At 54.8% G+C, this 139594-nt stretch overlaps 2 protein-coding genes across 8 annotated transcripts; one reads left to right on the top strand and one right to left on the bottom strand.

Moving 5' to 3' along the window:
* The first annotated feature begins 5424 nt into the window (after window positions 1-5424).
* LOC101691907 (RAP1 GTPase activating protein) lies at window positions 5425-55136 on the top strand. Of its 4 annotated transcripts, none has more exons than XR_006601682.1 (26): window positions 5428-5447; window positions 7260-7295; window positions 26895-26988; window positions 33327-33362; window positions 34356-34403; window positions 35392-35430; window positions 35909-36094; window positions 38210-38313; window positions 38595-38673; window positions 39054-39107; window positions 40197-40280; window positions 40517-40617; window positions 40751-40880; window positions 41945-42100; window positions 42496-42567; window positions 43161-43247; window positions 43687-43824; window positions 45980-46111; window positions 47986-48063; window positions 49022-49131; window positions 50045-50200; window positions 51760-51883; window positions 52771-52873; window positions 53225-53359; window positions 53668-53709; window positions 54108-54208. XR_006601682.1 is itself a non-coding variant. In XM_045063920.1 (26 exons), exons 4-25 carry the CDS (start codon window positions 33345-33347, stop codon window positions 53674-53676), a joined length of 2112 nt encoding a protein of 703 aa, XP_044919855.1. In that variant the 5' UTR covers window positions 5430-5447; window positions 7260-7295; window positions 26895-26988; window positions 33327-33344; the 3' UTR covers window positions 53677-53709; window positions 54108-54212. The 4 variants fall into 4 exon arrangements, 3 of the variants coding, with proteins under 3 accessions (XP_044919854.1, XP_044919853.1, XP_044919855.1); XM_045063920.1 differs by having other exon boundaries at window positions 5430-5447; window positions 53256-53359; window positions 54108-54212; XM_045063919.1 differs by lacking the exon at window positions 53668-53709 and having other exon boundaries at window positions 5425-5447; window positions 54108-54245.
* A 12437-nt stretch (window positions 55137-67573) lies between these two features.
* Window positions 67574-124307, bottom strand: ALPL (alkaline phosphatase, biomineralization associated). Of its 4 annotated transcripts, none has more exons than XM_004741266.3 (12): window positions 124198-124307; window positions 86791-86955; window positions 82913-83032; window positions 82430-82545; window positions 81127-81301; window positions 80137-80312; window positions 76399-76542; window positions 74485-74554; window positions 72380-72514; window positions 70306-70497; window positions 69734-69853; window positions 67574-69064 (listed from the first exon to the last, which is right to left on the bottom strand). In XM_004741266.3, exons 2-12 carry the CDS (start codon window positions 86849-86851, stop codon window positions 68799-68801), a joined length of 1575 nt encoding a protein of 524 aa, XP_004741323.1. In that variant the 5' UTR covers window positions 86852-86955; window positions 124198-124307; the 3' UTR covers window positions 67574-68798. The 4 variants fall into 4 exon arrangements, with proteins under 4 accessions (XP_004741323.1, XP_004741321.1, XP_004741322.1 ...); XM_004741264.3 differs by lacking the exon at window positions 124198-124307 and adding an exon at window positions 123374-123553; XM_004741265.3 differs by lacking the exon at window positions 124198-124307 and adding an exon at window positions 97686-97976.
* Between the last annotated feature and the right edge of the window lie 15287 nt (window positions 124308-139594).

The raw sequence follows: 139594 nt of genomic DNA, 5'->3' as shown, positions 1-139594 counted from the left end.
ATGTGTGTACACAACAGGTCTTCTTTAGGTGGGACTCTCCTGACAAAGCTATCCTGGCACCTACCCACTGAATGACAGTGGTGATTCCTAGTAACTGCTAAAGACCATAACCACCCTCAGGTATTTCTCTAATGCCCTTTAGGGAACAGAGCCACCCCGGTTGAAACCCCTGTCGTGATGGGGACCTTAGCCAGGTGAAGAGGGGTTCACAGAACCCCAGAATGGCTCGGTGGGAAGGTTTGGCCCTTTAGGGAATTGTCAGGGCATCCTATCCCCCATCTTAAAAATGGACCAATTGGGAAGGAATTGTACTAGGCAGAACTGGGGGGCCACAACCCAAGTCTTCTCCTGGCAAGATTCAGTCAGCCTAGCTGTGCTGGGTGGGACTCCGGGCATCAAGCTGTCTCATTTCCAGGTCAGCCTCCCTGCTCTTGAAAATGCCCTTAGCAGGGGGGTAGGAGTGGGAGGCTGGCTGGATTCCAGCCTAAGGTGTGTGACAGGGGCCTTGGCCTCCCCTCTCCTTGGGGATGCCGGAGTTGCACACCTCTGGATCCCCCTACCCTCAAACAGCCATCCACTCTCCAACCTCTATTTTTTCCCAATAGTCAGCTGGGCATGCTGTTTGTGCGTGTGATGTGTGTGTACATGTGTATCTGTGTGTGTTTATTGTGTGGGCAGTGTGACCTAAGGGTGTGTGCTTGTGTTCACAAACACACATATGTGTATGCAAATACAGCCATAGTCAGTAGGTGAGTGCACACTGATTTGGGGTGTGCGTGAGCATGGTTTGAACTTTGTGTGTGAGTATGTATGTGCGTGTGTGTGTGCACGTGTGTATATGAGGAGGCTCTGGAATGTAGAACCTGGTGTTTATGTAAGCATGATAGCGTGCATTTTATTACGATATGCTCTTCTAGGTGCGAGCTGGATGTTTCTTTGCACAGTACCAGGGCAAGTGCATGTATGACCTGGGAAGGTTCTGCCCAGGTGTGCACGCAGGTTTGCCCCAGACCGTCTGTCTTGTTCATCCTCTATCACTGGTGCCTGCACAGTGTCAGTCACACAGTAGGCACTCAGTATGTACTTGCAGAAGTATTGAAGGAAGGAAGAAAGAAGTACCTTCCTTTGTGTCTGTATTTCCAGAAGGACTTTTTTCTCAGGGCCCTGAAGGCACATGATCTATAGGGTGAACAGGGACACATCCTCAGTGGTGGGGGTCTGAGTGACGGCATTCATTCTTGCTCATTCTGGCCAGGCCAGACGGTCCTGGTCTCAGATGGGGACACTTTGAGTAGGCAGAGGTCTCAGGAACCCACTGAATGAGACTGGGGTCTCAGAACCAGGACAACGGAGGGCTGGGTCGGTAACCTCACTGGGAAGCTGCCTGGAGGAAGAGTGTGAGCCAGGCCCCACACCCTCTTCCCTCTGTTCCCAGTTCAGGGTTTATAGCATCTTGGGATTGGGTGGGTGTGGTGTGGCTTGGCTAGAAAAGCTGTAGGCTAAGGATAATAATTCCATGAGTCCCTGGAATTCTCTGAAGGCAAATGCGTTTTTCCATTATTATATCTTTAACCCATCAAAGTGAGAGTGGGTGTTTTAACAGGTGAGCAAACTGAGGCCCAGGGAGGAAAACGGATGAATGCAGAGCCCACAGGAGGCTGCCTGGCTGGGCAGGACGCCCAGGACCGCCCTGTCTCCTGCCCAGGAGGTTCCAGGCAGATATCCTGAGTGGGAAACCAGAATTGACCCCACAAGCTCCATCTGGAGCCCAGGCTAGAGAGCTTCCCGGGAGTCTGCCCCTCCCTATTCTCTTACATTTCCCTGCTGAGGGCTGAAGAGGGGGCGTTGGAGGCTGGTGGGTGGGACTCCCAGAGTTCACCCCAGGGTGAGCTTGGAAGGGGAGCTCTGCAGCCCTCCGCCGCTGCAGCCTTCCCTCCTCCCTCGCACAGTCTGGCACCTGTTGGAACAACTTGGGTACAAATCTAGGAGGCCTAGAAGAGGAAGCTTCCTCCTCAAGGGAGGGCCTGAACTGTGGAGGGGGAAAGCCTGGCTCTGGTTTCTAGGGGAGAGGCTGGAGGGAAAGGAGGAAGGAATCTCTGTCCCACTGCAGAGGTAGCAAGGACTCCCGGGTACCAGTTAGGGAGCACCGGCTGGCACTCACCTGCCGCTACTGAGTGCCCAGGGGAGGCCAGATGTCTGGCGGGGGGCATTAAACAATGTGTTTGAGGTTTCACAGCTAGGAAGTGTCAGAGCCTGGTCCAGCACGACACCCTTATGCACTGTGTGTGTGTGTGTGTGTCTGTCTGTCTGTCTTGGAGACTGTGCCACTTGCCCAGGCATAGATCTGCGCCATTCTTTCCAACAGCTGCACAGTACTGCGTGGCATAAACAGACCTTAATGGACCTCTCCGGTTCCCTCTGGGTGGCCATTAGTTTGTTTTAGAACCCTTACTAATAAATCTTTGCTACCTCTACAAAAACGGTGACTTTGTGCCCCATCAGACTAATGAAAAATAATGCAGCAGCAGGGGTTTTACTTAATAGACCCAAGCTCCTTGTAGCTGTTAACTTGGTCAATCCTTGGCAAAACCCTCGAAGGTGGATGTGTTATTTTTGTCAGCCCCATTCTGCAGATGAAGAAACGGAGGCACAGAAAGATTAAGTGACTTGCCGAAGGTCATGCAGCTCACAAGTGGGCGGGCTGAGATTTGAACCCTGGGGGAGTTGAAGGATGAAGGTATAAGCTCCTGCCTCCTTGTCCCTTTGTCGCTGGCCATCTGTCTTCAGGCTTACGTGCTGGCACGCGGCAGGGGGCACATTCTTGGAGGTGGTCGTGCAGGTTAAGAAAGTACATTTATTTTTTGTTTAAGATTTAATTAATTTGTGACTGAGAGAGATACCAAGAGAGGGAACACAGCCATGGAGGAGCTGGAGAGGGGGAAGCAGGCTCCCCCTAAGCAGGGAGTCCGATATGGGGCTTGATCCCAGGACCCTGGGATCATGACCCGAGCCAAAGGCAGATGCTTAACGACTGAGCCACCCAGGTGCTCCAAGAGAGTACATTTAAATTCTGCTGTTGCTTGAGGGACCAGAAGCTGGCCAGGGAGTGTCCTGTGCATCCCTGGCTGAGGGAACGTGACCCCCCACCCTCACCCCACCCCCAGCCAGTGAAGCAGCTGCAGCTGGTCAGAACCCAAGAGGCTGGAGCCCACACTGGGTTCTTTGTCTTCAGTGGGAATCCTGCAGCCCACACAGCCCCTCTTAAGGACCCACTGTCCCAGCACCAGCAGGGCCTCCCGGGGGCCAGGCCCGGCTGGGAAACTTGGCACATAGGAGACTGCTTGGCTTCGGTGCCAAGTGGACATGCAGAGTCCACTCAGGAGTCATTCTCGCTGAAAAGAGACTGACGAGGCTGATGGCCACGTCCAAAGGGGTGCAGCAGCCTGGAGAGGCCTGGGGTCTCGGGTCCCAGTCCTGGCACTGTGTAGACCCTATCAGCTCCTGGTCTTCCATCCCCCCAGCCCCGGCTCTCTGGGCACCCATGTGCTGCTTTCACTTAGGAAGGGAACGCTTCCCCCTCCTCAGGCCAGCCTGCGGGCACCTAGGCCTTGCCCCTTGGGGGGGCCTCCTGGATTGCCCTTTGAGGAGTGGGCTTCCTCCACTGGCCTGGCCAGGCTCTCCATCCACACATCTGAGGCCCTAGAGCAGAAAGGCAGGAGTGCCTGCCAAGAGGGAGCCAGGCAACCCTCTAAGCACCAAACTGAGGGGATAGTTCTAGGTCCAAGGCAATCTCCCTGGCCCTGCCCGGCCTTCCAACAAGGGGCTCTTGACCGCTCCTTAACCCATCAGGATATGTGGAGAGAAGGGGTCCGGGGTGGGAGCGGGGAGAGGAGCTGGGGGCCGACCCTCCAAGAGAGAAGCCGTTGCTGTGAACCAAGGTCAGTTTCTTCGTGTCTGAAATGGGGAGACCAGCGCACCACGTCCCCCTGCCCGGGTGAGACAAGCCGTGAAGGTCGGTACCCAGACCAGTCATTTCCCAGGGGAAGCTGGGGCTGATAGCCCTGGCCCAGGGCCCAGGTGAACAGGTCCTGAAAGGCTTCTGAAGAATTCCTGCCAGCCTGTCGCCCTGCCCTCTTGTTGTACCCTTGGTCGTCCTCCCCTCCCCCCACTTCTGTTCTGCGTGCATTCCCTTAGTCAGAAAACCCCACAGAAAATCTCAAGGCTCTGAGGGCTGCCCTGGGGTAATCCCTTCCTCTTTGGGGGCCAGAGGGGGCATTCTGGAAGGGGTGGGCGAGTCTAGGGGGCCGGACCAATGAATGTCCTGTGTCTGGGGACCCATCTTCAGTTGGGGGCAGGAGGGACAGCTCCCTGCAGGGTGGGGCGCTGGGCAGAGAGCTCTGAGTGAGCCGCGTGCAGAGGAGGCGGTCCCGGCGTTTGCGGAGTGAATGAGCGACCTGCTCTGGGACTCAGAGCCCAGACCCTGCGCAGAAGGTTGCGGAGTGACAGAACCTAGTGGGGCATCTTCATCCCCTTTGCTCCTCCTCCTCACCAGCCAGTGGGGGGGGGGGCACCTAGGAGAAGGGGATGAGAGTGGGCAATACAAGAGCACTCTAGAGACTGTGCCCCTTCCTTCACTCATCCATTTGCCCGAAAAGCAGAGCTTTTGACTTACAGCGCGAGACTTATGCAGCAGCCATTTATTGAGTGCCTGTTGTGTATCGGGCCTGGGCTGAGCACTCTGCATGAATGAATGAACTCCTTCCAGCACCACAGGGGCGTGTGTGTGTGTGTGTGTGTGTGTGTGTGTATGTGTGCGCGCGCGCGTGTGTGCGGGAGTGGGGGCGGAGTTCCATTTTGCAGATGAGAATGTTGAGGCACAGGGAGGGCAAGGACTTGCCCACAGTGCAGACCATTTTGCCCCCGGATTCCAAGTTCTTGACCCCGCCCGCTGCGAGTTTCCCCCTCCTCGTGGATCCGGGCGGGAGTGGAAAGGGGTGGGGGGTGGGGGAGATCCGCCGGCACCGCCCAACGGCTCTGGGGAGGGGGCAGTGGCACAGGGTGTAGTCTGCAGAAGAGGGTCTGTAGCCCCGTGCGCCCCTGGTCGGGGGTGGAGGATAGCTGTTGGCCAGCACCCCGCGTGCCCCGCATCCCCCCTGCCCCTCTCCGAGGTCCCCGCTCGGAAAGTCCCGGGAAGCCCCCGCCCCCGGCCCGCGGGCGGCGGGAACAAGCGGCCCTTTCTGCGCGCGGCGGCCCCCGGCAGCTGGCCCGCGGCCCGCGGGGGCGCGGACAATCCCGGGGCTTGTGGCCGGGGCGGGGCGGCCCGAGTTGCCAAGGTGACCCGGGCGCGGGGAAGGCTGCCCCGGCGCGGCGCGGGCGGCGGGGCTGCCGGGCGGCGGCGGCACCATGAGCGGCCGGAAGCGCAGCTTCACCTTCGGGGCCTACGGCGGGTAGGTGCGCCGGGCGGGGGCGCCCGTGTGCGCGCGGAGGCCCCCGGGGTGGGCGGGCCGGGGGCGGGGGGCGGGGGGCGCCGCACTTGCGAGTCTGGGTTTGCGGGTGAGGGGAGCGCTTCGAGGGTGAGACCGCGTGTGTGCGCCTGTGGGTCCCGGCCGGCTGCCCGCGGACACCCGTGGACGCGCGAGGGCCCGGTGCGCCTCTGCGCAGGGCTGGGGTGCGGAGCCGGTGGGTGCGCGCCCCCGGGTCGGGGCGCGGCCCTGCAGGAGCCTCTACTTGGCCTTTGAAGTTGCTGGGCCCCTTAAGTGAGGCTTTGGAAGGAGAGAGCCTAGAAGCCATCAGCAGGCCCATGCTTACATTTCTCTGCCCAAACCTCCTCCTCCCGGGGCTGGGGCTGCCGGGGCTTGGAGACCTAGGGCCCTGGAGGCAGAGTGGTGGCTGGTCCGTCTTGGGGTCACCGTCCCTCCTGACCCCAAATGTCCACCTCCGAGGAGTGCAGCGTAGGGCTGGGGAGATTCTTGCCTTAGGCAGACTTGGTACATTGGAAGGAAGACCAGGTGCAGAGACTGGGGCCGGAGCCCCTTCCCTGGCCAGCCAGGTAGTTGGATGACCTTCCACCAGGCCCTGCCTCCTTGTCAGGGAGACACACAGGACCCGCCTTGGGGAGCAGAGCGGTTGGAACTCACATGTGTAAAGCTGCCGGGGCAGGGCAGGTGCTCTGGGAGGTGTGGGGGTGGTGTCCCAGGTGGCAGCCCTCACTAAATGCCCAGCCTCACCAGGGACCCTGGCAGAGGAGTTGTGGGGGTGGTCGGAGACAGGATCCCCTCTCTGGGGCCCTGCTAGCCTCCAGGCGATGAAAGGACTCCTGGTTACTGACACCGAGAGGCAGCCCAAGAAGTGTGGCTGGGGTCCATGGTCGGAGTCGGGACACGCCCTGACCTCTCAGGCCTCCCTTTCCTTGTCTGCAGAGTCCACATGAGCTGACCCCTAGGAAGACCCCAGCCCTGCCTCCTCCCCCTCTGGCAGAGTCTGGTTTGGTCCCCCTTCCTCATTCTCCTCTGGCCTCTGGGCAGGAGGCAAGAGTTGTTTGTTGTCCCAACAGCTGCCCAGTCTCTTGGCCCCCAGCTGGGCAGGAGGGTGGAACTCACCCCAGCCCTCCCCAACCTCAAGGTGCCCTCGGAGGGCAACATCCACACCCTCTCTGTGACGTCGGCCTTGGAGGGATTTGGGGAAAACAAAGTCTGGGGATAGCCCCTGAGCGCTGGGGCTCACGTTCTTCCTCTGGCCGTGCGATGAGGCCGGCAGGGAGTGTGTGTGTGCTGGGGGTGAGGTGGGACAGGAGGGTACATACGAGTGAGCTCTAGCTCTGGGATGGAGGCAGGCCGCCAGGAAAGCGGAGGGACGGTTCCTCCTGCCCCCCGTAAACCATAAACACCCACATCCTTCAATCCTGCCTGGGATTCCAATCCTGTCCCACTCCACCTGTTCCCAAACCCCCCATCTCGGCCACCAGCCCCTAGTCTGGTCCTGGGCCCCTGCTTCCCTACCCCTGTGCCCCCAATCCCGCCGTTTTTCCTTATTCTTCCACCCCACACCTTCCCATGGCCCTAACCGGACACTGCAGAGACCTCACCAGGTCTCTGCAGCCTGTGGGGGACTGTGACAGTGCATCGGCACCCAAGAAACAATATCTCCTCCGGGCCCCGCAGGCAGGGTGCTGGGTGAGTTGGGATTGGCCTGATGGGCTAGGCGGGGCTGGGGGAGAAGGGGCTGCCCCCTCATTTGCTGCCCCTCTTGCTGTGTTTCAGAGTGGACAAATCCTTCACCCCTCGCCGAAGTGTGTGGTGAGTACTGGGAGCTCTCAGGAGGGGCTGGGCTGCTTGGCTGAACCTCAGGGACACTCCCAAACCAGCCCCCCACCCTACAATGACAGACCAGACCGCCACCAACCCTGCGGCCACCCTACCACCCACCATACCAGTTCTTCCTGCAGCTGTTTTGCCCTACAGTTCTCTCTTGATCTCCAACTCGGAGTCACGAAAATCAGGTTAAATCTTAGTTCTGCCTAGCACCCATGTGACCTTAGTGATTCACTAACCTCTCTGACCTTCCCTGTTCTCATCTGTGAAATGGGGATTAAAATGGCCATTTAACAGAGGGTAAAATTGTAAAACAAACAAACAAAACACCTAAAAAACAAAAATAAGGCCTGCCATACTGTAGGCCCTCACTGAAAGTGCTTTCTTCCCTCTCTTCCCAGCTCATGGCCCCTGGGGGGCTGAGGGTGCCCTTGATCCCAAGTCCTCTAGTTCCGTCCCATACGTAGCCTTCACAACCCCCTCCTGCAGCCTGTTGCCCCAGTCTGAGGCTGCCCTTTCTTTGGAGGAAGAGGGGGCAGCTCTGTCTGCAGCTTCCCCAACAGCGAGGGCGGTGGGTGGAGGTGCGGCCTCGCCTCGGGATCCACAGCACCCCCGAAGCCCAGCAGGCGGGTGCCTCCCAGCTTCCCCAGCCCCAACAGCACATGGGCCCAGCTGGCTGCTCCCGTTACCACTTCAACTCCAGCGGGAGAGCTCGCGCTTCCTGTCCCTGCTGGGGACTTCCCAGGGTCCCCAGGCCCTGCAGTGTGCCCCCCACCCACAGCTACTAGACCACTCCTGTCTGGCACCATTGCCCCACCTGCTGCTGAGTCTCCCCAGGAAGCCACACCTGGGGTGGGAGGCACCCAGGTGCCCAGGCTGAGGTCCAGGACCTGCCCTTTTATTTTCCTTTGATGCTCTCTGTGCAGCCTAGGACCAGTCACTCCCCCTCTCTGGGCTGTATCTCCCGCTGCTGTGCCCAGTCAATTTGAGCCTCCAGTAGTGCAGGATCATATGCTAAACCCAGGGCAGGGACAGGGTAAGGGGAGATAGAGATAAAGTGAGGAAGACGCCATCCTTTTCTTCAAGGACTTCATTAATAGTGTTTTAGCAACAGCCACTTGTTAAGGACCTGCTGTGTACCCGGGTACTGGTAGGTGCGTGAACTGTATCATCTCACATAGTCGTTACCACTTCCCTGAGTTAGGAACTGTTATCTCTAATTACAGATGAGAACAGTGATGCACAGAGTGGAGGAAGTGACTTGTCCAAGGTCACACAGCTCTTCGGAGGCAGAGCTGCGATTTGAATCTTAATCTTCCAGACCCTGCAGAGCCCAGAGTCTTATGCATTCTGTCCCAGGGCCTCCAGACCACATGGTGGGTCTGACCCCTTGAGAGAGGTCTCGAAGATGGAGAGGTGACCCAGAACTCCTCTAGGGAGCCCTGAACAAAGCATCAGAGATGAGGGCCCAGGACTGATGGTAACTGACTAGCTGTGTGACTTTGGGCAAATCTCTTCCTCTCTTTGGGCCACAGTTGACAAACTTCTGAAATAGGATTTTGGAATCACGAGGATTTGGTCAGTCCCCAAAGTACCTTGGCCCACACCCTCCTCTCTGGAGATGCTGTCCAAGGTGCTAACCCCTAAGGCCCTCCCTTCTAAGCGGATTGCTTAGCTCCCAGCCTGCGCCTGGCATATAGTTACTGCTCTGTAAATGGCAGTCATTTTGATGATGAATTATGACTTTCTGGCTAGTCTGGGACTCACTTCTCTTGTGACCTGCATTTCTGATCAGTGGGAACACAGCCCCTGAGAGCACCATCTCCGTAGCTTTGCTCATATTTTCCCATCCCCTTGACATGCCCTCTCCTCCCTTGCCCACAAGCCCTCACCACACCTCCAGCCCTCCAGCCCACCTTTATCACTGTGCGTTGAGTGTTTTCTTTTCCGATCCCCATGTTCTTTCTCTCCTTGGAGTACCTCCCTCTGCTTATCATGCCTGTAGAGCCCACATGCATGCTCCTTCCTGGCATAACAGAAAGAGCATGGCCTTCAGAGTCTTGACAGGTGTGGACTTGAATCTGCCTCTGCCGCATGTTCATGGTGTGACTTTGGGCAGGTCGCTTCCCCTCTGTGAGCCCCACTTGCTGCTCAGTTAAGTGTGGAATTGGCTCTCTCCGTGAGTTGAATGTGTCGGTCTAACGCTGTGGTACAAAGCAGGCTCTGAGGCCCTTGAAAGCAGGGGTTCCTTGAGCTATTTTTGACTAAGGCCCATTTTCTACCATGAGTCACCAAAAAGCTGGGCTCTCATCTCCTCATGTCTCCGTCCTCCCCACAATCTTACACAGCTGCCCAAACCCAGGAAATGCTTAATAGATGTCAGTGGAGTTGAATTAAATGTGTCCAGAGTGGAACACTTGAAACTTTGTCAAGGCTGGGAGAGCTTCCTGGAAGAGATGTGGCTTCCTCCACCCCCTTTAAAAAAAGGATGAAGAAGTTGGGGCTTAGCTCAGGGAGCGGCGAGGCCTGATATAGGCCAGATGTGATCATGGCTGGCTTCCCCTACCCCCTGCCCCTCACCAGCAGGTTATCTGCAGTGGAGAAGCTCAGAACAGGTGTGAAGAAAGGATGAGGCCCGGTGTGAAGATTAGGAGCCAGTGGGATAGGGGGTAACTGTGGTTCTGTGACCTAACGGGGATTGGACATTGAAGGTGGATTCAGATGGCGGGACGAGGAAGGAGGTGGAGAGGCGTCAGGGTTGGGAGATGGCTAAGTAGAGTTGTGCAAGGCAGGGGTTCTGGAAGAGGACCTTAAGGCTAGGAGTTGGGCGGGGGGGGAGCAGGCAGGACCCAAGCAAGAACTACGTGCCAACAGCTTGTCAGACACTGTCTCAGGTGGTCTCGATTGTGATGACGGTATTGCAGATTGGCCTTAGTTTCCCCATTTTGGAGGCCAAAACCAAGACTGAGAACTGGCGAGGGCTGGGTTTGAATCCAGCCTTTTCTCCTGCCCGGGAAGGGGCCTTGGCCAGACGAGGGAGCCAAAGACATGAGAGAAGTTCTGATTACGAGGTGAGGGAGGAGAGGAGAATGCAATGACCCTGAGCACCCCCAGAGCAGGGGTCACTGCCCAGCCCCATGTGTCCCCCTGGGAAAGGCCATCTGGTGGCCCAGATATCTCCCATTGGCAGTGATGGTACCGATTGCTCCCGCATATGACGCTTTTCCTGGGTCTCGGACCCTGGGCCAAGCACTTCAGCTTAATTATCTCATTCCCTCCTTGGGCCAGCTTTACGCAGCATGAGGCGATTCCCATCATTTCCCCATTTTACAGATGAGGAACCTGAGGCTCAGGGAGGGGCTGGAGCCAGCCCAGAGGCGCGCAGCGTGTGATGAATCCAGACTGGCAGTGCGGTCAGCCTGGCCCTGCAGCTACAGCCCTTGCTCTCTTGGATGCTGCATGTGCTGAGTGGGAGGTCGGGGTGGGTGGTCCCTGTCCTCAGGTGGCTCCTCTCTGTAAGCACTGAGCTGGGAGCCCGGGGGGGCCTGTGTGCTGCTGCAGGAAGCATGAGGCCGGCCTCATTAGTGGCTCTGAAATGCCAGGCAGGCACAGCCCGCTGGGCCTCCACATCTATTATGCATCTGGTGGGCAGGCCCCCGGTGGGCAGCTGGCAGAGCACACGGGGAGCCAGCAGCTGCTTCCTGAGCCCACACCTGCCACCATACCTCTGGGCAGGGATTCCCCCAAGGCATGCCGAGGCAATCTCCTGCCTCATTCCCCCGGCCCAACTTGGGTAAGGGAGTCCCACTGGGGACAGAGGCGTGGATGCTGATGACCCTCTTGTTAGCCTGCCCAGCCCAGCAGCCGCTTCTGAGCGAGGCTGGGACCTCGACTGCCCTGAGGGTCACTTGGGGCTAGGGTGGGCAGGGGCCGGCTGCAACAGGGTCTTCCGGGCCCAGGCTCCTGGCTGCACAGAATCTCAGAGTGGTGAAGTTGTGGTCATTTATTCGTTCAGCCACAAAAAAACTAGCAAGTGACTTCTGTATGCCAGGCACAATTCTGGGGACAGCAGGAAATGAGACAGGCCCAGTCCTGGTCTTCAGAGAGCTTGGTGCGGCCAGAAAGTCACCTCTTGAAGCCTCAATTTCCTTGTCCATAAAACGGGGACTAGAGGAGACAGTCTATAAATAGGTAAGAAATGAACCATGATGGTTGTGCTGAACTTTAAGGAATATATATATATATATATATATATATATATATATTTTTTTTTTTTTTTAAGATTTTATTTTATTTATTTGACAGAGAGATACAGCAAGAGAGGGAACACAAGCAGAGGCAGAGGGAGAGGGAGAATCAGGCTTCCCTTTGAACAGGGAGCCTGATGTGGGGTTGGATCCCAGGTCCCTGGGATCATGACCTGAGCTGAAGACAGATGCTTGATGACTGAGTCACCCAAGTGCCCCTAAGGATTTTATATTTAGCAACCTCCACAGCCAACATGGGGCTTGAACCCATAGCCCTGAGATCAAGAGTCTCATGTCCACCGACTGAGCCAGCCAGGTGTCCCCAGCTGTGCTGAATTTTATTTATTTTTTTTTTTTTAAGATTTTATTTGTTTATTTGACAGAGAGAGATCACAAGTAGGCAGAGAGGCAGGCAGAGAGAAAGAGGGGGAAGCAGGCTCCCTGCTGAGCAGAGAGCCCGATGTGGGACTCAATCCCAGGACCCCGAGACCACGACCCAGGCCAAAGGCAGAGGCCCAACCCACTGAGCCACCCAGGCGCCCTGTGCTGAATTTTAAAGCAAGGGTTCATGCTACAAAGAGCTGATCCTTAGCTAAATCTTACTGTGTGCCGGGCTGTGTTCCAAAACACTTTTCATGGATTGATGGATTTAATCTTCACAACGGGCCCACGAGGGAGCTACTGTTATTACCCCCCGTTTAGGGCCGAGGAAACTGAAGCAGCAGGGGGGTCAAATAGCGTGTTGAAGGTCTCTTGGCAAAAACTGAAATTTGCACCTAAGCAGCCGGGCTCCGGTTTGCCTATCACCCTGGGCGGTACGGCTGAAGGATGATGCAGGGAGTCGTGAAGGGCCTTCCTGAGGGGGTAGCATTTGAACCCAAATCTGAAGCATAAGAGGAGCCGGATGTGAGAGGAGTTCCCCGGAGGGAAGAGGCATTCTTGACAGAGGCAACAGCAGGCACAAAGGCCCTGAGGCAGGAACAAGCTTCGGGTGTCTTGGAAGCAGGGAGGAAGCCAGTATGGCTGGAGGGATGAGGGAAAATGAGGTCGGGGGTAGGTGGGGAGAGCAAGGAGGGGGGAGATCCGGCAGGGCCTGCTGGGAGTTTGGGTGTAATGTCAGTGACTGACCGGCAGAACGATTGAGTCTCAGACTCCCGGCTATGTAAAATCTTAGAATCAGAGAATTTGGGCCTTCTGGAATCTCTGGACATGAAAGAGACCTTTGAGATACCCTCCTATGACCTCCCACCTAGCAAGAAGGCCTTGCTTTGGTTCATGACCCCTTTGAGTATCGGAATGAGGTTTTGGGGGTCTCCTGAGAAAAATATACTTTCATTTTCAAGACCTCCTGAAGCCCACCATCCCTCCTTAAGACCATCATGACCCCCAAGCAGCTCCTTGACTAGCTCTTCCTTGCTCACTCCTAGTGACAGGAGGCTCACTCTCCTCGAAGTAATCCATTCCATATTTGGATATCAAAAATCTTCCGTGGGGCGCCTGGGTGGCTCAGTTGATTAAGCGACTGCCTTCGGCTCAGGTCACGATCCTGGAGTCCCGGAATCGAGTACTCCGTCTGGCTCCCTGCTTGGCGGGGAGTCTGCTTCTCCCTCTGACCCTCCCCCTTCTCACGCTGTCTCTCTCTCTCTCATTCTCTCTCTCTCAAACAAATAAATAAAATCTTTAAAAACATAAAAATCTTTAAAAAAAATTCTTCTAAAAAAAAAAAAAAAACTCTGTACAACCAGTTGCCAAAGCCTAGATATAGCCTCGGGGGTCTCCAATCACCCAAAGTGGCCCTTTAATGAGATAAGGACAGAGATCCTATCTTCCAAGTCTGTTGCTTCTGGACTCAACAGCTACTTGTTCCAGTCCATGCTCATTTTCATCCTCTGCTCAGCAGCTCTTGCAGGCCTTAAGGACCTTTATCTTGGGACGCCTGGGTGGCTCAGTGGGTTAAAGCCTCTGCCTTCAGCTCGGGTCATGATCCCAGGTCCTGGGATCGAGCCCCGCATCGGGCTCTCTGCTCAGCGGGGAGCCTGCTTCCTCCTCTCTCTCTGCCTGCCTCTCTGCCTACTTGTGATCTCTGTCTGTCAAATAAATAAATAAAATCTTAAAAAAAAAAAAAAAGACCTTTATCTTACTCTAGGGCCAGGTGATGGCCCCTTCTAAAGAAGGCCATTTCTTTCTGGGGAGGTGGGGAGCTCCTGGGAGAGAGCCCAGACCAGAAAGACCCCCCCTCTTCCAAGGAAGAGCCCCTCCAGCTTAGGAGACAACAGAAGATCCCTTCCAGATGGGTTTTGGTCCAAGGACTCCCGCTGTTTTCCTGTGGGATCTTGGGCAGTGAGTCCCCATCTCTGGCTACTTTCCCCTTGCCTATCTTATGCACAGTGAAGAGACAGAAGAGGTCCTTAAGGGCACTTGCAGCTCTAAGGTTCTCCGTCTGGTGGGCCCTGCTCGCCTCTACATCCCAGCAATGCTCAGACTCAGGTCCCTGTGTAGGGGGTGCATGGGAAGACTTGGGTTCCGTTTTTTGGCAGCCCTGACTTCAGATTCCAGCTTCAGTTTTTCTTACTTGCTGTGTGACCTGGCAGACGCCAGTCCACCTCTCTGAATCTCAGATTGTCCATAACAGTGAGAACTGTATTGCTTACCCCACGGGAGTCTTAGAATGAAATAAGTTCAATGTGTGTCCTCAGTGGATGTTTTCCCTTTTACCAAGCGTTCGCATTTTAAGAGAAAAGCCTCATTCCACCAGAGAGAGACTCAGTAAGATTCTAATACTAAATTTGAGGCACTATTGAGGTAGTTTGGTTGAGAAGTAGTGGTTGTAATGGGGCCTTTTATAATATTCCCAAATCCCTTAAAGGCTTTCCTCAGTTCAGGGTCTCCCCCAAGGCAGTCATTCATTCATTCAGCAAATTAACTCAGCAAATATTTAGCGTGGGGATGCCCTCTGACGGCTAGCCAGACACTGGGGATGTGACTGACATTGGAGATGAGACAAACAGGAAATGAGGAAAGAAGTGGTTCTACTGGGGGTGATTAAGTGTCGATTGGGAAGATACAGGGAGTCTGAGAAGGACTCCTCCCCCACACCTAGGAATCAGGAGAGGCTTCCTGGAGGAAGTCGCACAGCAGCACTGTGGAGGGAGAAAAGTACGTGATGGCCTGTGCCGGACACAGGACAGAATTGGACCTGGCAGCTGAAGGTGGGAGGGGTAGCCATCAGGTCATATCCTTGGAAGCCCTACCGTGACTTCCTGTGGGTGCTCCTGAGGGTCTGAATCCCCAGGGTCCCCTGCCCTCCTTCCTGCTCCTGGAACTGCTCTATGCTGTGCTGTGTGTGGTGTAAGTTTGCTTCTCTGGGGCTCATTTTTTTCACCTGTAAAATGAAGAAAACAAAAGCACCTCCTTCGAAGATTATTGTGGGGACGAAATGAGATCATGTGTGACAAGGTGGAAAGCTTCCGCTGGCCTGGAGCCATGGCAGCGATCGTGGTTATTGCCATGTCATCCTTATGTGCTGGGCCCTGCAGAGGGAGGAGACGGTGTGAACTCTGGCGTCTGGAAGGAAGCTCACCGGCTGCCAGGAGGGGAGAGCTGCGTACACGCGAGCACGCTCTCCAGCCGTCCGCACCAACCTGGACTGGCCCTAAGAACACTGGCTGATGCAGCCAGACATTCCTGCACAGTCCTGGCTGGGGGGCCTTGTGTAGTGGCTGCCCTCGCTGATCTGTGGTTTCTTCCTTTGTTCAGTGGGATATCCACAGTCCCCATGTGAGCGACAGGGAGAGTGATGACAAGGTGCTTTGGAAGGGCTAGCCAGTGCATCTGCTTCAAGCTGCACCAGCTTCTGGGCCCAGGTGACCTGGAAAAACATAACCCTCCCTCTCTGAGGCTTGTTTTCCTGCCTATAAGATGGGAAGATTGACTACAAAAACATTCCGACGTGCTGGGTTTCTAGTAGAGTCAGATAGTCGCTAAACTTGACTGGGTCTGTTTCACTGTGTGATCTTGGGCTAGAGACTTAATCTCTCTGAACCTCAGTTCCCACATCTATAAATAGGGACAATCTTCACCTCACAGGATTCTTTTGTGGCTTCCATTAGCCATTTGTTCATTCAACAAATATTTCCTGAGACCCTACTGTGTGCCAGGTAGTGTCTAAGATTTGGGGACACAGCAGCAAGTCTCATGGTCATGGTGTCTGGCCTTGTGCAGGTTACCTCGCAGTGCAGAAGACAGACGCAAAATGAGCTAACAGACAAACTGGGTTGTTTCAGATGGGTAATGGGTAATGAGTGACAGGGTGGGTGGGAAGGGGTCTTCCTTGGCTAACAGTATGAGGGAGGGCCTCTGGAGGCCTGAGTGCGAAGGAGCTGGCCATGGGAAAGGGAGTCCAGAAAGAAGGCAGAGTGAGTGAGTGTAAAGGGTTTGAGGCAAAAGCAATATTCCCTGCCCCACCCCAAATCTGGAACATTCCAGATCCTCTCCTGGCAGCAGGTGGAAGGCAGCTGAGCAGCCAGGGGCGTTGGAGGCCTACCGTCTCTCAGATCAAGAACTGCTGCTCACGAGGCAGGTCAGGGGGAGGGGGCGGGCGTTCTGGGCAGGCAGGCAAGACCAGGCTTGGGTTGGGCCTTGAGTGAGCAGAACGTCCTTTGAGCTCGCAGGGGTGAAGGCCTGGACCCACCCGGCCACCCTCCGGCCAAGACATATTCTGGGGTCTGGCACAGAGATCCTGGGCAATTCGGGGAGAGGTTGGGGGCAGGGGAGCAAGGGAACTTACACTTACTTCCTCATCCAAGCCAGCCTGAGTCTGGGCACTGGCCACAAGTGTCTCGGCCAGAACTGGCCCACCCACGGGGCCAGAGGCTCTTTGGGATGACCCCCCCCCTCGTATGCACATGTGCACGCACACAGACACGCACACGGTTTCCGTACTTAGGCTCATGGACTTGCCTCCTGTCCAGACAGTGTTGTCATTAGCAGAGAGTTACATCCATACACGGTCCCTCCTGGCACAGAGCCTCACTGAACATCGACTGTGTGCTAGGCCCCCAAACAGATCCGGACCTCACCTGAGGAAGCTCCATTTCTAGAAGGAGAGATTGGCAGTGATGGAGGTCACAGCAGGACACGTGCAAGACAAACCAGTCCATCCACGAGGGTTGCACGCTTCTGCAGAACCCTCCAGGACAGGGTTCTGGAGAAGCGGGTCAGGGGAGGGGCGGCCTGAGCCAGTGTGAGGCAGGGGTTCCGCAAAGCCTGGAGAAGAGGGTACCACCTGCGGGGAGATGGGGGAAAACGGGGCGTGTGTGACAGGTAGGGGGTGTGGTGTGTGCGCAGAGGCCTCGTGGGCCGCGTGAGGAGCCACAGGGGGGGCTTTGAGGCTGGTGGATGACGCTAGAGATGCGCACCCCCACACGGCCCAGACACGAACGCTTTCTCTCCCACCCACATTTCACGTTCCTGCCAGGCCTGCCTCGACATCCTCCCCCACGGAGACACACACCCTGTCGCACCACCAGGCAGAGCTGCAGAAAACTCTGAGCTGGCTTCTAGCAAAAGCGTCAGACGTTTGCCCCGCCAGCTCGCCAAGTGCGAGCGGCAGGGCGCTCTGACTCAGCTGGGACCGACCTTTGTCCCTGCCGCTGGGCAGGGGCATCACCGTCCCCTGCACGTGGCTGGTGGCTTCCAGCTTGGGGAGCACGGCGGCTGGCATCCTCTCACTGAATGCTCCCAGCAACCCTGCAGGGAACAATCAACACCGTTTGGCAGCTGGGGAAACAAGCTCCAGAGAGGTCAGGTGATGGGTCCCAGGCCACACAGCTAGAGTTTGACATCGTGGGAATCTGAACGCAGGTCCACCTAACCTCTAGATGTGTCCAGTGGCCCGTCCAGACTCGGGCACATGTGGATGTGCATGTCGCCTTTCCAGGCTCTTGTGGAACATGTGGCAGACAACCTTCAATGACAAATTCTTCCAGAAACAGGTCGATCAACATGGAAAGCTACTTAGGGCCCCAGTGTGTGCCCACCTGCCCAGGGACCCTGCAGCCTCTGTGGGGTAAGGTCAATGGTAGGACTGAACACCTGCCAGCCCGCCAGCCGGGGGCAGATCAGGGCACAGAGCTGAAGCCTGGAGCTCGGACTCTGCATTTGCATTTGCAAATAAGGCAGACAGCCCTGTCTCCCCCCAAACCCCAGTAGGCTAACCCCAGCTGGCCTGGCTCCCAGGACATGACAGCTGAGGTCCTGGGGCATGGCCCTGTGCCCAGCTGCCTGGGCTGCTTTTCTCCAGTCTTGTCCCTTCCCTGACTGCAGAGAAGGCTGCCTAATGCGTAACGTAGGGGGAAAAGCATGGGCTTCAGAGTCTGTCAGAACTGGGGGTACAGCCCAGCTCTGTGACTCCTGACCAGGGGACTCTGGACATCGTCCTTAAGCTTCCTTCTCTGTCAGCTTCTCCTCCTTAGAATAAGGAGTGAAGAGTATCTACTTCAGGATGCCTGAGACAGGTAGGAGTCGGCTACTCCAAGAGCTGACTCATAGTCAGTGCTGATTTTCTTTTTTCTTTTCTTTTCTTTTCTTTTTTTTTTTTTTAAGATTTATTTACTTATTTGACAGAGAGAGAGAGAGACAGAGAGAGAAGGAACACAAACAGGGGGAGTGGGAGAGGGAGAAGCAGGCTCCCCGCTGAGCAGAGAGTCGATGCGGGGCTCTATCCCAGGACCCTGAGATCATGACCTGAGCCAAAGGCAGAGGTTTAACCCATTGAGCCGCCCGGGCGCCCCTCAAGTGTTCAGATTTTCTTAAAGAGATCTTTTCTCCCCCCAATTACAAAAATAATAAGTGTTCATCATAAAGATCCAAAAAATGCAGAAAAATATATCTCGTAGAAGGCAGGCGTGCCTAGTGGTCCTGCTTCCCATAGATAACCCACGTGAACTTCTACATTTCATCTTTAATTTTTACAAGTGAGGTTTTTGTTGGGCAACTTGCTTTTTTTTTTCCCCCCTTAACTTAAGGATATGCCTCAAACCCCTTTTTCCATCTGGACAAGAGGTCTCCTTTGTGATCAGTGCATGGCCGTCCATGCTTTGCGTGGGCCTTGAGGCTTTTATCCAGACTCCCTTGAATGGACGTTGGAGGTGGCGTTCAGATGTTGGCCCCTGCAGACGCTGCCGCCGGATGTCATCTGTTCGTATGTTTTTATACATGTGGGGATAAATGTCTAGAAATGGAGGGGCCGGGCCGAAGAGTATACACATTTTCGTCTGTAACAGGAGCAGCCCAAACCCCTGCAAAGAAGTGATAGCGAGCAACGGGCCCCCACAGATCTGGAAAAGTCCGCGTCTCAAAATCAGGAGAATTTACCCACCACCTCCGCCACGACGTGGGAGGCGCCTGGGAGGTCCCCTCGTCCAGCTGCACCTTCCCCCTACACCTCCTGTCCCTGCACCTTAGGGAATCTCCCCACTACACCCCTGTGCGGCCCTGTCTGGCTTTGCTCAGGGCCTCGCATGTTGGTTGTTTCGCTCTTGGGCAGCTCCAGTCGGCCTTCGCCCAGCTTCCAACCAGGCCTCCTGCCTCGGTCCTCAGCAACCCACATAGAAAGGGAAGAAGGAAGAAAGGAGGAGAGAAGGAAATATTCAGGGTTAATGCTGATAGTCTTCGCCTGGACGAACTTGTTCAATCCACCTGAACCCTTTGGAGGCAGACACTGTCGTTATTCCCGTGGCATAGATAAGGAAATTGAGGCTCAGAGATGTTGAGTAACTTACCCAAGGTCACACAGACATTAAGTGGCAGAGCTAGGGTACAAACTCAGGCCATCTGGCTCCAGAGCCCACACCTGTGATGCTACACTGCTTCTTCAGGTGGGAGCCTTGTGACTTATTGAGCACTTACTGTATACTCAGCTCTAGGCTAGTCGGACTATGCATGGAACCTCTGATTTATTCTATACAAGCACCCGGCAAAGTAGGTCTTACCATTTCCTGTTGCAGATGAGGAATCAGGCTCAGAGAAGAGAAGCAGCTTGGAGGAGTCGACCCCCTCCCCAGCTCCCCCCCCCAGGGCAGAGTAAGCCCACCAGGGTTCTGGTGCCTCTCTTTGTCTCATCCTCCTAGCCATCCTGCTGGAGGATGTCAGACCTGGGCCTTAGCACCGTCTAATCAGAATCCCAGTTCCCCATGGAATCGGCTTGAAGAGATCGTGATCACTTAATCCTGTCCACGTACTGATTTATAGGCAAAGCCAGGGCTCCTCCTTGTCACCTGTGCTTAGGACATGGCGACCCTGTCCCTCTCTGAGGGGGTTTCACCTTGGCCTGGCAGGGACTTCTGCTCACCAGCCTCGCCTGGGGCCCACGAGGGCGCGACCCCACCAGCTAGGAAGGGAGAGGGATGGACTAAACAAGACCCCAGCACACTAAGGTTCTGTGTCAGGGTGCTGGGACCCAAGGAGTGCCGAGAACAGCTAGAGAACAGTGGGCCGGGTGTCCCCGGGGCTTTGCTTGGAGGTGGGGGAGGCTGGGCTCACCCTGCTCAGATGCCAACACCCCGACCGCTGTCTGGCCCAGAGCAGGGGGGCAGGACATGAATCCTGAACAAGTGACTGAGCGTAGGGGTGAAGGTCAAGTGGGGGAGGGGGCAGATCCGTGTGACTGAAGGAATGCGTGGGGTGCAGAAAAGGGAGACCAACCCCCTGGGCAGCAGAGGCGGGGAAGGACAGTGAGGTCAACGAGGAAGGGGGAGTGTAGGTGGCATTGGGCCCCAGCCCACAGGTGCTGGGAAGGGCCCAGCTCAGTCTCCCTGGGCACTGGGGGTGGCAGCCTGTGGCAGGCCCGTCAGGAAGGCCCGTCTGTGCCTACCGGCTGAGGGTGGAGCAGCGAGTTGGAGCAGCACCTTGGGCAAGCGGCCACCGCCATCCTGGCTTCTAGTTTCTTCCACGTGGACCGGAGGAGATAACGTTCTCTGCCTTAGGTGCTTTGTAAGGCTGTTGGCAAGGTCTAGCACGAAGGAGGCGGTTTGCGGACTGTAAAGTACCAGGCTGGGTCAGCAGCTGTTGTCATTACCACGGCAGGAAGAGGCCCTGTGCCTAGGTCATCTCGGTGTCACTCCTCCCCCCTGCCCCAAGTGCAGGGAGGAGTTCATCCCAGGGAGGTGCAGGGCGGGGGGGGGGGGTCACGCCTAGGCCACGGCGGAGCTCTGGACACCTGGGCAGGGGAGGGGCTGGCAGGCAGCAGGTGGATGGGAGGCCCAGGCTCTAGGTGCTGTACCCCCAGGTGGGGGCCGGTCCCATGACCTCCTTTTGGGGCTGCCAACCTGTTGTTTGCTCAGGAGGCCACCTCCTGGCCCGGCTCCGGCATCCGGGTGTCTTGGCGCTCAGCCAGCATGGAGTGAGGGTGGGGGCCCATGTGCCGCCTTCCTGCTCACCCCCTCTGCCCAGCCTGCAGACTGAAGCCTGCTCCTTCCACTCCCAAGGGGGCCCCACCATGCTACCTCTTGGAGGTTGTGGGACCCTGGCCCATCTAGCAACCTCTCCGAGCCTCTGCTTCCTTATTCTGAAAGGCTGTGACAGTCCCTCCATTAGGGTTGTCGCTATAAGGACTACATGACATCACAGCGCCTGGCACCTCCACCCCCACGCTCCCTCTTGTGTCCTGGGAGAGGTCAAAGGTGCCTGGGGAAAGGAGAGCCAGGAGTGGCCATGTCTGTGTCTCTCCCCTCCCTGGGCCTGGCCTCGGAAACTTGCTCGCTGGGCTGCCCCTGGCGCCACCTTCCCTGGCATCTTGGCAAGGGCAGGGGCAAGCGGGGGGGGGTGGGCCATGCCGGGTGGTTGAACACTGGAGACAATGGGCCTCTGTGGCCCACAGGGGAGGGGACAGTGTCAGGGAGTCTCTAGTCTCCGGTTTCAGGAGATTAGAGTCCCCTCAGACCTGACCATGGCTGGGAGACAAGGGCAGCCCCCACACTCCATCCAGAGGGCCTCCCTCAGGGGCGTGAGGACCCACAGGAGTAGCCCCCCACACCTGCTTTTCCTCTGGGCCCTCTGCAGTCCCCCATGTCAGCTACCAGCTTGGGAAACCATTTGGTTTCATGGAGCCCAGGGAGACTCAAGGGACCCCGACTTCCGGTGACCAGTGCCCGGCTGGGCTGGACCACTCAGGCGCTGTGCTGGGCTAGCCCCCTCCCCACCCCAAGTCCCTCTCAGCCCTGTGTTCTCTGGCCAGCTGAGGACCCGCTCTGCTGGCTGGTTTCCCAGCTTGTGTGTGTGCTGTCCAGCACCTGCCTGGCTGCCCTGCTCCCAGTCGCAGGTTTCCTGCCTTGATGGTCATATGTTACCTGCTAGGGCCACCAGAGCCTCACCCCTTTAAGAGGAACTTTAAAGCACGAATAGTTCACCAGCCCCCAAAGAAGGAAAAGGGAGCCCCCAGCAGAGGGAACGGTGTGCAGAGGCTCAGCAGTGAAACACTGTGTCTTGTTTGGAAAACAACTTGCAGCCAGGCCAGGCTAGGCCAAGGCCACTGGGGCAGGACAGGAAGCGGGTGTGTGTGGAGAAGAGGCTGGGACAGTCAGCAGGGGCCACTCCCACCGGGGGACCTCCATCCAGCAGGTCTCTTTGGGTGGCCACAGGGCCGAGTCATACCCAGAGGACAGCCCAGCCACTGAGCTAGTGCCCTGGAAGTTCTCCAGGAGAACGGCTAATATGGCTAATAATAATAATAGTAATAATAATAATAGCAAATGCTTCTCTAGTGCTTCCTCTACTCTGTGGCTCACAGCAGCCTTGTAAGGAGGGATGTTATCTCTCATTTTGCAGAGGAGGAGAAAGGACTCTCCTACCAACTCTCCAGCTGGGGGGGAAGCAACCCAGGAAGGCATCTGGCAGCTTTCCTCCACCTTACCTAGCTCCCTCCACCGTGCCTCGATCTGACTTGCCCTTTGGCCATGGACAGACCACCCTGAGATGCCCCTGCCGCTACCCCAGTGTGGCATCTGGAGCCCTGGACTGATGGAAGGCCTGGGTTCTGGCCCCCAATCTGCTTCTGCTTTGCTGGATGACCTTGAGGTGGTGGTTTAAGCTCTCCAAGCCTTGGTTTATCCTTCTGGGAATTGGGGATCCTAGCGACTGCCTTATCTCCCACTCCAGTTCCGCTGAGACTCCCAGGAGTGAGCAGATAAAGAGCACTTTTGAAAAGTACAAAGAGCTGTACTCACGACAGTGAGATTATTATTGTTACCTCGATGTGGAGATAAGGAATGGGAGGAGGAGCCGTGACAGTTGCCAAGAAACCCGGGAGCTGTCAGCAGCGGCTTCCGGCCGGGCCCATCCCACTCAGGAGCTGGGCCACGGGGCCCTTCCTCCACCCTCCACTCCCCCCCACCTCCCGCCGCTGTGCCCTTTCTCTGGGAGAGATGGGTGCTCCAACACAGTGGGGAGCTGGGGCCAACTGGCTGGCGGCCACACACCTCTAGGCCCTGAAGGTGACCCTGGAATGTGCCTGGTCCAGACGCCAGCTTGGATCAGGCTTTCTGTGTGACCTTGGGCAAGTCACCTTCTCTCTGGCTGCCACCTTTTCCTGTGCCCAGGTGTCCTGTACCTGGAGGTGGGTGGCCAGGCCAAACAGGGCAGGACTGGATCTAGGCCCGAGAAAGATGCTCGGTTGTGGCTGCTGGGCCCAGGGAGGGCTGGGAAGTGATTGGGAGCCACGGCTGGGTGACTGGACTGAGGTCCTGGGTTGAGAGCAGCTATGATGTATGTAGTGGAAGAACCTTGGGCTGGAGTAAAACTTCTGACCTGCCCTTTCCCTGGTGTGACCATGGACTTGTCACTTAACCTCTCTGAGGCTTGGTTTTCTTATCTGGAGAAGAGGTGGATAATATCCAACCTCACCAAGTTGCCATGGTGTTCAGATAAGATAATAGACTGTAGAGTGCTGTGCAGATATGACTTTGGTCATAGCATGGGGAGAGGAAAACAGAGGAGAGTCCCCATGTCCCAGCCCACTCCAGGCACACACACACACACACACACACACACACACCAACTGCTGCTCGTAGAGGGAGAATACAAAGCATTTGAAGCTGAGCTAGGCCAGAGGGTCAGGGAGATTTGCAGAGAGGTGCTGAGGGGCAGACCTCAGGTGAACAGAATGATGAAGACCAGGAGGAGACAAGGGTAGGCTAGAGATGGGGGAGGGATGGAGAAGTTCAAGTTCAGAAGATGGAGGGAAATGGCTAAGTTGGGGGAGGTCTGTAGAGGCAAGAGGCAGAAAGGAAGTGGGGGGGGGTAGAAGCTGGGGGGTGAGGTGGGTATGAGGTGAGAGGGAGGCTGACAGGGGACATGGCAGGGGAGTGGGTGGGGAAGAGGCAGGCTGAGTTTATTCATCTTTGCCAAATGATTTATTGAGGAACTAGTGTCTACTCAGAGTCAGTAGAGTGTCGCATTAGGGCACCTAGACTCAGATCCTCTGCGTTTCATTTACTGTCGGTGTGATTTGGGACAAGTTGCTTAACCAGTCCGTGTCTTAGTGCCCTCCTTTGAAAGAGTGAGTCCAAGCAAAGCAGTTAGAGCAGAGCCTGCCCGGGGCACCTGCGCCCAGTATCAGCCTCAGCTGCCCTCGCTGTTACTGTTACCACTGCCTCCCTGATGCGAGCGGCTGGGTCCGCCTGGGCTGTGAAGCTCAGATCTTGGGCTCTGGAGGGACACACCTGGATCCCAACGCCTGCTCTCCCTCCTTCACCGTGTGACCCTGGGCAGGTTAACACACCTTGCTGCACGTCAGCGTCCCCGTGTGTGAAGCAGGCAGCTTTCTAGCACCTGCCTCCCTGGGTTGCTGTGTTAATTAAGTGGAATCCTACAAGGCACAGGTGGGCTGTGGCTTTCGTGATTACTGTCCTTCTGCTCCCTCAGGGCTGGGACGGATGGGGGCAGGGAGGGCCCAGAGCCTCCTGCTCTGTTCCCGTGGTGGAGCCCCTCAGTCTCCTTGCCCTTTAGGACCTCAGCAATGACCTTGTAGGTGGAGGAGGTAGTTGCCTAACTAACAAGGGGGCTGGGTACTGCCTGGGAGGGGCCCACTCTAGCCAGCCAGGAACTAGAGAGTCGAGGGCCTTGGGGCAGGGTCCCCAGTGGAAGTCAGATTTTCCTCCACCTTTGTCTTGAGACACCCCCCTAGTCCTGTGCCAGCATGAGCAGTCCAGCGTGGAATGGGTACCTGGACATGATGGAGGTGAGATGGGTATGAGGTGAGAGAGACAGAGGGTTCTGGAAGGGCAGGATGTTAGGGAGCTATTGCGGGACTGACCTGCAGCGGGACACTGCCTGAGCCTGGTGGCCTGGGAGGGGCAGACAGAACACCACCATCCGAATAGCTCAATGGTGGGCAACAACCTCCACTGGGAAGCCAAGGCCACATGAAGACCACTGTCCCCATGTCCCCAACATTACGGGGACCCAGCTTCCCCGGGGGCTGCAGCCCCAGCACTTCCTGGACCGGGGGCAGCCTCTGTTCTCCATGCCCCTGGCACTGACCTTGCCCAGTCAAGGGCGTGGGCCTTACACTCGGGCTCTGTCTCCCACCTGCTAGGGGAAGTGGCTTCATCTCTCTGAGCTCCAGGGTCTCCATCTCTAAAAACAGGGATAAATAATGCCAGTGTTGCAGCACCATGGGGAAGATCCAGGCCCATGACCTGGGGCTTGACAAAGAGTCCTCCATGGAATTTGCCTGGGCCGTTTCTGTGGGCCTCCCCCTACTCCTCTGGGTCCAGTCTCTCCCCAGCACGCCTGGCAACCTGTAGGGACCGAAGTTCAGGCTGTTTGCTCGCTCCACAAACCCCCAGTGCCTCCCTCCTGCCAACCTCCATCCACTCAAGGATTCATTCAATTATTTACCCACTCGACCAATACTGAATAAGACCCTAAGTCGGGGACCCAGAGTTCACCATGAATGAATGAATACCAAAGAGTTCATTGAGTAAAGACTTACTAGCTACCTAGGCTCTATGAGATTTTTTAGAAGCAGAGGCTGGGAGGGGTGTGTCACTGACTCCAGGTCACACAACAGGTAAGTGCCTGGAAACACCTTCCTCACACTGATGCCAAAGCTTGCAATGCCACTGCGACTATCTCTGGTTTTCTGGATCAAGCGCTGCTTAGTGTGGGCCCCTCTTTAAAGAAGCCAGCAGCCCTGAGAGGCCAAGAGGCATCTGATGTGTGCGGCGGGGCTGTGGACAGCTCCTCCAGACCGGTTCTCCCACGGGAGAGGCCGGGCTGAGGGGAGTCAGCAGGGGCAGGGGGGAGGTGGCTCAGAGGGTCCCGGGGTCTCCTTCCCCAGCCAGCTTCCTGCAGGCCCTCCCCCTTTCAGGGTGTGGCAGTCCCAATTCTGCCTGACTCAAGCTCCCCGATCCTCAGCGGCCTGAATGACTCACTCTCTCAGGACCAGCCTCGGTAGATGGGACCCAGGCGGGGGTGCAGCCACGTCAGGGTGGCCCCAGGCAGCACGGGGAAGCCAGGCCTGCTTGCCCTGCCCTGGGCTCCCCGGGTCCCAGGAGCCACTGGGCACTTCCTCTCTGTGACCCCCAAGGTGGCCTCCCCAGTAGGCTTTCTAGGGTGACGGAAGCTGACTTCACCCTCACCAGACCTGCTTCCTTTCCTCAGGGAGAGGTGTGGGTGTGCGCAAGAAGGCTGAACTCGGAGTCGGGCCTCACGCGGCTGCTGGCTCTGCCCCTGACCAGCTGTGTGACCTCGGCATGCCTCTGGGTCCCATCTATTAAGAGGGAATGCCAGTGTGGTGAGGAGTCTGTGCCCTGAGGCCTGGAAAGAGGGGCCTGACACAGGGCCTGGCACACAGTAGGCCCAGTGGGTGTCTACAGTTGTTATTGTCATTGAGAACAGCAATAGCCCAAATGTTCTCTCCATCCTAAGGCTGTGTCTCCTCGAAGGCCCAGGGAGGGGTCTATAAAGGTTGAACACCCTGCTTAGGACAGAGGTCAGAGGACTCAGCCCTGTACCACAGCCCTCACTCCCCCTGCCTCAGTCTACCCATCTTCAGAATGGGCTGTGGAGGTCCTCTTGGCTGGAGTATGTGTGTGTGGGGGAAGGGCTAACACAGAACTTGGGGAGAGACCCTGTCCAGATTCCTGATCTCTGGGGAAGGAGAGCCTGTTTGGCCACCCTGCTCCAGAAGCCTCTCTTCTCCCTCTTCCTGGGGAAACCAGGACCCCCCCTCCTTGTGAAATCTGTCCCCCAACTCTGAGAGCAACTCTTCCTCCCAGAGTCCACCCATCTCCCAGCTTGGGGCTCTCCCTGACCACAGACTCTTTCTGTCTTCCAGGAGGAGTGATGGGCAGAACCAGTGCTTCCCTCAGGCATTAGACCTGCCACGCGCGGACTTGGTTCCCCCCCATCCTGCTTCACTCTACCCCAAGGTGAGTGTCCCCTCCCCACTGCCCCTGCTCTGGCGAGCCCTGGGGCCCAGAGCCCATTAAAAAGGACCACTGGACAGGGGTAAAATGTTCAAGCAGGTGCTGCTTAAGGTTTAGCTCCCCAAGGGGACACCAGTCCTCACCCCGGGTGGGTCATGTGGCTCTGCTGGGGAGGGGGCAGAGCAAGCTGGGAATAGACCAGCTGACCACCTTCATTATCAACATCACGGTCAGCCTCCTCATCTGCAGACTGGGTATGATGACAGCACCAGCACCGGGCACGGAGCTGTCGTGAGGATTAAAGGAAAGAGTACCAATGCAACAGTCCATGCATGATATCCAGCATGGGGCAGGAGCTCTACAAATGAGATCATCAGAATCAAACGTTTGTCCGGCACTTGATTCGTGCCAGATTTTGTACTGGGTGCTTCGGGACCAGAAATCAGTCTGACACAGACCCTGCCCTCACAGAGCCAAAGTCCTGATGAGAGATGAATAACTGAACAACCTAGCAGAACACCAGCAGCAACCACTAGAATTTACTGAGACTTACTGTGTGCCAGCTGGGTGCTTAACACTTTGCGGGCACTATTCCATTACATCCTCCAACTCTAAGTACTATGTGATAGCTACTGTTATTAGTCCCATTTCGCAGATGAGAAAATCAAGACTCGGAGACGTTAAGTTCCCTGCTTAAAGACACACAAGTTAGGATATGATGGGGTGTGACCCCATATCAAAGGATACCACGCTGTGTGACCAGAGGACGTGGTACAGGTCATCAGCCTCACTTCTGCAGTACACTTTTTGGTTTTTAAATCATGTCCACAGACATCATGCGTCTGGGTCATTTCATCAGACCTTGGGGTAGGCATTCTCCAGATGAGGAACCAGATGCTCAGAGAGGTTTTCCCATGGTCACACAGCCAGGAAATAGCAAACATAGGGCTGGCCAACGGCAGTGTACCTCTCCTGCTCCACAAAGGCAGATGGCCAAGGACCTTAATCCTTGGGGGGGGGGGCACCACCTCCAATGGTGTCCCAAGTGGGTGTCCTAGGGCAGCGTGAGGGACTCCTGAGACCTTCGCCTGCTCCCTGTGTCTGGGCAAAAGCCCAAGATGGGGCTATGTGGATCCTGGGGCTTGGCAGGAAGGGAGCAACTTGAGGGAACCTGGGTTCATGAAGCCCCCAGCCCCTCTTCCTCTAAGCATACAGGAGAAGGCCTTGGTTCTCACCAAGGGCTATGTGCCCTTGGACCATAGCTTCCCTGGGCCTGGGCCTCAGTCTTCCCTTCCCTATGATATGGGGTCACACCCCATCATATCCTAACCTGTGTGTCTTTAAGCAGGGAACTTAACTTCTCTGAGCCTTGATTTTCTCATCTGCAAAATGGGACTAATAATAGTAGCTATCACATAGTACTTAGAGTTGGAGGACAGAATGGAATAGTGCCCACAAAGCGTTAATCAGTGTAGGAAAAACCCATCACTCTGAGTCCCACCTGCTCACACAGCCTAGGGCTGCCTTTTGCGGATTAGCTCTGGGCCACCTCCCCTTGGGCTTCCTGGCCTCTGCCCAGTCAGACAGAAGCCTCTGTTTTTGCCAGTGCTGCTCAGACGGTGGGCTTCAAACTGTCCTGACAGCCCACCCCTACTCCAGAAGGAAGCCCCAGGCTGCGGATCACCCTCCTTTGATTGGGAGGGAAACCAGAGTACAGAGAGACTGAGCGATCCCCCTGGATGTCCAGTAAACCCGTGGTGGAGCTGAGGGGACTCAGGCTTATGATACATTCTCCATGCCTCTCCTCTAGCATCCCTAAGTCTGGGCACATTTATCATGTGGATGCAGCCAATCTGAGGGACAAGTCACCTCCCTGTGCCAGTGGGCAAGTCCCTGCTCCCCTCTGGGTGTCAGTTTCCTCTTCTGTAAGACAGAGGTGACAATTCTTTCTCTAGCCACCTTGCGAGCTTCCAGCTGGGTGATGACTACGGAACTAACTTTGGAAAGCAGAAACCAGGAAGCTTGGCAATGTACATTCCCAGGGTAGGATGGAACTCCCAGAAGGGACATTGCCCTCTCACTGGAAAAACCATATTTGTACAGACACTGAGCTCTTTAGGGCCCTCCCACTCTACCCCCCCCCCCACACACACACACAGGGATTTCTCCACTCAGGAATTCAGGAATCTGCACATGTGTACATCACAGTCTACCCATGCCTCTGTCCATGGACACGTTCACACATCTGCAAAGGTATTCAGAGACGTGCAAGTGAACACAGGCCTGTGTATACAGACACCCATGTACAGACACGAATACAGACATCCAGGATGTCCACGCACACGCAGCCACATCTGGTCCCCGAGTCACACACATACAGCTGCTTGCACATGGGTATACACTCTCTACTCTGCCTGTCACGCAGACGTCTCCAGTGATGCGAGAAGGTCTCACCTCCTCCCACTGGGGGAATGGATGTTTTCTCTGGCTGCATTTCGATGGGTGCCCGGAAGCGCTCAGGCCTGGAAGCGCCTGCGTAAATCAATATTTGCTGCTGTTAATTATTAAAAACAAAACTACGCCGTGTCTGGAACACACATCTCCAGAGTTCCCGCCGACTCCCTGGGCTCCGACCTGACCCAGGGCCAGGTCTGGAGGAAAGGAAGTTCCGGTGCCTTCCTTCCAGAAGCCCTTAGCCTTGGAGACGAGGGTTGTGGGCAGTGGCTGGCGGCTCCTCCAGGGAACTGAAGAGAGGCTGTGCACTGAGCTGGAGCTGGTGGGCAGCCTTGCCCCTGCAGGCTCCAAAGCAGCTGGTGTTGACTTGGCCGCAGCTCAGGAAGCAAGTGCTGCTTTCCCAGTACCTGTCTGGGGAAGGGTTTCTGAGGGGATGGCCCTGCCCCTGCTGTAGAGGGACAGACCCAAAGCAGGGTCAGCTGGAAGGGCCTGCGGAGGTGGGAAAACGGAGGGCCTTATAGTTTACAGATGGGAAAACGGAAGCCTGCCGAGGTGGCTGGGACTCACTCAAGTCCACTCAGCAAGTTGTAGCAAGGCCCGTGCTGGAACCCTCATGTCCTGAAGTCCTTGGCAGCCCCTGTTGCCTCCCTCCTCCAGGATCAGGGCAGTTAGCATCGGGTGTGGGCATAGGATCTGAGGAAGGGAGGGAACAGGCCAGTCACGGGCAGGCATTAGGGGAGATGAGGAAGGGGAGAGCAGCTCCAGGCCTTGCCCTGGGGAACAGGGAACCGTTTCTGTCTTTTCCTGCCTGTGTGAACCTGAGCATGATATTTCACCTCTTAAATCAGTTTTCTATTCCGTAAAATGGGGCTGACACTCGTACGTCCTGGATTGTGGGGAGAGGTCATCCTTGCTAAGTACAACCTCAAGTAGATGCTCAAGGAGAGCCCTCTGTCTGCGAGGTAACCCTCTCCTCTTCCAGCCCAGCTTCACAGCCTGTCTCAAGAATCCCTGAGGCGGGGTAGCCAGAGTCCGGGAAGATAGAGAAGGCGAGGTAGGGGTGCGCCGAGTACAGCCTGGGGGCTCGGGGGCGGGGCGGGGGGGGTGCTCTAAGCGCCGAAAGCGTATAGCACGCAGGCGCAGTGTCCGGGGACCGCGGGCCGGGGCGGGCCGCGCCGCGCCGGGGGCGTGGCCAGTGATGTCCCCGCCCCGGAATTCCGAAGCCACGCCCCCGCGCCGCCCGTACCTGGCGCCCCGCCCCCTCCGGGCCCGACTGCTGGGGGAGCCCAGCTCAGGCAGTTTGCCGCCGGGAGCCCGGAGCCGAGAGCGCGGAGCTCGGCGCTGCGGGGCCCGGGCCGGGGCGCGCACGGGCGGGAGCCGGCCGGGCCAGCTGAAACGCAGCCGGGGCGGGGGCCCGGCCGGGCCAGGCTCGGGATGGCGCAGCCGCGGCCCCTGGCGCCCCCCGGCCGTCCGCGGAGGGGCTCGCTGCCGGCTGGGGCCGGCTGGCAGGTGAGGACCGGGACGAGGGCGGCCTGGCCGAGGGGATCTTCTGGAGCCGGCTCAGCCCGACTTCCTCGAAGCTGGGGAGACTCTGCCCCAGCCGGGGCGGTGTGCGAGGCTCCGTCATGGAGGGTGTGTTAGCTTCTGGGCTGACACCCGGGCACGGCGGCCACAGGGCGCAGCCCTGCCCCGGGGTCCTGGGCCTTGGGCTCTTTCTCGAGCCGCCCCCGGATCGGAGTGCCCGTGATGGCACGGTGGCTCCGGGCTACCGCGGCGCTGTGTGTGCGTGCGTGAGTTGGCGTGTCTGTCAGCCTTGGGATCACTTCGCCGACCCCTGCCCCCTTTAGGAGGGGTCTGAATGTCCCAGTGTGTAACTTTGCGGGGTGCTCTGAGCCACTTCGCTCAAGGTCTGCCATGTGGCTGGCGTCTGCTGGCCAGTGAAGCTGTAACTGTGGGTGTCACTTGTTGCTGTGTGTGCTCCCTGGATGACAGTCCCATGTGTCAGTGTTTATGTGGCTGTGACTCCGCGTGCATTGTTCCTGGCCATTGTTCCCTCGGGTCACTCTAAGTGGGGCGCTCTGGGGGCCAATGATGCACCCACATCACTGCCAGGACCGTGCGGGGCTGAGATTGCGGGCCCGAGCACAGATGCCCCTGTTGCTGTTGGGCAGGATGTTGAGTTAACCGGTGTGTTTGTCTACCTGAACTGCAGGTGTGGCAGTGTGGCTGCCTGGGGAATTGTCCCTTCCAGGCTCAGAGTGTTGGGTGTGGCTCTAGGTGACTGTGGGTCGGTGTCTCCCATGGTCTCTCATCGTGCATTTACAGGGTGGGTTCTGCGTCTGGGGACAGGCCCCCGAGTGTGCACATGGAGTGTTTGCGTCTCGTCATCCTCACGCAGTGTGTGCACGTGTGATAGGTGGTGTGTGCCCCAGTGGGCATGAGGGGGAGTGTGTGAGTGTCAGACCTTCTGACCTGTGCCCCCACCCTTGCTGGTGAACCACTTGCACAGTGGATATTCACTGTTTTCCCCCTCAAAACTCACTTAATGTGGAATCAAGTCTGTCCTGTCTGTTACCAGGGTGCGTGACTCTGTGAGGAACAGTGAGCTTGTGCGCGGGACCGGGGCTCCGTGGCTCAGTGTCTGTGAACACAGCTGCTGATGTCTGTGAGTGCATGCTATTGTGTCTCTTGGCACACAGATGTGAGAGTGGTTTTGTGGGGTTGTGTAGCTTCGTGTTCCATTACTGATGTGCACCTCTACACAGGGGTGGGTTGGCATCTGTGTGTTCAGCTTTGCAGGAGGTAGACCTGTGTGTGAGTGGGTGTGCTATTGTGTCATTTAGGACACTGCCATGTGTTACTTGTGTGTTAGCCTATGGCTCTGAGGCTCCAGATGGGTGTGCACAGACCCTCTGGGTTTGTGGATAGTGGTGCTGATTTATGTGTGTTTGCTTTCTTTGGTATAGTGAGAGTGTGTTTAAATATTGGTGTACAAGGCTGTGTGTGTTCAAGCAAGAGAGAGAGAGAGTGAGAGTATGTGTTTCCTGGTGCCCAAGTCTACAGCACACGCGTGAGAGCTCAGGCGGTGCCCCCACCAGGCAGCAGGAGCCAAATGAGTTGAGGCCTTGGAAGTGCTGGGGGAGGGGCACTATCATGGAGACCCTGGGGGCTTCCCAGGCCCAGCCCCCAGCCCAGCCAATGGGCAAGGATGCCGCCTTCCAGGAAGGCTCATAGGGAGTTGGCGCTGGAGAGCCCAGAGCTGCCAAGCACGGCTGGCAGAGGCCCCGATTAACCCTGTGTGGCACTGGCTGGTCTTCGGAGAGGCAGGCTGCAGTGGGAGGGGCGAGGGGGATGCATGTGGACTCACACACAGCTGTTGAGCTGATGGGACATCCCATCTCCCCCAACAGCACCCCCCTCCCCCCATAATGCTTGCAGGGGGGTGAGGGTGGGGCCTTCTTCCAGGAGGGGTGGGTGGAGCCACAGACCCTCCTGAGAATTCCGCTGTCTCCTCTCTGGGGCTGGGACCTGGGATACTTGGCCCATCCTGGCACTGCCAGACATGCAGTGACATGGGACACCTGTCTGTCCCCGAGGGTCACATCCACCGCGTCTGAGGCAGCAGCCTCCTTACTCTGGGAAGGGGACTGAGTGGGGTGGGCTGCCTGGGAAGGGGCCTGGGCCCTGGGCTGGCTTCACGAAGCAGTTGGTCGAGCTCTGCTGGTCATCTGCCCAGAGCTCCCTTCTGCACTGCCCTTTCCACTCCCTCTTGGTGCTCAGACAGGCACACGGGGCTTGGTTAGAGTTGTGGAGACTCCTTGGGGACTTAGTGGGGTCCTCTGGGCCGACCCTGAGGACTGACCTGCCCTCCTCCCTCTCTGTTGCAGAACACAGAGCTGTTTGAGATGATTGAGAAGATGCAGGTGAGGTTGGCTCTGTTGCCCATTTGGGGGAGCCACAGAAGGGGCTGGGCTGGGGTAGGGGCCCTTGCTATATGTCCAGCCCTATTCCTCTCTGAGGATGGGCCAGGAGCCCCCAGCAGACTGTTTTGCAAAGAGGTGGTAGCAGGGCATTGTCCTGAGCCCTCTCTCTGGGGTCCGAGTAGAGGATGGAGGCTGGGAGTGCTAATGCCCCGTTTGACCCATGTGCCCAGACCCCACCTGTGTCTCCCCTGCTCCCATCCCCATGTAGGTCCCCAGCAGGGCTGGGATCAGTGGCTCATCCCAACTCCCCACCCCCACCCCCATATACACCCCCCAACCCCCGACACACATTCACACACATTTCCCATCTACTAAGAGGCATCCCAAGCTCCGCAGACCCCTGTGTAGGATGGCAGGAGGAACAGGTGCCAGGGCACAGGGCAACCCAAGGCTGTGCCACAGGCAGAGGGATGTGCCCCACCCCCTCTGCCTGACCCCTGTCTGCCTTGCACTCCTACCCTGGTCTTCCAGGCCTCTGTCCGGTGCATGGGTGCGTGCTGGGAGGTGGGCAGGGGCATGGGGCAACTTGAACAAAGCTCAGGAGCTTTCCCTCCAATGTCAGTTCGCCTGTCCTCCAAACCATCTCCTCTGCCCCTTCCTGTTTCTCTGCCTCTCTCACTTTTTCCGTCTCCACCTGTCCCCTCCTTTCTCTCTTTCCCTCGGTCCCTTTCCTCTCTCTCCTAAAACACACATCTTTGTAGAGTGGCCTCCCTCCCACACTCACACACTAGCATGTGCAGGCCCCCACCTACTTCCAGTCCCAGCGGCACACATTCCCGCACAGAACCCCCGGCACCCTGCCCCGGGAGTATCCCACCCCCGGCCATGGCCAGGCTTTCCCTCTCATAGGACGTCAGCCTCCAGCCCGTGGGGTGCAGCACTGGCCACAGGCATGGGAGGGGTAGAACGGGCTCTGTTATCTTCTCTCTGCAGGGAAGCAGGATGGATGAACAGCGATGCTCCTTCCCACCACCCCTCAAAGTAGGTTGGAACCATGGCCCCACCCCAATTTTCTGTGGCTTTCTGCCCGTGCTGTCTGCTTCCTGAGCAGCCTCTCCGAAGGGCTTGGGACCTGGAAGGGATGGGGAGACTCCCTCCCTCGTGTGATCAGCCAGTTGCAGGAAAACTCAAACCCAGGACCCAGGTGGCTTCTGCCTGGGAAGGCTGATGGGAGGGTAGGGTAGGAGGTGGGGGGGTAACCTGGTTGCCAGCCCCCCCCCACCCCTTCCTCCCCAGCCTACTGTGAGGAGACAGACAGGAGGCGGGGGCTGGAAGGAGATGGGAGGAGACTCTTGTTTAGACTTAGAATTTTCTTGTGGGGGAGGGGGTGGGGGGGTCGCACCTCCCCTGCAGATAGGCATATGGTTCTGTGGTTGATCGGGACCTCAACAATCCAGAAGACTGGCAGCTGGGCCTGGGGGGTGGGGGCGAGGTGGGCCCAGGGCTTCAAGGTGAGGGTTGAAGGGGAAGTTCATGGGCATATGCCTGACACTTTGTCCAGAGCAGGGGTTCTCCAAGTGGGGTCCTCAAACCAGGGCATCCCCATTACCTGGGAGCTTGTTAGAATGTAAATTCTTTAAAAAAAAAAAAAAAAGTAAATTTTGGTGCCCCACCCAGACCCTGGGAAACTGGGGGGGGTGGGGCATGGCAGTGTGTTTAAGGAGCCCTCGAGGCCATACCGATGCACTGAGAACCACTGGTCCCAAGGTTTCTTCCGGGGAGGCAGTGAGCCTTTTTCCCAAGGCAGAAGGAGACCCAGAGGATGCCGCCAGCACCAGTGAGCTGAGTTTGCCTCAGCCTCTGCCTCCAGGGGTCACCCCAAGGCAAGCCCTGGGGAGATGCCTCGGCCCTATCCACACTCCCAGCCCGGATGGCTGGCTGAACGATGGAGCATTCTGGGGAGACTGGAGGTGAGTCAAGGGTAAAGACCCCACCACAGCTGGGTCTCTGCCCTGTTTGTGTTTTGTAGACGGAGGAGGACTACATTCCCTACCCGAGCGTCCACGAGGTAACTGGCTCGCCCCTCTGAGCCCATCCCTTCTTGGGGCCCAGAGGTACCCACGAAGGAAGTCTGGATTCTCAGGTCCTCTTCCCTGCCAAGAGCCTGATCACAGGCCTTGCTGTGGGCACCAGAGCCTCAGCTTACTGACCCGAGTGTTTAGAACTCCTATGAACCCTTAGACCTCTAATCCAGATCTTCCAGCCTCTTGGCCAAGGTCATGCTCCCAGCCCTACCTTCCCCCAAGTCCTCATCCCTGGAGACTGGAACCCCATGCGCCCTGGGTCTGTGCCTGTAGTAGGAGGAGAGGGGCTGGAGCACGTCTGCTGGAGGGGGGTGGATGCAAGCCCTGGGGCCCATGTAAGCTCTGGCTCGTTCCCTGGCACTCCTGAGCCATGGCAAAAGGGGCCCAGTCTGAGTTTGGGGGGGTGTCCTGGGGCCCTGGTAGGGGGCAACATGGGTGGTTTTTACCCGAGTCCCCTTTCAGGTCCTAGGGCGAGAAGGACCTTTCCCCCTCATCCTGTTGCCCCAGTTCGGGGGCTACTGGATCGAAGGCACCAACCACGAAATCACCAGCATCCCGGAGACGGAGCCGCTACAGTCACCCACGACCAAGGTGAAGCTCGAGTGCAACCCCACAGCCCGCATCTACCGGAAGCACTTTCTTGGCAAGGTGGGTAGCCCACCGGTGATGGGGGCCGGGCCTGGGAGGCAGCCAAACCCACAAGCTGGGGCTGGGTGTTAGTCCCCAAGTCCCGGGTCTCAAAATATTTGTGGTGGACTCACACATCCATTCAAAAAACATGCATTGCAAAAAGCGGTATGGTGCCATAGTTAGCAGCAGAGGCGGCACCACGGCGTGACCCTGGCTCTGTCACTTGCTACATGACACATTGGGCAAGTCACTTACCAACCCCCCCTCCCCCATGCCTCTGTCTCCTTGTCCATAAAAACTGAGGGGGTGGTGACACCCACCTCATGGGGTTGCTGTAAAGCCTTAATGACAGCAGTGTTTGCAAGGTGTTTAAAATGGTGTCAGGCAAAAAATGAGGCCTCAGTCAATGTTGTTGGCAAGTAATGAGCACCAGCTGTATGCCCAGCCCTGTTCAGGGCACCAGATATGCAGCAGTAAGGGGAACAGACCCAGGCCCCACCCTCAGATCAGGCCTGGAGGAACAGTGCCATGGACCGATGCAAACCCCTGTCCCATCTCCACCTCCAGAGCAGGGGTCCTGCCCGGTGACAGCTTGTCAGAGTCCGCGGGTGAGACTCTGGGGGCTGGAGGGGAGGTCACACGCTGGGATCGTGTGTGTCTGGCTCCATGCCAGATGCTGTTCTCTGTGCCCGTTTGCAGCCCAGGTGGTGGGGAGAGATGTGGGCTCTGGGGTCTCAATGCCTGTGTGTGCATCTGGGCTCTTCCATTTCTTGACGTTGTGACCTTAGGTCAGTTACTTAACCTCTCTGAGCCTGTTTCCTCATCCATAAGAACGTGGCTCGTAGAAGCATGTGTAAAGCTCACTCACGCTGGGCACAGAGTGAGTACTTAAATCAGTGTTCGCTGTTACTACAGCTTCCTAATTACTCTGTGAGATCAGGATCATCCCAGTTTTTACAGAAGAGGAAAACTGAGGCTCATAGAGGTCAAGCGTCTTGGTCAAGGTCACATAATTACCGAGCTAGGAACTGGACTTAGCTCCGGCTGACGTTCCGTTAAAGGGCGCTGAGATGGCTCATGCTTCCAGCTCAAGGGACTTGAAGACCTCAGTGTGGCCCTTTGCCAAGTGCCTGCCGCTCCATCTGCGGTTGGTGCCAAGCATTTGGGAGTTTCCATCACTCCATCACTCTGTGCCCACCAGGGCTCAGGGGACTCTCAGCTGCAGGTCAACCCAGATTGTCCCCGAGCTGCGGGTTTGTGGGGGCACATCCCCTTCCCCTTTCTCCACCTGTCCTCTGAGCACAGGTGTTCCCGTTTCAACAGGACTTAACTTCAGAATGACTCCTCTGGCCAGGAGCCAGAACCACTACCAGGGCCAGGGCCAGTAGGGGGCGCAGGGCCAGGCTGGGGCGAAATATCTTGGCGTTCTGGGCCTGCCGTTGACCTCAGGACTTCCCTGTCCGGAGGTGCCAGCCCTGGGCTCCCCTCTGGGGGGACCATTCCTGTCACAGCTCCCCCTCAGTCCCGCTGTGGTTTTTCTTCCCAACCCTGTGGCTCCTCCAGGTGAGGAAGGAGGGTGGGAACCTGCCGGGTCAGCCGCCCAGTGTGTTTATGAGATGTTTCACTTCCTGTTTCTCACGGGCCCTGCCTTCAGGGACCACAGAGCCACAAGCTGAGCAATCAGTCAGAAGACTTTTATAAAGCACCTACTGTGTGCCCAGTCTGAGAAGAGCAGGGGCTGGGAGATAGGTATGCAGGTACAAATGTAGTTCTGACTTGGATGAGGACCCAGCCAGCCAAAGTAACTACAAACGTTCAGTGAACACCTACACTCTGCAAGGCTGTTTATCTCTTCAGTCCCTGCGCCGTCCTACAAGGCAGTTGGCCTCCCATTTTACAGAGTGGGAAACTGAGGCACAGAGAGGCGAGGTGACCTTCTTGGGCTGCCCAGCTGGCAAGTGGCAGAGCGGGGATTTGAATGCAGGTCTATCTGATACCGAGTCTGCCATCACCCATGACACCTGCTGCTTGGTGAAGGACCCTCATCTGGGAGTGAGCTGGCTTTCTGGCCTGGTTTCTGGAAGCCCCAAGCTCAGCTCTACCCTCTCTCCCGGCCCCCGCCTCCCACCACAGGAGCATTTCAATTACTACTCACTGGACACTGCCCTGGGCCACCTTGTCTTCTCGCTGAAGTATGACGTCATTGGGGACCAGGAGCATCTCCGGCTACTGCTCAGGTGAGGGTGGGCCAAGGGGACCCGGCGACAGCAGGAAGAGCTGAGGCCTTACAGCCTAGAAGCCCATCTCATTGTACCCACTCTTCTCGTCAAGGCCCAGTGAGGCCAGGGAGTTGCCAGAGTTTGCTCTGCAAACTAGCCCCCGAGCCAGGCCAGACCCCATCATCACCTCCGGTCCTCCCTCTCCCTGGGATATATCCCCTCCGGGCTGACTGTGCAGAGGGGCTCCTCCATCTCTCTCTCCGCTGCCTCGCCCCTCAGTGTGGGCTTTCTCCTCCCAGGACCAAGTGCCGGACACACCATGACGTCATCCCCATCTCCTGCCTCACTGAGTTCCCCAATGTGGTCCAGATGGCAAAGGTGAGGCCTGTTTGGGCACCCCAAGGGGGCACACGGCCAGGTGCAGCTTTGCCAGTGCACACTGTCCTCTTGAGCCCCAGGTCTCAGCCCTGCCTGCTGTAGCCCTGCCTCCAAGGTCCCACCTGTGTCCCATGATGCTGGCATGTGGCTCTGTGGTTTGGGCTCCTGTCCCCGGCCCATGTGCTTTTCGGTCACTTTAGAGCACCTTCGGATACAGGGACCCCGGTTCTCTTCGCCCCATCCTGAGCAGCAGTGAGCCCCCAGTCTGGCTGCAGACTTGGCTGCTCCCTCTCTGTTCGGCCGCTGTTCTTCCCAGATGGTGGCCCGGGAGGCCCAGAGGCCCAGAGCCCCTCCCCCCAGGCCCTCCCTTCTCCCTGCAGCTGGTGTGTGAAGATGTGAACGTGGACCGGTTTTACCCTGTGCTCTACCCTAAGGTACGGCTGTATCTGGGCCCCGCTCACTGGGCTGGGTGGCTAACTAGGGAACTGAGCACTTATGGGGCACCTGTTGTGTGCAGGGTAGTCCTCCCCAGGTTCTCTCATTGAATCCACACAACTGTGCAAAGTCTGCTTTTGCAGGACAGAAGCAGAGGCCCAGAGTGGCCCAGTGCCTTATCTGGCGATGCCCAGCAGATGAAGGGGGCCTGCCTTTAACCTTAGTGTTGTCCGCCCTGGAGGCAAGCCTCACATCCTGGAGCTCTCAATGCCATTTGGGGCCCCTCCCAAGGGCAGTCACTGCTCCTGAGCCAGGGGATTCTGATGGCCTTGCCTTTTGACCCAAGGGGACACGGGGAGAGGGAATAACACAGGTGCCTTCACAAATGCTGCCCCGCCGAGAGCGGCTCTGCTCCCCGCTCTGGCGCTGGATTTGAGGCCCTGTGGCCACGTGGGGTAAAGATTGGGCTTGTCTATAGTGAGACAGGGGTGCTTCCTGGAAGAGGTGACCCTGAAAGACATGTCAGCCCTCGTGGCTCTGACTGAGTTCTGGAACGGGATGAGGACCCTGAGGGGTGCTGTGGTCCAGGAAAGTTCCCCCAAAGGAAGGGGCCTCAGAAATCAAATGTTACCTCTCAGGTACAAAAGAGGCAACGGAGACCCAAGGTGAGGGGAACGTCTCAAGGCTCCACAGCAAGCTGGTAGGACTAGTCTCATTCTAGAACGAGGCTGTGGGTTTACAAAGGAGCCAAGGACAAAGTTGGGTATTACAGAGTGGACTCGGGTGGAGGCCTGTGGGCAAGACTCCAGAGCAGTGAGCTTAAGCTTTGGTCATGAGTTCCAGTCCTAGCTCTGCCACTTGCAAGCGGCTTACCTTAGGCAAATCACAAGTTCCTTAACCTCTCCGAACCTTGGTTTCTTTGTCTGTGAAATGGGGGCAGCAGCAGTGTCTTCCTCATGGGCTGGTCATGAAGGTTCAGTGAGAGGACCCGGGGAGAGGACCCGGCCCCGCGCTCGGCATGGAGTCAGAGCGGGACGTGGGGGCAGGTTGGAGAAGCGGCCATCTCACCCCTGGTCCTCTCCCCCCAGGCTTCCCGGCTCATCGTCACCTTTGACGAACATGTTATCAGCAATAACTTCAAGTTTGGAGTCATTTATCAGAAGCTTGGGCAGGTGCGCTCACCTCCTCCTCCAGGCTTCCCCACCCTGCTGGCCATGGACCTGGGGCTTCAGACCTTTGCCAGCGAGGCCGCCTGCCCAGGGACTGTGCTTTCCAGGAGCTCGGGGCAGTGGGGGGAGGGGACACGGAGGTCCTCCTCCCAGCCTGCTCTAGGTGCGAGTTGGGAGCTGGGGGCAGCAGCAACTCAGGAGTGCGAGCTGGGTGACCTCTGCCCTCCCCGTGTCCCCAGACCTCTGAGGAAGAGCTCTTCAGCACCAATGAGGAAAGCCCCGCCTTCGTGGAGTTTCTCGAATTTCTGGGCCAGAAGGTCAAACTGCAGGACTTTAAAGGGTGAGCATTAAGTGGGAAGAGCATCGCTTATAGGGGACCCATGCCCTGGCGCAGGGAGGGAGCCCCTGTCCTGGCCCGATGGAGGCCTGGCTGGGACTGGAGACTGAGCCGTGGCCTGGGGGGCCTGGGGCAGGTTCCGAGGAGGCCTGGACGTGACCCACGGGCAGACGGGGACCGAGTCTGTGTACTGCAACTTCCGCAACAAGGAGATCATGTTTCACGTGTCCACCAAGCTGCCCTACACAGAAGGGGACGCCCAGCAGGTAGCCTGGGCACCCACCCACCTGCTTCCCACCTGTCCCCCTGTCCCCCCATCCACCTGTCTGTTCAGTGTTCACCACACCAGGCTCAGGGGCCTTGGGGTATAGACATGGAAACAGTCCCTTCCCCCGACTTGTGGGCCCTCGTGAGGGCAAGGTGACACACTGCTGTAGTGTTGGGAAAGCCTGTTTCCACATCCACGCCGTGTGGATGATAATGGCACTGACCTCACAGGTGAGCGTTCAGGAGGGACTGCATACCATGCGGCTAGAACAGTATCTGGTACATGACAAGAGCTCAATAAATGGGAGTTAGTGTTTTTACAGGCAAGGAGAGGCATTGTGGGGTCACATGGGGCTACTTAAACTTGGCAGAGGTAGGAGTCAAGAAAAGCTTTTAAGATAAAATGATCTCTAGGCCACAGAGGAGCTGGGAGAAGGAGGGGGAATATTCCAGGTGGAGAAAAGGGCTTCCACGTCCTGCAGAGGCCTGGAGGCAAGGAAGTGCAGGGCGTAGTCTGGGAGCTGAACTCTGAAATTTGTCACCTGTCCCAAGCTCCCTGCAGGGCGGTCCACTTGACCCGATGCCGCCACCCCAGGGAGATAAAAGGGTAGTGTGAGAAAAATGGAAGCATTTCTGTTTAGTATCTTTCAAGTTTCTTCTGAGAGGATCCTGTGTTCATCTCAGCACCAGGAGTGTATACTCTGAGTGGAACCTGTTTGTTCATGGGGGGTTGTGTTTGGGGTACTGAGACAGAAGGAGGGCTGTGAGGTAGAGCCCGGGGCCCAGGAGCCCTGGATTGGGGTCCTCTCACTCACTGCGGGGCCTCGCGAACCCCTTCTCTGTCAGTCTCCGTTTCCTCATCAGTCACAGGACTCCAAGCAAACTCAAATAATTTGAAGCCAAGTTCCTCCTGACATTTTTTGGGGAGAGAAGCGAATCCTCAGACGTACCCTCTGCCTACCCCAAACCCTCCGGCTGACCTGTGGGCACCCTCCCCACCCTCCCCTGCGCCCGGCGAGCCCCTCTCTAGCCAGGTGGTCAAGGCCTGTGGCCCTGTGCTCAGTTGCAGCGGAAGCGGCACATCGGGAACGACATTGTCGCTGTCGTCTTCCAGGACGAGAACACACCCTTTGTGCCTGATATGATTGCATCCAACTTTCTACATGCCTATGTGGTGGTACAGGCCGAGGGCGGGGGGCCGGATGGCCCGCTCTACAAGGTGGGTGATGATGCCGATCAGCCGCAGCCCCAGGCCCAGCCCCGCCCGGAGTCACTGAGACGGCCCAGGGGGCTCTGAGTCCCCCTCTTGCTCTGTTGATGAAGGAGTCCCAGCCTGCCCTCTCTGCCCTCCCCCAGGATATCCCCCTCCACGGAGCTGGTTACCTTTCTCCACCCTTGAATCTCCTTGGCCTTCCCTATCCTCGTGACCCTGGAGATCCTCAACCTCTTCTCACCACTCAGATTCAGGACCGAGGATGGAAGAGCTGAAAGCCTGGGGTTCACTGGCCCAATCAGCAGTTACTGAACCTTCCCCAGCAAGGGGCAGGCCTGGGATGAATTAGGGGTCTCTGGCTGGGGTGTGGACTCCACAGCAACTGCTGCTCTCCCTTCCAGGTCTCTGTCACTGCTAGAGACGACGTGCCCTTCTTTGGGCCCCCCCTCCCGGACCCCGCTGTGTTCAGGAAGGTGAGAGGCAGCCCCCAGGCCCCGACACGGAGAGAGCAGGACGAGATGGGTGGGGACACCTTCTGCTATAAGTGGTCCTGAAGCCCCACCGTGTGCCAGGCCAGCTGGGCTCCCCTAACCATGTAACTGGGGCCTGGCTTCTCATTCAAAGTGATCTTCACTTACAAAGCCACAGAACAAAGTGCACCATTGTTTTAGATTTCTCATGGGAGACTCTGTGGCCTTTCCTAATAGCTATTATCTTTTTGGCAATTAACAGTCTTCTTTCTTCTAAAATGTCTGGGAAGGGGGCACACGTTTCTCTTACCTGTCGGGCCCTGGCTTCACTTCTCCCCCAGACTGAGGCATAGGAGTGCCAGCTAGCTCCTTACCACTGTGAAGTTTCCTCTCCCGAGGGGTGGGCGACCATGAAGGGCACAGGGGACCCTCACAGGTACCGAGGCCAAGGAGCGCCCTTCGGGAGTGAAGAGAACGACCCCAGGGCCCCAGCAAGGCACAGCTCAGGGACTCCAGCCCCTGAGTCACTGGGGTGCAGCCCCTTGCCTCTGTGTTCATCTGAGCACCTTTCTCCTCTCCACACTGGGGGCTCGCAGGGGCCCGAGTTCCAGGAATTTCTGCTGACAAAGCTGATCAATGCTGAATATGCCTGCTACAAGGCAGAGAAGTTTGCCAAACTGGAGGTGAGGATGGGCTGTTGGGTTGAACCCCTCCCCCTAACCTGGGATGTCAGCCCGGCCCCTGGGGAGGGAAGTGCCACCTTCAGACTTTGGCCTGAGGGAGAGCTGTCTGGGGCGGGGGTGGATTTACACGTGAGCAGGGCTAGGGTCAGGGGAGAGGGAGTAGGGAATTTCTAGGAATATGTGAGGAATGTCCCAGGAGGCGCCCGCAGGTGGGCGGCTGGCACAGAGGACACCGTGCGGGAGGGGGAAAACTGGGGTTCGGGACGGGAGGAGCCCTGGGGGCTGCCGGAGCTGCGGAGGGGCCCAGGGGGAAGACAGCGTAGGCTCCCAGAACCCAGGCTCACCCCCTACTCACTCGGAGAAGGCGGACAGGATTCTAATTGTGGAACGAAAGGCGGATCACTGCGCTCTCTCCTGACGGCCCCCACCTGGCCCACAGGAGCGGACACGCGCCGCCCTCCTGGAGACGCTCTATGAGGAACTGCACATCCACAGCCAGTCCATGATGGGCCTGGGCGGTGACGAGGACAAGATGGAGAACGGTGGCGGCGGAGGCGGCTTCTTCGAGTCTTTTAAGGTGAAGAGCCAGGGTCTACCTGGAGCGGAGGGGCGGGGGCGTGTCCAGGGTGGAGTCAGGGGCGGGGTTACAGGCGAGGCGTGGGGGTGTGGCCGGAGGCGGGCTCGCAGTGGGGTGGAGTCGGGCCAGGATCTATCTGGGGTGGGGTCGGGGGCGGGGTTATGAGAAGGCGTGGGGGTGTAGCCAGAGGCGGGCTCACATGGGGGGGGTGGAGGCGAGGGGGTGGGGTCAGGGGCGGGGTTAATAAACAGGCGTGAGATGAGTTGGGAGCTAGGTGGCAAGTACCTGGGTGGTGTCTGGATAAAGACGAGCTTCGGGGAGGGCGGGGGAACCTAGGTTTTAGGGTGGGGCTCTAACTTGGGAGGAGTTAATGATTGGAGGCAGAGCCTAGACTTGGGGGTGGAGTCTACTTGGGAGTTCTGCGAAGGTGGAGCCTTCTGGGTGGCAACCAGGTGCCTCTGGTGGTGGCCGCCAGGTCAGCAAGCAGAAAAGGGAGGAGGAGGTGTCTGTTCTCAGAGGGAAAGTCTGAGGTGCAGTCTGTGACCTGAGTGGCCATAGGAGAGGGACGTGGCCTGTGACCTGGCTGTCTCTGGTTTGGTGAAGTCCTGGGTTTATTCCCAGTTCTGCCACTCACCAGCTTGAGCATCCTCTGAGCCTCAGTTTCTTTCTTTTGTTTTATTAAGTTTTATTTAAATAATCTCTACACTCGGGGCACCGGGGTGGCTCAGTGGGTTAAAGCCTCTGCCTTTGGCTCAGGTCATGATCCCAGGGTCCTGGGATAGAGCCCCGCATCGGGCTCTCTGCTCAGCAGGGGGCCTGCTTCCCCCTCCCTCTCTCTCTGCCTGCCTCTCTGCCTGCTTGTGATCTCTGTCTGTCAGATAAATAAAATCTTTAAAAATAATAATAATAATCTCTACACTCGATATGAGGCTCCAACTTATGGCCCCGTGATCAAAAGTTGCATGGTCTTCCCATTGAACCGTTTCTTTATCTACTGGGTAGGGCGGTGACAGTTTACCTCCTATAACTGTTGAAAATTATTTGTGAAGGAGTTATGTTTGTGCGATATAAGTTCAAAAGCAAAATGCAAAACGCTGCCCGTCTCCCTCAGCAGTTGCTGTCCAAAGTAAGAGGTAGAGGAGGGGGGAGCTCCTCTTTCCCCCTCAGGTTCTGGACTCCCCCCGCAGCTGCAGGTGCCCAGGCGGTGGCTTCCTTGCCATTTCTCCTTCATTCAAGGTTGGGAAAATGCCCACCCTCGGGGGCACCTGGAGGTGCGTCACCTCAGGTGAGGTGTGCCTCACCCTCAGCTCAGGGCAGGCAGCAGAGCTGGAGATGTTGGTTTGCAATGGGTTTGCATAAGGGGATTGGTCCAGCTGCCTCGGCCTGCCCTGGACTTGGGCGAGCAGACTGTCTTTGAGAAAGGAGCCAAAGGAGAGCCGTGCCTGTGCCCACTGGAGACAGGGAATTGGGGGGTGGTAAAAATGTCTCTGGGGTGCCTTGAGGGGGATGGGGCTCGGTGGCTCCACATCTCTGGTGGGTGCTGGACAGTAGACCTGGATTAAGTCAAAGAATTTCTCAGAGGCAGCAGAACCCACAGTTAAGGTTGTGTGATTTGGACTATGGGTTCTAGGCTTATCTCGTATATGTAAAATCGACACGGTAACAGTGCCTACCTCGTAGGGCGGATCGACTGAGTGACCGTAAAGTGCCTGGCCCCGTAGGAAACATTCAGTACAGACTGGCCGAGAAAAGCAAGGAAGGCGAGAGGGAGGAAAGAAAAGAAAGTAGGAGAGAAAGACCTACAGGACCCTAAGAGCAGAAAACTGAGGTTTCTGGAGGGTTCTCTATGCATGCTCTGGTCTTGCCCCAGCAACCTCTGCAATCCTTACAACAGCCATGTGAGAGTCTAGGAGGCTCAGAGAGGTGCGGTGACTGGTCCAACATCACCCAGCAAGCTGGTGGCAGAGCCAAGGCCCGAACTACCCTTAGGCGACATGTGGGCTTGCCCCTCCTATGGCCTCCCAGACAGAGACTTCCTCGGGTTACCTGGAGTGGCACTGGTGGCGAGGGACCAGATGCCTGGGCTCCTAGGTTTCCTGGGGGGAGAGGGGACCTCAAAGTCTGTGCCTCCTCCACTCCCACCCCACCTTCACAGCGGGCCATCCGAAGCCGCAGCCAGTCCATGGATGCCATGGGACTAAGCAACAAGAAGCCCAACACCGTGTCCACCAGCCACAGCGGGAGCTTTGCCCCCAACAACCCCGACCTGGCCAAGGCAGCTGGAATAGTGAGTGCCCTCCCCCGGCAGGCCTCAGCTCTCCCCCGCCTCTGGGGCCTGCCCTGCACCCCCCCCCATTGCCCTGCTGAGTGCCCATCCTGGGTTCTAGACTGAATCCAGCCACTGCTCCCCATGGGGGGGTCCAATGTCCAGGCCACGACAGTGGGGTGCTGAGAGCCTGCAGCCCCCTTCCAGCTCCTCATCCCCCCCTCCTGGTCCCTTATTCAGGTGACTTTCTGCGGGTCTGCTCTGGGGCTACCTCTGTATGACTTTCCTTACTGAGCACGTACTGTCTATCATGTGCTGGGAATGGGGCTGCTTTGTGGGCACCTACTGTCAAGCCTTGGGTTGCTGGGAGCACTACTGTGTGTCAGGACCTGGATTTCTGTGTGAGCGCCTGCCGTGTGCCTGGCCCTGAGATGCTGGTGGGTACTTACTGTGTGTCAGGACTTGGGCTGCTCTGCGAGCTCCTGTTGTGTCAGGACCCGGTTGCTGTGTGGACGTGTACTGTGTGAGCTACAACCGTGGGCCTGAGCCTGAGTGTCTGTGAGTACTTACTGTGTGTCCGTTCCTGGGCAGCTGTGTGGGCATCAGCTCTGTAAGTGTCCACTGGATGCCCGTCCCTGGGCTTTTGTGTGAGAACCTACTATGCATCAGGAGATGGGCTTCTGACTCCTGACCGAGCACACGGTCCATGCTAAGCCCTGGAGATGGGGGAAATTTCGCTGCGTGTCAGGAAGCGAGCTGTGGTGTGAGCGTGTTCTCTGTGAGCCCCTTCTTCTGCGCGCCTGGCCCTGGGCTGCCATGTGAGCACCTACTGTGTGTCGGGGCCTCTCTGGTTGTGGCTGCCTCTCGTGTCAAGAACTGGCTTCTTTGCGAGCGTCTCCCAAGTGAGCACCTCCTGTGTGATTACTTCCTGTCTGCCATCCTCTGCGGGACTCTGCCGCTAAGACTGGGGGGTGTGCTGGGCACACGGGGTGGATGAGGCCTTCAGCTCTGGGCCCATCTGCTTTCCACCACCCAGCGTCCGCCCCGGCATGGCACCTGCCACTCTGCTCCTCCCCATCCTGCCATCTTTCTTCCATCCATCTGTCCGGCTGTCCTTTTGTCTTTCATTGACTGCATGCTGCATGCCAAGCCCTGTGCTCCATGCTGTGAGGCTGTGTCACGTGGCAGGAGGTATCGCCCCCCCACCCCATCCCCCAGCCACCCCTGTCCCATGGTCTGGCCTGGCCCGGGGAGGGGGGGCAAGGCAGGGCCTCTGCTGGCCTGCAGTCACCAAGCCTACTGTCCCAGGAGAAGCAGGCTCACCCCCTCCCTTCCCGCCGAGTGGCCCAGCCTCCTGTGGGTGCTGTCAAGGGGCCCCGGGGCCGGGCCAGGCCAACAGCACCCACCAGGGCAGTAACCAGACCCATTTCTGTTTTTGTTTTTGTACATCTCTCTCTTCTGCTCTTACTCCTTTTCCTTCTGCGTCTGTATCATCCCTCTCCCTCCCTACTGCCCCCGCCCCCCACGGACACCTGTCTCTTCCCTCCTCCCGCCCCCGCCCACACTGTTCTCTCCCTGCTTTCTCCTTCCCGCCTCCCTGTTCTTCCTGGCTCTGTCTGTCTGCGTTTCTCCCCATGACCCCGTTTGTGCTCCCCAACCTGTGTCTGTCCGCGTCCCTGTCTTTGGGCCCATCTCTCTCCTCCATCCGCTGTCCTACCCCTTCCTGGCCGTGTTGTCTCTGCCAACCCACTGCCTCACTGTCGACTCTGTTTCTCTCTGTCCGTCTGTCCTTCCCCCCGTTCCCTGTCTTGCCTCTCCCGCCCCTTCCATCTCTCTGTGTGTCTCTCTCCACGTCTGTCTGTTTCTCTCTGGCCCTGCCCTCTGCCGCTTGCCAGTCATTGCTTATTCCCGGGAAAAGCGCGAGTAGATTCGGACGCCGGGGCAGTGCCATAGGCATAGGAACCGTGGAAGAGGTTGTCGTCCGCGGGGCCGCCGGCTCTGGAGGCTGCCTGCACGTGCTGTTCTCTGCTCGCTCTCAGGACGGAGGCCATATTGGGGACGTTGCCCCGCACCTTCCCTTGGGCCGGGCCCGGGGCTGTGCAGGGTGGAGTGCCGGCAGCTCGGGCTCGGAGGCCTCATACCTGGGCCCGAGCCTGTGTACCCCTCCCCCCAAGCCCCCACTAGGGGCTTCTGGCCCTGCCCTGGCCCTTGGGACCCTGGCCTAGTCCCTGCCAAGATCTGGTACCCAAAGACCCTATGCCCAGCTGCACGTCCCCCAATATCGCCAGTTCTGCATGGAACGCCATTCCTCTCCTTTGCCCTGATTCCCCCCCCCCCCCCCGCACCATGAACCGGCCTGGGGGTTCCTGCCACTCCATGCCTCCCTGGGGCCCACCTTCCTGCCTCCTCAGAGAAGCCGGGGTCTGCCTCTGGCGCTGGGGCCTAGCGTGCTGAGTAACCACGGGAGGGAGGGTGTCTTTCAACCACGGGGCGAGTATCTCCTCCAGCCAGTTTGGAGGTTCCAAGGTGGGGCGGGGGCTTGTGCTGCAATGTCCACCCTCTCCCCGTGGCCCTGAGCCGTCTCCCGGTCCCAAGACAACGTGGGCCAGGGGCCTGGGAGTCATGCTGAGGTCTCAGTCCCTTCCCATCCCGGCCCAGAGTGGCAGCCCAGCCTCCTCGGGTTCCTGCCCTTCTCCTGGACTGAGATTCCAGGCCCCATGTTGCTGTGTGCTCTTGGGGGGCCCTGGCCCTCACCAGACCTGTTTCCCTGTCTGTGAACTTGGAGGGCTATCTCTGGAGGAGATTTCTCTCATCCTTTCTTGCTCCATTGCCTCTGCTTCAGGGCCTGGGGCAGCAGGGCCCCAGGTGGCATGTGGGGGGCAGTGGCTCTCCCAGGACAGGTGGGCACTGAGTTGGGGCCTTTCCCTGCAGTCACTGATCGTCCCTGGAAAGAGCCCCACAAGGAAGAAGTCGGGCCCGTTCGGCTCACGCCGCAGCAGTGCCATCGGAATCGAAAACATCCAGGAGGTGCAGGAGAAAAGGTGGGTGGGCAGGTCCTCTGTCTCCTCCAGCCCTTCCCCTCCTGTGCGGTGGCAGAGTTAGGCATGCAGGAGGAGTGCCAACTCCTCTGCCCCCTGTCCCTCTCTGGGCACAGCTATGCAGCCAAGCACTGTGTGCCAGGTCCTTGGGCCAGCTCGTTATCTACCGTGCGATGCCGGCTTTGGTCAGCGGGTCTGCTGGCTCCCCAGCGGGTCACACCTTGCATGGCACCAGGGTGCAGGGGCCTGCCCAGGTCACACAGCCAGTGAGAGGTGGAGCTGAGATGGACAGCCTGGCCTGTGGGGGTTGCGGGGCGACACCTGTGTGGGGAGAGTGCAGGTGGCATACCTCAGCAGCAGCAGGACAGCCCCTGGGAAGCAGAGGAGAGGTCCTGACTGTGAATTCTGCCTCTACCACGTTGGGGCTGGGTGACCCTGGAAAAGTCACTGGACCTCTCTGAGCCTCACCGTCCCAATTTGGAAAAAGAGTCTAAGAACACAACAGAGCATGGGGCGGCTGTAGAGGTGTGGTGTGGGGCATGTGACACAGGACAGGTGGCCCGGGGCTCAGGAGTGGAGGTGGTACCATCCTCATGGCCACGGGAGCCCAGAAGCCTGTGAAACCTGGGTTCAGATCTTGACTTTGCCATGGAGCTAGCTGTGCATCACGGGGCAGATTCCTTCCCGTCTCTGGTCTCCAGTTGCCTTCCTCATGACAGGGATAAGGAGGGGAGAACTGGAGGAGTGTCCTATCTTCCATAGATGTTCCGGCACACCGGCTCCTTTCCTCGGCCAGGCCAGCCACGCTGCTGCAGGGACCGCCCTGGGGTTGGCCCCTGAGGCTATAGGCTATGGGGATGAGGCAGGAGGCACCCGTGACCTCACCACCTGGGCCTCATTCTACCTTTGATGCCAGGCCCGGTGCTGAATCCCCCCACTGCCCCCGTGTGCCCCGCAGGGAGAGTCCCCCCGCCGGCCAGAAGACCCCAGACAGCGGGCACGCCTCACAGGAGCCCAAGTCGGAGAACTCATCCACTCAGAGCTCCCCAGAGATGCCCACGACCAAGAACAGGTTGGGGTTCGGGGCACGCTGAGCCAGGGGGCTTGGACTCACCCTTTCCAGTCTCTGCGTGGGCCTGGGGCTGCCCGTTGGGCACCAGGGCTTTGTGTGTTGGACACCAGGGCATCAGGGAGGTCTGGGCACTCTCACAGGTCCTCCTTTGACACACACCAACCGAGAGCTTCATTCATGCCAGGCCCCAGGCCAAGCTCCAAATCCAATAGTGAGCTGGGCATGCACAGCCCCTGCCCCATGGAGCTGACACTGCAGAGTAGCGTAACCTGATGAGCTGTTTCTAGCTGGTGACACAAGACAATAAAGCAGGGGAGGCAATGAGGACTTACTGGGGGGGGGGCAGGTAGTTGGTGCTCAAGAAAGACATCTAGAAATGAGGGAGGCTTCAAGTGAGAGCTGAGTGAGGAGCCAGCCCTGGCAAGACTGGCATGGCAGAGGGAAGAGGGCTCCAGGCAAAAAGCACAGCAAGTGCAAAGGTCCTGAGGCATGCTTGAAGGATAGAAGAGTGGTGCGGTTGGAGCTGGGTGAGTGAGGGGCTGGGCCCAGGCAGACTTTGTGCTGGGTGATGCTGGGGATGTCAGAGGTGGGCAGGGGCTAGATCCTGACTTTGGAAGCCATATAAGAATTTTGCATTTTACTCTAAGTGGGGCCAAGGAGGACCCTTTGGGATTTTAGTTCAGAGGAGTGATGCTTTCCAAACTGGTTGTGGTTGCCATGCGAAGAGGTGGGGTGGGGAAGAATGGAAGTAGAGAGAGGCCACCCCTCTCTCCAGTGCTGTGGCTCAGCCTCCTCTGTCCTGGCTGTGGGAGTGTCTAGACTCCCAAACTGTGCTCTCCTGAAGAGTCAGGCCAGTGAACAGAGGAGGAGGAATGCACAACAGGGACAGGGACAGGGGGAGACAGGGCTTGCAGACCCAGAGTGGGGAGGTCCTTTCCCACCTCGAGAGGAGGAAATCAGGGAGGAGGAGACCCTCAGCTGAGTTTTGAAAATTTGCTTTTGGGGATTTGAGGGAAGGAGTGAGACTCCAGGAGACACAAAGTGCTGAGCATGGAACAAAACTGAGAGGGTTGAGAGTAGACTGTGGAGTTGGAAGGCCTGGGTCCTAACCCCTGTTCTCCCACTTATAGCTGGGTGACCTTGGGCTATGTGCCCACCCTCTCTGAACCTCGGTGTTTCCTTATCTGTAAGATGGGTCTTTTAATGATAACCATGAGATAACTCCAGTAACAGCACTTGAAACAGTGCCTGGCCCAGAGCAAACGTACCCTGGACCAGAGTTTCTCTGTGAATAGTTATTATTATTACTGAATACCTCGCCAAGGAAATTAGACTTTATCCGGGCTGATGGGGAAACACAAGAGGGTTTTGCTCAGGGGAGAGGTGTGCTCAGACCCATGAATTAGGAAGGACAGCCGTGGGGGGAGGCTCTGAGGCCTGGGCAGCTGTCGTGGGGGCCACCGAGGTGCCTGGGTGGCTGCAGGCTGGGCCTCCCAGGGCAGGGAAGCGGGGTGCAGGGCCCGGAGCAGACACAGGCTGACAAGGTGCTGTCTGCGCAGAGCGGAGACGACAGCCCAGAGGGCAGAAGTGCTGAAGGACTTCTCCCGCTCCTCGTCCAGCGCCAGCAGCTTCGCCAGCGTGGTGGAGGAGACCGAGGGTGGCGACGCGGACGACACAGGCCTGGTGAGAGGCCCAGGGAGCCGTGGTGGGAGGCAGCCCTCTGGTCCCTGTAGATACTCGGGGCAGAAACGTGGTGTGTGGGTGAGATGTGGGTGTGCTGAGATGTGATCAGGGGACCCAGCCCAAAGGACTGATGCAGACGAATGCTCCCTTACTCTGAAGCCTTCCATGGCTCCCCATTGTCACCCCCAGAGAGCCCCATCTCTAAGGGCTCCATTGAGGAGCCGGTCCCTCCCCAGCCTGGTCTGGAACACTCTCCCTGTCTCCTCTTTCCCCCTTTGTCTGACTGACTCCTATTCATCCTTCCCACTCGGCCTCCCATCACCTACTCCTGAAAGCCTTCCCTGATTTTCTAGTCCCAGGATAGGTTGGGAATCCCCCTTTTCATGCTCTCACAGCCCCCCACCCCGGGGCTTTGCCTTTAGCGCCCTTGTGTCATTCTTCATTCAGCAAAGCTCTAGCAGCCCCCTCTTCCTTGCCAGACCCTGCTCCAAATGCTGCGGATGCAGCAGGGAGCAGGGCAGACCATGGCCCTGCCCGTGGGGCTCAGAGTCTGGAATTCTGCTGGTCTCTCCACAGCCTGACTTGCCTCCTAGACCTCACTGTCTGAGGGCAGGGACCCTGCCTGCTTTCTCTCATGGGGGTTCGGCCCAGGATAAACCTCAGAATGTTTGCTGAATGAATGAATGAGCGTGTGTGGTGTTCCCCCCCACCCCCGCCCTCCTGTGGTCTCGCTGGGGCAGATGTTGCTGGGCCCCCATCCTCTTTGCAGGGGGACGAGGGTGAGGAGTTCTGGATTGCAAACAGAGGAGGCCAGGAGATGGGCCCGGAGCCCCGCCAGCCCCTGGGGGAGAGCTGACCTCCCTCTTTCTCTCTTCCCCCATCCCCAGGAGAGCGTCTCATCCTCAGGGACGCCTCACAAACGGGACTCCTTCATCTACAGCACGTGGCTGGAGGATAGCGTCAGCACCACGAGTGGGGGCAGCTCTCCAGGTACCAGGCCACAGGCAGCTTCCCCTGCCAAGCCCCCCATGTGGCAGGAGGGGGACCGGGAGAGGCCCCAGGGCGGAGACCACGCCTCCCGCCCCAGGCGGTGGGTGTGTGCCAGGCCTGGGCCCCACCCCCCCACCGCCGGGACCAGCGGTGGGTCATAATCTCACCATAATCTCACCATAATCTCACCTGCTGCCTTCAGGAGGGCTCTCGGGGGATGATGGAGGAGGGGTCAGGAAGGGAGGAGAGGGGGGTTCCCTGAGGGAGGGACTCGGTGGGGGCGGGGGCGTGGAGCACCGGCGCCTACCGCCCATCCATGCCTCACTCTCCCTGGTGCCTCCCCGCGGCCAGTGAGGTGGCTCCCTCCTGCCCCCCTTCCCAGGCCCCTCACGGTCACCCCATCCCGACGCCGGCAAGTCGGGGGACCCTGCGTGTCCCGAGATCAAGATCCAGCTGGAGGCGTCTGAGCAGCACATATCCCAGCTGGTAGGTGCGGCCGCCCGGGGGCTGCCCGGTGAGAACGCTCCCCCAGGAGGGGGTCTGCTGCTGGGGAAAGGGGACAGGTGTCCAAGGGGACTGGGGGTGGACGCCAGACCAAGAGGTCCCCTGAGGCCAGGAGGGGCTGGGTTCATCTGGCCCCGGGGGCAGCCCGTGTCTTCTGCTTGTCTATGTCTCCTGCCGGGTGTTGTCATCTGTCCTGTGTCTCCTGCCCCGTGTTGTCATCTGTCCTGTGTCTCCTGCCCCGTGTTGTCCTCTGTCCTATCTCCTGCCTCACCCGCACTCTGTCCGCGCAGGGCTGTTAGCCAGGCTCCCGTTCTGAAGGTGACACTGAGCAGGTCAGACCCAGTCCTTGGCTCTTGTTTGGTGTGGAGAGGGCGGGAGGGGGCGGGGGTGGGCGGGAAGGGGGCGTGACTCCTCCTTGTTCCTCTACCGTCTATGGATCTGGATTGGAACCCTCTGCCCCTCAGGGGTTGGGCGGGACTCTGGAGGTGACTGGCCCCTGTCCGAGACTTGGTTTCCTTATCAGTGTAGTGGGTCCAATAGCTGCTGCCTCACCTCCAGCCACCAGTTGCTGGGAGGATTTGGTGGGAGCCAGCGATGGACTTGGGAAAGGGCCTGGGGGATTCCCAGTGGGACCGGAAGACCCGGAGATAGAGCCTGGGACCGCAGGGGTGGGCCCCTCCCGCTTCTCTCTCCTTGCTTCATGGCGTGTTCATCTCCCTTGACTCTGCAGATGACGCGGCAGAAGCACAAGGTGAAGATGCTGTGTCAAGTCCAGGTGGCTAGGCCCTCTGCCCCCAAGGCCAGCACCAGCCTGTGGGCTGTCCCCTGCCCCCACCTTGGCCACCCGTCTGGGCTGTCTCTGCAGGGCGGAGCCATCCAGACCTGGGAGGGGGAAGCTGCTGGCATCATCCCAACCCCCCCGAGGCTGGGGCAGGCTGTGATCAGTTGAAGCAGGACCCCAGGCCTGGCTTGTCCCCACCCCAGGCCCTTCATCACACCTGGGTGCCCCTCTGGACTCATGGGGAACAGGGTGGGAGGGAGGACTGACCTATCTCCGTGCATACGCAGCCTACTGTGGAGGCAGTGGGATGTGAAGTCTGGGGGAATGAGCGCTGGGCTGGGAGTCCTGAGTCCTGGCTTCCAATTTTGGTTCTGCTGTGTGACTTTGGGCAAGTCCCCGTCCCTCTCTGTGTACCTCTACTGCAAATGGACAAGATTATTTCAGAGGTCATTGAAGACTGTGATTCCATGCACCTGCCCCAGAATGGGGGCTATCCTCCTAGGGGCCCCCATCACCCTACCTTGCTTCTTGGGTTCCCTGGGACCCCAGGTGGGCTGAAGCGCTGGGAGCTGGCTATGCCCGTTGCCCCTCCTGGACCCTCGAGCTCTACCACAGGTCCTGTCCACTGCCTCCACCTGACAGACAAGTGTCCCCCTGAGGGGGAGGGGGACCCATCTAGCTCCTCAGCCAGCACCCAGCTTAACCCCTGCCATCCCATGCTCTGGGCACTCCAGGTCGAGGGGTCTCAGCTGGCCTAGAGTTATGGGCCTCGCCTTTGCGCCCCCCACCCAACTCCCACGGAGGGGGCAGCCAGGCCCAGCTGCTGTGAGTCCACATCCTTGTGTGTGTCTGTCCACACTTTTTAGGCACCACACCAAAGGCCAGCCTTCCGGCCCCAACACCCATTTTGGAAGCCCCTGTGGCTGTGTGTATGTCAGTAACAGTTGTACAAAATAAATTCTATTTATCGCTATTGTACCCCGGGTCGGGCCTGGCTTTGTGCGAACCAACCGACTCCAGACAGATCTCAGTGGCCCCGGGGTACCAGCCTGTCCGTCCCCTTCACCCCACCCTTCAGAGCTGCAGGGGTACCTCCATGGCCAAACTACGGGTTCTGTGTGCTTCCCTCCCATCGTGCTGCCCTTCCATCCACCCTGCTCCCCGTCTGCGTAGCGCGGGAGGAAGACCGCTCTGCGGTCAGGCTGACCTCGGTTTGAGTCCCGGCGCCAAATCTTTCTAGCTGGGGGGCCTTGAGAAACTGGAGCCACGGTTTCCACTTCAGTGAAATGGGAGCGAGAGTATCTGTCCCCAGGGCTTGTGATGGGGGTTCCTCGAGCTGGTGTATAGCAAGCACCTGGCTCACTGGTACACAGTGGGTGCTGGGTGATCCGCCTCCGGCTCTCCTTTAGGTCGCTCAGGGAAGCACAAGAATTTCCTCAATATGGCCACGAGGGGGCGCCAAGGGATCGCTTACCGGGACGGCGGTGCTGGGCAGTTACAGTAAGGGTACTGCGTGACCGGGATGTGCACAAACCTGGGTGGGGGGGCCAGCCTGGGTGAGGGAGCCGTGGAGCAGACTCCGCAGCAGTGCTGCCCGAGCATCCTGGAAAAGCCTAAAAAGGGTCCCTGGGCCAGGGTTCCGCAGGTGCAAATGTGGTGGAGCAGACTGCCTGGAACTGGGAAGGGAGCTTTTATATATATATATATTTTTTTTTTTTTTTGAAGATTGTATTTCTTTCTTTTTCTTAAGATTTTATTTATTTATTTGATAGAGAGAGAGATCACAAGTAGGCAGGGGCAGGCATAGAGAGAGGGGGAAGCAGGCTCCCCACTAAGCAGAGAGCCTGATGTGGGCCTCAATCCCCGGACCCTAGGACCATGACCTGAGCCGAAGGCAGAGGCTTAACCCACTGAGCCACCCAGGCACCCCTGAAGACTATTTATTTACTTAGCATTCATGAACGGGGGTAGAGAGGCAGAGGGTAAGGGGAGAGAGAATCTTTTTTTTTTTTTTTTAAGATTTCATTTATTTATTTGACAGATCACAAGTAGACAGGCAGGCTGAGAGAGAGAGGAGGAATCAGGCTCCCTGCTGAGCAGAAAGCCTGCTGTGGGGCTCAGTCCCAGGACCCCGGGATCATGGCCCGAGCTAAAGGCAGAAACTTTAACCCACAGAGCCACCCAGGTGCCCCGAGAGAGAGAATCTTAAGCAGATTCTGCACTGAGCACAGAGCCCGACCTGGGGCTCCATCTCACGACCCTGAGATCATGACCTGAGCCGAAATCAAGAGGTGGAGGTGGGCGTTCAGCTGACTGGGCCACCCAGGGGCCCTGCAAATAGTTCTGAGTGATGGGAAGGTGACGGGGTAAAGATGAGGCCAGAACCATGTGGCCTTGAATGCCAGACCAAGGGGCCAGGGGTCTATGCTCAGGGCAGCGGGGAGCCATGGTGGATTTGAAACCAGATTGCCATAGAAGCTGGGCTTGCTGCTGGACTGGGCAATGTCAGGCAGGGAAGAGAGTGTCGAGAAAGCTGTTGTTGGGGACAGTGGGCAGGCCTGGAAGGACTGGGGGGCATGAGCGTCTGGCTGAAGGGCCTGATGGGATGGGGCTGAGGCGGGGGAGTCCAACCCTGCTACTGGGTGGGGGGGTCCCCTCTGAAGTAGGAGGGCAGGATGAAGAGTAGCTTGGGGTGGCACATGCCTTGGCCTTCCTGACAGCTTTGCGGCCTCTCCTCTGCCTGCCACAACCCCCACGCCCTCCCCAGGACAGTGGTGAGCGCACACCTCCCCCTTCCAAGGGGCTGCCATGTTTTTCCTGACAGTGGCGCTAGGATGTCTGGGGCCACCCAGGGGCTGTGACTCACAACCAATCCCTAACCCCGCCCCAGTTTTTTGGCTCTAGGCTGCCCTGGGCTCCATGGGTCCCCTACAAACCCCTGCACAGCCTCACCCCAGTCCCGTAGCCTGAAGCCTCCCTGTCACCTTCCGTCCTCCCCTCGGTCTCTTGCCTGGCCTCCTCCCACGCCACCATGGAAGGGCTGGGGTTAGGCAGCCGCAGTTCAGCACCAAGGTCAAGAGCTGGGTGCCTTTACCTCCTCTCTCTGTGACTCGGGGGACATGATTTTGGCTCTCTGGGCCTCAGTTTCCTCATCCGCGCAGTGAGAGTGCTGATAGTTCTGACTTGGGTACCCTGACGGGCGGATTCAGGGGTGCAGCCCCAGCACGGGGTGTGCTCTATAAACAGTGAACGTGTTGCGGGTGGGGGGTGATTTGTCATTAACGGGGACCAATACAGCAGCCCCATAGGAGGGCGTGGGGTCGGCTTTCTGTGCGGATGATGGAGTAGCCCGTGCCGGTGTCCAGACCTTGGGGACGTGTGATCGCCAGTTGCTCCCGGAGCCTCAGCTCCCTGGGCTTTGCCGGGACTGACAGTCCTTTCAGAAGGGGGCTCGGATACCCTCACCTGTGTGCTTCCCCACGCACCCCGCATGCGCTCTGCTCTGCTCCGCGGCTGGGCCGGAGCCCTGGAGTCTGTCACGGCAGATGTGGGACCTACCTTTGCCGGCCCAGCCTGCACCAGCCCCGCTCTGTGGCCAGGGCAGACCTCTGGGCTGAGTTTCGGGCTCGGCCCCAACCCATCCCCACCTCCCCGGCCTCCAAGGTGGGGCCAAGGGAGGCTGGCCTCCAGGATCAAAGTGTCCGATGGTTTCTCTTGGGCCCACGCCAGCTCCTGGCTCGCTCTGGGTTCTGAGGTGGGGAGGGCGTGCCAGGACACTGACCCCAGGCTGGAATTAGGGCTTGGGTGGGGGGCCCCAGGCTCCGGGAAGCCGGGGACTCTACTTAGAAATAACTCCAGCGGTGGAAATGGCAGCCAGGGGTGTCTCCAGACGCAGGAGGCAAGAGGCCTCCTGTAGAGGGGCTTGGGAGCCTGGCTGACCCGACACCCGTCTCCCCTGCCTCAGAGCTGGTACCTGTCTCTCCAGGTTGCAGGTTCACCACCTTTAAAAGGAGGACAAAGCCTTACCTATTGCTGTGAGGGGGCTGTCATGGCTTCTGAGGTGCCTGGCCTGAGACCCGTGCCCACTAGGAGGGGTCCTCCCCCATCCCATACAGCTGGGGTGTGCACCGTCATCCATGGCTAACCCTGGGTGACTTGGCCAAAGAAACGGCCGCAGGCCCAGGCCCGCCCCGTGCCAGGGGACCGGACCTGGATGTTCTCTACTGCTTAGGCCACAGGGGGTACTTAGCCAGGGACCCTGGAATGTAGAGGTCCCTCCCTCTCTCCCTGTACCCGCCCTGCCCAGGGGACAGTCAGGGACGGAGCCTCCTGAAATAAGCAGATCTGGTTAGGGAGGCTAATTTTAAAAGCCACTCTGGCTGCCCCATAGGCCCTTCTGGGAAGCCATGAATGTCCCTGTGTTGCCCCTGGGAACCAGGGTGAGGGCCGAGCAGCAGGGGCCGGGGCTGGACTCCTCGCCCTGACTGTTAGGGCGGGAGACCCCCAGCTGCCTCTCAGGGCCTTCCCATCCAGAACCCAGAGTCCCAAGGCCAATGTTGGGGCTTAGGGGCCCAGCCTCTACCCCAATCCCCTCAGGGAGAACCCTGGAATCTTTAGATCTCTCTCTCCCTGCCACTGACACTTGAGGTCCCTCTTTGCAGGAGTGGCTCTGTCTCCCTCTTTCTGGGCCCATCACGAAGGCGGTCAGACAGCATTCCTGACAGACCATAGGTTGGAGCGTGCACACCAGGGGGGACTGGGTGCCCACCTGGGAACCAGGGGCCTGTTGGGGAGGACAGCGGTTCTGGAGGCGGACAGGAGCTATAACGGGGCAGGCAGGGGCCATGTCGAGGCACGACATGGGCCATCTGGACAGGCCAGGTGCCAACAGAAGGAATGAGCTCCAGGGGTAGCGTTGCCAGATTTAGCAAGTAGAAACACAGAGCCCAGTTAAACTTGAATTTTAGATAAACAAGAAATAATTTTTAGTTTAAGTATACCTCATGCAATATTTGGGACATACTTATACTAAAAAATCATTCCTTGTTTATTTGAAATTCAAGTTTAACTGGGCATCCTATATTTTATCTGGCAGCCCTAACCTTGGGAGGTTCCAGGAGTGAGCCGAGAGGTTTCTCGGGAATGGCAGGTTTTATAGCCTGTGGGAGTCCCAGGCTTGGCGGGGGGGATAGCACAACCATGCCCTGTCTCATGGCAGGGGCACACCTCCTGCCCACAGAGAGATTTCAGTTTTCTGGTGGTAGGGACCGTCCTTGGGAGCCTGGGGGCAGGGGGCCGTGACCCTGACACCAGCACCACACAGGGAACCACAGGGATAGAAGGGAGGGTCTGTGTATGTTCCCCGCTGAGCCGCAGGGTCTAATCCAGGGCCTGGCACCTAGTAGGAGCTTCATAACAATTTGCTGAATGAATGAAGTATCTTCCCCACCTCCGTGGGGATGGGCACGCTTAGCCAGCAGGGGGCTCCAGCAGCCTACCGCGCAAGCTCCGTGGAGCTAACTGGTGTGTGCAGAGCTCCCCCATCCTGGGGGCTCCCCAAAGTGAGCTGCAGGAAAAGCGTGAAGGCCGAGCATCGAGCATCGGAGCATTTGGAGAGAGGAGGTCAGTTTTCTCTATGGCTCCCCTGCCCCAGACTCCACACTCACCTGGAGTTCAGCCTGGGCAGGAGGGCCGTGGGAAGTGGGGACTAGGGCGGAAGGACCTCCGGCTGACAGCATGGGGGGGTTGCTTGGGACGAAAGTGGAGGGGCAGACCACAGAGGTGTTCTCAGGGTTCCTTCGCGGGGGCACTCAGACAGCCGGGGGAATTCCTGGGACCCAGGTAGCCGGGGACCCTCGTTTCTGGAGAGCTGAAATCGGCCTTTTCCTGTAGGTTATTAATCTCAGGGGACTCCCTGGAGGGAATGACTATGCCCTCTCACACCTCCCCAAGAACAGAGTCCTTACATAGCCTTTTCATCCCTCATTCATTCATTCATTCATTCATTCCTCACTCACCCACTGTCAACCATTTGCTGAGGTGACCTCGCTTGGGGACTTGGGCTAAAGGACCATAGCAAATTGTCTGGGCTTAACAGGAGCGCACCTGTTCTAATGCCCACACTGTCCCTGGCTCCCTGTGCAGTCCTGGGCAAGAGACTGAGGACTTGGGCTTTGCCATCCCTGCCGTGGGGATGGGGCCCTCAGCCCTCCGCTGGAGTAGCTGAAGGTGGAAGATGGTGCCTGCCCACAAAGGGGGCTGCGGTGGCGGGGACACCTCCTGATGAGTGTTGTTACCCTCAGTGTCCTCCTCATGAGGTCCCTGCATGCCGGTCAAGGAGCTGCCCCTGGCCCCGAGGCCCTGGCTTCATGGCCAGTGTCACGCTCAGGTTTCATCATCTCAGCCCTCGTGCCTCCTTCTCGGGGAATGTCATCTCTTTCAAGGTGCCTCTGGCCTCCAGATGCAGCAATGAATCTTTCGGGGAAAAGCAAAAGGGACAGTGCTTGGAGCGGCCATCGGAAGGCAGGGCTTGGGCTCGGCCCCCTCTAACCTGCAGTGTGTGCTGGAGCTTGTCTCTTCCTGCCTTGGATCTCGGTTTCCCCAGTTGTACAACGAGGGGTTGGGGCTGGACATCCTCCATGCCCTGGAAGGGGCCTTTCTGTGTGTCATCCTGTTAGTAACGGTTTAGCTCCGAGCCTATAATCACATCTGCCCTGGGAAGAACTAACACAGCGTTTCTTTAAATTGGGCTCTAATTGCGGCTTTTAGTGGAGTCAGATGCTCCCCATCCCCCAGCTGGTCTGAATCAGGGAGGTTGTCCCGACCTGCCCTGCCAGGCCCAGGAATCCCCTGGGATTGTTCTAGCTGTCATGGCGCCGGTGACAGGTCAGGCGCTGGGGTTTCCCAAGAGTCTACTGTGTGTCAGGCCCCCCAAGCCAGGCACTTTCCATCTGGAGGATGACCCAGGAGGACTTCGGGCCATCTCACTACATCCGTGGGAGGCAGGGGCCACTGAACCACTTTTCAGAGAGGAAACTGAGGCACAGAGAAGTGTAGTCACTTACCCAAGGCTGCTCATCTAGGAAGACGCACGGGCCAGATTTGAACCCAGATCTGTTTGATTCCAGGGCGTTGCACTCAGTCTGAAGCTGAGGAGCCACACCCCATCCCCAGCTCGGTCAAACCCCCCTCCTGGGGGGCTCTGCGGGAGCAGCAAGCGTCGCCCAAGCCCCCGGTCGCAGCTTTTTCTGTCCACATGTGACCACAGCCATTCTGCTCCTTCCCCACTGGTTGCGCCTGGAGAACAGGGTGTTGGTGGACGTGGCCAGAGGCAGCTCTGTGGGGCTCGGGTGGGGCAGGGGCCTGTGGTTTCCCTGTTTGTTCTGGAGATCCCAGCCGCTTCCCTGAGGAGACAGCTAGCGGTTCCCAGGCCGCAGCCCCTCGGGTGGAGCCAGACCGCGGCTGGCCAGCCCGGGAGCCCTGCCCGCCAGCCCCACTGGGCTCTGCCAGGCCCTGGCGCTGGGTGGTCTGGGCGGGGGCCAGAGGGGCTCGATCCGGGCTGTGGGACAGGAGCCGGGACTGGGGCCAGGCTCAAGGCTGCCCTGCCAGGGACCTGGAGGGGTCCTGAAGGCTGGGGATGGCTGGATGAGGGATAGTAGAGGCAGGCGTGGGGTCAACACTACCTTGTGGGGAGCCCAGGAGGGAAGGCCCCAGACTCCGGTTCCATCCGAGGGCCCAAGAGAAACATTCTCCCCCTCCAGGATTGTCTCTATTGGGTGGTTTCAACCCAACCATTGAGTTGGTTGAGACAGGAGCCTAACTCAGAGGCCGGTGGAAAAGTCAGAGTGGCAGGCAGAAGACCTAGATCCTGGCTCTGTGCTCCTCTGGACCTCAGTCTCCATCTGTACAATGGGAAGGGGACAGGAATCCATGCATGTCGAGAGCTCATCTGCCTGGGTAGGTAGTCGCTGTGGGGTGGGTAGCCCAGGCTGGAAGTTTCTCAGTTGTTCCCAAATTCATTTCCAGAAGCTTCCAACAACACCTCCTCCCTGCCCAACACACACTTTGGATGAAACCCAGAGATGAACACCTGTCGGAGTGGAAACGGCTCCTGCAGGTTTTGGAGTCTGACAGACCCCAGTTCAAATCCTGGCCACTGGCTGGCTGTGATCTTGAATGCACCATATTGTCTCTGTGCCCTGCAGCTTTAAATGCCACCCCAGCCCCCCTTCTGTCTCCAGTGGAGTTCCTCCACTGAACCCCAGACTATTCCTTCCTAACTACCTATGGGCACGTCCGCCTCCATGTCCAATGGACATCTCTAAGCTAACATGATCCAAACCACATCTGTATTTTCTTTCCAGATCTGCTCCCCATATCCATAAATGGCACTCCACCCAGGTGCTCAGGCCAAAAATTCAGGGGGCATCCCTGGTTCCGCTATTTCCTCTGCTCCCCACAGTGAGCCCATCAGCAAGCCCCGCTGGCTTCGACTCCCAAACATGCCTGGGATCCAGCTGCTTCCCGCCACCACTACACTGGGCTGGTCCAAGCCACCAGCACCTCCACCCCCAGCAACAAAAAGGCCTCCAGACTGCCCTCCAGCATTGGCTCCTGGCGTCCCTGGGTCCTCCTCTGCAAGGCTGCCAGAGCGATCTCTCCAAAGCATCAGTCAGACCACGTCTCCCTCGGTGTCTAACCCGTTTTATTGCGTGACCTTCACCTTGATGTCTCATTCTCTCTGGGCCATGTTCCTCTCTGGCCTCCAGCCCTGAGCTTTGTCTGGGGGACAGTGGCAAGAGGCCTGTGTCCCAGGAGATCCCTCAGGCATGGCAGACAAAGGGCCCCCGAAGAGCCAAAACCGGCCATGAAAGTGGATGTCGGGACAGTAGCGTCCTTGGGGCACAGCCTCTCTACTGTCATTGTTCCCCAACCGGGTATGACCTGAGTGGACAGGAAGCTAATTCCAGGGCCCTCAGCCAGCATGTGCAAGCCCGGGCTGACCCTGGAGACCCTGGAGCCGCCCACCATGGCCTGGGCGGGGAGGAGGCAGGGGCTCTGCAGGAGGCCTCTGGGCATGACAAGGACACAAACCTCATAGGACAGGACCTCTGCCGGGGACGTCCTCCCCACACACCTTTGCATTACATTCCTGACCCCCCCTTGCTGCTCCTTACCCCACCGAAAGGAGCTATCAGGATGATCAAAGCCCACTCTGGAGCCACAGTGCTTGGCCTCACGCCCTCCTGCATCCCCTCTTGGTGGTGCGGGCTTTGCGTAAGTCACCAGTTCCCCTCTGCTTCTGTGTCTTCATCTGGAAACGGGGGACAGACACAGTAGTGGGGAAGATAAGGGGGTTCAGGGCCTGTGAGGTACTGGGAACCGTGACTGGCACTCTGGGGGACACCATAGGAATGTTGGCAAGTGTGCCCACCACTCGGCTTCCAGTGATCCTCGGCCTGTGTTCTAATGGGTAGAAGGGACAGGTGGCCCGGGCTGGTGGTGGACCCCAACCCGGCCTGCCTCTCCACTTGGCTGATGGGGCCCGTGTCTACCCCATCCTGAGGCCAGCGCCCACAGCAAAGGACAGCAAAGGAGTCAGAAGAGGGCCTGGAACCATGCAGGGGCAGCAGCACCAGGAAGCCCCAGGAAGCCACCCAGACACTCCAGAAACTTGGGAGCCCAAATCCCCTTCTGAGAACTTAATCCCCCCAGCCCCCCCACCCCCACCCCCAGATCGGCTGGTGCTAGATCTTGCTGGGAGGTCTTGGGTTAGCCACCAGGGCTAATTATAAACTCCACTGGCGTAGGGCTCTTACTACCCCCATCTGACGGCTTCTGTGGCTGGTGGGGCCTGGGTTGTTTGCCTTGGAGAGATTAGCACCCAGAGGCCAGGGAGGGGACATGGGCTGGGAGCCACGCAGACCTAGGTGCAACTTGCAGCTGTCCCTTTCAAGCCGCGGGCCCCGAGCAGGTCACTGTGCTCTGCCAATCCTCTCCCTTCTCATCTGCAAAATGGGGATAATGCCTGCCTCACAGGATGGTGGGGGCAGTATATGTGACAAGATGGCAACTTCATGGCCAAGTCCCGGGTGCTTAGATGGGTGTGTGGCATGTTCTGGGTATGATTCTCCCTCCTTCCCTCCATCTCAGAGCAAACCATTTGCTGATGACCTATTCATTCGTGTGCCGGTCTAGCTTCCTCCTTGACAGGAGCGGGACTCTCAGGCCTGTATTTGGGGTTTGTTCCCCGTCCCCATCTCCTGGGCCCCAGTTTCTTCTGCCTGGTCTGCTCTAGCACTTTCCTTGGGCAGCCAAGATGATCTTTCAAAAATGAGGCTCACTCCCCAACTCCCCAGGTGCTCGGTCCACCTGCAGCTCCTTGGAACGGCATCTGAGAACTTCCTGCCCATCTGTCCCCATGGTGTCCTCCAAAGTCCCCTCTGTACCCTCATGTCCAGCCTCAGAACTCCTTGACCTGTCAAGCCCCAGCTCACTGGTTGCTTTCTCTGCCTCTGGACCTGCCCCACTCTGCCCCGCACTGGTCAGTTGCCCCCTCCCTGCCCCGCGGCTTCCAGCTTCCTCGCACTGGGATGGCTTCTGGAAATCTGTGTCTTGAGACAGGAGCTTTCCAAGGATGGAGAGGCTTGCCTACTCCCAGAGTAAAGCAGGGGCCATGAGCTCAGTCTCCACCGGGACCAGAGAGGTAGCACTGTCTTAAGGGTTTTAGTGTAAGAGTACCAAGAGTTCTGGGGACTGTGGCAAATGGGAGAGCCGTACCCTGGACGGGCAGCCGTCTCTTGGCTCCAATCAGCCATTACCTTGCAGAAAGGTGGAGCAGTACCAGCCAGATCTCCCCCCCACCCACCCTTTTTTTCCTCCAAAAAAGCCTTAGAGACTTCATGTCCCAGCCTCTTGTGCAGCTAGTTGGGGTCACGTGACTAGTTCTCGCCAATGGATGAGAGTGGAAGCTATGTGTGTCACTTCCAGGAAGAAGTGGTTAAAAAGGGTCCCTACGCCCCTCCACCCCCCCATCGATGTGCTGCACACAGGACTTCAGTAGTTCTGGTGAGAAAAAGCATCCAGGACTCGGAGGAGGGCAGAGCCACAAGATGGAAAGAGCCTGGGTCCCTCTCACCTGACCGGATGCACCATCACACGTTTGAGATAGAAATAAACTCTTCACTGTGTTACATTCCGGATTTATCTTTAACAGGAGAAGGGTTATGTGGATGAATAGAGGTGGATTTTACAGCCCCTCTCTGTTCTTTCTTCCTGAGAAAGCATCTGAGAGCCCTGGAAACCCGTGCTGAAGGAGGAGGATGCTCACTCTTAGCTTCTGATGGGGGCTGGTGGGCAGGGCTGGGACCACTGCCTCTGCCCTCTGACATGGATTAGTTACAGTAAAGGTGACAAGTGACCTGAGAGTGTGGGGGCCCAGCTTCGGTGATGGTGTCCGAGGGCATGGGGTGCCCGAGCACCACGGATTCACCTGGAAGCCCATAGGGCAGACTCAGGATGGGAGGGAGCCCCTGCTCCTCATGGGAGCTAATACTCATTACATGCTCGACTGAGCACCCTCCATTCAGGTGTAGCAAAGTTGAAGAACTTGACCTCGTTCATGGAGACGGGCTCCTCCATCTCTGACTCCTGGCCCCTGCTTTCCAACCTCACAATATCCCAATGTTTCACAGATGCTATTGGTGCCCTGTTGGCATCCTCTGAGCATTTAGTGTTTCAGTACATTGCGGGGTGGGGGTTCTCTGAGCTCTTCAAGGGCAAGTTGGAAGTGTCAGGGTGTTCCCTTTCCAGGAAGCAGCACTTAGCCAATGAGGGAGGAATTGGGGAATAAATGCCCCAGCTCCCTCGCCCGGTGGTGGAAGGATTGAGGTGCATCCTCTGCTGGGTCTCCCAGTGGCTGTGGGGTGGGCTTGAGCCCTGGTTGCCCTTGATGGCAAACTGCTTCGTAACTTACCTTTTATCAGCTTCCTTCCCTTCCCTGTCCCATTTCCCGACCTTCTGGGCTCCTTTTACAAACCACCTGCACGCAAATCTCAGAGTCTGCCCTTGGAGAACCCAACCCAAGACACAAAGTACGGTTTACACCTTGGCACATGGAAGTTGATTTCAGGTGGTGCTGGTGAACTTTTAAAATCTGACTCCTCACCTGTGCATTTAGACAAGTTTTAGGAAAGAGTAGTAGCAATAGGACAAAAATAGGGAAGGTGGTATGAGCGGTCTCTTTGCCCTGGTGAGAATGTGAGCACGTGGTTTAAATTTTCCGAGCCAGTTTTGGAGTGGCTGTGTCCCCCTTTATGCCAGGACTGCCGGGAAGTTCAGAGAGAAACCTGCTTGATTGTATTTTCTCCCTCAAGGAGGGCCCTCTTCCGACGTGGTCTCTCAGCCTTCCGAGCTCAATAACTTGACCGGCAGTGTGTTGAGTCACCTGGACTGGCTGCGTCAGAACCGTATTGGCAAGTGGTTGGAAATGTATTATAAACAAATGAAGGATGTCTTGAGTTTTGGAGCTTTGGAATGGAATGTACCTGGACTCCAATCCCAGCCTCGCAACCTGGGGAACCTTGAGCAATCACACCAACTCTTAGACCCTCAGTCTCATCTACAAATGTGGATGACGGGGGCCTACTTCCTAGCGAGGGTCGGATTAACCAACTCCATATAAAGCACCAAGCATAGAGCTTGGCAGATGGTAATTGACAGGAATGGTTACGATGATTACCATTATAGGTAATCATTCTGTCCAGCTAATTATAGGGACTGTCATTGCAGTAAGGCAAGGAGCCAACCTGGGGACCCTGAATACGCCATGTCAGTTGCAACCCTGAGTCTAGTACCCAGGCCTGATAATTAGGAATGGAAAAGAGATCACAATCGCCAAGCCAGGCTGAAGCTCTGTGAAGGTCTGTGTGCTTTGCTGCATAATTCGTAAGACTTGCCACAGTGCCCGGCATCAGCTCAATGCAGTTGGCGCTTGACCAGGAGTGGGAGGGATGCCAACTTCCTGCAGTCAGAAATCCATGTGTAATTTCTGACTCCCCCCTCCAAAATGAACTACAAACAGCCTTACTGATAATATAAGCACTCAGTTAACACATATTTTATATGTTATATGTAGTATAGACTGTATTCTTACAATAAAGTCAGCTACAGGAATGAAAATGTTATTAGAAATCGTAAGGAAAGGGGCGCCTGGGTGACTCAGTGGGTTAAAGCCTCTGCCTTCCTCTCGGGTCATGATCCAGGGTCCTGGGATTGAGCCCCGCATTGGGCTCTCTGCTCAGCAGGTAGCCTGCTTCTCCTCTCTCTCTGCCTGCCTCTCTGCCTACTTGTGATCTCTTGTCTGTCAAATAAATAAAATCTTAAAAAAAAAAAAAGAAAAGAAATCATAAGGAAAATACAGTTTACAGAACTCTATTTATCCAAAAAAATCTGCAAGTAGACCCACGCAATTCAAACCTGTGTTGTTCAAGGGTGAACTGGATTTGTTGAATGAGTGAATGAATGAATGAACAAATAGCTCCGCTGAGCCAGGCCATGTGGCTCTGTCTGTAGGCATTGTGGCAAGGGTGTCCCAGGCCCCTTGGAGGCCTTCTTGCTGTGGATTTCAGGGCCCAGAGGCATTCTTCTTGGATTTTCACAGCAACCCAGGACTGGGCTATCTCCCATTTTATTGTTAAGGAAACAGAGACACAGAGATATAGAGCCATTTGCCCAAAGTCACACAGGTACGGAGTGGTGAAGCCCCAGGTCGGCAGGCAGCCCCTTCCTCCCGGCCCAACGCCACCCGCACTCCTGGGCCCAGAGTCCAGTCCTCTCCCAAAGAAACAAGCTTGTTTCTCTCTCTTCCTCACTGACCACAAAGACTCAGTTCTGTCCTCAGAAATATTTGGAAAGTTTTATTTAAATGTTTTGTGTTCCCTTTTAACCGACACCAAAAAGAGAAAAAAAAATTTTTTTTTTTTTTTTTTTTGGCCTTTCCAAACAGGAGTGTCCCTTCAGAGAGGAGTGGGCACGTGTGTTAAGAGCTGAGAAATGTCTGCCTGTCCCGGCTGCTCTTCCCGGCCCAGGAAGCCCTGGGGTCGGATGGCCAGTCCCAGCTCACCTCCCGGGAGTCCCCGGCAGCCCCGGGATGAGTGAGCAAACCCCCATCCTGGGGAGAAGAATCGGGTCTCCCAGGCAGGGAGGGACATGAGCCCAATGAGACCTGGTGGTTCCAAGAGGGGAGGGGAGTGGGAAGGTCAGATCCGGAATGTTCCATGGAAGCTCCAGGACCTCCAGGTCTGGAGAGGTGTGTTTGCTAGAAAAATAAGATGCTTTGAGAATTTCTGCAGTCAGCCTTCTCTGCCTGCCCAGAGAAACCTACTCTGTGGGCCCACGAGGCAACAGGAAGGGAGTAGAGGCCGGAGGCCAGGAACTTGTCTGGCTCCAGTGGAGGATTCCAGAGGGGAGCGAGGCTGGGCAGCAGACTTTGGTTTCCTGGGTCCTCTTTCTGGCAGCTGTCGAGGCTGTGAAGGCCCCTCTACCTGGTCCTTGAGGGGCAGGCTTCCAGATGGTGGGCCGTGCTGAGAGGGGGAGGCTGGCCATCTGTCATAGGCTGGTGGGTGCCTGGGCCCTGGGCCCTCAGAACAGGATGCCCAAGGGGAGCAGGGCCAGCAGGAGGAGGAGGGGCCCTGGAGAAGGGCCACCAGCTGAGCTGGCAGAGGCACAGTGGTCCTGGTTGGCACCGATGCAGGCCGCGTAACCCATCACATGGGGAATGTAGTTCTGCTCGTGGACGCCATGCAGCAGGTGCGCCATGGGACCCTTGGCGAAGACCGCGACGTCCTCCCCACCATGGGTCTCATAGCGCAGGGGCACAGCAGACTGCGCCTGGTAGTTGTTGTGAGCTGTGGGCCAGAAGAAACACTTGCTGAGAGCCTGCCAGGGGGCTGGGCTCTGCTGTGGCTTTTCCCTGCCCTTCCATGCTGGCTCGAGTGCTCTCCTTCTATAGAGGACACGAGGCTCGGTGCAGGGACATCACTTTGTGCAAGGGCTGTGGGATTTGGGGCAGAGTCTGTTCTGACACAGAAGCCTCCCCTCGACGCCCAGAAGAGAACAATCCAGCTCCTCTGGGCTGTTTAGTGAACCCAGGAGAGCCTCTCACTGGGCTTGCTGAGAGCGGCACAGTGAGACCCCCAAGGACGACTGCGGCCACCGTGAGCAAATGAACATTCAACCATACGGAACTAGAGGAGCACATGGAGAAGGCTCAGCTCCGGGGAATTACAGCCACAGTGGAAATGGCGGTATAACAGCAAAAGGCGCTGGGAGCCACGTTAAGCCCTTCAGACAACCCTGGGAGGCAAAACTCTTTCACGGAAGAAAGGGAAGCTGGGAAAGGTAAAACTGCACGCCCAAGGTCACACAGCTACTCCACGGTGGATGGGGAGTTGACCTGAGATTGTTTTGATCCAAGTCCTGGCTATTTGGAGCCTTCCCCAACCTTGGCCACGAGCCTCCAGTATACCCAGACCCATCCCCACAGGGTGCCCTGCCCTGGATTTGGGCAATCTCACCGTAGTCCACCATGGAGACGTTCTCGCGCTCGCCACCTACCACCTTGTAGCCAGGCCCATTGCCATATAGGATGGAGGTGAAGGGCTTCTTATCCGTGTCACTCACCATGGGGGCCAGACCTGCGCAGGAAGGCATTGGCCCAGGGATCTTGGAGCACCAAGACTACAGCTTGGCGATCCCTAGATTCCCTGTGAAGAACCTTGAACCACTCCATGAAGCCACTTTCCCAACCTGATTGATTTCCCACCAACTACCCCTCCGTTTTCATGGTGCCCACGTTCCTCCTGATGGCGGTCCATTCCCCCCAAGGCCATGTAGCCATCCTTCCTCATTCTTCTATCCACCCATCACCCAGGTAGCCATGCAGCCCCCCACCGGAGCACTCACTTTACTCTGTCTCCTCATCCTGTAACGGCTCCCGGCCCCCAACACTACCTTCTCTTCCGTACTCCATTCTCACAGTCCCACCTGGGACAGGCCTGGAGCTTGCTGCCTCTCCCATCCTACTCCGGCTCCCCGATAGGCACCCCGCGGGAGTGGCCAGTGCCCACCCCAAGCAAGACTCACTTACCAAAGATAGAGTTGCCACGGGGGGTGTACCCCCCAAAGGTGAAGACGTGGGAGTGGTCCGCAGTGACGACGGTCAGCGTGTCTTCCACGGAGGTCAGGATGCCTGCCTTCCCGATTGCCCGGTCCATCTCCACCGTCTCGTGCAGTGCCAGCTTGGCCTTGCCCTCATGATGCCCGTGGTCAATCCTGCCCCCTTGAGACACCAAGGCAAAGGCCTTGGGTGAGGGGGAGAGCTGCACCCCCAGGTCCTGTCACATGACCGCCAGAGGAACCATTCTTTGATGGGGAATGGCCACATGCCAAGTACCATGTTGGACACATCATGCCGCCGTGCAACCTTTACAGCGGCTCGGTGGGGACGGGTTGTGGACCAAGGGTCCATGCATGGAGAGCGCAAAGCCAGGGTTTAGAGCAGATCCACGTGACTGAAAAGCTGGTGCTCTGTCCAGCACCCCTCACGGCCCTCAGAACAGCTTCTCCAACTCCTCAAAGGAGTCGGAGACCTCTGACAGGTGGAAATGGAACAAGCATGCTTTAAGGGCCTACTGAGTGCCAGGCATAACAAGCTGGTGTTTAGTTTCCCCTTCATAACAATCCTAGGCACAAATGGGTACAAAATCAGCCCCATTTACAGATGGGGCAACTGAGGCCTTAGGTGCAGAAGTGACGTGCCCAAGGTGGGATGACTGGGATTTGAACTTGGGTGTTACTCTCATTCTCCATACCTGGGCAGTACCCACGGCAGGCCTGCATAAAGGCCTCTAAAAAGTCTGTGCCACCTCTCTCCTAGGTGGGTGCAAGAGGCCTGGCTTTGCGCCTGGCTTCAAAGTCATGGCCAAGGGCTGCATGACCTGAGGCGACTCCTTCTCGTCTCTAAGAGGAGGACACTGCCTGAGTGGACACTCCCACTTCTTAGGGTCCTGAGCCCGGTGTCCTCCCTTCCCATTGGCCTGAGCCTCACCACGCTGGCCTTGCAGGCTGGCAGGGTGGGTCCTTCCTTTGTTGTGGTTCTGGGAGCAGTCACAAAGAGGACTGCTCCCAGGGGAGCCCATGTTCACCACCACTGGTTCCTGGCTGGGTCCTTGGCGTCAGAGGGCTGTTCAGGCCAGGCCGAGACTGCCATGCTTGAGTGGGAACCCCGGGGTTTGGCAAGAAAGCTGCCAAGCCAGGCGGCCGGCTGCTGGCCTCTGGAAGGCAGAGGGGCCGGAGTGTGTATATGTGTGGTGAGTGTGTATGTGCAAGTGTGTGTGTGTGTGTACAGGGAGAGTTCAGTGAGGCAACATCTGGAACCATGGGAGACAATGGCTGTTAGAACTCTGAAGATTCTGGAAACTTTATCACTTCCTCACACTTCCTATTGTTATTGACTTGGCTATTGTGTAATCATAATAATGGTAATAATAGAAACACCGAAAGATTTATTTTCTGCTGGACTCTGTTCCAAGTACTTTATGCCTCTGAATGCAATGGATGTTAATAATCTAAGACCATTTTTTTACCTCATTTTACAGAAATGTACAGGCAGAGGTCATACAGCACCAGCAAAGAACCAAAGCCCGACTCTAGGGCCTCCCTGCATGCTGGGAAACCCCGTAAACATTAGCATACAACACTGCCAACTCCTAAAGGGACAGACTCTCCCAGTCTGGGGGATCTGGGACATCCCAGGGTCATGAATCTGACCTTGGCCTCACAAGAACATAGTAACAGCAGATGCCTGCCATCCAGCTGAGAGCTCCCTCAGACTGATAGGTATCTGACGTGGAGGACCTTGGACCTGTCTTTTGGGAGGAGGGAAGCTCAGGGAGGGACCCCCAAAAGGAAGGCTTCCACCTCTTCTTCTGGGAAGCCTTCCTGGACTAGTTGGCCTGACAGGTGATCCTCGTGCCTAAAGGAGAACAGCTTGTTGGGCTTGGAGTTTCAACACCATGCATAACCCATCTTCCCCAAAAGGAATTTAGCCTTCTCCCCAGAAGTGGATGGTTGTCTTTGAGAGTCGGAGCACCCCATCCCCGGACCGAAGGCCATATACCCAGAATCTCCCGGGGAAGTGGCCCTGCAGCCTGGGGCCCTACCTTCCACCAGCAAGAAGAAGCCTTTGGGGTTCTTCTTCAGAATCTTGATGGCTATCTCCACCATCTCCGAGAGTGACGGGTCAGTCACATTGTTCCTATTCAGCTCGTACTGCAAGTCCCCCGGCTCAAAGAGACCTAAGGAAGATGTAGACAGTGAGGTTTTCCTGTGACCCTGCAAGGGGGGCCCTCCCCCACAAGGAGCCTGGGCTGTCTCAGGGAACACAGGTTCCCCACACACAACTTGGGGTTAGAACAAGCCAGGAAGAAGCTGCCCACAGGTGGGTCCAAACTGTGCCCAGCGCTGTGGGAGCACAGACGGTTTCGTTTCCCCTTCACAACCATACTATGGTGAGAGGATCACCACATGCATTTTTCAGAGGAGACTGGTAAGGGGATCGCTATGTCCATTTTACAGAGGAGACTGAGGCACGGGTGCTCAGTAGCTTGGTATCTTCAGCAGCTAAGTGGGCGATCCAGGACTTAAAATCCATCAGTGTAGTCCCAGGTATGAAGGGCCCCAGACACGGCACCACAACCCCCCCAGGCAGAAGACCATGGACTCAACGGGGCAGCTTGGGTGTGTACTTACATGTCACGAATAGGTCAGGCTTGAAAGCCATAGTGCCCGGTACAGGGAAGTAGCAGAAGCGGCACCAGCCTCCAAGATGGCGCCCAATAATCCCTGCCTTCTGAATTTACACCCTAGTGTGGCCCCTCCTACAGTAAGACTATCCTATGTACCCAATAGAACACCACAGAAATGATGCTATGTGACTTTCATGCCATGACATAAAATATTATGGCTTTAGCTCTGAAACAAGCCACCATGTTGTAAGGACACCCCACCAACTCTACAGAGATCTCCATGTGGTGAGGACCTGAGGCTTCCTGACAATAGCCTGCACCCACTTGCTAGCCATGGGAGGAAGCCATTTTGGAATCCCCAGCCCCAGTCAAGCCTTTGGATGACGGCAACCTCATGGGAGACCCAGCTAAGCCGCTGGAAATTCCTGACCCCAAGAAACTGTGTAGTCATAAATGCTTACTTTTGTTATGTTTTTTTACTTATTTTTCATTTTTCGTTTACTCTTCTTTTAAACTGTTTGTGGAGATAATTTGTTTGGAGATAACAAGTAACTTACACAAGGCATTGGCTCTTGTGTGCTCATAACAATCCTGAGGTCATTTGCCTCACCTTACAGAACAGTCATCATTCCTACTTTACAGAAGAGAAAACTGAGGCGCAGAGAGGAGAAATCACTTGCCCAAGGTTGCACAGTTTATATGCAGTTGGATCTGCATATAAGTGAGGTGGGATCTGCATATAAGTGGGGTACAGTGGGATCTGAACCCAGCACTCAGGCTCTAAGGTCCATGAGGGGGCCCGTTGTGGTACATGGGAACTTAAACAGCTCTCCACAGCCTGCGTCTGGCATAGGGTGTTTGTCGCATGACCCAGGCAAGCGGTGTGTGTGTGTGTCTGGGGGATCTTCCAAGGTGCCCAGCTTTGAACCCATAACCTCACACCCAGGACCTAGAGGCTGTGCCCCTTGGGAAAGATTTGCAGATTTTGCCACCACTCGCTGGGCACAACAGCCAGGTGGGGCAGGGGACCAGGTGTTGGCATGGCGGGGCTCAGGGCCTCATTCCACCAAGCCAGGGCCCCTCCCATGCTCCCCACTCCCTTGGGGAGGGCCTCCAGTCAAACCAGCAGAGACAGCGTGGCGGGCTTCTGCCCAGGCCACATAGCAGGGCTGGCTCCAGGTCTCCTGCCCCAGCCAGGGGTCAGATTTACCTGGGCTGTGATGCTACTGGGCTGAGGGACACATCCCAGTCTCCTCCCCAACCTGAGCTTCTGTTTTCCTTTGTGCTCAAGGGAACCACTCACTCTGCACAGGCAGCAGATTTCAGGCCCAATTCTATGAACCAGAACCCCTTCCACACCTCTTCCAGGTCCTAGAGCCTGAGAGCAAAGGTCCCTAAGTAGGGGGAAGGCTAGGGCCCTGGCCTCCCCAAGTGCTGGACTCACAGCCCCAGCCGCAGGGCACCCAGCTGGGGGTCCTCCATCCCCCTCTCCCCTTCCACCCACACCTCCCCCCACTTACCCAAGAGATAGTCCACAGTGTAGGGGTCCAGGCTCAGGAGTTCGGTGCGGTTCCAGACGTAGTGAGAGTGCTAGGAGGAAGGGCCTTTGTCAGCCACATGGGGGCTGGGGGGGTTGGGAGGACGGACCCCAGCTGGTCTTGGGGTCTAGGGAATATATCTGTTTCCTTCAGCCCTTTACTAATCCCTCCTTAAGGCTCTATCACATGCCTTCAAGAAATGACAAACAAGCAATTCTAATGCGGGGGAATGAGAATGGAGAGACCAGGGGATATTGTGAGCCCAGAGGCAGCAACAGGGAAGGCTTCCTAGTGGAGGTGATGTCCTCATGGGGCCCTGGAGGACAAGAAGCCAGTGACCGCCTGGGGTCAGGAAGGAGAGTTTCAAACAGCAGGGACAGATCATGGAGGCAAGAAGAGAAAGATATGGGTCACCAGGGGCCTGGAGTGTCCATCAGGAGCTAAGCACTGGGTGTATGATGGAAGTTGTGGATAGCCAAGGAGGAAGTGAAGCCCTAGCTCTGCTCCAGTGACCCCATTGGAGGACAGAGGCCATAGAAGAAGCTGGCTGACTTATCCCGAGAGGGCACCACTCAGCGGCTGGGCTGGGGGACACAGTACAGCTGGGAATTGGCTGTGCATCCTTAGGACAGCCCCTTGCCTTCTCTGGGCAATGACATCAGGATCTGTGGTTCTGGAGCCTCAGGGGCTGTTATGGGAAGGAGGGCAGGAAGACTGAGGAAGTGCCTGGCTTCGCTGAGCTGGTTCCCCTTGTGTTACCTCATTCAGTCACTCACATTGGCCCTATGAGGAAAGTAGTTATTCCCATTTTGCAGACAAGGATACTGAGATCCAGATGGCAGAGCCACTCGGCGGCAAAGGAGAGTCTGACTCTAGAAGGGTCCAATCTCTCCCTCTTAGAGTCTACACTGAGCTCTGGGGTTAAGCACCCACCCAGGCTAGAAGGGTTAAACTCTGGTCCCATGTTCCACGTAGAGAAACTGAGGCTGGGAGGAGCCGTGTCTCTCTGACTTGGGCCAGGAAGGGGCTCTGGCCTGGCCGGGGCTGACTCAGACGAATGGGAAGGGTTCAAAGTGGCTCAGTCCCGCCCTCATTCATCCTGTGGGGGCCATCCTCAGGCCCCTGCCCCCACCTTGCTTTTGGCCCAGCCCCATCCCACAAAGCGCCCCCCCACCCCTGGGGGCCAGTCCTGGAACCCTCAGAAACCCAACCCCAGAGTGACATCAAAGTGGCTCCCAGGCTGCTCCCCACTGTCTTTAGTCCTAACCACAGTCATTTCCAGACCCCATCTGCCCCAGGCCCAGTGGCTGCCACAGCCACTCCAGTGAGCCAGCACTCAGGCCCTGCCAGGGCTCCAGCCTTTCTTCCCCAGCACGTGCTCTCACCGCTGGGGCCAAAGCCAAGTCACGATGGAGGGCTTCCATCTCCCCTCATGGCTCGCGCACTCCCCTAACCCTCCTCTCCCTCCTCCTGCTCAGGGCTGGTCAGCCCCTCCCTTGTGGTCTGTCCCCTCCGGGTTCCCGTAGCTCCTGGGCCCTTCGCCATCCAAGCACACAGTGATCCACAATTCCTTGCCCATCTGATTCACCCTTTGGAATTCGTGCCCAGCCAGGGGCCCTGCACACAGTAGGGGCTCAAGGGAATGTCCATGCAGGTGCTTCCATGGCCACTGTCCTTACTGCCCGGCTAGCTCCCCTGGGTGTCCGCCCCTGGAGGAACTGACTGATCACCTACTATGTGCCACTCATGTGTCTCTTAGACCATTTGGGCCCATCAGGGTAAGAATGATGACCCACTCCCCACCGAGGAGGAAATAAACCGAGACTCAGAGAGACGGGACCCAGCCCCTCCCAGCACAAGCCAGCCCTGTAGCCACGGGGCCCCGGGACAGGTTACCTTGTGTCTCGGTTTGAAGCTCTTCCAGATGTTGATGAGGTTCAGCCCATCCAGCCTCGTGCCCCTGGACTTCTCGTCCATCTCATACTCCACGTCGGTTTTATTCTTGGGGAACATGTACTTCCGGCCGCCCCCCATGATCACCTATGGGGGACAGGAGCCATCAGTACCCCAGGGTTCCAAGCCTCAAGAGCTGGGTTCCTGGAGGCGCTGGGGATACTGTGGACGCTTCTCCAGCTCGGAGAGTCTTGGTTTCGGTCTACACTGCCCATCCTGAGCCTCTGCTTTTCCTCTTGGGGAGATGAAAGCATGAACATATGAGGACCATGGTTTGGGGCATCTGTGTGGAATGTTGGGAGGTACTGGTAACTTCTCCTACCTAGCTTTCCAGAAGCCTGACTCTGCTCCTGCTCGCTTAAGAGTAACACTGTCTACAGAGCGCTGTCGGCATGTCAGGCACTAAACACTTCCAATATGTCATTTTTTTTTTTTTTAAGATTTTATTTATTTATTTGACACAGAGAGAACACAAGTAGGCAGAGAGGCAGGCAGAGAGAGAGGGGGAAACAGGTTCCCCGCTGAGCGGAGAGTCTGACGCGGGGCTCGATCCTAGGAACCTGAGATCATGACCCGAGGTGAAGGCAGAGGCTTAACCCTCTGAGCCATCAGGCGCCCCCCGATATGTTATCTTAATCAACTTCATTACCAAGGCTGCAAGGGAACCCGTGTCCCCATTTTGCAACTCAAGAAATGTAAACATTCCCCCCAGGGCCACACGGATTTGAACCCATGGCTCCTGACTCCAGCATGGGGGAACTTGGTCCATCTGCAGAGCTGAGGACGGGGAGGCCAAAAGCCTCCTCTCCTCAGTGGGAAGCAGCATGCCACAGGCAAGAGGCCGCTGCCAGGGAGGTCTCGGGGCCGCCCGGCCGCCGGGAGCCTGGGCAAACAATGACCAGCGCTCACGTCTGTGTAGTCCCCGCCAGGCTAATTTTACTCACCATGGCTGGTGTGCGTGGGCGGACGGACGCGGGACTGTTTGTTTTCCTTGGGAGTCCATGTTTGAAGTCCTGACTATTTTTAAAATGGGGCCAAGAGCATAACAGTCGCCGCCTGCGGTGACCACCACACCGGTGTCCTCCTGTCACCGCGGGCGTCAGGCCAGGCCACCGCCCCTGGACACCTTGGGAGAGCAAAGCCCGGCTCTGGCTGGCCTCAGATCCACTGTCCCAGGCCTGGCATTTCCTAGGCTCCAAGGTCTCCCTTCCACTTCATTCCTTCCCAAGAACCCAGGAGTCTGGGCAGATAGCAGAGGTGGGGAAGGCACCCAGGACCAGCCTGGGTCATAGGGAACTGGAAAGGGCACGGGCTTGGAAGTCAGACTTGGGTCTGACTCCGACTCTGTCACGTACGGACCAAGGACCTGTCACTTCACCTCTCTGAGCCTCAGTTTCCTCATCTGTAAGATGGAAGCAACACCCACCGGCAGGATAGCCGCAGAGGAAAGTGCGTTAATACAGTGTTACAACGTGCTCCCAGCACCCGGGGGCGGCCCAGGGGAAGGTGTTCTCTCTGGCAGAAGCAGAGGACACCAGAGTATTTCCAAAGAGGTCACGGCCGGCCCCAGCCAGGAGCTCTGGGGGCAGGGCGGGCTCTGAGGGGAAGGAGAGGGGACCCCGGGTCACCGGCCCCCAGCTCCCCACCCCCGTTCCCACAGAACCTGACCCCTTGGCATTTTCAGAGTGGAAAATGAAGCCCCCAATCTTCTATGCCGGGAGCCTCATCATTTCCAGCCCTAGCAGGGACTTCACACGCTCATTAAACTCCCAAATAACAGACTTGCTGTTTGGCTTTGGGGTTTGGGTTTGTGTCTTTCTTTCTTTCTTTCCTTTTTTTTTTTAGTCAAAGATATTTATTTTCAGGGCGGACACCGGGAGTTGTGTTTCATGTGCAGCCTGGGGGCCGGGGGGCTTTGGGACGGTGGAGATGCGGGAGAGGACGGGAGGCCAAGTGGGAAAGAACGAGAGGAAGGGGGGGCAGCCTTCGCTCCAGCCCACCCCCTCACTCACGCCCCAGCATGCTCCCCAGTGACCCAAGGACCCCCATCTACACTCGCCCCATGGAGCAGGCTTCCCTAAGCTCCTGTCCCCCTCTCCGGCGGTTCCTGGCACATCTCCCCAAGAAGCAGCCCCGTAATTACACCCTGCGCTTGTACAACAAATGTTCTCACATCCATGACCTCATCTCGGCCTCCCGCGGCCCTGGGAGGGGGCAGGTGGGGCGCCCTAGGCTTGTTGCACAGGTGGGGAAACTGAGGCTCGGGAAGGGGAAGCAACTTGTCCCAGGATGTGCATCAAGTGGAGGTAAAGTCAGGACAGAGGCTTGGCCTCTCAGGTCCATGCTCACTAGGACGGGTTGCTAGGACTGTTTGTCCCGAAAGGGGGTGCTCAATCCACTGCTTGGAAAAGGGAAGTCATGGGTGGGGAAAGGGGCCTTGGCAATTGGGTGGTGCATGGGGGACAGAGGGTGGGTCTGGGAGCCAGTCCGTTTGTCTGGTGGTGGTAGAAACAGGTGAGGGGGAAGTGGGACCTGGGGGCTTCCTCTGAGCCCCCACTGAACCCCCATTTTAGTTTTGGGGAGCTAACATCCCCTTGTGCCCTCTCCAGATCCCAGGCATGGGTAACAAGAGCCTAAAAAAGGAATAAGCCGGAGGTCCTCAATGAAGGCCAGAGCAGGGAACCCCCCGAGAACCGAGGGGACAGTACCTGTTCCGTGTGTTCGCACCTGTGCGCACCTGTGCGCACCTGTGCACACCTGCTGGCCTGGGGTGGTGAAGTCGGGATTCTGGGCAGGCCTGTGTGGCTTGTGCAGAATGCCACCACCTTCTGAGAACCCACGAGGTGTCAGGCCTTACTAAACTCTAAGTTTATTTAGATCTGGATCTTGCAGTGGGCTGACGAGGGAGCCACAAGTCACCAACAAGCCCTCAAAAGGAAGCTACGGAGGGGTGCCTGGGTGGTTCAGTGGGTTAAAGCCTCTGCCTTTGGCTCAGGTCACGATCCCGGATCGAACCCTTCATGGGGCTCTCTGCTCAGCAGGGAGCCTGCTTCCTCCTCTCTCTCTGCCTGCCTCTCTGCCTACTTGTGATCTATCTCTGTCAAATAAATAAATTAATTAAATAAAATCCTAAACAAACAAAAAAAGAAGCTATGGAGGTTAACTGACCCATGGCCACACATCAGCAGGTGGTGGGACAAGGGCTGGCAGCCGGGAAGCTGAACCACGAGCGCTCGTGCTAACCACTGCCCGCACCGCCTCTGCTCCAGGCTTCCAGGTCGGGGGCTCCAACCTGTGACTGTCTGTGCCCGAGGGCACATGCAGGACAGGTACAGCCCTCAGATGGCCATGGGTCACCCCTACCTCCCCATGTGGGGAGCGGGTGGGCGAGGGGGCGCTGGTGGAGCAGTGCCGGATCCCCACTTACAGGATAATCCTTGGGCGCCTGATTCTTGGGGTGTGGTGGCAGCCACACCGGGGCTTAGCCCTCAGCCCCACCGCGGAGAGCGCCTCCAGGGCTTCCCTGCCCCGACCGCAAATCCCCTAATGGGCTGGGAGCCTCTCAGGTGTGTGGGGCGCCAGGCCGGCCGCTTCTCCTGAGCCAGCAGAGGCTGGAGGCCCGTCAGAGGCCCCGCCTCACAAGCCTGCCCGTCCCAGAGTGGCCTGCACCCACAAACTCGCCTCGATGTCCTTGATGTTGTGCATGAGCTGGTAGGCAATGTCCTTGCAGCCCTGGCTCAGGGCCTCCGGGGGCATCTCGTTGTCTGAGTACCAGTCCCGGTCCGCAGAGTGGGCGTAGGCAGCACTGGGGGTGGCGTGGTTCACTCTCGTGGTGGTCACAATGCCCACAGATTTGCCTGGGGTGTGGGAGAGGATGGTTGGCGTCGGCTGGGGATGGGGCGCTCCAAGCTGTCTTCTCCTTCCCTTTCCCGACTAAAGACTGGCCTTCCATTCTGTTCCACTGACTGCCTGGGCCTCAGTCTCGCCCCCCAGTCCTGTGGGGATTGGTGTGGGGGGGGGACACGGTGGACTTCCGAAGACCCCCACAGCACAGCTCAGACTTTGCCTCTGTGGCCCTCCCCCCTTGACGGCCCTTGAGCTGTGAGCACCTGGGCGGGGGTCCTTCCCTCCATCGTGCACCCTGCAGGAGCCCCTCCTATAGGAAGCCCCCCCCACCGGGTACCCTGCAAGAACACAGGGACCCCCCCCCAAGGGCTCTCAGGTGGTGTGGCTGTGTCACCTTGTCAGTCGATCTCATACCCTGACTCCAAAGTTCCCGGGACACCAAGCAGGAGAAGAGCCCCCACTTCCAGGGAGGAAGGGACAGGCAGACACTGATCTCCCACGGGGCCGGCGCCAGGCTACGTTCTACGTGCACCTTCCTCACACCGTTCCTACGAGGCAGCGGATGTTTTCACACCCATTTTATTGTCAAATAAATAGACTCGGAAATGAGCTGGGACAGGAACCCACATCTGAGCGGGCCCCTAAAGCCACTAGCCTTCCTGCTCATGAACAGGATTCCACAAATATCTCCTAGTTTCCTAGCCATGAGCTGGACGAGCCCTGGAGAGCATCTTTCTCTGTTCTCTCCCCATTACGCAGTGGGGCAGACCGAGGCCCAGCCCAGTCATAGAGCTGGGCCCCACTCCCTACCACTACCCCACTCACCGGCATCCTTGGCCCAGCGCAGGATGGAGGTGACCTCGTTCCCCGCAGTCGTGTTGCACTGGGTACGCTGGGTCGCTGCGCTCACCCCCACAGTACCCTCATTGGCCTTCACGCCACACAAGTAGGCAGTGGCCGTGCCTGCGCTGTCGGGGACCTGAGCATTGGTGTTGTACGTCTGCAGGTGGAAAAGGAGGGTCAGGAATTGGCCAGGCCTTGCTGCTGGCCTCCACCTCACTCCCACTCCCACCATGAGGACTGGAGCATGATGGAGACAGAGAGGCCTCCTGTGCCCCTAGCCAAGCCCTGCTACCTCCCAAGGTCTCCCCAGAGCCAAGGTATCACTTAGCCGCTTGCTTTCTGCACCCACACCCCATGCCCTGGCAGCCAGAGTGGCGGGAAGGGGCGAGTGGAACCTTCCAACATGCAGGGGGGGTGGGGGCTGGGTCACTCGGGCCTCCCTCTGGGTCTGGGGCTGTGGGAGCCAGCAAGGGGGCAGGTGCGTCCTAGAGATGGGAAAGGGAGAGGGGTGTTCTTGAAAAAGTGACATGGGGGAGGCTGAGGCAAAGGGAGGAAAAGATGGGGGGGAGCAGGATCTAGAATGGGGAAAAACCTCTAATTGAGACCCTGAAGCCGTGTGCCTGCCTGCCTTCCCCACTAGGCTGAGAACTGCATCCCGGCTCCTGCCAATTGCCCCAGAAGTGAGCCCAGGCCTGACCCAGGATGTCCAGAAGACCTTCATTCCATTAACGTCCCCATTGCTGCCCCCGCCGCCCCCACCAGAGACCCCAACAGCAAGCGCTGCCATCACTAATTGAATTCACCCGGAGGCCCCTGGGGAGGGAACGAACGCAATAGGACCAGTGCAGAAGCATATAGGCCACGGGATTCCCCAGACAGCAAGGAGGAAGCGGAACAGCTCTGCGGTGGTGTTGGAAGTCAGAAGGGGGACAGGGAGGACAAGGGTTTGGGGGAGAGCTGGGGGCCCTGGTGGCTGCTGTCACATTCAGTTTCTTAGCCTGGACACTGGCTCTATAGACAGGCACAGTCTGCAGTAACGCAAGCTGCCCACTGGGGCACGTGCACGTTCCCCATACGGGTTATACTTCCATAGATTTTTAAACCAACGACTACTACCCTCAAGATCAAGTCTCGGCAAGCCGCTGTTGCTATCCTCGCTTCACGGTGGGGCCACAGAGACCCCAGGAGGGCCGACTGCCTTGCCCACAGGCCCTATTGCTCTGCCCTTCCTCGGTGAGGCCAAGCTGAGAGGTGGGAGGCCTGGGCCTGCGCGGCTGGAGCTCACCTTGGAGAGGGCCACGTAGGGGAACTTGTCCATCTCCAGCCTGGTCTCCTCCCCGGGGTAATGGTGCAGCTGACCCTTGAGGATACGGGCGGCCGTCACCGTGGAGACACCCATCCCTACAGCAGGGGAAGGGGGGACTCAGTCTCTCGGGCTCCCTGCCCCTCCACCTCGGGCACCACCTGCCCTTCTCTAGTTTGGGGCCAAGGCTGGCTGGGGTGTGGGCGCCAGAGCACGGGGCTCTACAAATTTGACTCTATGGCCCCTTTCTCTCACTCTTCCCCAGATCCTCAGGAACTGCCTGGCAGAGCAGACAGACCTCCTGGGTCCACAGCCTGCCCCCTCCCCCGTCCCTTTAAACATCCCCCCATCCCTGGGCCCCAGCCTCTTCAACACAGCCCCCTCCACCGCAGCCTGGCTCCCTGAGCCCCTACTGAGGTGCCTGCACCCAGCTGTGTCCTCGTCCCCCACCCCCACCGGTCTCACCATCTCCCAGGAACATGATGACATTCCTAGCCACTTTCGTGTTGAGATTTTGAAGCCTGAGGGCATACTTCAGGGTCTGCTGAGCTTGGTCTCTCCAATACTTGGGGTCTTTCTCTTTCTCTGCAGAGACAGAGAGACAGAGTTATCTGGCAAGGGTGGGGGTAGCTTTCCGTCCCCAGACATTACGGATACCCCAACTTCTCGTGCCTAAGGGCAAGGCAGCCTGGACTTGGCAGAGGGAGCCAGGATGGTCTGTCTCCGCCAGCCACTGTGTGGTCTGTAGACCACCTAGGTCAGCCCAAGGCTCAGAGATGTCAATCAATGTGCCCAGGGATGCACAGCTCTGGCTCCGCTCCCCAGAACCCGCGCTGCTTCCTTCCACCCAGTAGAGAGACATTCTGCTAAGGCAGCAAATGAATTGTGCAAGCACAATTAGGAGGGTAATGTTTAATCTGTTCAAGAAAACAAACTACTTTCACCTGAAGGAGTCCCCAGAGGTATCCAGCCATCAATTATAAACTCTGCCTGGCTTAGTCATTAAAGGCAGCAGAAACCTGAGTTAGCAATAGCATTGACTGCGGTACTGGAAAGCAAGATTGCCCTTTGTTTAACGAATCGGATTAAAGCAGCCACACACAATCTCACCCCTGTTAGGAGACATTAGCAAAGAGGAGGGTGTTCTGTGTCCCTGGTCTTGGGAAAAACTGGGAACGAGGAATGCTCTTCTCCCCCACCCCTGACTCCCTACCTTGCCCCCCCTCGTCCCCCCCTCCGTGTGTCCAGCAGTCAATCCTTCAATGGAAAGAACACAGTGGCAGTGCCTGACAGACCTCAGTGACAACCACAGCTGTGCCAAGGACCCCCATGGCGGCAGGTCACACCTCCCTAACCTCCATTTCCTTCCCTGTCAAATGCATTTATTTATGTAGATTCCTCTCAAGGTCACTGTGCCGACTGGTTCAATAAATGCCTTACTCGGCCCCCAGATCACCAACCAGCACCCAGAGGAATAATTCCACACCAGACCTGGAATCCCCTGTTCCTCCCAGCAGAGGCCACGAGGACTTGTCCCACTGCCCCCCACCCCCAGGGCCCCCAGCCTCCAGGGCCACCACTCTTCTGAAGGGCTCTGCTGACTCACAGGGGAAGAGACACCCCCCCCACCCCACTGGAATCTCGGGAGCCTCAGTCCTCCCATCCAGCTGTGTACCTTGAGGCAAATTCCCACCACCTGAGCTTCTGCCCCCAGGAAAATGGGAGTTACAGCTTCCTAGAAGCAGTTTTAGGATTGAGTTCAAGACTCAACAAAGGACAGAGCCAGTGGCTTTGACCAGGGCTGGCTCCCATCTCCTTCTGCTTTCCTCCACACCTACCACAGTGGCAAGGCCTGGGTCCAGGAGCTTCTCGGGCCATTTGGGTGCTATCGGGGTGGTCTTGATTTACCGGCCCCTCTCTCCCCTAGCCCCAACATCCGCGCAGATGCCCCCTCCTCCCACCCGACCACAGGGGCTGGGCTGACATCAGCCTGCCCTGCCCCCATTCCTTCTTCTTGATTCCAGCTCTGATCCCACTCTGCCAAGCTCCCAGCTCTGGATGCTCCCTGGGAGACCCACAAAGACTGGTGAGAGCCCTTGTCTTTTCTACCAGCGCCACCCCCAGGGCCTGGCCCCGAGAAGGGTTTGGTGCATGTGAAACTGACTTCATTGTCAGAGGAATGGCCTCAGCAATCATGGCCTTGGACAACAGAGTATCAGGAGGCCATTGTTTCTAGAGAACATTATAGGACACGCACAAATGCTCAGAATATAATGCTAGGGGAAGAGTACTTATCAGTACATACTGTACAATTCCATGTACATGAAGTTCCAAACAGGCTCAATTCATGTACGGTGGCAGGAGTAAGTCTAGGTCACCACCTTTGGCTTGGGGGCCAAGGGGCGGGCTTGGTTGGGGAGTGCATACGAAAGTCCCTTCTGTCCCATGACTGGAAATGTTCCCTCTTCATCTGGTGGTGGTTGTGTGGGCACAAAATATGTCAAAACCTATGAAGTGATACATTTTGAATTGGTGCACTTTACTGTAAGTTATACCTAATTTAAAAAGGGGGGGGGGTGCCTGGGTGGCTCAGTTGGTTAAGCAACTGCCTTCAGCTCAGGTCATGATCCTGGAGTCTTGGGATCGAATCCCACATGGGGCTCCCTGCTCAGCGGGGAGTCTGCTTCTCCCTCTGACCTCTTCCCTCTCATGCGCTCTCTCTCTCAAAGAAATAAATAAAATCTGGGGCGCCTGGGTGGCTCAGCAGGTTAAAGGTTCTGCCTTGGGCTCAGGTTATGATCCTGGGGGGTCCTGGATTCGAGCCCTGTATTGGGTTCTCCTCTCAGCAGGGAGCCTGCTTTGCCCTCTCTCTCCGCCTGCCTCTCTGCCTACTTGCGATCTCTGTCTGTCAAATAAATAAATAAAATCTTAAAAAACAAAGAAAGAAAATCTTAAGAAAATAAAAAATAAGAAATAAAAAAGTAAAAAGAGAAGACCATGTAACACCACTACACGCTCATCCGAACGGCTAAAAGGGAACAAATACAAAAGACGTTCGACTGCTGAATATCTGAAGATTTCTCACATTGTTGCTTGTTCATCTTTTCATTTTTCATCCCTCTGTCTACCTTTCACTCAGGCGGGCTGTGAGTGTTGAGAAAGCAGGGATGTGGTCCCACAGAGTGACTGCAGATCCCCAAGGATCCACACTGAAAGGCTTCATGGGTTTGCAAAAGGGAGCAATGGCCTGAGACTCTGGCAGCTCTGGTTCCACCCCCAGTCCTGACGGGCTGGGGCTGTGTAACCGGGGGGAAGCGCCAGTCAGTCCCTTCCCTGCACCCCAATCTCCCCACCTGTTGAAAATATTCTTCCCAAGAGCACTCACTCCCTGTTTAGCACTGACTATACTGCGTGATTCCCACACGGCCTTAAGGAGGAGGAATTCCTGTCTCCACCGGACAGGAAAAGAACATCCACAGGATAGACTGATCCGAGGGGGGCTCCCCTCTCCCACTGGGGCCAGGGCTGGGTGCTGAGGGGTCAGATCGGATACAGATCTAGATTGATAATGCGCATGTGTTACTACAGAAAGGATACGGAAAAGCGAGTCTTGAGAAATGTGAGCACCACTCCGAAAGGAAGCCCAGTCTCCGCAGAGGTCTGAATTTACAGCGTGAGAACCGGAAATTGAAGAGTTAACATAAACAACCTATCTAGAATGTGTTGGAGAATCAAGAAAACTTCCATGTGAGTCTCTAATAAGCAACAACAAAAAAAACGAGGGGTGCCTGGGTGGCTCAGTGGGTTAAGCCTCTGCCTTTGGCTCAGGTCATGAGCTCAGGGCTCTCTGCTCAGCGGGGAGCCTGCATCCCCCCCCCTCCCCCGCAACCCTCTCTGCCTGCCTCTCTACCTACCTCTCTACCTACTTGTGATCTGTCCTTCTCTATCAAAGAAATATAATCTTAAAAAAAAAAAAAAAAGAAAAGAAACAAACAAACAAAAACGAAACAAAACTTTTGTCGATTTCACCAGCAAAATTTAGACCACCAGGGAATGTTATCGCCATGGAGGAGTGTTAAGTAGACAAAAGCAACAGGAGACTTAACATTCCAAGACTTGGCATAGTCTATACCCCCATTAAGGAACAGGATCATCTAAAGAGAAAGAGAGTGCCCTAACAGTAGCACGTGCAACAGCAGAGCTGGGATCTCCTGCTCTGGAAACACGTGTTTCCAGCTGTTAAAGCCTTTGAATAGTTCTATGACCCTGAACAGAGACATCACCCTCCTCCTATTCCACCCGCACTGGGGTTCCCCACCCTTCTGCCCAGTCCTCCAGCTTACCTGGCACCAAGGAGTTGGTAAGGCAGGCGCCAATGGCCAGCACTAAGAAGGGAGAAATCATGGTGCCCTCTCCAAGACCGGCTTTCTCTCAAGCCCAGAGGTATGATCAACGTGTGTGCGAGGGGATGGGCTGGCAGGGGTCAGATGTTAACTGATGTGCCGATCCTAGAAATTAAAGGGGAAAAAACCACGTGAGCTCCAGCTCTGGATTCATTCGTCCATTCACTTACACATCCGCTAATTCATTCCTTATTTGTTGAGCACTGATCACCGGCCTCGCATGGGGCTTGGCATGGGGCTCCGACCCAGGCAGTCCCTCCCTCCAGAAGCTTTATCACGCAGTCATGTAAGTATAATGAACTCCATGCTGCAAAGCAGTTCCTTCCCCATTTCCCAGGTGAACCCCCACCTCCACTCCATCTGGAACCCGGAACCCAGAGTTTGGTCTTCCTGTGTAATGCTCCCCAAACCACAGCAAGCACTTAGAGGAATAGGCCCAGGGTCCACCTGCCCTTGCCCAAACTCCTGAGTTCATTTCCAATGAGCTCCCAGGTCAGGCTTCTCCTGCTCCCAATTCTGACTAGTCTATAGCCTTTTAATGACCCGTGTCCCGAGCCCATCAGAGACAAAACAGAGTCCACCCTTTCTTAGAGGGACAACCTCACTTGCCACATTCTCTTCTAGAACTTGGCATTTATAATGAGATATAAAAGCTATAGGGAGTGAGTGACACACAGGAAGTCTGGCTGCTAAGACTGCCCGTTTCTGGGTGGTGACATTTCAGTGACTTGACTGCCTTTTCACTGTCTTTTCTGCATCTCCCAAATTTTCTTCTGAGTTGAGATGTTACCTTTATAATTAAAAAAAAAAAAAACCTGTTACACACACACCACACACACACACAGACACACAGACACACACACACACACACACACACACACACTGGAAGGAAATACACCAAAACATTAGCTGTGGTCTTTTCTGGGCAGAAAGACCAAGAATGATGATTTCCTCTTCTTTTTATTATACATATTTTTAAGTTTTCCACATTGTTTAAAATTGAGCACGTATTCGATGGCATCAGAAAGTTTCTATGGGTGCCTGGGTGGCTCAGTTGGTTGAGCAACTGCCTTCGGCTCAGGTCATGGTCCTGGAGTCCCGGGATCGAGTCCCACATCGGGCTCCCAGCTCCATGGGGAGTCTGCTTCTCCCTCTGACCTTCTTGCCTCTCATGTTCTCTCTCACTGTCTCTCTCTCAAATAAATAAATAAAATCTTTTTTTTTAAAAAAAAAAAAAAGTTTCTAAATTATGGTCATGCATCAGAATCACAACTGGTAACCCCAGTTGCAGTTGAGAAATGCACTAACCCTATTGTGTGTAAATGTTGCTGGAAGAGGAGAGATTTCAACTGCAACAGTTGCACAGGAAAATGTTATTTCCACCAAAACCGAGATAAAAATGATTACTCCATTGGTGTATGTACCAGTGGTGGTGATGTACCACTTTTTGCCGTTGAGTGTGGTGTCAGATAAGAAACCATGCTGCCACTAGCAAAGGCGATCTTGATTCAACCTTAAAAATGTGTGCGCTGGGGATGCCTGGGTGGCTCAGCTTGTGAAGAGTCTGACTCTTGGTTTCCCTCAGGTCAGGATCTCAGGGTCAGGAGATTGAGCTCTCTCCCTCTCCCTCTGCCCACCTGCACACATGCGCACTCACTCTCTCCCCCTCAAATAAATAAATCAAAGGGGGAAAATTACACACTGCATGTCAGTGCCCAGAGGTGAGGGCTCACCGGCACCTCCCACCCACAAACACCCAACGTTCACCAAAAGCACCAAACTGCACCCTTTTGCTTTTCCAGCCCCTTTTACATCCACCTGGCTCTTTGGTGGGGGGCAGTGGGGCGGGCAGGAACTAAAAGGAAACACTACATCTGACATCTACCAGCACTTTACTGAGAGGTATGACTTCTGATTTCTTTTTACTCCACCTTTTAAAAAAAAAAAAACAAAAAACTTTTTTAAGATTTTATTTATTTGAGAGAGAGATTGAGAGAGAAAGAGCAGGAGTAGTGGGGAGGGGCAGAGGGAGAAGGAGAAGCGACTTCCCACTGAGCAGGAAGCCTGATGTTGGGCTCGATCCCATGACCCTGTGATCATGATCTGAGCCAAAGGCAGACACAACTGACTGAGCCACCCCAGCGCCCCTTTTTCAAATGTTTCTAGAGTAAATCCTAACGTCAGAAAGAATGCTATTAAATTGATAAGCAATATCAATACATCACAATATTATTCCAAGAGCTTAAAAACTGAAGTCACCTCTTCTAGGAAGCCTTCCGGTTGGCCACTCATTCCAGGATGCTACCTCTGAACTTCATACAATCTCCATCACTGTGGGCATGTCCCTGTTTCGAAAGTAATCCTTTTCTGGTCCTTTCCCTCACCACACTGGGATTCTCTACAAGCTGGGACTTTGCCTTGTTTGTCCTACTCCAGTGCTTGGCAGTATTGGTAAATATTGACATCAGTTGAAAGCCAACGCTCCAAGGAGGGAGGTGGGGGAAAGGAAGAATCACCCCCAAATCCTTCCTTTGTGTGTGGGGAAATGCACTCGTTGTCAAGTGCATGGGGCAGAACTAGAGTATCCATTCACTGCTGAGGGCTGCAGATTGGTACAATCCCTTTGGAAAACTAGGAGCATCTACCAAAGCTGAAATGTACATCTGCCTTCTGACCCATCTATCTCCAACAGAAACGCACACGTGTGTTCACCAAAAGACAAGTAGGAGAACACTGGCATCAGCACCGTTGGTCATGGCCTCAGAACGGCTCCACCTCCAGCAGGATGGAAATACGCTGTGTGGGTTCCCAGAAGGAAATCTACGCAACAGTGAGGACGAATGATTGACAACTCCGCCCAAAAACATGGATGGATCTTGCCAAGGTAAGGATGATCGGAGGAAGTCGATCCAAGAGTACGGAGAGAGTAATTCCCAAGATACAAAGTACAAGGACAAAGCGAGGAGTTAGAAGATCAAGATCAAGGTTGCACTTGGGGGTGTGGTGACTGGAGTGGGCACAGGGGACTTGGGACTGATCTGCGGACTAGTTCCATGGGTGGATTCCATCTGAAATGTATGTATAATATATAATGATGTAGAATATGAGTGCTTTTCTGCATGAAGGCATGTATGTTCTATTTCAAGCTCTCTAAGAGCTTAGGTAAACAATCTGGAAACAGACAGAAGGCAAATGACCGGTGCATTGCCCGTTGCTATTTATGAAGTCTTCCACCATAACGTCTCACCAGGAAGCCCTACAGTGGACAGAGGGGGGCTACATTCTCCTCTGTAGGTGAGAAAACCAAGGCTCATGATAGTTCACCATGTACCGAGAAACAGGACTTAATCCTCTACCCGTGGGGCCCAATACAAACAAGGAAAGAAGGAAGAAGAAAAGTCAAGGGTGGCCCCAGGAGATCTGAAGGCCACGTGATTATTCTTGTTTGATTCTCTTCCCTGTCCGCTTGATGCCCTGGGAGAGTAAACGGGAGAGTAAACACCATTTTCCCCATCATTGGATCCCCAACCCTGTGCATACAGGGGCAACTCTGTAAATGTTAACTTAATGAAAAGTTTCAAGATTCAGGCTGGAATGCCCTGAATTTTGGCCCCAGGGATGTGGCCTTGAGACCCAGCTGTCCTAGAGACAGGTGGCTTCTCCTTGTGCTTCCTCCCACTGCCACTGCCTGAAAAGGAGAGGGGGCTGAAATCTAGGAAACCCTTCGGAAACAAGAGTCTCCTCTGCTGGCTCCTCTCTTGGCCCCCCAACCCCCAGAGGCTCCAAGCCTACTCTCTTGCAGCCCTGGTGATGGGCTCGGTGGGGCCCAGTCTGGGGCTGCAGGGGCCCCGGCTGCCCACCACCCTCTGCCAACGCTCTGCTAGCTCAGAATGGAGCCTCCGAGTGTGTGCCAGCCCCACTGTCCCCCACCTCCCAGCTAGACCATCTCTGCCAGGCTCCCAGCTACGTGTTCTGATTACTCATGGCAAGCACACAGAAGCCCTAACTGGGCTCTGGCCCCCCCTGGAGAAGGAGCAGCTACTTGGCAGGTCAGGAGAGAGAGCAGGGGGGCTGAGCCTTGGCCCTGAGGACTGACTCAGCATCCTGGGGTGGAGGGCATGAGAGCCCCTTGGAGCCAGGCAAAATGCCAGTCCTGGAAGGCTGGGTCTCAAAAGGTCCAGGGCAACTGACAGCTACAAATCACGAGCATTTCTCGGGTACTCACGTGGTGCCAAACATTGTGCTAAGTATTGATATCTGTGGTCTTGCTTAATCTCGCACAGCAAGTGTCATTAGCCTCTTTTACACTTTAGGAAATTGAGCAAAGGATCTAGCGAGTCTGTGGCCAAGGGCGATTCCATCCCAAGCTGAAACTCAGCCTCTCTGGGCCTTGGTTTCCCCACCACAGAGGGCGAGAGAGACCAGGGCCCAACCCCCTCTCTATCCCACAGGAGAGAACTGTAGCCAAATGAGTTTAGGGCAGGAGAGCTGGCAGGGGAGGGAGTATGGCCCAGGTGAGTTCTCCTACCTGAGTGGCCTGGCCAGGCGGCAGGTGAAGAAGCAGAGGAGGCTCAAGGCCAGGGTCAGGAAGAGGAGGCTGAGGACGGCTGTGAGGACCATGCTCAGGGTGGGGGACACAAGAGCCATCTTGGGGCAAAGAGGGCCCCACAGAGCACCTTGTAAGCACCCAGGCAGGCTAGCCTTGGATGCTCTCTGCAATGCCCTGGGTCAGTGGCTGTGACCTGGCTTTGTTCCTTGGGGTTAATCTTTTGGGGATTAACCCAGGAAGGATGAACTGGGAGGGGTGGGGGTGGGGGAACTGCCCATGAAGCTCCCCTCCCCCCCAAGCCAGGCCTTCCCTACCCTGATGCCTATTCATTCAACTTTGTTCAGTCTTTCTTCAGTCCCCAGCATTTAGTGAGCAGCTGTCTAGGTACTAAGGATTTGTTGGCGGAACAGGATAGACTCGGTCTCTATTCTCTTGGAGATCCCTGACCAGCCCGGGTAAAAAGAGCACCTACTAAGCAGCTGCCATTATGCTGGTTCCCCCCCACCCCCACCCCATGGGATAAAAGCACAGAAGGAAGGGAATCCCCAGCTGGCAAAAGCCATGATCCGTGACTCCTCTGAAGCAGCTACAATGGCTGTTCCACCCCATTTACAAGCCTGGGAACGAGATTGCACTGAATCTGCCGAAAGGGGGAAGGATGTCCAGAATAAGAGGAACTGTTCTTATGGAGCACCCACTGCGTCCTGGCCCCATGATGGGCATCAGCACCCCTCTTTACAGATGAAGCAAACAGGAGCTCAGAACAGCCTGTCACCCCAACCCCTGGACTGCCCCAGAACTGGGAGAGCACCAGACCTGCAGGACAGCGGCCTTCAGTAAAATCATCAGCTATCCCCGCAGAGCCCGCACACATAGGCTGGAGGCAGCTGAGCTGCCACGGCCTGCCTGGAGGTCCCTTTCCGTTCCGGAAAGGGACCCAGTATCCATCTCTCTTGGGTTTCAACAACATCACATCAAGCTAGGACGGGCTTAACAGTTCCCGTCTTACAGACTGGAAAACCGAGGCTCAGAGAAGTGAAGCCACTAGACATAACCAGAGCCCAGACATCATCTGCAGTGTGCCTTTGAGACCAGGCCTTGTCCAGCTGTAACTCCGGCCACCTGGGACCCCTCACACTCCATGGTACAAAACACTCAAGGTCAGGGGAAGAGGCGCTTACCCTCTCACACCAAGTGGTCCCCTCTTTCTGGTCCCACAAGGGCCACTAGCCTCGTCATGAAGATAGGAAATCCAGGCGTGTGACTCCATGAAAGCCTTTTCTTTCTCAATAGGCCCTTAACTCAGACTGCATCAGACCAGCACAGCACGCTAGGGACATGAGCAGCGTTGGTTTACGGGCCCCCATGACAGACAGGGAAACTGAGGCTCATCAGTAAAATCATCTGGCCCAGCTGTCACAAGGCCAGCACTGTTTGGGTCAGGCCCCAGTGCACCACCCCCCCCAACTGAGACATTGGGTCAATGCCTGTGGCCCTGAGCCTACACCCATCACCCACTCCGGAGAGCACCTGTGGTGTGCCAGACACTGAGTGGGACACACCTGACCTCAGGCTTGTTATCGAGAGAGCTGGCTCATCTGTCCCCCTTCCCAGGCGAGGGAGGCAAGATCTGGGCAGTAGTGGGAGGCGGGGCGGATACGGTGGTGGAAATGATTCAGGCTCACATAGATGGAAAGTGCTGACCATGCCCTGCACAGGACCCCTCAAGAAAGCTACCAGAAGGTCACCCCTGCTCCAGGTTCCCTCCCCCACAGCTCCCCGGGGCTGGGACAACTCTAAGTCTCCCCCACCATCCAGCCTCCCAAATCAATAGGAGACCCGAAGAGGGTCACCTCTTGCTCCCCGGCCTTGTTAGGCCAGGCCAGAGGACAGTGATTTGTCCTTAGGGAGCCTCCTGGCTGGAGGTCACAGCCCTGGGAAATCTAGGCTGAGGAGGTCCTTTGAGCAGACTTCCCCAAACCAGGCCACAAGAATCACTTGGGAGTGAATGGAGGGTGGGGGTTAGAGAGTTCTACTCCCAAGTGGTTTCCTGGGGAGGGAGACAGACTGGGAAAAGTATGAGAGTGATGGAGGTGTTCTTTACGGTGACCGGGAGGTATTAAAAGCGTGTGTTTGTGTATCTGTACAACTCCAGCTGGGGCCTAACAGCCCTCACTCTGCCTGTATTGCCAGGTGCTGAGGACCTGATGAGCTTTGAGTGAAGGGAGCACAGAGAAAGAAAAGGGTGTGGCTGATTCAAATTTAAAAGGCGATTAAAGAGACACACCAACCCCCAAATTCCCATTCTCCCCCAGGACCTACCGAGTCATTCTGTGAGTAGACTGTCCCACTGCCCAGATGGGAAGACTGAGGCCCAGAGAGAAAAGACTTACCCCGGTTGCCCAGCTCCTCCTTCCCCGAAGGGAACAATCAGAATCAGAACAGGCGGAAGCCAGCGCCCTCTGGGCTGTCAAGGGGGGCCTTCCTGGCTCTTTGAAGGAGCTGTGGCCACAGGAACTGCTGTGTGTTCCCTGAGCTGCCAGCGGGCTGGGGACCGGGGTGGGGGCTGGGGGCCTACTAGAGCACCAAACTGGGCTGTAGCAGCTCCCCGGGGAGGAACATTTCAGCTGCAGGGTCAGAGAGAGGGGACATGGAATCCCTCTCTCAGCCAAGCCTGGTGTCCCTGGCAAGCCTTGCTGGCCCGGACTTTATTCATTCAGTGACATGGCTTATTTATGGCTTCCATGAAGCAGCCTCTGGGTGCAGGGCTCAGGAAGGAATGTGTGGTTGTCAGAGTGGGCTGCAGGTCAGACCCACGGAAGGACTTCCCCAGAGGGCAGTTGGCCAAATGCTGGGGACAGGCAAGGCTCAGCCCTCCAGCAGCGGACAGTACTCCACATGAGCAGAAAACAGATGTGCAAGTGCCCGGGGAAGCACGGGGTCATCCGGCTGCCAAGCCATTGCGTCTTTAAGGCTCAGCTGAGACACCAGCTGTCCCCGGAGCACTTCCAGTCTCATCATCTCTGTACACAGTGTTCCCTGGTCTAGAATGTTCCCTGCTATCCGCTCCATGCAGGCTTCCCATCATCATTCCACCTTGATAGCTCTGCAGAGTTGCCCCACACCCCTGCCTCAGCCCAGGCAGTGGGTATATCTCCTCCCCAAGCTCCCAGAACCTGGGGCGCTCAAGACCTTGGTCATGGTTACCCCTATCAGAGCCTCAGAGAGCCACTGGTTGTGGCCCCTTCACCACAGCATGAGCTCTGCTGACGGTGGCAGCCCTGTGGCTGGCAGAGCCAGGTGCACAGCTGGGCGGCCAGGGGGTGTCGGCAGGTGGGTGAGAGGGTGGTGGGGTCCAGGGGGGGTGAGTGGCCGAAGACACAGCCCAGCAGCAGAAGAGCGAGCCCCGCCGCCAGGCCACGGGGCTCAGACCCTGCCTCCGCCCCTCCAGCTGGGCAGCTAAGGGCCACCAGCCCCAGCCCTCTGTGCCTCGGGCTTCTCATCCGCAAAGTGGGAGACCAGGACAAACCACAGGGTTGTTGTAAGGGCTGCAGGAGTTAACAGATGGACCGGCTTAAAACAGACCACAGGGCAGGGTAAGTGTTCGGCTGACTGCCGGCCGGAGTGGCGGAGGACGGATGGACACACAAAGGACAGGCAAGGAGAGGGGCACGTGAGAATTGGGAGCAGAAAATGGACTGGCCATTCTCTGCTCACTCGGCCAGGCAGCCGATCACCCTCAGGGCTTTCCCACAGTCCTGCTTGTCTGGAAGGCCCCACCAGAGTTCCGGCTACAGCGTGCTAATGTGGCGGGAGGAGGGGTATTTAGTGAAGGGAAAGGGAGTGAGGTTCCAGTTCTTCGAGTCAAAGGGTTTCCATGTCTCCACGCGGGAGGAAACAACCCACCACACAGCCTGACATGCTCTTTTCCTCTTGAAGGGGAGAGAGAGAACATTGGCCAGGAAGGTTCCATGGATGGATGGGGAGGAAGGCTGGGCTGGAAAGACGGGGGTGGGGGGTGGGGTAGAAAGATGGGGGGTGCAGATAACGGGGTCGGGCGGTGCCCCTGGCAGGAGGGCAGAGGGGGCAGCCCAGACGAGTCACAAAGGGCTCTGCTCGCGCAGCTGAGCCTAGTCGAGAGCCCGTCCTGCGTGTCCCTGCACACGGACATGCCAGTCCATCTTACAGGTAGGGACACTGAAGCTCAGGCGTCTGCTCCTTGCCCAAGGCCACACTGCGGAGCTGGAATCAGAGGCCCCCAAAGGAGCCGGTTCTGGAGCCAAAGCTTTTCTGGGGCTTCCTGGGGCATCTGGATGGTTTGGATGCCACAGACTGGCTCTGTGGGCAGAGGACTGAAGCCAGTCAAGGGCCAAGTGGTGGGAGGACAGCTGCCACGGGGATGGGGGGATGGCAGGACCCAGAAACCTGAGCCTGGGACCTGAGATGGCTGAGGGCCTGGGAGGTGGTCAAGGATGGCTGCTCGACGGGCACACAGGCTTCCACCATCCCACGGAGAGGACATGGGGAGGGACAGGCGGGGGAGGCAGGTGCTGCGTCTCTCCAAGGTGTCCGCCATCCCCGTACTTGGGGGACACTCAGCACCCCTGAGGCAGGAGCCCCTCCGCTACCGGGACACCAGACTGTCCCATCCTCGCTCTCCCAATCAACAACACAGAAAGGAAGGGCCCAGGGAGGGTACACGCCTCCCCAGGGTCACACAGCACACCAACAGCAGGGACAGGGGTCCACGGAAGCTGGCTCCAATGCGGGGGCTGCGACTAGAAGCACAAGGCAGTCCGTGAGCCTAACGTGGGCGCCCGGGTCTTGGCATTCCAAACATTAATGATCTGTGTCACCTAAAGAGAACCATTCAATCCGAGACCATTCTAAGGAAGCCCTCAAACCTACTCACAGCCCTTACTCTGCACCGACCATTGTTCAAAGCACTGTACCTCCATCCACTCATTTACTCCCTACCCGCCACCTGCCACGCGGGCACTATTCTTACCCCCAGTCTGCAGGTGACAGAGCAGAAGCACAGAGAGGTTGAAGTCCCTTACCCAAGGTCACACAGCCCAGCCAGATTTCAACACTCCTTCTGGATGTTTGTCTCCCAGGGCCGAGTGTAAACCCCTAAGCCGCCGGCGAGCCTGGAAAGGAACCACGTGGGCCCCAGCTGCAGCGTGGGTCATTTTGTGTCTGTGGATGAATGGGACACGTGCAGCTACTAGTGGACTCGGGCTCCCTACACACCCATCCCATACCCCAGTCGCCAGAGGGAAGGGGGTGGGCTTCCTCCTTGTCCCCACGCCCTGTCCCCACTTACAGAACAGAGGTGAGGCGAGGTGACTTACCCGAGGTCAGAGGGTGTGAGTGAGCCTGGACGCGCGCCTCCAGCCTGACCCACCCCACCCCTATTCTGAGGGGTTCCTGGAGCAGGTCCCTGGACCACCCCGGCTCTCTCCACTCCCCGCCCTCCCCCTCAAACCTCCGCACCTGGCAGCCTTCCCCTGGGAGAGGAAGCCACCATCCCACAGCCCCCATGTGGGCCCTGAGAGAGGCCAGACACTGGGGATGGGGGAAATAGGCAGTTAACTTGTAACCTGCTGGACAGCGGCCAACACGAGCAGCATCCCCGGGTGGCATGTGCAGGGGGCTCGCAAACACGGTGCTGGCGTCAGAGCCGGGAGGACACGGGATGTTCCCAGAGATAGTGCGCTGCAGCTGGCCCGGGATAAGCGCGTTCCGCACATTCCCAGAGAACCTTCCAGCAAGAGGAGGAGACTCCTGCCCCTGGTGCACTTGCCGGTGACCCCAGGAGGTGGCAGGGCAGGGAGACTGCCTCGCCCCACAGGAAACCTGAGCCCACGGAAGCAAGGGTCCCACCCAAGGGTGCACAGCTCAGCTGAGTCCCCGTGGCTTACAGGTTTCGCGACCTTGGGCAAGTCACTTCACCTTTCTGGGCCTCAGTATCCTCCCTTGTCGCAGGCAGACCATCACCGTGTGTGCCTATGTCACTGTCTTGATTGGAAGCACGAGAATACGATCAACTGGGAGGTAAATGCCCCGGGCTCGGCACATTAAAACACTCAATGTTAGCTGGTAGTAACGGGTGCAACGAGCATGCCAGGCCCCGTTCGAGGCGCGTCACATGCACGGACTCGCCTAACCCGCACAGCAACCCTCCCATATGTGCCACCATCGCTCCCACAGTACAGAGAAGGTCAGTAACTTGGCCAAGATCACAAGGAGATGGAAAGGGAAAGACTCTTAATGGAGCACCTACTATGTGCTGGAGCTTTTGATTCCGCCTTCCCAGGATCCTGTGAGGTGGGAATTATCAGCTCTGGGTCAGGAGACAGCACTGAGACTCAGGAAGTAGGAGGGAGGAGCAGGGTCACACAGCCATCGCGTGGGAGAGCTGGGATCTAGGCCAGGGCCCGCTGGCTCCACCGCCAGTGTACTTGCTTCTACCCCCATCACAGCCATCTGCCAGGACTACTTCCACCACTGGTGGCAAGACCTGAGGCCTCAGCCACCCCCGGTACAGGGAGCCCTGTACCAGCGTGCCGGGTGATCTCGTTCTGCCTTTCTTTGTGTGCATGCTGGTGTCCTCACAGGAGTGCTGCGGGATATCCCTGGTATGTGTGCCCAGCCCCTGCCCCACCATTGGCCCTGAAGTCAGGCTGCTCCCTCCGCCCCCTGGCCAACTCCCCTTGGGCTGCCTCCATAAGGGGAGTGGCTTTGCTTGGTCACAATTGCTTCCTCCCTCCCAGGTCAGCCTTTCCCCGTTTGTAACTCCCTGGAGAGGCTTAGATGCGCAGGGGCAGCCCAGGGGTACAAGTCAGGGTCCTGGCCAAATATTCAAGAGCTGTTTCTTCATCTGTGAAGCAGGGATAATAAACACCACTCTGCCTCCAATATCAGCTTCCGGGGAGGGAAGGAAACTTCCAAACTATAAAGTGGTGTACAGATGTTCCTAAGGCTTTCCACAGCTCCCCTTCTGATGACCATAGTGGATCTCCGCTGTCATCTCTGGCCACCCGGAATCCAGTCCCCCTTCCTAACAATATGACAGTTTCCTTGGACAGCCACCCTCCCTGTTTCAGCCCTGGGGTTTGGGTGGGATTGATCCCCACCCCCAGCAGCTCCAGGTGGGTCCTGCTGGGCTTACCCTGGAAGACTTTCTCCACCTGGATGGTGTGTTCTAAGGGTGAGGCAGAGGGGAAGAGCACTGTGTGGGGCCTAAAGATGGAACCACTCCTTAGAATCTGGAGTCTTGGGTAACATTGCTTGAGTCCCTGGATGCAGCCATGCCTGAAGCTTGCCTCTAAACATCCAGGTTCCATGAGCCAATTAATTCCCCTTATGGTTTGCCTTGGGTTTCCTGTTTCTTGGAACACAGTCTGACCTCAGAACTCCAGTCCAGTCAGTTCTTCTGAGCCCCTTATAATGTAAGCAACCACATCATGTCATACCCAGCCAGCCGTTCCTACCAAAGGAAAAAGCTTGTAAACAAGGTAAAGATGGATCCATAAATTTCAAGTGCATGATTAAATAGAAGTCCAACTGAATACAAGTTACATTTTCTTTTTGGAATCTATAAACCCTTAGAATCATAGGAGGTCCTCGGACAGGAGCCACGACCCTACTGCAGGCAGGACTGAGACCCTCCCCCTTCCAACAGCTGATGTCAGTGGGGTTTAGTTCTTCCACCTGTGCCAAGTGTCTGTGGTATGCCTGGCCCTGTGCTCGGCGCTGCAGGTGCAAAGCTCTGCCTTGCAGGTCCTTCAGTCTAGCAAACACATTTGCACTGGGTTTTATAGAAAGCCCCAGGAGGTCAGAGTATGGGGGGTAATACTGCTACACCCATTTCACAGAGAAAGAAACGGAGAGGCAGAGAGGTGAAGTAACCTGCCCAAGATCCTTCTGCTAGATGGGGGGCCAGACCAGGCCATGCTGTGGGATCGGCCTGGTTCCAGAACCAGAGCTTTTTCTCCCAGGTGCAGGGTTGGCACTGGGGCTGTCATCTCTCCGAGGCAGTCTGTGCTGTTGAGAAGTCAGAGTGGTTTAAAGAGCTGAAGAAGAGGAGGAGGAGGAGCCAACTGGCGGGCTCAGTTGGTAGAGAGTGTGACTCTTGATCTCAGGGTCATGAGTCCAACCCCACATGGGACATAGAGATTACTTAAAAAATGAATAAATAAAAATAATAAAATAAATGCAATTTTAAAAATCTAATGAAGAAAGCCCAGCATCATGGGCTTCCTGTTTGCCTGAGGCTCTTGGCTCCATGCAAAGCCCCAGTGAGCAGGCCCATCTGGCTTTACTATCCGATGAGACTCTCCTCCTGCAGGCTGCGGCCAGAGAGGGAACCAGGCACAACCCGGAAATCTAGGCCTCAAAAGCTTTCACAGGCAGCCCTGGGCGCCCCAAATGAACTGTCCCAGCCTCTACCCTGCCTCGCCAAGATCCAGCTGATACTGACTGAGCACCGCTGGCACACCAGGGCCTTCCCTCCTTGTAATTCAACCAACATCTGGCTGATTGCTGTTTACTGAGCACCTACTATGGCTGGAGGGTATTCTACACAATGAACAGAACCACCCGAATCCCTGCTGCTGGGGTGACCAGACAACAAAGAAGGAGCAAAGTCAACAGGCTACCAGGTGGTTGGTGCTAGGCCTGACAGAGAAACAGGAGGCAGCGAGGCCAAGAGGAGATGGTGAGGAAAAGCCGAGACGGCAGGAGAAGGCAGTAGATCTCCTCACCGCAGAGCACGTGATTCCCGATCTGCAGATAAGGAAAGTTCAGGAAGCTTTAGGATTGAAGCTGGTGTCCGCCTCCGTCTGTTCATCTCACCAGTGGCTGCAGGGCTCCCTGATGCCCTCTCCCCTAACCCTACCACATGGCACTAGCTGCCCTTTGGCAGATGACGCAAGCAAGGCTCCGCCAGGTGAAGGCACAAGCCCGGGCCCGCAGGAGCACAGAGAGGCCGGGGTCAGCCGGTGCCAGCCTCTGCAGCCGCCTCTGGGCAAGGCCCACATCTGCTCCCGAAGGCCTCGCTTTCCGTCTCCAGCTCTGGGCTTGTTGAAACTCAAGCCTCCTCTTCACTGATTCCCTGTCCTCCGAGAGTCCCTTTCCCTTTCCCAAAGCCCCTGTGGCTCTATCCCAGGTCACATGAGCCTGTAATTAACTTCTGCCCATCACTAAACCCGCATCTGTGTTAAGCCTCCTAAAAAGACATCTTGTGTAAGGCCAAGGGGAGGCGGACAGCTGGAATACGCATGGAAGGGGTGGGGAGCTTCCCACTGAGCTTCCCCATCTGGATCTGTCCAGGAATCCCCAAAACCCCCATGTAATCTCCCTGAACGCTGGAGCATAGTGGAAAGACCTTGGCCATGGAGGAAGCAGACATGGATTGAGTCTGTCCAACTTTGAAAGTGACTCTGCGTCTGGGGCTGCAGATTTCTTATCCATCAAACAAGGTTAGTCAAGCCCACCTTGCAAGGTTGTTGTAAAGATAAGATGCCCAGGAGAGTATCTGTTAAGAGATAAAACTCAATAGAAAGTGTTATTTAGAAAACATTTAGGAAGGCCTGGCAGACAAACACCAAGAATTTGTTGAACTGAATAGAGAAGTTTGCGTCATGGTGAACCACCACCAGCGGCCAAACAATAGCTGCATTCATTATGCTCCTAGTAGGCATCCTCAGTACCAACCCCATTTTACAGAAGGCGGGGGTGGGGGGAGCACAGAGAGGTTAAGTAACTTGCCTATGATCACACAGCAGGCAGTAGTCAAGCTGGGACTAGGAGCCCAGAATGTCCACCTTGGAAGTACAGACTTTGAACCATTATGCCAGGTTAGTAAACCGAGGCACTGAAATACAGGGACTAAGTGCTGAGCCAGGAAGGGATCATGCGCAGCCCCACTCCAAAACCTTTGCGCTTAACCATCCCATCGGCTTGTCAGAGCCAAAAGGGACTCTAGTCTACCCTGACACACTCATATTTTTCCCCCAGCAGGTTCCTGAAGTCCAAAGAGGTAGTGTGACCCTCCCAAAGTCAGACGGGCCCGTGAGCTGAAGAATCAGGACAAGCAGCCAGGTTTCCTAACTCCAGAGCCCAAAGCCATCCCTGAGTATCACACAGACCATGAGGGGCCACCAGGGAAGGAGTCTCAAGGATGCACCAGAATTTTTCCAGCAGAGTAGAAGGCAGGCAGTCTCAGGAGAGCAAACAGCCCATGCAAAGTTCTAGGGTAGGTCACTAAAGTCCCCCCCACCCCCGGAGAATAGTGAGCTACGAAGTGCATGAAAAGGTTGGGGCAGGGGCAGGTGATGAGGCTGGTTTTTCATATTAAATACTTCCATTTTGTTCTTTTATTTTTTTTTATACTTTCTTATTCTGTTCTATGTTACCACCATCTTTCCTTATTTCTTTTGCACGCTTCTAATGCTTATTTAAAGTTCTTGGTACAGAGTTGCCTGGGTGGCTCGTCAGATAAGTGTCTGCCTTATGGCTCAGGTCATGATCCCAGGGTGCTAGGATTGAACCTCACTTCCAGTTCCGCCTTCAGCAAATCCCTATGCCCCTCCCCACTGCCAGCTCCTGCTCAAAGCACACACTCGCTTGCTTTCAAATAATAAAATCTTAAAATATGTGAATATAGAGGCACCTGGGCACCTGGCTCAGTGGGTTGGGGCCTCTGCCTTCAGCTTAGGTTGTGATCCCAGGACCCTGGGATCGAGCCCCACATCAGGCTCTCTGCTCAGTAGGGAGCCTACTTCCCTTCCTCTCTCTCTGCCTGCCTCTCTGCCTACCTGTGATCTCTGTCAAAATTCGTAAATAAAATAAAATTCTTGGTCCATCTGTTCTAATATCACGGAATCAGTGGTACCCCCTAATCAATGCGCCGTTTTTCTGCAGCAGCCACTGGGCTCCAGCTGGTGGCTCAGTGGCTGCGGGAGCAGGGAAGTCATGCAGCGTTAAAGCTAACGGTAAGGGAAGATTATCCACCTCCTGAACCTTCTTTCTCAAATTAACACCTGAGTACCGAAACAGCAAAGCAGCAACACGTCACTAAGCCTAGGGACTTACAGAGAAAATGCAATGTCCAGGGGACACCGAAGGGAGTTTTAAACTTGTGTGTAGGGGGTTGGTGCAACAGCCAAGAGGAGTGGGACATAGTCTTTAGGCTGATGGAGATATTAGAATAGAAAAGAAAATCAGGTTTAAGTTCTGCTCTTACCCCTTTGCATCAAAAGCCTTCCCCAGCAGGCCCACTGCCCTGGACCGACCATAGCAAGCACGCTCACCTGGACATGAGTGTCTGCACGCCTGAGTGTCTGCTGGTGTAAAACCAGGGCCAAAGGGGACCTGGCTGGCTTAGTCCATACAGCATTCGACTCTTGATCTCGGGGTTTTGAGTTCAAGCCCCAAGTTGGGTGCAGAAATAACTTAAAAATTAAACCTTTTTTTTTTTTTAAAGATTCTATTTATTTATTTGCAAGACAGAGAGAGAGAACGCACACAAACAGGGGGAGCAGCAAGAAGATGGGAGAAACAGGCTCTTTGCTGAGCCCAATATAGGACTCGATCCCAGGACTCTGAGATCCCATGACCTCAGCTGAAGGCAGATGCTTAACCAGCTTAGCCACTCAGGCATCCCCCAAATAAAACCTATATAACAAAAGAAAATCACAAACAACAACCTTGGAGTGCAATCAGGGCAATGAAGCAGGCCACGTGGGGTTAAAGGAATCAAGAGGAAACGGATGGGCCTCCAGCCACTTCAACCATCCCTCCCCTTCCAGACCTCAGGGCTGGTGGATTCTGACCTAACCAGACAGCCCCATTCCCTGCCTGCTGCTTCTGGGGTGCTGGAAGTGAGGCCCAGTCCTGGGGTATTGGTTACCTGGGGAGGGGGAGAGGCAAAGCCAAACTGAGGCTCTCCACGCCAGGACTGCCATCTCCTTGGGCTCACTGATGCTGACAGAGACCAGAGTCAGGCTTAGATCCTTAGCTCAGTCCTCAGCACCAGACATAATCTCTGAACCTGACCTCTCCGCCCCCCATAAACACACCTGACTCCCAAGAAATGAGATCACAGGTGAAAGACCGGGGAATCCAAGGAACACAATGACTTCAAAACAAACTGATTAGAGATACTACTGGAATCAGCTGTATTCAACAGATGGACCGAGAATTTCAACTAAGCATTAGAAACACACAGAAAAAGTAAGGAAAGATATTAGCAATAGAGAACAGAACAATCAAGTGTTAGAGCACCCAAGTGGAAATACTCAGTATGAAAAACAGTTGAAATAACAAAGGCAAGAGGCAAAGTGGAAATAGGGAACAGATACCAGATCGGGGAACACTTCCAGGAAAGAGCCAGGAAGGATTAAGAAACAGAAATGATTTTTTAATTTTTTTTTAATTTTTTTTTAAAGATTTTATTATTTATTTCAGAGGGAAATCACAAGTAGGCAGAGAGAGAGAGAGACAGAGGAGGAAGCAGGCTTCCTGCTGAACAGAGAGCCCGACGCGGGACTCAATCCCAGGACCCCAAGATCATGACCTGAGCCGAAGGCAGCGGCTAAACCCACTGAGCCACCCAGGCGCCCGAAACAGAAAAGATTTTTAAAGAGAGGGTAAAACAGGGGCACCTGGGTGGCTCAGTGGGTTAAAACCTCTGCCTTCGGCTCCAGTCATGATCTCAGGGTTCTAGGATCAAGGCCCACATCGGGCTCTCTGCTCAGCAGGGAGCCTGCTACCCCCTCTCTCCCTGCCTGCCTCTCTGCCCACTGGTGATCTCTCTCCCTGTCAAATAAATAAATAAAATCTTTAAAAAAAAAAAAAAGAGATCTTATTTATTTATTTGACAGAGAGAGAGAGAGTAAAACATCAATTAAAGTTAAAACATCAGCCCCAAACTTACTCCATTAATTTGAAATGGATCACAGACCGAGTGATAAAAGCTAGAACCACAAAGCTTCTAAAAGAAAATGTAAGAGAGTATCTTTGTGACTTTGGGGAAGACAGGAAGTCTTAACCCCCCCACCCCAAAAACCGATAAACTGGACTTATCAATAGTAAAATTTCTGCCCACCAAAAGACACCACAAAAGAAAAAAAAAAAAAGATGCCATTAAGAGACTGAATAGATGGGGTGTCTGGGTAGATCATCCATTAAGTGTTTGACTTTGGTTCAGGTCATGATCTCAGTGTCATGGAATCCAGCCCTGCATCAGACTCCTCACTCAGCGGGGAGTCTGCTTCTCCCTGAGCACACTTCTCCCTCCCTCCCTCTCCCCTGCTCTTCCCCTCTGCCACTCCCCACTCATGCATAAATAAAATCTTTTTTTTTTTAAGATTTTATTTATTTATCTAACACACACACACACAAAGAGAGAGAGATCACAAGCAGGCAGAGAGGCAGGCAGAGAGGGGAGGAAGCAGGCTCCCTGCTGAGCAGAGAGCCCAATGCGGCGCTGGATCCCAGGACCTTGAGATCATGACCTGAGCCAAAAGCAGAGGCTTAACCCACTGAGCCATCCAGGTGCCTCTGCATAAATAAAATCTTAAAAAAATACTGGACAAGGCACATAATGGAAAAGAACATACATAGTACATACAACTGACAAAGGTCTGTATCCAGTAAATAAAGAACTACTGAAGTTGACAATCCATGATTAACAAACATCCTCCACACACACACACACACACACACACAGGGAAAACTGCTCAGCAAAAAGACGTGTGAACAAAGAATACAACAGATGTATTTCAAAAATATTATGCTAAGTGAAAGAAGCTGAACATAAAAGAGTATATGTTGTGTAATCCATCTATATGAAACTCCAGAAAAGACCAATATAATCTACAATGAAAGAAATCAGAATAAAGATTACATTTGGGAGGCAAAATGGACTGGACAGGGGCAAGAGGGAAACAGCTGGAGAGAGAGAAATGTTTTTTAAATCTAGATTGGGATCATGGTTGTAAGGTAATGCATACGTGTCAAAACACACAGAATTGTACACTTAACATCTGTGCATTTTATTGTATGAACTGTACGTCAACAAAAAGAAAGATAGTGTAAGTCCCAATATCTAGGTATTTCAAGAAATAATGACAATAACCATAGAACTAAAGATGAGGGCCCCAAATAAACCAAACAGGACAGAGAAGGAAAAACACACACTTAAAAATATTATAGTGAATATTAAAACACAACAAAATATTCTAAAGTCTAGAGAAAAACAGATCACTTACAAAGGAATATATATCAAACTGAATTGACCAAAGTACCAAAGGAAAAGAATCTGAAGCAAGAATTTTATATCCAGCTAAACTGTCATTCGGATGTTAAAGACTACATTGAAGGGATCAAGTTTGTCCCAAAAAACACCCTCTAGGGGCGCCTGGGTGGCTCAGTGGGTTAAGCCTCTGCCTTCAGCTCAGGTCAAGATCCCGGAGTTCTGGGATCAAGTCACGTGTTGGGCTCCCTGCTTGGTGGGAAGCCTGCTTCTCCCTCTTCCTCTCCCCCGATTGTGTTTCTTCTCTTGCTGTGTCTCTCCATCAAATAAATAAATAAAAATTAAAAAAAAAAAAAACTCCCAGATCAAAGGAAAGAACAAGACCATATATCCAAAAATAACTCAGTACTAAAAAATCTGGAAAATTTTAATCTGAACGACAAGTCAGTGGATATAAGGGCTTAAGAGGGAGACCAAGAAACATGAGCAAATGTTAATCTGGCCTTTGTGTGGAAAAACTATGGCTGGCAATCTTTTTTAAGTAAATGAAACATTAAAATGAAAGAAAAGCAAGATAAAATGAAATAAAAATCTAGGACGGCAGAAATAAAAGAACACAGACACATTCTTTTCAGGAACACTCAAAACATTTTAAAAATTGATCACAGGGGCACCTGGGTGGCTCAGTGGGTTAAGCCTCTGACTTTAGCTCAGTATGTGATCTCAGGGTCCTGGGATCGAGCCCCACATCGGGCTCCCTGATCAGCGGGGAGCCTGCTTCCCTTCTTTTCTCTCTGCCTGCCTCTCTGCCTACTTGTGATCTCTCTGTCAAATAAATAAATAAAATCTTCAAAAAAAAAATTGATCACATACCAGCCCATAAAAGCAAGTCTCTCCTTTATTTTTATTGGTTTTTAAGATTTATTTTATTTATTTTTAAATATTTTATTTATTTATTTGACAGAGAGACAGTGAGAGAAGGAACACAGTAGGGGGAGTGGGAGAAGCAGGCTTCCCACTAAGCAGGGAGCCCAATGAGAGCTCAATCCCAAGACCCTGGGATCATGACCTGAGCTGAAGGCAGACACTTAACGACTGAACCACCCAGGCACTCCTAAGATTTTATTTTCAAGTCATCTCTACAATCAACATGGGTCTCAAGCTCACAAACGCAAGATCAAGAGTCATAGGCTCTCATTTTATTTTATTTTAAAGGAATAAAGGATTTTTTTTAAAGATTTTATTTACTTATTTGACAGAGAGAGATCACAAGTAGGCAGAGAGGCAGGCAGAGAGAGGGAAGGGGGAAGCAGGCTCCCCGCTGAGCAGAGAGCCCGATGTGGGGCTTGATCCCAGGACCCTGAGATCATGACCTGAGTTGAAGGCAGAGGCTTAACCCGCTGATCCATCCAGGCACCCTAGGAGTAAAGGATTTTAAAGGATTTTTTTTTTTTTTTAAGATTTATTAATTTGAAAGAGAAAGAACGAGAGACAGCACATGGGAAGGAGCAGAAGGAGAGGGAGAGGAGCAGACACTGCTAAGCACAGAGCCCCAGTCAGGGCTCGATCCCACAACCCTGAGATCATGACCTGAGCTGGAAATCAAGAGTCACACTTAACCGACTGAGCCATCCAGGCGCCCCTCCAAGTCTCTCATTTTAAATGACCAGTTTCCGCAAAGCCCACATTCTCTGACAATGGTACAATTAAGTTAGAAGTCATGTTCTTTTATTTCATGTTCTTTAGAAATCATGTTTTGAAAAGGACAAACAATTCCCTATACAACCAGAGATGAAAAGCATCTCTAAATAACTCATAGATCAAAGAAAAATCATAGTAGAAGTCTGAAATTACTTAGAACTGGGTGATAATAAAAACACTGATATATCAAAAAGTACAGAATGCAGCAAAGAAAGGGTACAAATTAATGAGCGAAGAGCCACCCGAGTAGCTGAGTGGGTTGAGCGACCAACTCTTGGCTTCAGCTCAGGTCATGATCTCATGGGTGGTGGGACTGAGCTCCTCATGGGGCTCCACTCAACAGGGAGTCTGCTTGAAGATTCTCTCCCTCTGCCCCTATGGCCACCCCCTCCTCTCTCAAATAAATAAATGGATTTTAAAAAGTATTGTGTTAGGCATCTAACTTAGGAAGTTAGAAAAAAAGCAACCCAAAGAAAATAAAAGATTATAAAGAACTGTAATCAACACTACTGAGAACAAAGATTCATTTGTAAAGATCAAAACCACAAGAATGTCCTTTTAAAAAAAAGGTCAGTAAGGGGGGACTGGGTGGCTCAGTCACTAAGCATCTGCCTTCGGCTCCGGTCATGATCCCGGGGTCCTGGGATCAAGCCCCACATTGTGCTCTCTACTCGGCGGGGAGCCTGCTTTTCCCTCTCCCACTCCCCCTGCTTCTGTTCCCTTCTCTTGCTGTCTCTCTCTCTAATACAAAAATAAAATCTTTTTAAAAAGTCAATCAACCTAAAGCAAGATTAATTTTAAAAAAATACAAAATAGAGATAAGACACAACTATTATGAAAATGGAGATGCGGGGCGCCTGGGTGGTTGAGCCTTTGGCTCAGGTCATGATCTCAGGGTCCTGGAATCGAGCCCCACATTGGGTTCCCGGTTTGACGGGAAGTCTGCTTCTCCCTCTCCCACTCCCCCTGCTTGTGTTCTCTCTCTCGTTGAATCTCTTTGTCAAATAAATAAATAAAATCTTAAAAAAAAAAAAAAGAAAGAAATAAAGAAAAGAAAAGGGTATACAATTTCTTCCTTCTCCTTTTCCTTTCCTTTCCTTTCCTTTTCAGTAGTCTCCAGGCTCAGTGTGGAACCCAATGCAAGGCTTAAACTCATGACCCTTAGATTAACACCTGGGCTGAGGGATACCTGGGTGGCTCAGTTGGTTAAGCATCTGCCTTTGTCTCAGGTCATGATCCCAGAGTCCTGGTATTGAGTCCTGCATCAGACTCCTTGCTCATCGGGAAGCCTACTTTTCCCTCTCCCTTGACTGCTGCTCTGTCTGCTTGCGCGGGTGCTCTGTCTGACAAATAATTAAATAAAATCTTTTTGGAAAAAAAAGACCTGGGCTGAGATTAAGAGTTAGGTGCTGGGGCGCCTGGGTGGCTCAGTGGGTGAAACCTCTGCCTTCGGCTCTGGTCATGATCTCACGGTCCTGGGATTGAGTCCTGCATCAGGCTCTCTGCTCAGCAGGGAGCCTGCTTCCCCCCTCTCTGTCTGCCTCTCTGCCTACTTGTAATCTCTCTGTCCAAAAAATAAAGTTAGGTGCTCAGGGCACCCGGGTGGCTCAGTCAGTGGTGTCTGACTCTTGGTTTTGACTCAGGTCATGATCTTGAGGTCTGGGGATTAAGCCCCACATCGGGATCTTTGCTCACTGCAGAGTCTGCTTGTCTCTCTCTCTCTGCTCCTTCCCCTGCTCTCTCCCTCTCTCTTAACTCTCTTAACTGGCTCAGTGGGTTAAGTGTCTGCCTTCAGCTCAGGTCATGATCCCAGGATCCTAGGATTGAGGCTCACACTGCACTCCTTGCTCAGCAGGGGAACCCGCTTCTCCCTCTGCCTGCCACTCCCCCTGCTTGTGCTCTCTCTATCTCACAACTAAGTAAAATTATAAATAAATAAATAAACTGCTAAATTGACCTATATTCAATTTTAGAATGTCCAGTTTCCAAAATATGATTAGACTCATACGATGACAAACCAGTAAGAAAATGCCCCCCCCCCAAAAAAAAAGACAAATAGAAAAATAAGCAAAACACATTACCAAAAGAAGACTCACACATAGGCTTACACACTTACTCAACCCCGCCAGAAATGTGGGAACTGCAAATCAAGGTCTACAACGAGAAGTCGTTACACTTACTGGTTGGAAATAATGAAGTCTGACAACACCACGTGTTACAGAAGACACAAAGAGCAGAACTTCTTATACGTTACTGGTGGGAGTGCAAAGAGATCCAACCATTTTGCTCTTCTCTTGTAACGCTGAACAAATTTTCACATGCCCTATGGCCCAACAATCGGTGGCTAGGTGGACATTCATCAAGAGAAATCCTAGCTGCACGCATTAGAGAACATACACATGAATCTTCGTAGGTACTTTTCCTATACTAGCAAAAACCTGAACACAACCCCAGTGCCATCAACAAGAAATTAAATAAAATTCTGAAACAGTTAGCTGGTATATAAATGACATACACAGCAAACAGTTTTAAAAACAAACAAACAAACAAACAAAAAAACCACTGCAGCGCCTGGATGGCTCAGTCGGCTAAGCGGCCAATTCTTGATCTCAGCTCAGGTCTTGATCCCAGGGTTGTGAGCTCAAGCCTTGCATCTGGCTCCACGCTTGGCGTCTATTTAAACAACGATGAAAGAAATACAGCCATAGGCAGCAAGCGGATCAATTTCAGCAACATAAGATTCACTTACAACCAAGTCCAAGGAGATTATTACATAAAATACGGGACACCTCTGTGCAGTGTATATAGGGACACCTGGGTGGTTCAGTCAGTTAAGCCTCTGACTTGGGGGTCAAGTCAGGATTTCGGTGTCCTGGAATGGGCCGCGGGCCCTGCATCCAGTGGGGACTCTGTTTCTTCCTCTCCCTCTGCTCACACCCTCACCCCGCTCATCCTCTCTCCCAAATAAGTAACACCTTTCTAAATAAATAAATGTGAGAACTTAAAACTGGGAATGGGAAACCCTAGATTCAGGAGTGATTACACCACCACTCTCCACCCCCCCTGCCCCCCGACCCCCGCCCGTGAAGACAGGCAATTGGCGGAGGTTGGAGGAGCTCAGAGGAATGTGTAAATTACTGTCAATATTCTAGTCCTGGTAGTGGATGATGGTTCATAGGGACTTTAAATGGATTTACTTATTTATTTATTTTCAAGACTGATCGATTGATTTACTGATTGGAGAGAGTGCTGGTGGGGGAGGGGCAGTGGGAAAGCATCTCAAGCAGCCTCCCTGCTGAGTGCCTGGGGACCCCACAAACCTAAGGGGCCATCCAGCAAACGGGAGATCACCCAACCCCTTACTTGCTCTGCTCATTCCTCCACAGCTGCTGGGAGGTCTGCAAGCTCTGGGTCCTGCCCACTTCTCTGACATCACCTCCTGGCCCCCACCCGCACCACTCACCACTCACACCTGGTCCGCCCAGCTTTCCCCCCACCCCTTCAGGGCTTTGGTGCTGGCCCATCCCCTGCCTGGAACACTCTTCCCCAGGACAATGCTGGTCTCACTCCTCCTCCTTCAGGTCAGAGGCCGCATCTCACATCCTTTCCTTCCTTGCCCTGCCAGGTGAAGAGGCCCCCACGACTCCCCAGTCCCCCTACTATTTTACAATCCTATTTTCTTCCCAGCACTCCCACTGTCTGAAATTACCTTACTTTATGGTCTGTCTCTTCCAGTACCGTGGAGTTCCTGGAGGACTTGGTGGTGGTTGCTGCTCTACCCCCCTGTACCTAGAACCACACCTGCCTATAGAAGATCCTCAGAAAATATTTGCTGGAGGGAGGGGGAAAAAAAAGATCTAACGCCACCTCCTCCAGAAATCCCTTGTGGTCATTCTACCCAAGGCTTGGTGAGGAGGCCCCCCCGCCTCTGGTCCCACGGCTCTCGAACTTTCTTTCCTTCATCCTACACCACCTGGGACTCTGCAGGGGCCTGTCCACCTGAGCATCTCCCCAAACACTGGACGTTCTCTGAAGGAAGAACTGGACCAGATTCACTCATGAATTCCAGCACCTAGCCCTGGGCCCAGCAGGGAGCTGGGCTAATAAAATATTTGTTGAATGAATGGATGAACGAACGTCCTCCGCATTCATCTCATCCCCCTTGCTGACGCTGCTTCCTCCTTTCTCCACCCTGACAGGTGCTAAGAAGTCGACACCCAGGTGAGCTGACACACCCAGGTGAGCTGACACACCCAGGTGAGCTGACACACCCAGGTGAGCTGACGAGCAAGGCCACTCAAGCCGGAACATCGGAATATCGAGCAAGGCCACTCAAGCCGGAATATCGGAATATGGTGGAGCAGGGGAATTCCTTTTCTTCCTCCCTCCCCACCCAGGAGCCACTTCAGGCCTCAGAGGGGACAAACCCACAGGCCAGTACTGGCCTCTCACAGGAATCCTCTGGGGCCTGCCTTGGCCAAACCAACAAGACAGGCGTTCTGCCCATATTTCACCCTCCGTGACTGGCTGAGAAGGTTGGCCGGCCTGTCTCATTGCCCCAGCTAGAGGCCTTGCACAGCTGAGCTCTCTGTGGCCAGGTGCTGGTTGGGCAAATCCAATCACGTAGCTACCCTACGGGACAGGATCCACTTCCTTTTGGGGGGAGGAAATGGGACAGGCAGGCCAGCCCGGGGATTCCGTGAAAGAGGAAATTTCAGTGCCAGGTTCTCACTTAAGCCAGCGCTCTGACGTTTCCCAACCCAGGAAGACCTTAGGAGGGTGGGACAGAAACCCAGGAGGGTCAGGCCGGAGGCCAGATTTCTGGACTGAGGCTGGGGCCAATCTCCCACTGAGGTTTCTGAGTTAACAGTGGTTTCAGTCTGCTAATTGCCCTGGCCTTCCTTTGACCCAGGATCCCAGAGACACCGGGACTGCCCTGCTGTGCCCCCCACCCCCATTTCTCCCTGCCTCCAGGAACCACGCAGGGGACAGATAAACTTCGCACTCCTCGGCTCAGTGTCATGCAGTCTGTTTCTGCCTTGTACCTCCTCCCCGAGTCTGGCTCCGGAAAAACCAGGAGGTTCAGGAGTTTACACATCTGGCCTGCAGAGATTTATCTAGTATTAAATGATTACGGGCCCATACTCTGGAGCCAGGCTGCCCAGGTTCAAATTCTGGCTTAACTGCTTATGAGCTGCATGACCTTGAGCCCCCTGCTGTGCTTCTACTCTTTAACCTTTAAAACGAGCGATTTGTCCCTACTCGATGGGGAGGCTAAGTCACCCAAACAGAGAAGGGTGTGTCGAACACTTACTTAGCAGGCCAAGCACACTTACGGGATTCGGTGAAAGACCACTCTTATTATCATTACTAAATACATTGAGGTTGCTTGGAGTCAGGCCTGGAACTCTGGACCAGACATCCGTAGACAGACACACCAGAGCCAAAACCAACCTGCTCAGCAGATTGGGATGGAACAAGAGGAAAGACTCTAGGCTCTGGGTCCAAATTCCAGCTTCACAGTTCTGTGACCCCGGGCAAGTTACTGAACTGCACTGAGCCTCATTTCTGCCTCTGGGTACTCCGGATCACAGCCGTACTTCCTTCCAAGCGGTCACGGTTTCTCCTCACCGGGAAAGATGCTAATCTCTGCTGCTGCTGGCTGTGGGCAGTGTTGGGCAATTAGGGAGCTGACACAGGTAGGGGCTACCCCAGGCAGGGGTGAGGTGACAGGCAGGTTCCCCTTCCGGGAAACCTCTGTTGAGGCCCCTGCCTGGGGGTGTGATGCGCAAGTTCATTCATTCATCAAATATGCATTGTGTACTATGTGCCAAAAAGCACAGTACACATTGATGGAGCAGATGACAGCCATTTCTATTATTATTAAAGAAGTTAGGGGCACCTGGGTGGCTCAGTGGGTTGAAGCCTCTGCCTTCGGCTCGGATCGTGGTCCCGGGGTCCGGGGATCGAGCCCCGCGTCGGGCTCTCTGCTCCTCGGAGACCCTGCTTCCTCCTCTCTCTCTTCCTGCCTCTCTGCCTGCTTGTTATCTCTGTCTGTCAAATAAATAAATAAAATCTTTAAAAAAAAAAAGGAAGTTAAAGTTGTTTGGCACTGAGGTGAGGGTACATCTGTAAATAAAACGGACGAAAAGACCAGTCAGAAGTCGTTGGGAGAACCCATACCTAAGGACCTGAGCTGCCCATAAGGAAACTGACTTGTCCTGCTGCCAATCACTACCAAACTATTTATGAGTTGGTATCATCAGCGGAGATGTGAAGACATCAACGGAAGGGCAGCCAGGCTCTTCCTGGGGTAGCTCAGGTGTCACACCCAGCAGGACCAGCCTCCACAGGTTTCCCTGTGGTGAGAGAGTCCAGCAGGGCTGGGGAAAGCCTTGCCAGGTGCGGCAGCCTCTCCTTAACTCAAGGATGACACGCATATGCCGAAGGCAGGCACCTTGCTAGACACTGGAGTTCACCAAGGATTCGATGAGATTCTTGCCCTCCAGAAAAACCATACTCCAAGGCAGATACCCCATAGACAATCAGATTGTAAGAGTCTTCAGCATACATCTGGAGAAAGAGCATTGGCCTGGGATCCTGATCTGAATTTGGGGCTAATTTTTGCCATTGGTTTGACCTAAGCCTCATTTTCTCATTTTCCCCTTTTGCAAAATGAAGACAGTATTTTGGGGGGGCTGTTTTAAGGATCCAGTGAGTTCACGAATAAGAAAGGGCTTTAAAAGTACACTTGGCCAGCTCAGTTGGTGGAGCATGGACCTTTTTTTTTTTTTTTAAGGTAATCTCTACACCCAATGTGGGGCTTGAACTCACAACCTCAAGATCTCAAGATCAAGAGTCGTATGCTCCACTGACTGAGCCCGTCATGTGCTCCAGAGAATATGACTCTTGATCTTAGGGTTGCAAGTTCGAGGTCCCATATTGGGTGTAGAGATTTCAAATAAATAAATAAATGGGCTTTAAAAATGGAAAAGTAAGATAGGAGCTGAGGTTGGGAGTCTCACAGTAACTCATCCAGCATCACGTGGCTGATTAGAACAAAAGCTAGAATTGGAACCCTGGAACCGGAGCTGGGAAGGCCAGGCCCGCCCCCCTCAGTCCACTGCCCCTCTCAGCTGCTTGCCTTTGCACCCTGGGGCCATCGATTCACACGAGGCCCAGGGGACAGGTAGAACACTAAATCCCCTGGAGCAGGGATGACCATTTCTTTCCTCGGGACCCCAGGTTTTCTAACCTGCCAAAGGGAAGATGCCATCTGCCGGGCTGTCCTCATTGGTAGGTGGGAGGTGTCTTGCAGGGAAGGGCGCCCTCCCCAGGGAAAGGGGTGGCCCCATCACAAAGGAGGCCTCGGCTGCTGGGCTGGGGAAGAGCAAGTGCGGAGCCAGGGAGGGAGCCAGCGGCAGGGACACAAGAACGTGAATTAAAATCTGGGCAGAAGTCCTGGGTTCACCAGCCCGGCAAGTCAGGCACATTGCTTCACCTCTGAGTCATTTCCCTCGCTTGGAGAATGGGTCGCTAGAACGATTAAAAGTGTATATACACAAAGCACTTAACCAGAATGGCTCGGTGCATGATAAATATTCAAAATATATCCGAAAGTCATTAATTCTTTTTAAATTTATTTTTAAAATTTTTGAGAGGGAGCGAGCACACAGCAGGGGGAGCAGCTGAGGGAGAAGGAGAAGCAGACTCCTCGATGAGCAGGGAGCCCCATGCAGGACTCCATCCCAGGACCCTAAGGTCATGACCCGAGCTCAAGGCAGACAAGACACTTGACCGACTGAGCCACCCAGGCGCCCCAAATGTTAGTGATTCCACTATTATTACTCTACCATTCTTACTACCATTAGTACTGTAAGGACCTATTTAGCTAGAGGCTTCCATCAAGGTTAAAATAATAACGTAGTTTAACCCTTAAACTATCCCTGCTCCCCTTCCCCCAGAGGACTTCACTTAAAAACAAGTCCCAGAAACCAGCTCCAGGTAACAAAGCCCAGATACAAGGGTGGGTCAGGCCAGGTGGAGACATCCAATCAGTGGGGGGATGCACACTGTCTCCCTAGTTACCAAGGTGTGATAGGCTAGGTCAAATGTCTATTATAGGGTAAATTGTAATTCAATTGGTCACCTAACATCACTGTGCGGCTTTCTCTGTGTGATACAATCTCATTGGCCACCTGTGCGTGGCCAGGCCCGACCACATGGCCTTTGCCCTTAAAAGCTAGTCTGTGAAACAGAGAAAGGTCGCCCTCTTGTAAGAGGCGTGGCCCTGGCTGGTCAGTTTGATTCTTGATGCTTGGCACTAAATAAAGCTTTGCTTGACCTTCGCTTTCTATCAGTCTTGCTCTTAATCACGGACCCATTTTGGGGGCATAACAGTACTATCATAGAGGGTGGGGTAGGGGTGAGCGTAACTCTTCAGGACCAACCAGCCTCTTTCTTTCCACTCTCACTATACAACCTGGGTCATCACATCCCTAGAAGCCAGCACCGCCCCCACCTTGAGGACTAAACATGGGCACCACGGTGCGCCCCAGGAAAGGTCCCCACCTGGCACCAGAGGGGAGTTCTGGCTCAGTCTAGCTCTGAGCGCCTCCTGCTTTCCTGTACAAGGAAAGGAGACTGAGGAGCCAGGGGACAATGACCTAGGGCCTCCATGGGCCTGTCCCTTCTCCACCCTCCATGCAATGACCAGATCTAATTTGGTTCTGGGATATCCTTCAGTCTCGTGCCAACTCTAATTTGGTGAAAAGGGCTGCCTGGAGGACTGCATTTAGAAGGCCCTGAAGTTGGGGGAAAAAAAAGAGCGGTGGCTGAGTGATGGTATCTGACTGGGAGTCAGTGTAACTATTTGCCACAAAAGAGCTAGAAAAGCCCTGAAGGCCTTGCCTCAATACAAGTCCTAGTTGTCAGGTGGGATAACTGGAAGCCAAGAGGGAAAGGGACTTGCCCAAGATCACAAAGCATGAAAAAGGGCAGGGATTCAAACTCAGCCTCCTCTGGCTTTCTGAGGTTGCTTCCCACCACGAATGTCACTTCCTTCCTCTGGACCAGAAAGGAGGTGTCCAGGTCCATTGAGACCCACTGTCTGAGAGAACAGAAGCCAGAAGAGGACCGCCTACTCGGTTCCCCACCCCCACCCCTGGGGCCTCCTACCACACTTTGCAAACCCCAGAGGCAGATGGTTCCAGTGAAAATAAATGTAGACAGCACCATCCCCTGAGGGCTTGTATACAAACAAAGATTTGAATTCAGATGCTAATCAGATGAAGCCAAGACCACGTGAGACCAGGATTTGGTTCTCTTTCCCCTTTGCAGCTGTGTGTCCGTGGGAAGTTAGAGCTTCACTGAGTTTCAGTTTGCTCCTCTGTAAAATGGAGAGAAGGAAAAAACACACTACAGTCATTCAAAGAGATGAGCTCCGTGTTCCTGACGCAGAGTAAGCCCTTAGACATTAATTATCAGGATTAGGTTAAAGGGGGAAAAAAAACCCACATCATTTTCACACAAAAAAAATACTCAAGTGACCCACCCAGGCAAGGGTTTGGAAGGGCTGTCGGGAGGAGCCCTGTTTTTCATCCTTGATAGCTGGCTAACTGAACCGAAATATGAATTATCAAGTTTGATGATTTCATAGTAAGGAAGGAACCAGATTCTCCTAGGAAAATGGATTGTATCATTGATGTCACAGAAAAGGAAGCAGCAATGAGTGGATGGATTGGCAATACTGGGGGACAAATGTATATTGGCAATACTAGGGGACTTCGTGCCTCAGTTTCCTCCTGTGTAAATTGGGGATAATAGCCCTGGCCACCCAGAGCTGCTGTTAAGACCAAATGAGCAATTCCAGGTGAGGCAGTGGGCCACCCCTGGCCTGGCAATGCTAGTAGGTATTAGTGAGCGTTGGGACATATGGCACGGGGAGTGGGCGACACTTACTAAAGGAGGCAGAGAAAACAGGACCTACAACAGTGCTAAGAGGGAGGGAGGGGAGGGAGACTCAGAATCCGCTGAGACACTTTCTGCCCAGAATGGTGGCAGATGGGTAAGTTATTAACTCCTGTATGCTAAGGAGCTGGTGGTAAGTCAACGTGGGCACAGGTGGAGGGAGAAATTGACAAAGATACTCAGGCAGGTCAATCCTGACGCGGTTCAGTGACCGCCTACAAGAGGCCTGGGGGATTACAGGACAGAGACCTGGGAGCCTCAGCCTGAGATCTGAGAAGACACCTCCCACCCTCGTTGTTTCCTAGACAAAGTGAAAAGGTAGATCAAAGGAGGCAAGAGATTGACTTAACAAAAAGTCCCATGACAGATCCTTTTAAAGGTTGGATTTATGGCTTTTCGAATAAAAGCCACCTAAACACTTTTTTAAAGAACACAAAATGTTTGCTGAGCTCTGCCGGGCAGCTTACATACTTGACCTCATGAAATTCACTCACCCAAACCACAAACTGAGGTCTGGGAGAGTGAAGATACTTCCACGGGACTTTGGGTTGGGGAAAGGGGAGTTGTCCTGGAGGTCTTTTTCCCAGAAATAGCCTCCCAGCCTCCCCTCCCCTCTCCTCCCTTCCCTGGGTCAAAAGTACTGGGGAAGGGTTTGACCCCAGCATGTCTACCCTCTGAACCTCAGTCTGCAAAAGGGCAGGAGGTGAGGAAGAGAGAAGGGATCAGAGATCATGTTCAAGATGCCTGGTGCCCCAGCAGGTACTTATAAAATACAAATCCACACGGGGCCCATTTCTGAGCTCCTCCGCAAGTGGGAGGACCATGTGGGGGCCCGTGGTTACTATCAGGTTGTCAGGTGGGGTAACTGACCTCCTTGTTCATCTTGTACCCCCAGAACAGTTGTGGTGACCTTCTGGAATCTTCCGTCCAGGCAGCTACTTTCAGACCCCCTGTATTTGACCATAAGGCTTCATGGCCTGCCACACTGCCCTTACTTAAGCTCAGACAACAGTGACTTGGAGGTCTGTGTTGCCACCATGATGCCTGCCTGTCATGGCTAGGCCTTGGCACTCAGCAAAGGTGGCCCAACAGAGCCCTGAGTTCAGAGTGCAAGACAGTGTTCCCTGTCTCGGGGATGAGTGACAGCGGCACGGAGGGCAGCTGGGAGCATTTAGGTGAACGGGTACTAGTCCAGGGAGTCCCTTCCCTGAAGGAGCTGTGTCATCTGTACCCTGAAGGACCAAGGGCTGCCTGTCCCCAAGTGGGTAGGCCCCGGGCCAGCTATCTAGGTCCTGACAGGCTGTTGCCATCACCCTTAGACCTCTAGAGCCCTTAGACTCTTCCCAGGGACCACCAGAGCAGGAAGAAAGCTCCTGCCACAGAAGGAGGGACTGCTCTCCACGTGTCCCACATTCTTACCCTGAGCTCCCTGAGGGCCAACCCAAACCCCATGCCCTCATTCGGATGGGATCAGAGACCTCCTTCCAAAGCCTCAAAGCACCTCACCCAGAAACTGCAAATACAGAAGGCAGGGAGGTCATGTCCATGAGACAAGTGGGCATGAGGGAGAAGGGAGCCGTGGGGACTGTCATCAAGTGGACAGAGGGGCTGTTACTCAGCTCCACCCATGGCGACACAGCTGGGATGCAGCCCAGTGTGGCCACATCCCCTGGTCTTTCAAGAAAAGTAGAATGAAATCACGTGGCTGAGTAACAGCAACAACAAAATCAAGGTCTTTAAATCACTGCAGAAGCCAACAATCGGCCACAGCTGTCCCCTGCCCCGTTTGGAGGGCAATCTGCGCCCTAGGCCTGTGTAGGCCTGCCATGACCTGGGCCATAAATATGGGAAAGCCAGTTCACTGAATTAGAGACATTCCTAGTCTTGGGGATGTCAGGCATTTGGGCTTACCAACAAGGACACGGAGGCTCAGAGAGGGGACTTGCCCAAGGTCCTACCAGTAGTGTATCAACCCCTCATGACTCAGGCCCTGCTCTCAAATGAGTAGAAGATTCTTTTCCTACCAATCCACACCATCTGCATCCTCCCTGAACAGCTTTCTTTTCAAAAACTAGATACACTGTGGATGTACTACAGACACAGAGACGGGCCAAATCCAAAGCACTGGTTACTTTTATTTTTTTTAAGATTGTATTTATTTATTTGTCAGAGATAGAGAGTGCACAAGCAGGCAGAGAAGTAGGCAGAGGCAGAGAGAAGCAGGCTCCCCGCTGAGCAAGAAGCCCAATGCGGGACTCGATCCCAGGGTCCTGGCATCATAACCTGAGCCAAAGGCAGCAGCTTAACCGACTGAGCCACCCAGGCGTCCCAACACTGGTTACTTTTAAGGAAGTTGTGGACCTTAGAGCCAAAAGACTGAATTCCCAGTCCAGCTCCCCTCTAAGCAGCTGGTGACTCTGGGTAAATTCCTTCCCCTCTCTGGGCCTCCATCTCCCTGATCTGCACAGCAGCTCAATGACCGAGCTAGCTGCTAAACACCTTCCAGCTCTGAAATCCCAGGCATCTGTGAGGTATTCTCACTGCTCAGTATTTTGTGGCCACAGATGAATATAGAATAATAATAATAATAATAATAATAATGAGGAAGGCAAGCCCACATTCGCTGGGAAGGCACACTACAATTTTTAGTGAAACCTGACTCCTGGTTACTGGAATCCAGAAAGAACCATGGTAATACTCAGGCAGTTTAACCACCATCCGACAGTTAAACAAAAACACATCTGGTTTAACTTCATTTTCCTCATCTCCTCCCCCAACCCCCTACCCTCATCTCAAATTTTACCCCTTAATTTGAGAAGTCAAATTAAATGCAAACAATTGATTTCATGCCACAGTGAGGTTGAGAATTTCAGCATGGAAAACTTTAAGCACGAACTTTTTCTGGGAGCAATCATGAACTGTTGGGGGGAGGTATAGGGAGGTGGAAAACATAGAGACTGTTCACGTGAATGTTCTTTGGACCCTGAACATTCTACCAAAGTTGCTAAGGGCCGACTGTGAACCCAGCACTCGAGAGGCCAACTGATTTGCCTGAGGTCACACAGCGAGGACTGGAACCCAAGATACTGACCCAGAAGCCAGGGTTTCCCCTGGTGTCCGGGCCTTTCACCTAAACAGGGTCTCTCCCATGCCCTATGGATCACCTGCTAGTGGTGAAGGAAAATACCCTGGGAACACAGAACTTCTCAGCCACCAACACCGGTTCATCCCAGTGTTGGAAACCATTTATGATCTTGCTGGTCCCTTATTAACCCACATTACAGATGATTTCTTCTTCTGAGGCTCACAGAGGGAAAGTAACTGGTTCAGGGTCACATAGGAATGCTGGGAATGAACCTCCAATCTCCTCCCCACAGCAAGCTACTGCTCCTTGCCCCCTAAAGTCAGGATACCTCTAGAAGGGATGGAAGAAAAATGAAGCCATACGGCCCAGCCTAGCTCCAGCCTGCCGGAGACTACGTTGCCCTGGGAAAGCTGAGTCAGCATTCCTGAGGCCCTGTGCAGATTTCCGAGCGCTGGTTCTCAGCCCAGCTCGCTCACTCTCCCCGCAAAGCTCTCTTCGAGTTCTGGGGTTTGTATCGATAACTTCAGTTGGGCCTACTTCAAGGTCTCTGGGCTGTGCTGCTGGATCCTGCTCCTGGATTTAGATACCCTCATCCCTGGAGATGGGTACAACACAGAGATCACCAGACTTGGCATTCTCACCACTTGGGCCCTCAATCCCAGCTCCGCCCGGTAGCATCTGAGTGTCCTTGGGCAAATCCCTTCCCCTAAGACCAGTTTCCTCCCAGGAAATGTAAGGCGAAGACAGCACCTAGCTTGCAGGGTCAGATAGGTAATGTCCAGTGGGACAGGCAGGGGCTGAGTTCCGTTTCACTCCATTTCCAAGCTGGGACACGGTAAGACAGAGGGCAGGAGGTCCTGCAGAGGTAAAAGCCTGGACCCGTGCCCGGCACAGAACTCCAGGCTCCTGACCTAGGCTGTGTCTCGGATGATAGGTAGCTTCTGAGTATGGGCAATGGCACCGTGCCACTCTCTAGGGCAGCTAATCAAAGATTGGGCAGAGCCCGGGTGAAGGTGGGTGACCAGGCGTCAGGGGCAGTGACATAACCATACACCCAGGGTTAGGGTTGCATTTTTTGCTGAGATTAGAGCTCACTGGAGCCAATGTTTTCTTAAGCACAGACACCAGCTCAACACCTTGCACGCATTAGTCATATCCAGAATTCACCACGGGTAGGTAGTTTACTGATGGCCTCAGCTTAAAGGAAAACATCAAAGCATAATAGGGGACAGAACCATCTCTGGTCACACAGCTAGGGTGCCTGATCTTTGAGTGAGAACAAAATGTTAGGCAACCAATCTTACACGTGTTACTGCATTTTAATCTCCTCCCTTGTGAATTTCTGGATTCCAATTCTATGCAAATGTCCAAATATTGCTGTGTTCTCTCCACTGCTCCTTGGCCAGCACCTAGAAGGGGCTTGGCACAAAGTTTCGTATTTCCTGAATGAAGATAGTATTTTGTTTCTGGCCTCAGTTCAGTTTTATTCCTCACAAGAGTCTTATCCACGAGGCATGCTCGCCATTTACAAGTGGTGCCTCAGACGGGGCCACTCACGCTGATCTCACTCCAGGGGTGGGAAAGCTGGGGAGCTGCGTTCTGCTTAGTGAATTCAGAGGCATGAAGTTCAGGAAGAAAAAAAGAGACAGAGGGCCCAGATGGACAGGTGGGGAGGACTGAAGAGGAAGCAGGTTTGGAGGGTGGGCAGGAATGGAGGCCAGAACTAAGGCTCTGCTCTTTCGTCTCTTAGGTGGTAGAGTAGAATCGGGAAGCTAAGGTTGTGTGGGTTAGAGTCTGGGTTAGAATCCTAGTCTCATCACTTCCTTAATGTCTATAAACCTCAGTTTCCCCATCTGTAAACCAGATGATGCGTGTGAAGTGTTGGAGCAGGCCTGGCACACAGCAGGCACTCAATGAACAGCTTTTGTCCTGGCTCGTGTGGGAAACGACCCTCGCCTCCCTGGGAAGCCTGCCCCCCTCAGATTTCCCCAGGGTCCAAAGCCCTTTCTGGCCTGAGAATGGCCCCCTCTTTTGATCTCCAGCGTTTTTTCTCCTCCAGCCAGAGGCCTTTGTAAAGGCCCCGACCCCATTATGTGTTGGAAAAGGGTCAGGAGGGACAATGATGGGGCTTTTTCTCAGCATCCACTACCAACATTGTGACCAGGCATTGAACTGTTTTTTATTTAAAGTGGGCATGGGAAACAACTCTGGGCGACCCACTCACCTGAGCACTGCCAGAGGTGAATCATGGGCTCCCTCGGCTTCCAGGGCTCCAGAGCTTTGCCCCCACGGCCGCTGTGCCCACCCCAACTCCCAGATAAACACCCACTCGCCAGAGATCCCCTCTCCTCCCACCCCACCCCCCATCATGCGGCTCTGGGACCCTCAGCGCCTCCCTCGCTCTATTCATCCGGGCTCTGGCCCAAACTATTTTGGACCCCACCTGGACGCACTGGCCTCCTCCCCAAGCGGCAGTGGCGTGATCTAGAGGCTCCCAGGTGGGAGGCATGGCAGGGCACTAGGTTGGGGTTGGCAGCCTGAGTCTCTTGATCTCCCGCCAAGGGGGTATCCTCGGGGCTGCTCAGTCACGGGACGCCAGGGAGAGGGGCATAGATGAAAGGTCTAAGTCCCGGGCAGAGACACGGGAGGCAGGTAACCCAGGACTACAGCAGCGATCCCAAGCACGGTCCTCTTAGCTCGCGGTCCCCGCGGGCGCCACGTCCAACCTCCAGCCCAGCCCAGCACGCTGCCGGGAGCCCCGGATGCGCGCGAAAACCGGAACAGAACAGGTGCCTGAGGGTCCCCAAAAGGCTGCCCTGGGTGGTGTGGAGGCGCGGAGGTCCGCGCCCTGACATTTATATCCATCCTCGCCGCCACCCCCGGACGAGCGAAGGATGTAGGAGGGGCCGGGATCGACCACGTTCCCGGGGGCCGGAGGACAGCACAGAGTCCTTACCTGAACGGACTTCGTGGGCGAGGGTCTGTCCTGGCACAAGCGACGTGGGGTCGGTGCGCTAGTACCGAAGGCGCGGAGTGGCGGGAGCGCGACGCTGCCGGGGCCACCTCCCCCGCGGGCTTATAAAGGCGGCCGAGGGGCCCGGCTAGCAGCCGGGGCAATCCGCCCCCGCCCCCGCCCCCGCCCCCGCCGCCGGCCCCGTCCCCGGCCAGGGCCCCGGCCCTCCCCCTCCCCTACCCCGCCCCCGCCCCGCCCCCGCCGGAACGCTGCAGGCCGACCCGGCCACGCAGCCAGGGCGCCCCCTGCCGGGAAGCTGCCCAGTCCCCCGCCCCCCACGCCCGGCTGCTCGGGAGGGACGGCGGGGCGGGGGAGGTGGGAGGCATCTGCCTGCGCGTTCCCGGTCCCCCCGCGCTCCCCGGCCCTCTCCACCTCCTGGCTTCCCGCGGGGACCCTCTGTCCCTTCCTCTCTGCGAGGTCGGGCGGATTCCGCTCTGTGCGCGTGTATCCCAGTCGTCTTCATCCTTGGCTGCAACTTCGTTATGTGTCTCTCTGTGGTCTTCCTCCTGCCCCACTCTCTGTGTCTGTCTGTGTCTGTCTACCGGGCTTTCCTCGGATCTCCGCACATCTCTATCCATCTTTATCCTGTCACTGCCCACCTGTGTGTCTGATTCTCCCTGCCCTCTCTCTCCTCCCACGGCACTCTTCCCTGCTAGCTCTCTTCCCTGTCCTTGGACTGTCTCCTTGGCTAGGACCAAAAGAAGCAGAGGATGGCCTGGGAAGGGTGGCTTCCGGGAGGGGAGCCTCCGATGGACAGGGGCTGTTACCTCTTTTCTCCTGACAAGGAAGGGGCCAGTCAGGGTTCATGCTGACTTGTCCCAAGCAGAGTCCCAGCCACAAGTCTCCTGGGTCACAGAGGAGGAAGCTACTCTTCCCAGGCACTGGAGCCAGACAGCCTGGGTTCAAGACTCCACCCTCCTGATCTTGAACAAGTCACTTGCCCCTCCACCCCCCCTCCACCCCGTGTATCCGCCTGCTCCTTAGCAGGCAGACCCTGTCTCCCCCGGCTTCCCTCACCACGTGCTGGGAGGGTCATATGAGACAGTAGTTGAAAAGTACACAGGAAACTCTAAAATTCTAGATAAATGTGAGGGGGGGTGGACAGCAGCAGATGCTGAATGCTATGGGCTCCATCCCTGCTCCCCAGGGACCAGTACCTCATGGGCAGGAGGAGGAAGGATTTGCTCCCTTTCCCTGAGAACCAGACTGAGTGTAATTCTGACAATCTTCTGCCAAGCCCCAAGCTCTGTTTGAATGCCTCCAGTGACAAAGAACTCACTGCCACCAAGCCAAGGGTATTCTCAGTGACACTTAGTGCTGCCCGGAGCAATTTATGCCTCTAACCCACAATTGCCAGAGACTCGAAGGCAGTGATCTTGGGTCCCCCAGATCCCTGCCATCCTCAGTATCTAAGCTCCAATCTTCCTGCAGCCACTTTTTCCTGTAGGTGAGGAGGCGATCAAGTCCAGGGCAGAGAGGAGACCATGTCAGCAGCAACAGAATCAACACTAGCCCAGAAGTCTCGTACCTGTTCCATGGCAGCTCAGAGCCAGGCATCTCACATATAAGATCTCCCAACAATTCCATTTTACAGAAGAGAAAACAGAGACCCAGAAAGAGCATATGAACTTATCATAATATTGGAGCCAGAACTGGGGCCTGGCACCAGAAATCAAGAATGTCTTTGTATTTGTTTTTCTTTCTGTATTTTTAGCAATTGATACTATTTCTTTATTTACAGGAATGATACAAAGTTTCCTTTTTGACCTAAGTTTATGTTTTTTAAAAAGTTAATCAAAACATTGAGTAAATATTATTTATTTATGTATTTAATGGGTTAGGTTATTATGGCGAAGATCATGGAGGTGGTAAATGAATGAAGTTTAGGAAATACAAACTTGGCTTTGTTTTTTTAAAAAAGATTTTATTTATTTATTTATTTGACAGAGAGACGGATTGAGAGTACAAGCAGGAGGAGCAGGAGAGGGAGAGGGAGAAACAGGTTCCCCGCAATGCAGGGCTTAATCCCAGGACCTCACGATCATGACTTGAGCTGAAGGTAGAGGCTTAACCGACTGACTGAGCTGCCCAGGTACCTCTGAAACTTGGCTTCTAATGCCTGGTAAACTTAAGGCCTTGCTAAAGGCAAGTGGCTCATAGTGTGGGTTTGTTTTTGTTTTTGTTTGATTTTATTTATTTGACAGAGAGAGAGAACAAGCATGGGGAGCAGCAGGGAAAGGGAGAAGTAGGCTCTGGCTGAGTAGAGAGCACAATGCGGGGCTCGATCCCAGGTCCCTCGGATCATGACCTGAGCCGAAGGAAGACGCTTAACTGACTGAACCACCCAGGTGCCCCTCATAGCATAGCATGTTCTTAACAAATATGGAATAAATGAATGAGTAGAAAAAATTAGAAAAAGCCCCAGCTTTGATCCTGACCTTCGGGAAATTTACATCTTTGGCCTTCAGTTTCCTCATTTTTTGTGGGGATTATCAGTACCTGTCCTGTCCACTGTATGAAACCGTTGTCAGGGGGTGCCTGGGGGGCACAGTTGGTTGAGTGTCCAACTCTTGATTTCTGCTCAAATCGTGATCTCAGGGTCCCAAGATCCAGCCCCACATCAGGCTCCATGCTCAGCGTGGAGTCTCTTTTAAGTTCTCTCCCTCTTCCTCTGCCTCTCCCCTTGCTCGTGCTCTGTCTCTCTCTTTTACTCTCTCTCCTTGCTCTAAAATGAATAAATTTAAAAAAATGAAAACTGTCATGTGGATCATTAGATCATAGTTCTTAGAGCAAAGAGATCTTGGAAGTCAAACAGTCCAGTTTGCTTATTTTTCCAACAAAGAAACAGAGCCCAGAGACAAGGTATGTATAGATGTAGAGAAACCTTAATGGAATGAATTGCTTACTACCAGCCCAGTGGTCCTGGAATCGCAGCTGGATTTAGAGATTGTCAGTCCAACCAGCCAGGGGGGCATCTGAACCTAGGCAAGGAGAGTGACCTTCTCAGCTCCCCCAGAAAGCTAGGGCAGAGTTGGAGGGTAGGGTTCCTAATTTCCTATCCAGGCCTCCTTCCTGTTAGGCTGATAGCACCAGGAGGGGAGGTACCCAGGGAGCAGGGACAGTGATGGCTGCTGGGTATTCCCTGCCCCCACCTCAGGTAAATTTTCCTTGTGGGACAAAGGCCAGGAGCAGGATAGGAGAGGTAGGGGAGGAAGGTGGCAGGGCTGCCCAGAAAGCGGTTCCTCTTGTTGATAACCCATCAATGGACTCCCAACGTGGAATGGTACCTTGGGGGAAATCACCCAGACACAGAGGCCCCAATGCTAGCCACGTGGTACATCCAGAAGAGCTATCCCCCTAGCTTTGGGGAGATCAGAAGTCAGGGGCAGGTGCTAGGGGCTCATGATAAGGTGGGATGGGCTTCCCCCAACTTCCTGCTAGCTCAGCCTCCCAGACTCTGCCCAGACTGCGACAGGCAGACCTTCCATGCCAGAGGGTTTGCCCCTGGCTCACTGATGATGACGCCATCTCAAGCCTCCTCATATCTCTAAACCTTTCCTTGGCATTTGTAAGCAATGACAGAGCTCCTCCAAGAATCTGGGCTCTGTTCTGGATGTTTTTCACCCACAACAGCTTATCCGGCTGCTTTTAGCAAGGCCGTAAGTTTACCAAGCATTAGAAGCCAAGTTTCAGAGGTTACTCAGTCAGTCGGCTCAGTCAGTCGGTTAAGCCTCTACCTTCAGCTCAAGGCATGATCCTGGGGTTCTGGGATTAAGCCCTGCATTGAGGGGAGCCTGCTTCTCCCTCTCCCTCTCCTGCTTGTACTCTCAATCCATCTCTCTGTCAAATAAATAAACACATAAATCTTAAAAAAAAAAAAAAAAAAAAAAAGCCAAGTTTGAGGTGAGAAGGCCAAGAGGCCCAGAATTTTAATTCTCATTTCCACTGCCCCCTGGGGAGCCTCCTGCAGTGGGAAATGCTAGGATGGGGGGCACACATGGGTCAGGGCTGAGTGGAGAGGGAGGAAGGGGAAAAAACAGAGAGAGGAGACGAAACTCTGGGCGGGGGCGGGGAGGGGCAGTGAGGAATTGGTCCTGACCCAGGGCTGGGGAAACACTGGCTGAAGTCTGGGAAAATATTTAAAGGGGATGGTGTCGGGAAACGTTTGCCTGTTTAGACCATTATATTCAAAGGAACATTTTATCTCAAGGGCAGGTATGACCAAAGTTTCAGCCACTTGCCTCCTAGTGCCTCCTCCAGCCCCATCGTCAACTCTGTATGATAATGAACTGGGAAGACTGAGGACAAGGCACTTTCATTAAACCAACATGATGCCCAACCTTACTGAACCCTGACTTCATAACAGGCCCTGGTCTAAGTTCTTTGTACCTATTAATCCATCTACTGCTATTCCTCACAACAGCCCTATAAAGCAGGACTTCCCCACTTTACAGATGAGGAAACAGAGGCATATACAAGCTGTCTTTGGTGGAAGTGCCCACCAGCCCAGTGGGAGACGTGATCTCACTTGTTCTCTGCAGCTCGCAGGCTGCATCGTGACTCTCTCCCCTCACTTTTCAAAGGAGGAAGCTCTCAGATCAGAGAAACCTAACAACTAGGTTCATTCAACCAGTATTTATTAGATCCCTGTCTGTGCCAGGCACTGTTCTAGGAACCGCGGACACAAGTGAATAAAAGATTTCTGTCCTCATGGAGCTGACATTCTAGTTAGGGAGGACATCATAAACAATAAGCGTTATAAATACGTATTATAGAGTACATTAGAAGATGGTAAAGGAGGGGCGCCTGGGTGGCTCAGTCGGTTAAGCGGCTGACTTTGGCTCAGGTCATGATCCCAGGGTTCTGGGATCGAACCCCATGTCAGACTCCCTGCTCAGAGTGGAACCTGCTTCTCCCTCTCCCACTCCCCCTGCTTGTGTTCCCTCTCTCACTGTCTCTCTCTCTCTGTCAAATAAATAAATAAAATCTTTGGGGAAAAAAATATGTTAAGAGAGTGAATAAAGAACTATGAGGAGCGGGGTTCCTGGGTGGCTCAGTGGGTTAAAGCCTCTGCCTTCAGCTCAGGTCACGGTCCCAGGGTCCTGGGATCAAGCCCCGCATCAGGCTGTCTGCTCCTCGGGGAACCTGCTTCCCCCTCTCTCTCTGCCTGCCTCTCTGCCTATTTGTGATCTCTGTCAAATAAATAAAATCTTTAAAAAAGAAAAAAAAAAAAGAACTATGAGGAGGAACAAGAGTGCCAAGTGGAGCGGGTTGTGGCAGTAAATAAGATGTTCAAGGGCATGAAGATGACACCAGAGCAAAGATAAAAGGCGAGAGAAAGCCAGCTGGAGGTCCCCCAGACAATCAGAAGAGAACCTGAGCCGTCTAAGTCTGATGCCCCGCCTATGTCTGATGCCCAGGCTTTTGAGCTGTTTTGAGCTGTGACATGCCCTCCCAGAACCCATTCTCCCCTCCAAGCCTCATACCTGCCCTGGGTTCCGCCCCAGTCCTAGGTTTACTCCCTAATCCCGCCCTAGCCCCTGACTTCATCCCATCTGGAGCCTGGCCCTTGCTCCAGCCCGGTCTTCTCTTAGTCCAGTCTTTCAGGCCGTACTAACCCAAGGTGTCCCTTCACATGAACAGCTCCAACCCCAGTTCCAGGTCCCTCCCTGCCGTCAGCTTGCAGCTCAGTGCCCTAGGAACTGGCAAGTCCCAGCTGCTCTTCAAGGGAGCTCTCCTCACAAAAGGGGAAGTCCGCTTGTGAGAAACCCCATTGTCCGGGAACAATGTCCCTATTTTGTCCTTTATTTCTAAAAGGACTTGTGAGCAGGCTCTGAGCTCTGAGCTCCCAGCTCTGAACAGGAGCATGTTGCTTCCTATTCTCATCCCTGAAGAAGGCTGTAGGCCAAAAGGAAGGGTCAAGGCCATCTCCGGGGGGCTGGATTCCAGGGGCCAGAGAAGATTCAGGCAGGCCGAGTCTTAGCAGTCCCGTGGCATTTTCAAAAGGAAGCAAGAGTGAAGCCATCCATAATAAGTAGGAGAAAAGCTGGCTATCCCCAGGATAAGGGAAAGATTCTCCAAACCACCCCAACACACGGGGTTTTCATCATCTTTGACAGAATCTTCCTTGAAGATTCATCTGTCCTTCTGCCTGTGCATCGGCCGATCTGTCCATCTCCCTGTCTTCCATGGACACATCTGAGATGGATTTTGGAGATGTTCCCCCTGGAGGCTGCACTGTTTTGCCTCTCACTTCCTGTCTGATGCAGTTAGGGACCTGAGGATGCTTTAGGGCGTGGACAAAGCGTGGTGGACATTGGTAGATGGAGCATTATGAAAGCAATCTTACATTCTATTCTTAAAGGCTTAGTAGGTATCCAGTCTATTTTCTTTTAGTCAAATACATGGACCAGAAACCCAAGCCAGAGACTGCCACATCTTTGTGTCCAGAACATGGCCTATCTCCTGACAACTGGTCTTTGTCTCAGTGCATCCCCCTGCCATTGGTTTCATGGATGGCCTTCACCTTGACATCTCAAAGCCATGGCAAGTGTGGAGAGGTACCACTGATTGGCCTCTTGTCCCAAGGCTGTATCCCAGCAGAAGCAAAAGAGTAGGAGTTGGGCGTCTTTGTCCGACAAAGAATGCCTGACAGGATATGCTGGCGAGGGACCTGAGGGGTGTTCCGTTTTATCTTCTGCCAAGGCTCCCACTTCCTAAAGTGTGCTTACACTAAACACAGCTTGACATAGAAAATTCCCCTTTTTTAAAGATTTTTTTTAAAAGATTTTATTTATTCATTTGACAGACAGAGATCACAAATAGGCAGAGAGGCAGGCAGAGAGAGAGGAGGAAGCAGGCTCCCCGCCGAGCAGAGAACCCCATGTGGGGCTTGATCCCAGGACCCTGGGACCATGACCTGAGCCGAAGGCAGAGGCTTTAACCTACTGAGCCACCCAGGTGCCCCGAAAATTCCCCCTTTTGACAAGAATCCTGAATTCACCGTCAACTTGAATTGCAGACCTCAGGTAGAAAGAGCTTCTCTTGGGGCACTTGGATGGCTCAGTTAAGTGTTTGCCTTTGGCTCAGGTCATGATCCAAGAGTCCTGGGATCGAGCCACGCATGAGGCTCCCTGCTCAGCGAGGGGCCTGCTTCTCCCTCTCCCCCTGCCTGTCACTCTTCCTGCTTGTGCTCTGTTTCTCTCTAATAAATAAATAAAAATTTTAAAAGGGGGGGCTCCTTTTAGAAAAACCCTCACACTTCCTTCCCTCCTTTCAAACAGGCCTATTTCCCAGGAATCCTGTCTCTCCTGCAGGAATTTACTAATAACTGCAAAAAAGGAAAGACCCTTCTAAAATCTTGAAATTTTCCCACGAGTCTCCTTACAGAGCAGCCTTATAGGCACCTGGCTTGAATTCTAAGATTCAACAGATTCCTTTACCACCAGCTATTTAAGAAATGCCAACTTCTCAACCAGGAGGCTGGGGACCCCCTGTGCTTCCCCTACCTCCTTAGCCTCACAAGCTCTGGGGTCTATTACTCACAACAACCCACTTATGGTCCCAGTTTTTTTTATTGACCAGGAAGTTGTAACTGACAGAAAATCCAGCTTCTCAGACTGGTTTTGAAAACAGGGAATTCACTGGCACACGGACTTAAAAAGTGTGCCTTCAGGAGAGAAGGTTTTCTTAGTGGCCCAGTGATATAATCAGGACCTGGTTTTTCTCTCTTTTTCCATTTCTCAGCTCCTCTCCCTCCTTCTGGACCTGGTCCCATTCTTACCCAGGTCAATGTTACCAATTTACAGAAGTCACCTTCACTATATCCAAAAAGAGTGGAGATCTATTTCCCCAAAGAGACACAAGTCTTAGGATTGACCACCCTCCATCATGGGCTCCCTAACACAATCACCACAATGATGGATTCAAGCTGATCCAGGCCCACCGGTGGAGGTGGGATGGAATTTGGTTCACCCAATCTGCTCTGAAAGAAGCGGGGAGTGAATGCTGGTGAGGCAACTCACAAATATGCCGCACCCAGGGGCTTTAGGACTTATGCAAGTGCTCACATGCTCGCATGTATGGAGGATATGGAGGACTTTATACTTGCCAAAGCATTTAGAAGTAAGTAATAAACGTATTTTATTCGTATAAAGTATGATCTGTTTTAAAATATATAAACCATTTATGTTGATGCTAGAAAGTTTATTTTATGCTTTTTTTTTTTGAGATTTTATTTATTCATTTGACAGAGAAGGCAAGAGAGCACAAGGGGGGGGCGGCAGGCAGAGGGAGAGGGAGATGCAGGCTTCCCACTGAGCATGGAGCTCAGCACCGTGAGGAGGGGGGGACAATCCCAGGACACGGGGATCGTGACCAGAGCCAAAGGGAGACACCCAACCGACTGAGCCACCCAGGCAATCCCATGCTAGAAAGTTTAAATGCAAAAGGAAGAAAATAAAATAAATCAAAATACTTGGAATCTTATCACACAGAAATATTCCATTTAACACATTGGTATTTATCTTTCCAGATTTAAAACAAAACAAAAACTCTAAAAGAATGGGATTGTAGGGAGCACCTAGGTGGCAGATGGTTAAGCATCTGCCTCGGGCTCAGGTCATGATCTCCAGGTCCCGGGATCAAGCCCCTCATCAGGGTTACAGGGTTACAGCTCAGCAGGGAGTCTGCTTCTCCCACTCCCTCTTCCTTTCCCCCTGCTTGTGCTCTCTCTGTCTCACTCTCTCTTAAATGAATAAATAAAATCTTAAAAAAAAAAAAGGAATGGGATCATAGGATACACACTAAGGATCCCTGCTTTCCTCATGTAATAACGTAAACATTTTCCCAATCTCTCTTGGGTTTTTAAGCCCTCTGGATGCATTATCTCATTTTTGACTCTGGATAGAGGTTATTATGAATGATCCGCTTCTACAGATAATGAACCAGGCTTGGAGAACAAGTCAAGAGCAGGCAGCCAGCACCCAGTTCCTAGCCCCTGACCATGGTCCCTGACAGCCTCTGATTGGGAGAGGAACGACGTGCTACTGCTCATTCACGAAGTGCCCAGCAAGTGCTCCTGGAAGGTGAAAGTGATCATGTACCACACCTCCAGGACAGTTCAGTCTCCTTTCCAGCCTCCTCCTTGGTGGTACCAGAGGGCTCCAAGCACTCAGAGAAAGGAAAGCCAGTGGTTTAATCTTTAGCACCCCAAAGTGCAGTGTCATGGAAACCCAGGGACTCCAGACTCTTCCCCTACCTCTAAGGAGTGTTGGGGGTAGGACAGAGGGCAATCCCTTCACCTCAGCTGCCAAATTCCCCAGCTCGAGTTGTCCTGTGTGGGTGTAGGACTGGAGTAAGCATGTGATAGGTGGCCTCGGAAAGCCTGAGTCCCTACCTCCCACCATCTTCCACTGAAAAGGCTGTAGGATAGTGACCCAGAGTCTGAATCAGACTGCCTGGGCTCGGATCTGGTTTTACTAATGTGACCTTGAGACAGGGAGCAGTGTGACCTGAGTTCCTTCTTCCCTGAAAATGGGCATAAAACATACCACATGGAATTGCTGAGTTTAAGACAATGTATATAACCCTCCTTTGGAAGAGTGTTTGGTACCCTTTATAATGAGCATTCAATAAATATCAGCTATTACTATTATCACTTTATTAGCTACCTGTAATGAGGATTCTAGTTGCAGACAATAGAAAACCACTCTCGCTGGACTAACAGAAAAGTTTGTCTGTGACCCAAGGGTAGAGAGGCTGCCAGAAGAAACTGGAGGCAGGGATTTGATCAGTCACTAATCCAAACCACTTTCCTTCCTGAGTTTCTCTTCACCTGCCCCATGATCCTCTCCCCGAGGACCTTCTGCCCTGCTTCCTAGTCTTTGCAGCAGGACCTGGCTTCCCCAGGGAGGTCCCTACCAAAGTAGGGCAGTAGGTGCTGTGCAGATGCCTAAGAAAATCGGATTGGCCCAGCTGGATCACATGGCCACTCCTGGGCCAATCAACTCTGGGTGGGGGCGGGGTCACGGAGTGCCAACATGGCAGCTCTCAAGGAGACAGGCATGGATGGGGTTGGGAATGGGACTAGATGCCCAGGTGATGGGATTCCCTCGTTCCACATTCTTCCTCGCAAACCACTTTTACTCCTTGATTCTAAAAGTGAGAAGCCATACTCTCGTCCTCACTGTATACTTACATAGAGGGCCTGCTTGCAATTTCCTTCATCCCGTGGGGAAGCCCGGCCGCGGTACCCACCGCTCTGAGTAGCCACCACAGGACACCCCTGCACATGCACATCCCTGGACACAGCTGACCGCATCAGGTTCAGCCAGAGCCTAGACGTGTCTCCTAACTCCATCTGAACTAAGAAACTGCGAGGGGAGGGCAGATTCTTCTGCGGGACTTGTGGAACCGCGTGGATCCAGAGGACGTGGAGCACACCTGCGGAGGGAGGAGAAGGGCGCAGTTCCGCAGAGAGAAACCGAGGTAAGAGTGACCTGCTGCCCGAGTCACTGCGCGAGTCGCTGCAGCCTCTGCCTCCAGCACTAGAGGCCTGGCAGAGTTTGGTGTCCTGGGCTCATGGAGATCCCTGGAATTTCCAGTTAACAGCTCACAATTCCTTCTTACTCCAGTTTTTGTTTTGTTACCAAAAATGCCCTATCCAGGAAAATTCACTTCCTCGTTTCTCCTTAAGATGAACCAGAAATCATCCAACTTCCTTATATCTTCAGGGAGAGGAGAGAACCCACACACCCCCTTATTTCTCCTGCTTAAAGCCGGTGGGGGACGTGCAGGCAGGCATGTGCTCATGTGTGTGCCTAGAGAGTGCCGCAGAATCACATCCATTTAAGGACACTCCAAATGCTGGTTCGCACCACAATACTCTTCTTGTCTCCGCATCACCTGATCTTCCCAGGAGGGAGGGGATAGAGAGCAACTTGCCCAAAATGGCCTGTAGACATGAACTTTATGGCCTCCCACCCCAGAGTGTGGGCACTGCATTCCTGAGGGCAGCAGGGGAGGGTCTTCAGGATGGGGGACATTCTCCAGGCCTCAGCGTTGGGCAGGTCATGACATGTCAAAGCAGGGCCAGAGTAGGACTTTCAGAAAACTACTTCCTCCAAGCACCCTTCTTGGTGCTTCTGCACTAGATACAGAAGCTGGTATAGAAGCTACTGTACACCAGGCAACCATTCACGAGCAAACATTCCATCTGCCTGGGAGTGGCTCTTCTTAGCTCTCTTCCTGCCCCACCGGGTTTAAGAATCTCAGCCTAGACCTGGTGCCACCCTCTCCTCTCCTCCAGCAGGTCTTCAACGAAGATGTATTCAGATTCAACGAATATATATTTTTTAGCACCTACTGTGTGCTAGGACCTGCGTATAATCAAATTACACATGCATTTAGTCCCTCCTTTTTTTTTTTTTAATAGGCTCCACAAGGGGTGCCTACGTGGCTCAGTCCGTTGGGCATCTGACTCTTGGTTTCTCCGCGGGTCATGGTCTTGGGGTTGTGGGATGTGGGCTCAGGAGTCTGCTTGAGATTCTCCTTCTCCCTCTGTACTTCTCCCTGCTCACACTTTCTGTCTCTCTAAAGTAAATAAATCAAATCTTTTAAAAATTTATTTTGTTTATTTATTTAAGAGAGGGGGTAGGGGAGAGCACAAGCAGGGAGAGTGGCAAAGGAGGAACAGACACTCCACAGAGCAGGGAGCCCGATGCAGGACTCGATCCCAAGACCCCAGGATCACGACCTGAGCTGAAGGCAGCCAATTCACCAACTGAGCCACCCAATTAAAAAAATCTTTAAAAAATTAAAAAAAAAAGTAAAGTAGGCTCCACAGGCAACATGGGGCTTGAACTCATGACCCCATGATCAATAGTCTCATGCTCTACTAGCAGAGCCAGCCAGATGCCCTGCATCCCTCCTTTTCAGGAACCACTGGTAACACTGAAATCTTATTTATGAAATGACAAGGTGGGACAAGGCATGGGCTAGGGCCCTGCCCTGCTCTCATACACTCTGAGGTGTCTCATCACAGCTCTGCATTATGGTAGTGACTGGTAGACTATTTTATTTTATTCTTTTAAAGATTTATTTATTTATTTATTTATTTATTTATTTGACAGAGAGAGAGCACAAGTAGGCACAGAGGCAGGCAGAGAGAGAGGGGAAAGCAGGTTCTCTGTGGAGCAGAGAGCCCGACACAGGGCTCGATCCCAGGACCCTGATATCATGACCTGAGCCGAAGGCAGAGGCGTAACCCACTGAGCCACCCAGGCGCCCATCGACTGTTTTATTTCTTATTCTACACCTGTGTTTCCTGATCTCTCCATGTCCCCAACACAGATTGTGTGTGTGGAGTAAACTGGGATTGTTTGCTGAGAATCCAGCTAATCTCCGGACAAAAGGCAAGGTCTTTACTGGCTGGCTAAAAGGCTGATGTCAGACTAACAGCACAGAGTGACCCTGACAGGTGACACACCAACATTCTACATTCTGATCCAGGGTGCAGCAGCTGTGGTACTAAGTCATACTCCCACCCTGCCCCTCCCTCCCTTAGCCTGCAGAGTTTAGGATAATAAGGTGCCCAGGACACCAGGAAAGTGTAAGAATCTCCTCTAATCAAACAAAACTCAAGAGCATGGGACATCAGTTAAGCATCTGCCTTCAGCTCAGGTCATGATCCCAGGGTCCTGAGACCAAGCCCCACGTCAGGCTCCCTGCTCTTTGAGAAGCCTGCTTCTCTTTCTCCCTCTGCCTACTGCTCCCCCTCCTTGAGCTCTCTCTCTCTCTGCCAAAGAAAGAAAGGAAAGAGAGAGAAAGAAGGAAATTCTTTAAAAAAAAAAAGGAAGAACAGAATGATAGTCTTACTCAGAACTTTGCCATAAATAAATTTAAAAATACAGAAGTATAGGGGCATCTGGGTGGTTCAGATGGTTGGGCATCTGCCTTTTGTTCAGGTCATCATCCTGGGGTCCTGGGACTGAGCCCCGCCTTGGGCTGCATTCTCAGCAGGGGAGTCTGTTTCTCCCTCTCCCTGCTCATGTTCTCTCTCACTCTCTCAAATAAATAATAAAATCTTTAAAAAATGAAATAAAATACAGAAGTATTAACTAGTTCTAATTTTGGTATACCTAGTAGGTATATATTTGTGGTTTAATGTTATTTATATTTCTAATCTCATGATGAGAGGTTGGTAAGGGACACCACGGTGCTCAGGCATTTAAAGGTGTCAAGTGAGTCCTGATGCTGGAAGTCAGGTCCCTAACCTTGGGACTGGTGGCCTCAAGTCATCATCTTTCTCTGAGTGGAAGGACTTGACTGTTTCTTATCACCGTCTGTTAAAATATCTTAAGACCTTAGTTGCAAAACAATGCTCAACTCACACGATATCAACTGAGTCCAAGTAGTTTTATTTATATTGTTTTTTCCCCAGGGGAGGGGTGGGAGGGAGGAAAACAGTCCCCATAGAAAACAATAACAAAGTTCTTAATTATTTTTTTAATCCCAAGCTGGTCCTTTGCTGCTTGATCTCGGACCAAAAGAAAAATACTCTAATCTCTAGGGCATTTTGGGAAAAGGTGGGACATGGATTCCACAATATAGTTTTGAGTCTATGACACTAGCTGGGGACAGTGTGTTTCCTCTTGCTTACCCCTAGAGAGCTGTTGGCATGATGTACGTCAGCACCATTTTCCTACTGGCTGATAGATTCTTCGAGGATCTGCACTTTTTTTTTTTTTTAAACTCCCATCGGTTTATTTTAGAATTAAATCTCTGTTGTTGATGGAAAACCGACCTCATTGGCCCTGAATAGAAGGTAACTGTGACCATAGTTTGATTGAATTCTAGCTTGAATCTGTTATCTGCCAAAGACTATGAGCTGTTGGTAGGGAGGTATTGAAGGTATCTTTTTTTTTTTTCTCCCTAAGATTTTATTTATTTGACAGACAGAGATCACAAGTAGGCAGAGAGGCAGGCGGGGGAGGGGGGGCGGGAAGTAGGCTCCCTGCTGAGCAGAGCTCCATCCCAGGACCTGAGGACCTGATCATGACCTGAGCCTAAGGCAGAGGCTTTAACCCACTGAGCCACCCAGGCACCCTGGTATTGAAGATATCTTAATAGATGATAGAGTGAGATAAAATTGAAGAAGGAAGGCCTTCTCAATATGTGATTCGGGGTTACTTAAGGCCACAATCTGGGTATCACCTCAAGTAGTTTCCTACTCTGGGTTCTATGAGGCTGTGAGCTCCCTGAGGGAGAGTGGTGGTAGGTGGATGTCCTGTGTTACTATGGCAGCCCCTGGCCCGCTCTTCCCTTGGAAGTCCAGTTTGCTAAGGGGTTGGGGAGCCTGTGCAGAAGAGTGGGAGCAGAGTTTCACTGTCTTGAACTGCTCCTGGGTCCTGGGGTCTTATGAGCAATATGGGACTAGGATCTTCCGTCACCCTAGTCCGAACCAAGTGGCAGCATGAAGCAGAGCTCTTCTCTGGGAGCTCAGTGCCCAACCCAGTCCCTGAATTGACCTGTTGATATTTGTAATTCTCAAAGAACAATAATTTGTTACTGCTTCTCCCATGGCCCCTGGCCAGTGTGCTTTCTCCCTGTTTTCAGCCTTCAGTGCTAATTACCTTTAGTGGCAAATTGCCAAGGGCTTGAATGGGATGTAATTATTTTCCCAGTTTAGGAATTTCATCCCCTCCCCATCCTCTGGGTGGAGGGTGCTTTGAAATTACATCAGCATCAGTTTCACTTTGTTCAAATCCCTGAAGCCTGAGGGGTTTCAGAACCAACCTGGGTCTCTTTGTTCCGATACCTAGTTTCTCTCTTGCCTGAAGGGTTGGACAGCCAAATTGGAACCACACCTTTGTCAGTGGCTGGCTGTGTGTCCTTGAGCCGGAGAAGTCATGCCCTCCCTGAACTTCAAATGGGAATTCCTTCACTCTTCAAGTCAATCTAGTAAGTAAATGCTCACAATAGCTGTAAAGGTATTCCTGGCACATAGTAGGTATTCATAAAAGTTCACTTTTCCTTTCCTTTCTGTCCTGACACCAAGGCTTTCCCAGGTGAGGAAGGGACCACTATTCCCAGTTTGATCTCTGAAGCCGAGGGAGACACCTGTGAGTGAGTGAGTGGGTAAAGCATCCCCTCCGTGGCCCCCACATTCAGATGCTAGGCCAGCCTCCTCAGTTATTGAGCACCTACTGTATGCCAGGCCCCGCACTCTGTTAGCCGGGTGGCTGCTGCCCAGAATAGTTCTGTGCTTGCAGGAAACAGTTTTCTTGGCTTCATTCTTGCTGGCTCTGTCTTCCATATGAGGTATGAAATCCTTTCCAATGCCCAGACATGGATGTTCCCAGATCTTAAGCAATCGAGTATTTCTAACCACCACCTCCACTCCCTGTCACACACACACTAGCTGGAATTTTCCCCCAGATCAGCGGGTGCTCAGAACAGCATCACTACCCTGTCCCACCCCCCCCAGCTATCTGGCCGGAACCAGTCTCTCTACCTAAAAGAACTCAGTGGAGATAACAGGACCCAACTTCTCCCTGCCACCTGAGTTCCTGTCTCACTGGCACTGCCTTTCAGCCATCGTCACACCGGAAACCTGACTGCCAGCTCCAGAACCTCTTTGTTTTACATGATAAATCCCTAAGTATTTCTGAATCCTGACCACTCCCCTTCATATCCCCCCCCCCCACCATCCTACTCAGAGCAACCACCTCCCCCACCAGGATGACCGCAAGGCTTCCCCATGGTCTCAGCGTCTAACACTGCTCTCTGCTCTCTCTTCTAAAGATTTTATTTATTTGTCAGAGAGGGAGAGAGCACAAGCAGGCAGTGTGGCAGGCAGAGGCAGAGAGGGAAGCGGGCTCCCTGCTGAGTAAGGAGCCCCATGCGGGGCTCGATCCGAGGACCCTGTGATCATGACTTGAGCCGAAGGCAGCGGCTTAACCCACTGGGCCACCCAGGCGTCCCCTGCTCTGTCTTCTAAAGCAGACCTGATCCCATCGTGCTCCTACCTCCATCCCTGCCAAAAAGCCATCCATAGGTCCTCCTTGCTCTTGTGCTAAAGACCTGATTTTTTCCTTTGGCTGATTGGGCCTATCAAAGTTTGGCCCTCACCGCCTTAGCTACACTTGGCTCCTTGCTGGGCCC

Source organism: Mustela putorius, unplaced genomic scaffold (assembly GCF_011764305.1).
Source record: "Mustela putorius furo isolate JIRA1106 unplaced genomic scaffold, ASM1176430v1.1 tig00003853_pilon_pilon_pilon, whole genome shotgun sequence".
Lineage (NCBI taxonomy): Eukaryota > Metazoa > Chordata > Mammalia > Carnivora > Mustelidae > Mustela > Mustela putorius.
The sequence above is the reverse complement of the archived record's forward strand: the minus strand, read 5'-3'. Positions and strand labels throughout refer to the sequence as shown.

Excerpts from the sequence above, each read along its gene's own strand:
- LOC101691907 (XM_045063918.1), top strand. Across the intron at positions 46,112-47,985 it reads TGGCCAAGGCAGCTGGAATA|TCATTGCTTATTCCCGGGAA; the intron begins GTGAGTGCCCTC and ends GCCGCTTGCCAG. Across the intron at positions 48,064-49,021 it reads GCATAGGAACCGTGGAAGAG|TCACTGATCGTCCCTGGAAA; the intron begins GTTGTCGTCCGC and ends CTTTCCCTGCAG.
- ALPL (XM_004741266.3), bottom strand. The coding sequence starts at position 86,851 with ATGATTTCTCCCTTCTTAGTGCTGGCCATTGGCGCCTGCCTTACCAAC. Across the intron at positions 69,854-70,305 it reads CCGTGGCAACTCTATCTTTG|GTCTGGCCCCCATGGTGAGT; the intron begins GTAAGTGAGTCT and ends CTTCCTGCGCAG. Across the intron at positions 69,065-69,733 it reads CGTCTCCATGGTGGACTACG|CTCACAACAACTACCAGGCG; the intron begins GTGAGATTGCCC and ends TCTGGCCCACAG.